Source organism: Mustela nigripes, chromosome 6 (genome assembly GCF_022355385.1).
Source record: "Mustela nigripes isolate SB6536 chromosome 6, MUSNIG.SB6536, whole genome shotgun sequence".
Lineage (NCBI taxonomy): Eukaryota > Metazoa > Chordata > Mammalia > Carnivora > Mustelidae > Mustela > Mustela nigripes.
Window position 1 is genome coordinate 86,195,044 of NC_081562.1, and position 126,732 is coordinate 86,321,775.

The 126,732-nt window shown below is 47.2% G+C and overlaps 3 protein-coding genes and 1 long non-coding RNA gene across 15 annotated transcripts; 1 reads left to right on the forward strand and 3 right to left on the reverse strand.

The window, feature by feature from the left end:
- Positions 1-5,452: 5,452 nt before the first annotated feature.
- Positions 5,453-37,512, reverse strand: BIN2 (bridging integrator 2). 3 transcript variants are annotated; one of them, XM_059403144.1, is made up of 13 exons: positions 37,373-37,512; positions 30,591-30,671; positions 21,442-21,496; positions 21,059-21,153; positions 20,388-20,483; positions 18,372-18,479; positions 17,936-18,021; positions 16,685-16,760; positions 15,778-15,860; positions 11,598-12,333; positions 9,034-9,105; positions 7,311-7,376; positions 5,453-5,943 (listed from the first exon to the last, which is right to left on the reverse strand). In XM_059403144.1, exons 1-13 carry the CDS (start codon positions 37,451-37,453, stop codon positions 5,914-5,916), a joined length of 1,665 nt encoding a protein of 554 aa, XP_059259127.1. In that variant the 5' UTR covers positions 37,454-37,512; the 3' UTR covers positions 5,453-5,913. The 3 variants fall into 3 exon arrangements, with proteins under 3 accessions (XP_059259127.1, XP_059259126.1, XP_059259128.1); XM_059403143.1 differs by having other exon boundaries at positions 11,598-12,336; XM_059403145.1 differs by lacking the exon at positions 37,373-37,512 and adding an exon at positions 31,694-31,967 and having other exon boundaries at positions 11,598-12,336.
- Positions 37,513-40,041: 2,529 nt separating this feature from the next.
- CELA1 (chymotrypsin like elastase 1) lies at positions 40,042-58,803 on the reverse strand. 2 transcript variants are annotated; one of them, XM_059403146.1, is made up of 8 exons: positions 58,660-58,803; positions 57,903-57,985; positions 56,244-56,344; positions 54,988-55,113; positions 53,740-53,918; positions 52,032-52,177; positions 40,946-41,095; positions 40,042-40,187 (listed from the first exon to the last, which is right to left on the reverse strand). In XM_059403146.1, exons 1-8 carry the CDS (start codon positions 58,697-58,699, stop codon positions 40,170-40,172), a joined length of 843 nt encoding a protein of 280 aa, XP_059259129.1. In that variant the 5' UTR covers positions 58,700-58,803; the 3' UTR covers positions 40,042-40,169. The 2 variants fall into 2 exon arrangements, with proteins under 2 accessions (XP_059259129.1, XP_059259130.1); XM_059403147.1 differs by having other exon boundaries at positions 53,782-53,918; positions 58,660-58,798.
- On the forward strand, positions 43,554-58,710 carry LOC132019685 (uncharacterized). Of its 5 annotated transcripts, none has more exons than XR_009404831.1 (5): positions 43,554-43,631; positions 43,854-43,978; positions 47,651-47,767; positions 51,607-51,673; positions 52,021-52,111. It is a non-coding gene; the product is annotated as an uncharacterized LOC132019685 (long non-coding RNA). The 5 variants fall into 5 exon arrangements; XR_009404834.1 differs by lacking the exon at positions 43,554-43,631 and adding an exon at positions 58,635-58,710 and having other exon boundaries at positions 43,679-43,978; positions 52,021-52,139; XR_009404833.1 differs by lacking the exon at positions 43,554-43,631 and adding an exon at positions 54,001-54,155 and having other exon boundaries at positions 43,679-43,978; positions 52,021-52,139.
- Positions 58,804-62,827: 4,024 nt separating the features above from the next.
- GALNT6 (polypeptide N-acetylgalactosaminyltransferase 6) lies at positions 62,828-98,296 on the reverse strand. Of its 5 annotated transcripts, none has more exons than XM_059403154.1 (14): positions 98,218-98,296; positions 92,548-92,622; positions 91,012-91,134; positions 89,210-89,295; positions 85,720-86,312; positions 83,809-83,981; positions 73,934-74,083; positions 72,737-72,971; positions 69,189-69,306; positions 67,627-67,827; positions 66,955-67,086; positions 66,243-66,344; positions 65,542-65,694; positions 62,828-64,567 (listed from the first exon to the last, which is right to left on the reverse strand). In XM_059403154.1, exons 5-14 carry the CDS (start codon positions 86,208-86,210, stop codon positions 64,454-64,456), a joined length of 1,869 nt encoding a protein of 622 aa, XP_059259137.1. In that variant the 5' UTR covers positions 86,211-86,312; positions 89,210-89,295; positions 91,012-91,134; positions 92,548-92,622; positions 98,218-98,296; the 3' UTR covers positions 62,828-64,453. The 5 variants fall into 5 exon arrangements, with proteins under 5 accessions (XP_059259137.1, XP_059259138.1, XP_059259136.1 ...); XM_059403155.1 differs by lacking the exon at positions 92,548-92,622 and adding an exon at positions 97,154-97,241 and having other exon boundaries at positions 98,218-98,293; XM_059403153.1 differs by lacking the exon at positions 92,548-92,622 and having other exon boundaries at positions 98,218-98,295.
- Positions 98,297-126,732: the final 28,436 nt, after the last annotated feature.

The window sequence follows — 126,732 nt, forward strand, 5'->3', positions numbered from 1 at the left end:
CGGAGCGAGCTGCGGAGGCCGGCCGAGAGTGGGGGTGGAGGGACCGGCCGACTGGGTGGGACAGGAAAAGAGGAGAGAAACCGCCCTCTGCAGGTTCCCTCTGCCCGGCCGGCCGCCTCTGCTCCCCCGGGAGGAAAGGCTGCTTTTCCTTGTCCGATTGTCACTTCACTCTCCATCCGGAGCCGCTTCCTCCCTCGCGCCGAGGCGGCGGACGGCGTGGCATCGGAACTGGGATAACTGGGATCTGTCCGCTGCCTCCCCATAGACGTAATCTGAATTTCCAGCAAAGGTGGAAAGTACATTTACGTGCGTTTGCATGTCATTTAGGTAGATGGGTCGGTGTCCAGAAGCTTGGCGCCTAAGTTAACTCAATAGGCGCGCCGCAGCGGGGAAGCCGGGCGGGTTGGCGGGGAGGGGACCGGGGCCCCATCCGGATCTTCCTCGTCTGAAGTTCTTCTCAGGCGGAGTATAGAGGTCACTGAGCGGCTTGGCCTTTTGATTCAAACAGTCCCAGCCCCGCCGCTCGTTAGCGCGGTGCTTTGGGCTAATAATGACTAAACATCTCTAAAATCTGTTCCCTCATCCCTGGAATGAAGCCATGTCACAGCCACACGTTTAGCACGTGGTGAGCACCTCAGTTTTAACTGCTAAACGTGCCGTACTTGAGCCATCTCGACTCACTTCTCCGTGGCAGGAAATGTTTCCAAATTAATGAACTCAGTGACTAAGGATGTAATACTATAAACACAGGCTCTGGAATCCGCTCGGCTGTGTGATCTCAGACAAGTCACTTGGGTTTCATTTCTTTATCTAGGGCAGTAGCTGTCTCATGAAGTTAGTGGGGGGAGAGAATGAGTTAATACATCCAAAGCGTTAGAACCTTACCTGGCACATAGTAAGTGCTCAGTAAAGGCTAGCTGTTTTGGGGCGCCTGGGTGGCGCCCAGGCCACCAGGCAGTGGGTTGACCTTTGCCTTCAGCTCAGGTCATGGTACTCAACAGAGGGGACTTGGTTCCCCCTCTCTGTCTACTTGTCATCTTTCTATCAAATGAATTAAAAAAAAAAAAAGCCTAGCTGTTTTTTTTTTTAAATTTTAAAAAGATTTTATTTGTTTATTTGACAGAGATTACAAGTAGGCAGAGAGGCAGGCAGAGAAGGGGGGGGAGCAGGCTCCCCATTGAGCAGAGAGCCCAATGTGGGGCTCCATCTCAGGACCCTGGGTTCATGACCTGAGCCAAAGACAGAGACTTTAAGCCACTGAGCCACCCAGGTGCCCAAGGCTAGCTGTTTTTATCTTGGCTTCCTATTTAGGGTTAGGACTCAAGTGGTTATTCTGCCAGTGATAGAGATTTCCTTGCTTACGTATTCCTGTGAGGAGCTCTCTAGTTTTGGAAATCAATGTTTATATAGATTGACAGACAGACAGGTCTGGTGCACGTTTGTTTGGGGAACAAAGACTGACAGAAAATCTCAGAGAATAGAGGCATAGTGTCGTGAAGAAAAAGAAAACATAAAGTAAGCAAACGTGGGGTTGCCTGGGTTGCTCAGTAATTAAGCATGATCCGGGATCTCGAGCCCAGCATCGGGCTCCCTGTTTGGTGGGAAGCCTGCTTCTCCCTTTCCCACTACCCCTGATTGTGTTCCCTCTCTTCTTCTGTCTCTGTCAAATAAATAAAATCTTGAAATAAACAAATAAATAAAAATAAATAAAAGCATGGTTGTTTTCATTCTTAAAGATATTTGGTTGGTAAAAACCAGAGGGAAAAAAAGAGTAAGTTCATGAAATTCATCATTTTAAAATGTATTTTTTTAAAGGCATAGTAGTTATCAATGAGGAGGAAGGAAGCCCATATGTGGGAAAACTACCAATCCAACCAAGAAAAGGTAAAGAAAGTAACGTGTAGGCAAGATGTATGCAAGTTAAGAAAAGAGGTTAGGCTGGCCAGTTCTCAGATAAAAGAATATCCAAGATAAAAGGAAATTCAAATCCTAAGGGTTAAATTCCAAAGGTGGACAAATGCTTGCATTTACTGACAAGCTGATCCTGAATTCCAGGAAAGGTTGAGATTTTTTTGTTATCTGGTTATTGTCCCCAAAAGGATATTCTATTATGTACTAAAGATTGTCATGACCCCTTGCATACTCTTCAAGGCCATCCAGATATTTGGTTGGTAAAAACCAAGGCCATCCAGCTCCACTGGCTACTGTCCTGTTACTTTCACAATTTGATGGTTAATCACTCACAAGTAACGTTTTTCTCTTTAAAATATAACCTTTAAGGGTGCCTGGGTGGCTCAGTGGGTTAAAGCCTCTGCCTTTGGCTCAGGTCATGATCCCAGGGTCCTGGGATCAAGCCCTACATCAGGCTCTCTGCTCAGCGGGAAGCCTGCTTTCCCCCTCTCTCTGCCTGCCTCTCTGCCTACTTGTGATCTCTCTCTGTCAAATAAATAAATAAATAAATCTTTAAAATATGACCTTTAAAGGTATGCTGGTACAATGATTTTATCCCTGTTGGCACATACCATACCATTCATTTAAAAATGTAAATTTAAAAATGTAAATATGCAGACAAGTAAGATCCAGTATGCATATGCTCAGGACCTAATTTAGCATAGAATAGCAATACTGTTGGCAGTGTGTGTATGCTGTTCTTTGGTGTATCCTATATATCCTGGCTGTGTCATGTTTCCAGTTTTCTCTAGCTATCAATATTGTCCTTCAGACTGCCAGAAGGCAGGGACTGGGGGATGTTCTTCCAATTAATTTTATAAGGAGGTGCATACAGACAGATGATGAATGGAGGCTCCATGGTGGTGGACTAGCAGTGTTCTCCAAGGTTTCAATGCTGAACTTCAGAAACTGGAGCAGCCATCCTTCTGTCAACAGACCTCAGGGGCCTCAGGGCAGGAAATAAGAGATACTCATCTCTGTCCAATTTATTGGCTTCTAGTTCTTTCTTGTGCTAGCCACAGGATGGCAGCCTTCTAAATCGTCGCTTTTCCCCTGAATAACTTTACCATTTAAAAAAACAATATTTATTTATTTATTTGAGAGAGAAAGAGAGAACAGGAGAAGGAGCAGAGGGAGAGCAGGCTCCCTAATGAACAGAGCATCTGATTTATTTAGAAGAGAGAGAGAACAAGCAGAGGGAGGGGCAGAGGGAGAGGGAGGGGCAGAGGAAGACAGAGAGAAAGAATCCAACCAGATTCCCTGCTGAGCAGGGAGCCCCATGTGGGCTCCATCCCAGGACCCCAGGATCGTGACCTGAGCATGAAGGCATGATGCTTAACTGACTGAGCCACCGAGGAGCCGCAACTTCACCACCTTGTAAATCAGGGTAAACAACTTGGTTCCTAGCCAAAACTATCTACACTAAATACGCTCTACACTAAATATGCAAAATTACTAGTTATGCCCAGCATACAGGCCCCTTCCCCTGCCTTCCCAGAATCTTCCGCGGGGCCATATGCACATGAAGCATCAGTCTCACAGTTTAGTAAATGTTTCCACTTTTGTTGTGCCTCTGTCCTAGCAGTTACCTTGGGTGCTTGTCTCCCCCGACCCCCATCAGACTGTAAGTCCCTAGAAGTCCTCCCTGGCATACTCCTTTCCTAGGAGGGAAAGTCCTGAGGAGAAAAGGCTTGAATTGGATTTTGCTGGATGAATGTGGAAGGGTGATTCCAAGCAGGTCCTGGAAGGCCTTAGACAGCTGGGGGCCTGATTGCCAGCATTTTGCCCACCCTGCCAATGCCCCTGGAGTAGCACTCCCAGCCACGGTTCTGAGCACCAAGGGAATGGGTGGGAGAGAACGGTATTAAAATGTATTAAATGTATTAAAATGTAGGCAGTAGGGCTTTCACAGGGAAGCATGCAACCTCTTCTCCATTTCAGCAGTAGAAATCTTTTGAAGGCTTTTAAGGAAGACTGGTAAAATTAGATCTTGGAAGAATTAGATCTTGGAAGAATTAGATCTGGGTGGCTCAGTTGGTTAAGCAACTGCTTTTGTCTTAGGTCATGATCCTGGAGTCCCGGGATCCAGTCCCACATCAGGCTCCCTGCTCACAGGGAGTCTGCTTCTCCCTCTGACCTCTCCCTTCTCATGCTCTCTCTCTCTCTCAAATAAATAAATAAAATCTTAAAAAAAAAAAAAAAGATCTTGGAAGAATGATTCCAAAATACGGTCATTTATTTCTAGCTCCCTGACGGACGCATCTACTGGAAAATCCTGCAAGTTCTTAAGCTCCTTGTATCCAGTGTTTATACAGGACATGCAGTCAACTACACAGTAAGTGTGTAATGTGATCGGTTTGACACATAGGTATGTGTCGTTCAACAGTGTACTCATTAAACAATCACTAGAGCTTTATGAATAGTCCCATCTCTCTGAAAGCTTCCTTGTGCACACCCTCCCACCACCACCACTGGTCGGTCACTGTAGACACTACCATGCATCTCTATAAACGGGGCCAGTCTCATTCTTTCTCCAGGGCATCTGGATCTGGAGGGGACACAGAGGAAGGTGGTGGAAGTCTCTTGCTTGGAGGGCAGCCCAACACATTCCTGCAACAGATATCCCGGTTCTTTCAGCTCTAAGAGCTGCACAGTGTCCTTCCAACGTATTCTTTGTTGCTTGAGCAGGGAAGTTTGTTGTTTGCAAGCAGAGAACCCTCACGCAGTGACACCCGTCAGCCTGTCGTCACCATTTCAGAGAATGGCACCCCCAAACCCTAGTCTCTCAAGCCTAACCTAGAGTAATTCCTTACAACTTTGGTCATGTGTCCTCTTCTAACACATTCCTAAATCCTGTCCATTTTGCTCCCTGCTCAATAGTCTGTCTCCATAAAGTTGTCACTTTTTTTCCTTGTCATTGTTTCTCTGGTACCTCATATGGTGCTTGGTACAGAGCAGGGGCTGGCAAATGCTTGCATGAGTTGGGACATTGCCCATAACCCCACAAATAGAAGCAAAGAGGGAGAAGCACCGGCATGTGTGTGTTTATTAGGGTGGCAGGACGTCAAAGTACATTTTTAACTTTTTCCCAGAAGTAAATGAGAGGACTTGAATCCAGGATTTTGGATTCTAAATTCCGTGCCGTTTCCACCCTATCATTCCGGTTGTATTCTTTCTCTTCATTTGGGAGCTCCTTTTCTCCCTCCAGCCTGCTCATACACTCATGTACACCAAGTAGCAGGCTGTAAACATGGGCTATGGCTCTAAAATGTAACCCCTTTCCCCGGGTACTTGCTTGTTGGCTGAAAAGTGGGGGCAGGGGCCTGCCTTAGGGCATCTGGATTGAGCAAAGGAACTTATGGCCCCTGGCATCATTCCAACTGGGGGTCAAGGTGACTAAAACTTTCTGAACATGGGGTAGAATCGATGCCCTTACCTAAGTGGAGAACAGTGTGCGGGGCAGGGACAACTCCTTGTGTCAAAAAAAGAAAAGCAATCCATACACAGTCAGAGTAATCCTTTATTTAACAATCTGAAAATCTGTTCTTTTGGCTCTAAGTCTTGCAAAATGAGTGGTAAGTCAAAGATTTGTTCACTATTCTCTGAGTATTTGTGGTAATGTGTCTCTATGCAGACGTGTCTCCATCTACAGATGCTTAGGCTTTTTATAGTCACTTTAGGCCCACTTTACTTAATATATGAAGTCTTCTTATTCTAACAGTACTAAAAGCCTGAATTAAATATTCCCGGGAACTAAGAGTTTCTTCTCCCTAGCCTGCCGCCCTCCCTCCCCCAAGTCTGCTCCTCAGCCTCCATTAATGCTAGATCTTTCGAGACCACCAGCATTCAAACGGTTCGAGAACCTACAAAGGAATGCTAGATCTTAAGTCCCTCTGACCTATATACCCTCTAGCTGAGAAGCTTCTCTGGAGAGGTGTGTGTGGAGGTCTCGATAGTCCCTCTTCAGAGGTAGTCAGTTTGAACTGTAGATACCTAGAAAGGAAACAGGTTTGGGTTAGATGCTGACCTGCACTCCCACCAACCACATGGTAGGGCATGGGGAAAGGGCTCATTTCGCTTCTGTCGAATTATATTTCTTGTAAGGCACTGGCCTCTGTGGAGGGAGGCAGTGTGAAACTGGTTGTTGGAATTACTGTAAAGATTTGTTCACTGTCATCTCTTTAGGAGGGTTCACAGGAGAAAGTTCTTTTTCATCTTAGTATCTGGAATTGTTACTCTTAAGGACTGGGCATCGTGAACTGGGTGAACTGACCAGGTCTGCACCTTCCTCTTGGATGTTAGGGAGTGTGGAACCAACTTTGTGGTCCATCCTCCGTAATTTTATTTTAAGAATGTGTTTCTGTACTTGCCTAACTCATAGCTCTATTTTATATCATTAATTCACTTCTTCTTTTTTATTTTAAGATTTTATTTATTTGAGAGAGAGAGAGAGAGAAAGCATGAGAGAAGAGAGGTCAGAGGGAGAAGGTGACTCCCCGTGGAGCTGGGAGCCCAATGTGGGGTTGGATCTCCGGACTCTGGGATGATGACCCGAGCAGAAGGCAGTCGCTAAACCAACTGAGCCACCCAGGCACCTGCTAATTTACTTCTGAGTATATTTTGTGTGTCTGTGTACTTACCTTTTTGTGTGCCTTTTATATATCTTTTTTTTTTTTAAAGATTGTGTGTGTGTGCCCACGCATGCACGTGCGTCTAAGTGGGGAAGGGGAGGGGCAGAGGGAGAGAGAATCTTACGCAGGTTCCATGCCCAGCAAGAGGCCCATATTGGGGTTGATCTCACAAACCTGAGATCATGACCTGAACCAAAATCAAGCGTCAGACACTTAACTGACTGAGCCACCTAGGCACCCCACTTAACTCCTTTTTGAAATAAGTTCAGATTAAAATATTTAGGGGGTACCTGGGTAGCTCAGTCAGTTAAGCGTCTGCCATTGGCACAGGTCATGATCCCAGACTCTTGGGATTGAGCCCCATGTCAGGCTCTCTGTTTGGGGTGGGAGTAGGGGAAGCCTGCTACTCCCTCTCCCTCTGCCTGCCCCTCCCCTGCTTGTTCTCCCCCTCTCTGTGTCAAAAATTAGGAGATAAGGCTATGGTGAGAGGTTAAGAGGTTCAAGGACAAGCACTGGGAAAGGAGCACAGGAGCCACAAAGTCCCAGGTTACTCTTGGGTCCTCTGGCTCCCAGGCGGACTTCGCTTGACTTCACCTTGAGGATATTGTTCACTGCCAGGTTCCCCTTGTAGCCCACAGTGAGGTTTCCAGACTCTAGCCAAACCTCTGTGCACCCCCAATGCCCAGTCTTACCACTCACCCCATTCTCCATGTTATCTGGCATCCTTACCTCTTCTTGAGGCATGACATTGCTCTCTTCTGGAACGGCAGAGACATGAAGCTGAAGATCTTGGCTCTACAAAAAGAAGAGTTCTGCCCGTGAGAGGCGGCTCAACCTCTAGTCTCTCAGCTCACAAGGGTCTTCTGTGCCTTATACTTCACAAGGGTCACAGACATTATGAACAACATACAGTGTTGTTTTACTATGACCTGAGAGCATCATGGGAGGCTTTAATGTCATTTTCTATCACAGATCAAGAGACTGAGATTCCGGGGAGCCTGGGTGGCTCAGTGGGTTAAGCCGCTGCCTTCGGCTCAGGTCATGATCTCAGGGTCCTGGGATCGAGTCCCGCATCGGGTTCTCTGCTTGGCAGGGAGCCTGCTTCCCTCTCTCTCTCTCTCTCTGCCAGTCTCTCTGCCTACCTGTGATCTCTCTCTGTCAAATAAATAAATAAAATCTTTAAAAAAAAAAAAAAAGAGAGAGAGAGACTGAGATTCCAAGGGTCAAATGACCTGCTGGGACAGGAAACCAGGTCTTTGGACTCCCACTGTTTCCATGATCAGACACTGTGTGATCTGTGTGACACACATCTGTATATAAATCTATGTGGGAGGCAGTGAGGGTATAAATATAGGTTTTAAAACCACTACCTACCACTTCTAGACCAGCCCTCCTCGGGAATGCATAGCAGCTCTCACACTGAGATGTCCCTCCACTGGGGTGGTTAGGAAAGGCAAGTGGTGTGATGGTTTCTTTGGGAAAAGTTCTGGGTTCTGAGATGGGAACCCGAGGTGTGGAAGCCAGGGGAAGAAGACCTTGGCACTCTAAGGGGCCTTCTCCTTGAAGGAATTTTCCTTCTTCTTATTCCTTCCTTCAATTCCAGGCTATGAACTGCCCCAAAGGTAATACCATCTTCCAGAAAGTTACCATTCTTTAAGAGGACCTTCATTCTCTCTCAGGTGATTCAAATGCTGAGCAAGAACAGATCTGCTCACAGTTTTCTTTTTATGTACCCATTTTTATATGTGATACGTTCATAATTCTGCTTGAGTGAAAATGTGCCTTACGGTGCATCTGTAAGGGAAGGGAACTGATCTTGCAGGACACAGGCCTCTGGAGACTGATGACTCTCATAGGCTACGATCTGAGACGCTCTAGCTGCTTAATTCAAAAGGAAAAACATATCTCCTTAGCTGATGACCAAGTAATCCTAGAGCAGAGACTGGGAGTAAGGAAACACTATAAATCTCCAATACAGGGAGGTAGCTTCAGGGGGAAGGAGGCTGCACCCTGTATCTCTTTCCCAAAGAGGACAGTGTTACTGGCCTTTTCCTCAAGAATTGTATGTAGGCCCCTATCATCTCCCCTTTAATAAGATGATGCCCAAGAGGCAAACCTGTTTTATGCACTCTTTTGCTGACCCCATACTAAAATCATATACTATGTTACAAAGTCACATTTAAATGAATTTTAAATTTTCCAAGCTGTTGAATTGCTCTTTTTAGTGCAGGGCAGTGAAAAGTGGCTACACTGTACCTACACAAAATCCCACATTTCTGTGTGCTTATTCACTGTCTACTCGCCCTGCACATCTCTCCCCATCGGTAGAGCTTCCTCAGCCTAGAAGCTGGCGAGGGTAGAAAGTTTCACATCTTGCTCCATGAGGAGCTTCTGTGCCTCACGTGAATCAAGACTGAGAGCATAATAAAGCCGCCAACTCGGGTGTCAGTACCTCAGCGGAGGTGAGCTGACTGTTCTCTTCCTTGCCCTCCATCTTCTTGGCCACGTCAGACTCTGAAAAGACCTGTGGATCAAAGTGGACAATGTAGAATTCCACACCTTCCCGCCCTGGCTGCCAGCCCTGGACCCCCCCGTGCACACTAGATGGTGCCTATGGGAGCAGCAGGGGACCCATGTCCAGAGAACAGGAGGATCTCAACAGAGCCAGGTCAGCCTTCAGTGGTGTGAACTGGGTGGTGTGAACTGAGGGATCCCAGAAGTCTTAGACTCCCGCTATCTGTACAGCATAGGCCCCGATCTCCTTCAGTGGCTAAACATTTCCTCTGACCACTCTGTTTAAAACTGCAATTTAGGGCGCCTGGGAGGCTCAGTGGGTTAAGCCTCAGGTCGTGATCTCAGGGTCCTGGGATCAAGTCCCACATTGGGCTCTCTGCTCAGCAGGGAGCCTGCTTCTTCCTCTCTCTGCCTGCCTCTTTGCCTACTTGTGATCTCTCTCTGTCAAATAAATAAATAAAATCTTTAGGAAAAAAACCCCAAAAACCTGCAATTTAGCCTTTACTCCCTGTACTTAAATGTACGCTGTACTTAATTTTTCTATCTCCTATCATGACTAAATTGTCATTTTACTTATTGTTTTTTGCTTATTGTCCTTATTCCTCCCATTCCCCATCCACTAGAATGTAAGATGCAGGAAGGCAGAGAATTTTACATTTTGTTCAATGTAATAGCCTACCTCCTAGAAAAGTGCCCAGCACATAGCAGGGGGTCAGTAAATAATTAGGGAATGAATGAATAAATGAATGAATGAATGAATCTTGGTGCCATCTAGTTAAATGTCTTACTATAATCTTCTCTACAGGGCACCTGACAGATGCCCATCCTGTTTTTGTTTTCAGAAATCCCTGTGTCCCCTTTCCCCTATATTTCAAATTGGTTTTCCATATCATTTTTTTAAAAACAGAACTAATTGCTGAAAGTTCCTCTTATACTGATCCAAAATGTACTTGAAAAAAAAAATCTTTACATATAGTTCTGCCTTCAGGGATTTCATAGAGCAAGTGATACCTCTCTCCTATACAATAACCCTTTCCATGTAATTTGAATAGAATACGACTTGATTTCCCGATCCTTCACAGAACTGGTTGCTCTTCACGTGATCTCTGTCTCTATTTTATTTTATTTTTTAAAGATTTTATTTATTTATTTGACAGAGAGAAATTAGAAGTACACTGAGAGGCAGGCAGAGAGAGAGAGAAGGAAGCAGGCTCCCTGCTGAGCAGAGAGCCCGATGCGGGACTTGATCCCAGGACCCTGAGATCATGACCTAAGCCGAAGGCAGCGGCTCAACCCACTGAGCCACTCAGGCGCCCCTCTGTCTTTATTTTAACACAATCCTTTTCTCATCCATATCCTCACCTTTCAAAAGGCCGTCCCTTTTGCTTTACCTTCCCCTGTGAGTTCCTTCTTCTAGAATGCCTCTCTCATCAAAGAAGATAGACCTCAGAAATTTCCAGATGCCATTTTGCTTACTGTAGTCATAAATATGACAAACCAAAATGAGACCCTCCTCTCCACCCCCCCCCCCCAACTAAAGAAGGTAAAGCTCTAGATGCCAGCTGTGGATTCTTTACATTGGAACTCCCAGAATTTGGAGCAAAAGAAAGAAATTAGCAAGATTCTGCTCATAATAATAATATTAGAGATAATCATTTGCAGAAGTCAACTACCCTAAGAGTACATGGCACTGAATTAGTTGCTATGAATATATGAAACAATCCCCAGAACCAAAAGAGGTCCAGGAATGTCCTTAAAACTGGAATCTAGGGATACCTGGGTGGCTCAGTTGGTAAGCAACTGCCTTCAGTTCAGGTCACGCTCCTGGAGTCCCAGGATTGAGTCCCACATCGGGCTCCCTGCTCAACGGGGAGTCTTCTTCTCCTTCCGACCCTCTCTCCTCTCATACTCTCTCTCTCTCTCTCTCATATTCTCTCAAATAAATAGATAAATAAAATCTTAAAAAAAAAACAAACCTGGAATCTAATGACGTAAGATCTTATCACCTGGGACAAGCTGACTATAGTAAGGATGATATATATGGTGGTTTTAAAAGGGAATAAAGGGGCGCCTGGGTGGCTCAGTGGGTTAAGCCGCTGCCTTCGGCTCAGGTCATGATCTCGGGGTCCTGGGATCAAGTCCCGCATCGGGCTCTCTGCTCGGCAGGAGCCTGCTTCCTCCTCTCTCTCTCTCTCTGCCTGCCTCTCTGCCTACTCGTGATCTCTGTCAAATAAATAAATAAAATCTTTAAAAAAATAAATAAATAAAAGGGAATAAAGGCTTAACCTGGGGAAGCCTGGGTGGCTCAGTTGGTTAAGTGTCTGCCTTGGGCCCAGGTTATGATCCCAGAGTCCCAAGACTGAGCCCCACATTGAGCTCCCCGCTCAGTGGGGAGTCTGCTTCTCCCTCTGACCATCCCCCGTCTTGTGCTTTTTCTCTCAAATAAATAACTAAATATCTTCAAGAAAGAAAAAAAAAGGACTCAACGAGATCCAATCTCACCTCAGACATCAAGGTAGGGGAAATACAAAGTTCTTCTGGATTCAGATTGTTGATGCTTTCCTTTTCTCTGGCCTCAGAAGTTCTTACTGGCTTTTCTGGTGGCTGTGGGTCAGGAGAAACCTCTAAAGAGGTCCTAGGACTTGGAGTCCCAGCCCCCAAGAAGGCCCTGGGACTGGCAGGTGAGCCCTGCTCAGAGGCTAGAGGGCTGGAGGGTATGTTTCCTGAGGAGTGCCGGGGGCTGGGAGTGGCTCTGGGTGGAGGAGGCCTATTTGGAGGTGCTGAGGTCCTCTGGATAGAGGCTCTCTTCTTTGGTTGTTCAGCTCCTTCACTTGAGGTGCGGGTTCGGAGGACTACTTCTGGGAGAGATGAGGGCTGCTCTGAGGGGGTAAGGGCACTGCCTGGTGACGGAGAGGGCGAGCAAGGGAGAACTTCCTCCTGGGACCTGCCGCCCTCAGTGGGGGGAGAGGGCTGGGCCTGGGCGGGACCGTTGCAAGCAGGCTGGGACTCTTCCTCCTCAGAGGAGCTGGTTTCCGACTCTTCCTCCTCCGTCTCCTTGTCTTTAATCTCAGAATCCTTTTCTCCTGGGGCCAAATCAGATGCCAGCTCTTCTTCACTTGCAGAGACAGAATCCCTCTCATTCTTCAAAGGAAGTGCAGTGGGACTGGTAGGTGAGGTCAGGGGGCTGGAGACTGCAGACGTAGGAACTGGGGAAGAAATGACTAGAGAGCGTCTGCTGCTGCTGAGAAAACACAAGCATTCGGATTCAGGAGAGCTCAAAACTGGAAGCAACCCAACACTCCTAATAAATAACGAGGCACGCATGTAATAATAAGACACAACAGAGCAACGTATGAGAAAGTCTGTGTACCTCGCAATCATCCTTCATAAGGTGAGAAAGAGGCTATAAAATTTTATCCATATCACAATCTCAATTATATAAAAATATATAAAGAAAACAAGACTAGAAAAAAAAACACAGCAAAACACCGACAAAATATTTTCTCTGTGGGAAGGATTCCCTGGGTGATAGGTATACAGGTGGTGCTTGCGGATTCTGTACTTGCAAGTTCACCTCCTCCCTAAAACCTATTTGCCACTCCAAAATTAATTCTCATGACGCCTTTGCAGCGAGCTGCGGACATACATGAGCTTTGAAAGATGAGTGCCTAGACGAGCACTTTCCCAGCTGAGGTCTAAGAAGGCAATCCTCTGCTGTGTTTTGGCTCTTACACTGCAAATGTGTCCATCTGGCCATGTTTTTCACATTGTTGTGCTTTTTGTTGGTGATTCTCTTGTTTAAAATGGTCTCCAAGTATAGCACTAAAGTGCTCAGGGCCAGAAAACTGTGACATGCCTTACAGAGAAATAATACGTTAGAGAAGCTTCCCTCCAGCATGAATTATGGTGCTGTTGGCTAGAAGTTCAATATGAAGGAATCAATGATATATATTATTTGCTTATTTAGAGAGTGAGCACAAGATGGGGGAGAAGCAGAGGCAGAGGAGAATCTCAAGCAGACTCAACGCTGGGCACAGAGCCTGACCTGGGGCTCAATTCCACAACCCTGAGATCATGACCTGAGTGGAAATCCAGAGTCAGATGCATAACCAACTGAACCAGGCAGGCACCCTAGCAATATGTAGCAAATAAGGTGTCTTTAAATAGAAACACACAGCAGATGAGGTTATGTATTGATTGGCTGATGAAGATGCTGGGAGCAGAAACTCACAGGAACCTAATGCTGTGTTTACCTTAGCAGCAATGGTTCAGTATTCACGAATCTGGTGCTCGCCGTTACTTTATAGAACACGAGCACCACGGATAATGAAATTGACTGTAACGTTTATCAAGTATGCTGGATACTGGGCTGAGTGCTTCTACAGTCAACATCAGTTTGACTCCTTCTCGCCTGCTCAGGTGCCTCCTACGTACTGTCCACAAGCAGATTAAGCAATCCACAAATATTTACTTGACAGGTACCAATTATGTAGGCACAAGGATGGGAGACAGGCATAGGAAGAGAGAGAGAGAAACTTCGTTTCTGCCTTGTGGGAGTTTCTGACGTGAGATAATCTGAGTGACAGAGGTTCCTTCTAGCACTAGCATTCTTGGAGTCAGCAGGTTTAGAAGGCCCAGGACATAGCAAGATAAAAACCAGATTTCCCTACAAGGTTCTGGGACATCTTGGTTTAAATGATAGTAGGTTTCAGATGAAGAGACAGAAAGAACTCTGGCTTTTAATGCTGGGAAAAGGAGAAACAGAATTTTTTAGAGCAAAAGGGAGTTCATCTGGAAAATCTACACTGACCCTTTAGTGATGATTTTTAACAGTCTATAACAAATTGCTAAATGAATAGTACTAATAACAAATATGAGCCTGATTCTTCCTTCAAGTCCCAAGGTCAGTTTCACCATCTCCTTTTAAAGTCCTCCCTGACCATCCATATGATGGCAAGTACCTTCTTCTCTGGAATTCCTGCTGGTCTCATCAGGTACTTAGTATGGGCAAACTTATTTTGTTCCTCATCTCCTTAGGTACACTTCCTGCCCTTCCAACTTTTGGTAAATCACCCAAAGGACACGTCTCCTGTCTTTGGATCCCTAACTCTCAGCATAAAACCCTGTACGTAGTGGGAACTTAAATCTTCCTGAGCAAAGGCCTCAGAATGAGAAAGTGATCACATTCTAAAGGACAGCTGAATTGTTCTACAAGTCAAATTTTTAAAAAAACGTAAATAATCTAGAGATGACCAGATGGCTCAGTTGGTTAAGCTTCTGCCTTCAGCTCAGGTCATGATCCCAGAGTCCTTGGATCAAGCCCTGCATTGGGCTCCTTGCTCAGCAGGGAGCCTGTTGCTCCCTCTGCCTGTGCTTGCTCTCTCTGACAAATAAATAAATAAAATCTTTAAAAAAATTTAAAAAGATAAACAATCTAAATGAAAAATGTGAAAATAAGGATAAACAGGAAGGCCCCAGGAAGGAACCTTAAATGGCCAATAACATGGAAAGAAGTTCAAGCTAGCTAGCAATTGTGGAGATATGAATTAAAGTTGCAAAAAAAAAAATCCATTTCATATCTGTTAGTTTGGAAAAATTAGTAAGTCTGACAAGGTCATGTGTAGCAAGAATATGGAGCAACAGGGGCTTTTATCTGCTGCTAGTGGGTTATAAACTGGGCACTTTAGAAAGCGGCAGGACAATGCCAATGTCTGGTAAGGCTGAAGAGGCCCAGATGCATGGCCTGTGACTCGGCAACTCCACTCCCAGTACCCTAAAGACACTCTTGGTAACAGTCATAGGAGCCATGTAAAATGTGTCCATTGCAACATTATTTGTAAGAGCAGGAAACTGGAAATATGAGCAGGAGGACGGATACATAAATTGTAGACTAGCTCCACAACAGCATCCGTAACCAGGAAAGGAAAGACCAGAGCTGGCAACGTGCAGCAGCAGGGCCCATGACCCTCACAAAGAGTACAGAGAGAGCAAAAGGAGTTGCAGAGGTACATATGTAGTATAATTCCATTTTATAAATTTTAAAAACATGCAAAATGGTAGTTTCTGTGGGTATATATGTGTGCCAAAAAGTAAAAAGAAAAGCATGGGAAAAGCAGATACTGAATTTAAGACAGTGGTTACCTTAGATGAGGGGGCAGGATGGGTGGGGAGGCGGATACTGGGGACCTGAATAGTACATAGGATAGTTGATTTCATAGATTGGGTGATAGCTGTATGGCTACTTATTGTATTCTTTGTTAGTGCATCGTTCTTTATACCTTTAGTGATCGCTGAAATAGTTCACACAAAGAAAAAGGATTTATATAGAGCCATAATACAAATAACTAACAATATGATGGGCGTGAACACGAAGGGAAGGCCAGGATCAGGTACAGCGAGAGTGCTGCGTATGTTGACAGGAGACACGAAGGAGCAAGAAGTCTCAGAGGAGGGCGCCTGGGTGGCTCAGTGGGTTAAGCCGCTGCCTTCGGCTCAGGTCATGATCTCAGGGTCCTGGGATCGAGTCCCGCATCGGGCTCTCTGCTCAGCAGGAGCCTGCTTCCTCCTCTCTCTCTCTCTGCCTGCCTCTCTGCCTACTTGTGATCTCTCTCTGTAAAATAAATAAATAAAATCTTTAAAAAAAAAAAAAAAAAAAAAAAGAAGTCTCAGAGGAGTTGCTCACCTGGATACTCCCTTCACCACAAAGACTTTGTTGGAATGCTGCTTCTCCAGTTTGCTCATCACCTCGTAGAGACTGTGGTTCAGCTACAGCCAGCAAGAGAGATGGGTGGCTAGCTGGTAGGGACCTGAGACAGACATATCCCTTCTCCTCTCCCTTTCACACAGTTCCCAAAACAATACCCTCCCCACCCTTAACTATAAAATTCCCCTTCATCTCTTTGGCACTAGCGTCCAGGACCCTGCCTGATGCCCCTTCTTCCTGGACTGTGTCTAAGTTCTGCCTCTTCTGTCAGAAGGGCGGCTCTCTCAAGGCTGGGTCCTTGATGTTTGATGTTTAAGTTGAGGTTCTAGATTCTCTCAGGTAATCCAGGGAAGAAATACTAACGAGGCACACCATCATTTAGCTAAAGCAAGTGTGGAGAGGAATATGTGAATGTGTACATGGATTTAATTAACATTGTGGCAGAACCAAGTCTCAGAAACCTGGGACTAGAAAAGGTCCCATGAGGTGGTGTTCTGGGGCTGCCTCTCACTGAACAGGACTGGCCTTCTCCATTCATACCCAGCTACCTGAGAGACTGACCTGTATTTAAACACTGCCCCCTTTGCTCCCTAGCAACACAAGATAAAGGTTTCACAGCTTGGTTCCGCATTTCAGCTCTTCCTTCCACAGGCTAACCTCCTTTATTTATCTGAAGGTCAAATCTGGTTGCCATTATTCAGTTGTTCATGGAGACAAGGAGGGCCCTCTGATGTGTACACCTGTGCTTTAACACAGTTCAACACAGTCAGTTGAGGGCTCAAACCTGCTACGATCAATATTTAATGTGATTATGTACATTTAGGGCTACTTTCCTATTTCCTAGAAAAACCCACCTAGGTGTCTACCTTGGGTGGAGGTTTCTCACCTTGCTCATCTCCCTGTAGAAGACGTCCCTCAGGTTGGAAATGTTTTGGAAGATGGTCACATAACATCCAATACGACTGTCAGGAGGCAAAAAAAAAACAAAAAACAACATCAAAAAATAAAACAATAACAAAAAACCCCACAACAACACATCTGGGTAAGGTTAGTAAAGGAAACCTTTTGAAATACAAGGTGGAAGCTTAAGTCAACACCTGCCAACACCAAGATCCTCAGAGAAAAGCACCCCATACCCTAGACTGTGGATGTTCTGGAATCTGGACTTGTCAAGTCAGGCCAGGAGTACACTTGACTCTTGGAAGAGGGTGGGAAGGTCAGAGGAGACACTTATCAGTCCAGTCTGACATCAAAGTAGGAGAGACCTCTAGTTGCATGAAGCTCTCTTGATTCAGGCTCTTTAGGTATTAAAGTAGATATGAATGAAAGTACTGTGAGGCCTTTTTAAAGTGTGCTCTAAATATAAGGTCATGTGATAATAATTATTATAATAAATAATTACTCTTTCTTGTTACACACTACTTGGACTGCTATGGAGTGGTGTGCACATTAGTGGAATTCTACTATAAATGAATTGGGGCAGTTTACATTTAAAGAAACTGTATTAAATTCCAGTGCTATTTAAATCACGAGTCACATAAACAGTGTTTGAATATACATGTAGTTATTTAAAAGGCTCCATCATACACAGAATAATATTAAGTGGCAACAGAAAATACTGACTATAGCTACATTGCAGCATATCTTGTACAACGAAAATAGGATACAAAGAGAATTTCTACCCAGATACATCTAAAACACTTTCACCTTCTGTGCAGCAAAGACATCATTAATAGAAATAATCATCCCGTGGTTTATCTTCTAGATCAATCTGGATGTTCAAGAACCAAGCTCATTTAAAACAATAGACACTGAAGCATGAAACCAGATATTCCTAGCTCCTATGATGACAGTAATTGACTTGCCAAGATCACTCCTAGCCGATAAGCATCTTGCCTTGAAACCAGAAAAGCTGGCAGGCCAAGCAGGGTTATCTCTGTATTGCAGATGAAGAAACCAGCATCTGGGGTGATAAGGCCATTTGCCTAATATCATCCAGCCAGCCAGTAGCAGGGCTGAGGCAACATCCTGCTCTGGGAACAGAGCTCTTTTCTTGAGGCGACATGCTTGGGTTGCCAGGTAACCTGGGCCTCCTTAGGCCCAGAAATCTAGGCCTTTCCTGATTGTCAACCATTACCTGTGATAAAGAACAGGCAGCTCCTCCAGCAGTTCCTGGTTCAAGTCTTCAAACACACTCTGGGCTTTGTTGAACTCTTCTTCTGCCTGGGGGGGGGGGGGGGGGGGGGTAAAAGAGACAGGACAGATTCCCTCAATCTGGAATCTGAGGCTTGAGGCGGCCGCATATCTTCCCTGCATTCTTTTTAGGGACTTGGCTTACCTGGAGCCACACCTCTCCTTCCCCAGACCCGTGTCCTCCCCAGCCTTGGCATCTCTGACTACCCTTTGAGCACTGGTGTCAGGGAAAATGGGATTTCCTTTGGGACGCTGGATGCTGAATTTATCATTTCCTAAACCCGGCTTGGCCCAGTGACTTGCCACTGTTACGGAGGGGAGAGAGGGCAGGAAGGTTTCACCGTTTTGTTTTGTTTTGTGTTTTTTTTTTTTTTTTTTACCTTGGCAGTCTTGGCCTCATCTTTCTTCTTGGCATTCTGAACCGCCTCCAGGTGGTGTCGGGCACTGTCATAGTCCACAAGTTTCCGACCCCGCTTGGCAATTCTTTCCTAAACCAGAGTCAGGAGAGAGGGCCTTGATACTCACTTTTCAGCGGATGGGATGCAGGTTAACAGAGTAGCAAACAAACTGGGTCCTATTACCAAATTTCACTTTCTAACAGCTTGGAGCCCATGGACTTTCTGTTGCTATTTGGAAAGAATGGGGATTCTCATTGCGGATGGCAGCGGGGATGGGAAGAGAGAGGAAAATCCTACAGAGTTCGTGGAAGCCTGCACTAAAAGTTAATATTTCCTATGAACCCACTAAAAAACTGGGTTCAGGCTCCAGGAGCAATGGCCTTGAGGATCCAGCTGAATTCAAAGTCAGGAAATGGGGGTCTTACTCCCAGTGCTGCCACCTATTAGCCTTGTGCCGGAGGGCAAGTCACATCTCTTCTAGAACTTCAGCAGCCTCATCTGCTCTACAGTGTTATTTTAAAGATCAAACGCTGACTACAAAGTGCTTTGAAAACCCTAAAGCGTAATAAAAGTAGTAAATTATGGTGTACACCGAGAGAGCATCTTCGCAGTCTCATCTGAACTACAAATCCAATCCTAGATTTTGCTAGGATCTTAGTGATTGTCTGGTCCAACTTCCTATTTCATACATGGAGCTTCTCTGTAATACTCAAAATCAGTAGTTCAACTTTTGCTTGAAGTTGAACTTCAACTCCCAACTTCACAGTATATTTCAGTGTTTGAAAGCTCTCTGAGAAACTTAAATCAGGATCCCTCTAATTTCTCCGTATGAATCTATAAGCAGCGCAGTGCCTGACAAGGTAGAAGCTTCATAAATCTGAGTTGAATGAATCAATGAATTCTAACTATGCTCTCTGAAACTATTTAGAACAGGCTGCATCCCTCTTTCACCTAACAGACCTCCCAGTACTGGAAGATAATTGTTATGACTCATGATTCCTCCAAGTTTCCTCTTCTCTACAATAAACATATCAGTTTTTTTTTTTAAGATTTTATTTTATTTATTTGACAGACAGAGATCACAAGTAGGCAGAGAGGCAGGCAGAGAGAGAGGAGGAAGCAGTCTCCCTGCTGAGCAAAGAGCCCCATGCAGGGCTTGATCCCAGGACCCTGAGATCATGCCCTGAGCCGAAGGCAGAGGCTTTAACCCACTGAGCCACCTAGGTGCCCCATATATCAGCTAGTTTTTTAAAAAAATTTTTACTTACTAATTTGTCAGAGAGAGAGAGAGAGAGAGAGCACAAGCAGGGGGAATGGCAGAGGGAGAGGGAGAAGCAGGTGGTCTGCTGAGCAAGGAGCCCCATGTGGGAATCGATTCCAGGACTCTGGGATCATGACCTAAGCTGAAGGCAGCCGCTTAACCAGCTGAGCCACCCAGGCATCCCTATTAGCTATTTTTTCTTTTCATCACTTAAATGGATGCCTTGACCTGGATCTAATTCAAAACCCACTCGGATCTAGTTCACTGAAACTTAATTCTAAACATGCCCTTGGGGCGCCTGGGTGGCTCAGTCATTAAGTGTCTTTCTTGGGCTCAGGTTATGATCCCTGGCTCCTGGAATCGAGCCCCCCATCAGGCTCCCTGCCCAGCAAGAAGCCTGCTTCTCCCTCTCCCACTTCCCCTGCTTGTGTTTCCTCCCTTGCTATTTCTGTCAAATAATAATAAATAAAATCTTAAAAATAAATAAATAAAATAAACTTGTTGAACATCACTAAAAATATATATGTATATATACAAATATATAAAATAAGTAAATAAATAAACATACATGCCCTTCACACCTTTAACCCTCTACCCTAACCCTCCTATCCAGCCCCTGATTTTTACATCTTTTTCCTAAGCTTCATTCCTAACCGTGGGCTTGAACTCTACTTAGGATGTTGACCCCGTATGTCCTTTTACCTCTGGGGGCCCCCCTCGACTCTGAAACTGATTACCTTAATCTCGCTGAACTGGGCTACGTAGTTTTCCATGGTCCTCAAAGCCTGGTCAGCTAGTTTCTCTTCATAGTCTTCCCAAAGAAGATCATTATTCTGTGGGGCAGAGGGCAGAGGACAGAGGTGAGGGCCCCGCTTCTCGGCAACAACTGTATACCAGGGAAAACCCAAATCCTTTCTGTAGCAAACTGCCTTTTTGGAGTGCTGTGTTTAGAATGTCACGTTGGGTTCCGGCAAAGGGTCAGATGAAGAAACAGCCCTACCCCTAGGAACTGCCCTGTAACAGCCTGGCCATACATTCAGGGACAAGAACAGGAGAAGGCAGTCAGAGTCCTGGACTCTAGAGCTTGAAGGACAGGGAAATTTGGAAAGAAAAAACTGCATGAAGTTAGTTTTCCAAGACAACCAGTTGGGTTTTATGTAGGTACGGCTTCTGTAAGGTTTTAAGGAGGGGAAGATGGCTGACCGCAGAGGCATCCGCAGACCAGGGAACACTTGTCTTTACCTTCACGGTTGTTGCTTTGTGCTACCACCCATGACTGAGGCTATACACATGAGGGGTTCAGACTGGCTCCTTTGCTTTCCTGTTTGCTCAGATGGAGAAGATAAGAGAAGGCTGAAATGAGGGCAGGGGTGAGTGCAGAAGACCTCTAAAGCCAGGACGCTCTTACCCCTGCAATGGCCTTCAGCTCCTCGTGACCGTCCCACTCGCTGCTGTAGATCTCCTGCAGGGTTTCTGACACTCTCTTCGAGCTTTCATGCATCACTGAAAGGACAGAAGTTGGTCCTACCATACCTTCCCCCCAGGGAGGCTGCTGTAACCATCCGGGTGAACGGGCAGACCAGCTGGTCCACCCCAAAGGATGCATACCCAGAAGGTTTGGGTGATCCGTGGAAAACTGGGGGGGCTGGGACAGGAAAGGCCGCTCTTCCTATGCCCACAAGTTGTGGGCATCAGGGGCAGACAAGTGATAAAATGCCTGAGAATGGTTGGTTTTCTTTCCATCCCCAGAGCCCTCAGAGGCTCGCTTCTCCTGTGTGACACACTACCCACCTTTGACTGCATTAAGGAAGTTCTTCAGGTCTTTGTAGAGCTTCTGGCCTTCTGCCTGGAAGGGAGAAGTGTTTTTGGTGACCAAAGAGATACATTTGGAGAGATGCTTTAGAGGTCAAGGTAGAGAAGTTAGGTTAGAAGCAGAAATCAGCCCTGGAATTTGCAAATGGTATAAATCAGCCTCTGTTCTCTATACCCAGAAGTTGTAGGTTGTCTTTTTGGGGGCAGTTTCTGTTCGGAGATTGTTCCTATGGCATTGGCAGGCCTTCTTGCCTCTGTTCTCTCTTCTAGTGAACAGAAGCCTATACCCCAGGTCCTCTGCTGAAATTTAAGTGTCCTACATGACTGTGTCTATGCGATCCTCTGGCTTACACCTTCCTCTCTGGGTAAGTAATCTGCCACTATCTTCTGCAGACACTCAGCCTTCTCCTCCCCTGAACCCCCATACGGGCCGTCCTTCTCCTCCCCTGACATCCTTCTCTGCCTTGCCTCCCTTTACCTTCCCCTTCCATCAGTCACGTGCTTTACACTTCTCTTCCAAATGGCTCATCACTGATTCTCCTCCTGTTTCAACTCCGATGGCCTCATCTATAGCTCTGTCTACCCAACCTTATCTTCGCTCCTGTGTTCCAATTCTCAATTTTTTTTAGGCTGGGCCTCACAAGCACAGCCTAGCTCTCCTCCCTGGAAAATGAAGAAGAAGGGAGAAAAGAAGAGGAAGGTATCACTCAAGTTTGGACATTCAAATCTCCAACCCAACAGATGAACCACTTTTGTTTTAACTCTAACAAATAAATGTCAATTTAGCTTCTGTTTCTTGAATACTGCCAGCAACCAGAAACTCATGACCTCTTGTGAAGGTTGTGCTTCGATTTTATTTATTCGTAAATATTTTATTTATTTATTTATTTATTTATTTATTTTATTCATGTGTGAGAGGGAGAGAGAGAGGGAGAGCACACAAGCAGGGGGAGCAGTAGGTAGAGGGAGAAGCAGGTTCCCCCCTGAGCAAGGAGCCCGATGAGGGACTTGATCCTAGGACCCTGGGATCATGACCTGAGCCGAAGGCAGACAGTTAACCGACTGAGACACCCAGGCAGCATCCCTGTGCTTTAATTTTAAATAGCTATTCTAGGGCGCCTGGGTGGCTCAGTGGGTTAAGCCGCTGCCTTCGGCTCGGGTCATGATCTCAGGGTCCTGGGATCGGGTCCCACATCGGGCTCTCTGCTCAGCAGGGAGCCTGCTTCCCTCTCTCTCTCTCTGCCTGCCTCTCCATCTACTTGTGATTTCTGTCAAATAAATAAATAAAATCCTTAAAAAAAAAAAATAGCTCTTCTACAACTCTGGCCCACTGCTCTCAGGCTGGCCTTCTGTACTCAGAGCAGATCTGGTATCTCTCGCACATGTTGGAAGACATCCTTCCCAGACCCTGCACCGAGTCCTGTCTTTCATAGGCTCCCTCTGTTGTTGCTCCTAGCATTATTTAAAGCCTTTTCTGATTCTCTTTCCTCTGCGAGGACTCCAGTTTCTAGAAGTTGTATGAGAAGGGAGTTTGAGGCCAGACCACTGACATTTGGAGCGTGACTTCTGGAGTGTGGGCCTGGACTGAAAGAGGCAGCCCACTGAAAGGTAAACCACAGGGCAGGGCCAATAGGGCCGAACAGTGATCCTCACACCAGTTCTGGGGAAGGAGTATTTAAGTTAAGATGTATTATGCATATACCATAAAGCACTTAAGAACTTGTTCATTTGTTTTATTTTCTTGTGTTCAGCACTAGATAGGTTCAGTAAGCAAACAAACAGTATAAAAAAATTTATGGGTGAAAAACTGAAAATCAGAAAATTCTACCTAACAACGTAAGATTTTTTTTTTAATCTGTGGGATGGCACCTGGGGGGCTCAGTTGGTTAAGTTGGTTAAGTGTCTGACTCTTGATTTTGGTTCAGGTCAGGTCGTAGGCCGTGGGATTGGCCCCACATTGGGCTCCGTACTCAGTGGGGAGTCTGCTTGGGGTTCTCTCTCTCCCTCTGCCCCTCCCCCGCAGCTCTCTCATATAAATATATCTTTTTTTTAAAGGATTTTATTTATTTATTTGACAGAGAGAGCAGAGAGCACAAGCAGGGGTAACAGCAGAGAGAGGGAGAAGCAGGCTCTCCACCAAAGCAGGGAGCCCGATGCAGAGCTTGATTCCAGGACCTGATCAGATCATGACCTGAGCTGAAGGCAGACGCTTAACCATCTGAGCCACCCAGGTGTCCCTCAAATAAATAAATCTTAAAAATATGTATTTTTTTCCCCTGTGGAAATCTTGGCAGGAAAGATCATTATTATGTAAATTCAGCGGCAGAAAATCTAGGTCAACTAGGTCACAGAAAATTGGAACAATTATTTTGTCCATCTTTTGCCTCACTTCTAAGCCAGTCCAAACATTTGACCATACCTCAGGTTAAAAGTCCTTGGGGCTGAATGCAAGGGCTCAAGAAACACAACCCTTTGGTGGACTCAAGGGAGTTGAAGACACTGTCAGAGATGTGGGAGAAGAACCGATGTTGTGTAGGGTGTCACAGCAAGTGGGTACCCGGAGAGCGTCAGAGAATGACCAAGGAGGGACCAGATGCTACAGAGAGGTTAGAGTCCAGGAAGAACCAGTCACAGTCACTGGACTTGGTAACTGGAGGTTTCCGGTGACCTTAAGGAAGTGCTTTCAATAGCACAACAGAGATAGTCACCAAAATTCAGAAACACTCAGCATTCACCAGGAAGGATGTTTAATTTCCTCTTTGCTTGTTCATTCATGGGAAAAAAGTTTAAACAGTCTAAGATGTTCAATGTACACAAAATCTTTTAAACCTGGATCTGGTAGGTGGGTATAAGTTTAAGATTTTAAAAAATCTGATAGCCAAAGATTGAGAGAGTTCTGAGGATTATAAAAATTAACAAGGATTTGAAGTTCTTTCTTTCTTTCTTTAAAAGATTTTATTTATTTATTTGACAGACAGAGATCACAAGTAGGCAGAGAGGCAGGCAGAGAGAGAGGAGGAAGCAGGCTCCCTGATGAGCAGAGAGCCGGACAATGCAGGGCTCGATCCCAGGACCCTAGGACCCTGGGACCCTGGGACCACGACCCCAGCCAAAGGCAGAGCCTTTAAGCACTGAGCCACTCAGGCGCCCCTTGAAGTGCTTTTTTGAAAGAAAAGAATGTAGGCGCCATTTTTACTTCACCATGAAGATTTGATCTCCAAAATACACATATAACTAATAAAAGCTGTTAAACCATTTCGCATGATTTCTACAAATGAAATCAAAATTGCTTTTCTCCCATTAGATATTATGTGGCCTGAAAAATTGGATCGGTAATCAAGGCTATTGTGCATGACTATGGAGGTTGTGTGTCCGCTGTGCAAAACCAGGGGGTTCTATCAATACCAGATTCCATAAAACGTGAATGCCTTCTGCCTTCCCCCGCACTCACAGAAGCCCAACTGTATTTCTGTTTTTGGATCAAACCTGTAGGTCCAAGTTCTTTATGTTCTTGCTCTTTCCTTTGAAGAGATGAAGTGTGAGTGTGTGTGTAGTGGTAGCAGGAAGTGGGGCACCACTGGGTTTCTTCTTATTTTGCTGGCCTCTCTGTCCCTGTCTCTCAGCCCCAAAATGGCTCCAGGTTGCCCAGCATCTCTCTTCTTTCTTGACAGATACAACTTTCCCAGTCTTTTTTTTTTTTTTTTTAAAGATTTTATTTATCAGAGAGAGAGAGCAAGCACAGGCAGACAGAATGGCAGGCAGAGGCAGAGGGAGAAGCAGGCTCCCCGCGGAGCAAGGAGCCCGATGTGGGACTCGATCCCAAGACGCTGGGATCATGACCTGAGCCGAAGGCAGCTGCTTAACCAACTGAGCCACCCAGGCGTCCCACAACTTTCCCAGTCTTATGTTCCCACTTGTCTGGGAGTCAAAACCCTGCAAGTTATTCCACTTTTCTGGCTTTATTTTCCTATAAATGTTGGGTAAGACCATTTCTATGCCTGTAGCTTATGATTTTATCACTTTGGCTCTCTGAATCCTTGCCAAATTCTTGGCAGCCCCATGAAGAGTCTGAGTTGGACCTTCCTCCCCCTTACGCAGACAGCCTCAGCCCTCAGTTAATGGACGGCTCCCTCTGGAAGCTTGTCCTAAGCACTTAGGCAGACAAAGCTACATGCTAAGAGAGTCCTTGGCCTGGGGTTCCCCCACTTGCTGGAGAGAAACAGACTCAGAAAAATCCAAACACTCAGCAAAACAGCAAGTAGTATGACCAATCCTGAGTGAGAGCTGAAAGTGCTTGATTTGATGGAGGTCCAAAAGGAGGCAAGAAGCTGGTATGATTTTATTTCTTATTTATCTGAGAGAGAAAGAGAGAGAGAGCATGTACAAGCTGGGGGAGGGGCAGAATGAGAGAGAGAATCTCCAACAGACTCCCCACTGAGCATGAAGCCCAATGTGGGGCTTGATCTCAAGACCTTGAGATCATGACCTGGGCCAAAACTGAGTCAGAGGTTTAACCGACTGAGCCACCCAGGTGCCCCATTAGGTTTTATTTTATTTTGTTATTTTTAAAAAGATTTTATTTATTTATTTGACAAAGAGAAAGAGCGTACAAGCAGGGGGAGGCAAAGGGAGAGGGAGAAACAGGTTCCCATTGAGCAAGGGGCCCGATGTGGGACTCAATCCCAGAATACTGGGATCATGACCAGAGCCAAAGGCAGACGCTTAACGGTCTGAGCCACCCAGGCACCCTAGGTTTGATTTTGAATGCAATGACTTGGAAGCAGCTGTCACTACCAAAAATAAGAGAGTAAAATGCTGCTTGTGGAAAACTATTCTTCCTATTTAATATGGTTTGAAGAAGCAGCCACGCAGAGCCCACAAGGAAAACTTACCTATAGAAATTTAGTTAGAAACCCAGGCAAATGGCAAGGTCTTGAAATCAGGCTGGGAAGTTTGGGAGTGATATTTACTTATTAACGAAAAGTTTACCTACAAGCTGATTGCAGTAAGGCCCTGGGCACATGACCAACTAACTGGTCCACCTTCTGGAATACTTCATTTTCAATTTCCTTGATCTTGTCTTTTCCCCTTCTGTTTGTCTTAGCCACCCCAGGTCCAGTCTCAGACTGGGTCGTATTGTTGTTGTCTTTGTTCCTAAACTGTGAGAGCCTGAGGGCAGGTGTGTTATCTTATTCACAGTGGAGTCCCAGAATCTAGCCCAGTCCCTGGCGTGAGGCAGGCCCCCGTGACACGCCTGTGAAGTGACCGTTCCACGCAAGCTCAAATACCAGTTACTTGAGGAAAATCCTTCACTAAGAAGAAAATTTTCCCTTATTCCTATTCGACCTCTATTTCATTTCTCAAATCCATCTCCGCCCCCTTCCAGTGTTTTCAGGTGGTTGGCTCGCCCAGGAAATTCTGAGGGGACTGTCAACATCCTATCCTCCTCTTTTTTTTTTTTTTTTTTAAGATTTTATTTATTTATTTGACAGACAGAGACCACAAGTAGGCAGAGAGGCAGGCAGAGAGAGAGGAGGAAGCAGGCTCTCCGCTGAGAGAAAGCCTGATGCGGGGCTCGATCCCAAGACCCTGAGATCATGACCTGAGCTGAAGGCAGAGGCTTAGCCCTCTGAGCCACCCAGGCGCCCCATCCTATCCTCTTGATGGGCTTTCCTTCATTTCCTATCCCTTCTGCCCACACACCTGCCATTGGCAGATCCATCCTTTAAGGCAGAGAGGAAGACGAAAGACAGGTGCAGAACGAGTCAAGAGTCAGAAAGCTCTCGATGTGGGTGTTGACTTACTAATTCCTGTTCTTTTCACGCTGCAGTTAGAAGCAGAACAGAGCAGTCACTGAGCGGAGGCCCACGGAGGCCTCCTAGTGAGGTGCAGGGGGAAAAGCAAAGGGTTTAAGTTGGAATCCCAGCTTGGCAGCTCTTCGGCTTTTACCTTGATTAAACCTCCTCCTTCTCAGAACCTATTTCCCCCCTAGTTTGACTCAACCGCAGGTTGCCAATGCTGTTCTCAGACTCGCTACTACATCGTCACTACCTGGAAAGTTAATATAAAACACAGCCTCCCTAGTTAATAATCAACCAAGGCTGTTCCTGTCCCACAAAACAAGGAGACACGCAGCCATCGTGTGTTTCCAGATGGTAAACTCTCAGGCCTATAAAAATACCAAGTATTCTTACCACCCAAACAAACACAAACAAAAATCTGAATCTCATCAAGCCTCTAAACACAACTATGAATTTATAGAAAATACCAGAACCAAGCGAGCAGGCTAAACCATACTCTGAGGACCTAATCGATCAAGTTGAAGCTACAGGAAACTGCGGGAGGACAATCTAGTGTCAGCGACAAACTGCAAAGAGGGAGGAATCAGAAAGTAGCAGGTGAAGAAGAGATTTAACTTTCTTCCTAAGAGACTTAAACACGCCAACAAGTTGCCGATTTAAACAAACTAAAAAAAAAAAAAAAAAGACATCATTAGGAGAATGTGAACATTAACTGGATATTTTATATCAAGAAATTAGAGCTACTGGGGCAGCTGGGTGGCTCAGTGGGTTAAGCCGCTGCCTTCGGCTCAGGTCATGATCTCAGGGTCCTAGGATGGAGCCCCGCATAGGGCTCTCTGCTCAGCGGGGAGCCTGCTTCCCCCCTCCCCCCCCCCCCCCCCCGCCTCTCTGCCTACTTGTGATCCCTCTGTCTCTGTCAAATAAATAAATAAAATTTTTAAAAAATTAGTGCTACTTTTTGAAAATATCACTTAGTCTTACATTTTAGTGGAGTATCAGAAAGGATATATTACATTGCTAACTGAAAACGGCAAGTTATAAAACCAGTATCAACGGAATAGTCTCACTTTGGTAAACTATCTATTTATTGTAGATTTACTTAAGAGATCATACACATTCATAGCCGGGTGATTCTAAGAATATAAAACAACGGCATGGGAGGGTGTGAAATAATTTTTTTTTTAAGATTTTATTCATTTATTTGACAGAGAGAACACATGGCGGGGTGGGGGTGGCGGGCAGACAGAGAGGGAGAAGCAGGCTCCTGGCGGGTAAGGGGTCTGCTTTGGCTCCATCCCAGGATCATGACTGAGCCATGCAGGTGCCCCGAAAACAGGATTTTTTTAATTCATGTTTTTCTTCTCCTTTCCGGTTTGTTGGAAAGGAGTAAATATCTCAGAGAAAATATTTTTAGGTGTGATAATGGCTTTGTGGTTATATTTTAAGAGTCCTTATCTTTAGAGATCGATAATGAAATTTTTCTGGATAAAACGATAGGATATATAGAATTTGCTTCACAGTAATCAAGGATGAGGGAAAGTAGGTGGAGACAGAAATGAGTTGACTAATTATTAAAGCTAAGAGATGGGTATGTACATATGGACTAATAATACAAATTGATGATCCCAGGTTCCAAGGATCGAGCCCTGCCCTACATCCAAATGGGGCTCCCTGCTCAGCAGGGAGTCTGCCTCTCCCTGTCTACCTCTCCCCCAGCTCATGCTCTCTCTCAAATAAATAAATAAAATCTCTAAATTATACATATATGTTTCCCAAGTGATTCTAATATATAATCGACTGCTGAATTATAGTGAATGTCCTTTTAATATAATTTGAGAGAATTATTTTCCATATAATTCAATTTACTGATACCGTCCAATAAAGAATTTAGCTGGCCTTTGTCCCCAGTTCCTGGGAAGTAACTTCTAACTCCTTGGAATTTCCTGAGCGATAGGAATGTGTTTGTTATTCATGGTGGGCCTCTCGGATCAGACTCAGTTTATGCTAAACAAATGACTCAGCTGGTGGCTGGTCAGGCTGGAAAGATGAACCATGTGATTAGAGGGCTGGGTCTTTGAGACAGGTGATATCAGCCTGATCTCCAGCAGAGGGGAAAGAATGGGAACTAGAGATTATATTCAATCATGTGGCCAGGGATTCACTAGGTAAGGAAATCACAATAAAAAAAGCTCTAGACTACTGACGTTTTGGTGAGCTTCCCCCGGTTCCTCTAGCAGCATGCTGGGAAGGTGACATGTCTTGAGGATACAGAAACTTCTTGTTCAGAGCTCTCCCGGGCCTCACCTTATGTGTCTCTTCACTTGTCTGGTCCTGATGTGTATCGTTTGTAATAACGCAGTGATTGTAACTAGAGCGTTTTCCTGAGTTCTGTCAGTTGTCCTCATGGATTGTGGAAGCTGAGTGGCCAGTGGGAACCCCCAAATTTGTAGCGCTGGTCAGGAGTGCAGGGGGGCATGGGAGCTCAGGCACATGTGACTGGTGTCTGAGGAGAAGCAGTCTAGCGGGCAGCTCTGTCCTAACCTGTGAGCTGGGACCTAAACCGGAGTGACACGGCTGAACGGCATGACAACTGCATAGTAATGTAAGTGAATGACCCCCTTCTATAATAAAGAGGGGACGGCAACCTCTGGGACTGAGGTGATGGTTAAATGAGATCACGTACATAAAGCACCAAGCACAATGCCTGGCAGGTGGAGACCGGAAGTGAAATATCCCCTGGGAGGCCAAACCTATCATCCACTTCTGAATGGAAATTTCTACATAAAATGACCCACGAAGACAGAAGGCCCAGGGAGAATAGGAGGTGTGCTGGGGAGAATGACAGGTGAAAGACAGAGGGATTCTTTAGAAATGAGGGCTCAGGTGAGGCAGAGGGAGTAGACAAAGAGGCAACAAGGAAAAGAGGGTGCTACCCTGATGAGAAGAGCCGGAGGGCGGGAAACAGGCACCCTGGGGAGTGGTAAGCCAAAAACAGAGGGGGCAGGGGTTCACTGCAACTTTGTCTTAAGGACCTGGGGATCCCACTGTAGCCAGGGGGACCATTAAGAGAAAATAAGAACACTTGTCTCTCTCCCAAAACCCAGGTCAGCAGGAACGGGAAAGGGACGTTTCTCTGGTTGCCAGGGAAAGTGGTAAGCAGCAGGTCACCCTGTAGCCCTTAGCCCTGGGCAGGGGATGAGGTGGGAGGATGGCTTAGTAGGGGCACCTGCTGATTTGCAGAACCTGCTGTTTCTTCTGCCATTCAGCCCTCCTGTCTCCTTGCCTCCTCCAAGCCGCCCTTCCCCAACCCCAACTGCCCCAGATTACCTGCTGATGGTAGAAGTTGTTGGCACTTTGTTCAAACCGTTCATCTTTGGTTTCCACAGTTTTCCCCAACTTCTGCAGTACCTGGGAATGTGAGTTGGAAAGGTCCATCAGGTTAGAGTCAAGTCTTTGTCATCCGTTGGCCTCATGGGACTCTGGCTTCTCAGAGTCTCAGATGCAGTTAAAGGGCTGTATTCCTATCAGTCCAATGGAATAAAAAATATAGCACATCACAAAAAAAAAATAACATTTTGTGGTTCTTCTCAAATTGGGGATCACCTGGGGATACATAGTAGTGTGCTGGGGGTATATATAAAGCCTGGAATAAATAGGGCATATATATATGCCAGGAATGACTTGTTATTTAGAGTGGGGTATTTTGGTTGGGGGGTGGTATTACATTAAAATAAGGATTAATAAGAAGAATGTAAAATGTGCATTGATTAATTTTTTTAAAAAGCATTTTATTTATTTATTTGACAGAAAGATCACAAGTAGGCAGAGAGAGAGACAGAGAGAGAGAGAGAGAGAGAGAGAGAGAGAGAGAAGCAGGCTCCCCAGTGAACAGAGAGAGCCCAATGCAGGGCTCGATCCCAAAACCCTGAGATCATGACCTGAGCCGAAGGCAGAGGCTTAACCCACTGAGCCACCCAGGCACCCACGCATTGCTTAATTTTAAAAGTAAAACAGGAGCCTTGAAGACTTTTCGCTTGCAAGACCCTCTTCCAGCCACAGCCACAGATTCCTCTAGATAGATGAGGTGAGAGAAGCAGGTAGGACGGTGACTCTTTTCTTGGGAGGACCCTTGTGGAAAACTGTGAGGAACACTGATAAAACGCACTTGAAACTCAGCTCGAAATGAAGGCTCTCCGTCTATCTACTCTCCCCTGTGAACCTGAGAGCTAACTACCACTCTGGTCTCAGTGGTAAAGCAAAGGACAGTGAAATGAAAAAGATACAGCGCCTGTTCTCCCAGGAGACACTCACCTATAAACAAGAAAGTAAGCCCAGGCTCTACTACCTGGAGCCCCCAGTTTGGAAGGAGGCACCACTAACACCCCCCCACCCAGGTCCAAGGAAGAATCTCGGGGGTTGCCCTCAACTACCTCTCTCTCACTTCCTTCATCGAATCCGCACTGTGTCCATTTCTGAAAACCATCCCATGCCTTCAAGTCTGTCATCGCTTTGTTCTCCGGGCTCGCTGTTTCTTGTCTGCCGACAGGCCTCTCATGCAGCTGCCTAACGCCTTCTCACGATTCTCCACTCGTCTGCTCCACGGATTTGTATGAAATGCCCATGCGTATCTATCAGTTGTAGTTCAAAGTCCAGCATGCAGACAGGTCTCAATGACCTGACTCCTCAGGAAGCCTCACCTCACACTAGTCCTCCTTCCTGTAGGTCCCCTCCCTAACACTTTTTTAGTTTCCCGAATAAGCCATACTATTGCTTGTTGTAGATGATGTGCCCTCTTTCTGGAATGTTCGTCCCCTCCTTGTCTCTCAGGCAACTATTAAAAAAACAAAAACAAAAAAACAGGGGCACCCGGCTGGCTCAGTCAGAAGAGCAGGCGACTCTTGATCTCAGGGTTGGCTCAGAGCCCCAGGCTGGCAGAGCCCCAGGCTGGCTGTATAGAGGACTCAAACAAACAAACAAAAAAAGATGTAAAAACCCTAACTCATATTCCACATCCTTTTACAACGCTTAACCACATCTACTTCACCCTGTTGAGTTAATCACTCCCTCCTAAGTACTTACAACCTCTCCACCTTGCATACACTTCTATTACTGTTTTATTATTTGTATTTATCTAGCTGTGTGTCCTTCTAAACTGTGGGCTCCTTGAGAATTGGGTACTTGCCTTATTCACCTAGATTTCTCAGTATCCAATAAAGAGATACTTAACACTTCTACCAGGAAGGAGAGTGGGACTGATACAGGAGTATCAACAGGCTGGGCCTTGATCTCAGGTCTTTTTTTTTTTTTTTTTTAAGATTTTATTTATTTATTTGACAGACAGAGACCACAAGTAGGTAGAAAGGCAAGCAGAGAGAGAGACAGGAGGAAGCAGACTCCCTGCTGAGCAGAGAGCCCGATGCGGGGCTCGATCCCAGGATCCTGAGACCATGACCTGAACCGAAAGTGGAGGCTTTAATCCACTGAGCCACCCAGGCGCCCCCAGGCTGGGCCTTGAATTAAGATTTTGCTAAACTACAGGGCGCCTGGGTACCTTAGCTGGTTAAGCGTCTGCCTTTGGCCCCCGTCATGATTCCAGGGTCCTGAAATTAAGCCCCGCCTTGGGTTCCCTGCTCAGCAGGGAGTCTCTTCCTCCCTCTCCCTCTGCCCCTCTTCTCCCTCATGCTCTCCTCTCTCAAATAAATAAATGAGGCCTTAAAAAAACACAAAGATTTTGCTAGACTGGAATAAAGTATAAAGCGGGAGAATGGAAAGAGACAAAGTCAGAGAAGTACCCATTTTCACACGGCTTTTTGAGATGGCTCCATGTGGCTGGTTTAGAGTGTGTTATGGGGAGTGGTGGGTAAAGGAGCTAGAAAGGGAGACTTCTCACTGCGAAGGGCTCTGAATCACAGGCAAAAGTGCCCAGGTCCTGGGGGAGGCCCTATGTAGAGCCTCGGACCCATGTGTCTCTGTTCTTAATCCCGGGGTTGGCATCTCTCACTTCCGGAGCTCTCTCTGGGGTGGTTACGATCAAGGGCTCAAACAGAATATGCCTTGCCTTGGCCTTTCCACTTACTGCTGTAAGCCTTTGGGCAAATAAAGCTATGTGTTTCTTGAGCCTCTGGTTAGAGAACTCCCCTTCTCCCACTAAGATGACAGCATCTCCTGAAGTTGGGAGGATTAAGTGACATGCTTTCCCAGTGCTACCCTGCAGGGAGCACTCAATACAAACCCATTGTTGTTCGTCTGGTTGCACTCCCTTCCCGAGGAGCACCTGTCTATTTCCTTCTCAGTTCAGCCATGGGTCTGTCTGTGTGTCTAACTTCACCGCACCGAACACCTGGCCCTGGGTATGCGGAGTCCACCGGCTTCCCCAACCCAACCCTCCCTCCCCCACCAACAAAACACCATCCTCTACCAGAAAGTTGCAAAACCACCTTATTTTAGTGGTAAGTGCCTCTCTCACTTCCTTCCTGCTACTCCTCCCTTCCTTTGCCCCGGGGGGCATGGTTCATTTTTTAGGTGGAAGGGGCAGAAAGCACGGTCAGCTCAGTCTTGAGTTAATGGGACACACCCGATTCCTCCAGCCCCCACAGGGTTCAAGGCAAAAGGCTTCGAAGGGCTGTGAGTATGTGTGCTGAACACTCCTGTCTTTAATTCCGAAACTGAAAAAAGGAGTGTGATATCACCCTGAAAGCATCACCCAGTGCCCTGGGCCCTAAGTCACTTGTTGCCCTTGGCAACAGGCTGTGTATCAGGACACAAGACCTATGCTGCAGACATTCTTCCTTATCCAGAGTTCCCTGACAGAACAGAAGGTACGTGCTCAGCAAACATCTGAAAGAATGAGTAGATTTTACCTTTGGGTCACTTGCCGATGAAAGCCCACCCAATGCTGGTCCCTAAAGTTCTACATTAAGAATTTGCCCCCTGGCAGAACAGGAGACATTTGGAGAGAAAGAATAGGAACAGGAGACAAAGTGGATGTGGCAAAATGTGAAAGCTTGGTGAAAAAGGTCGAGAATGTTCCAGGGTTCACTGACCTATTTTAACGTTTATGTACATTGGGGTATGAGGACAAAGCTTAAAAAAAGAAATCATTGCAGATATGTTTGGTGGCTACGGTTCTTTACCAGGACCCTCCCCCCATAATCATTTATTATATTTTAGTTTACTCTCTCCACTGGGGAAATTTGAACAGGACCTGGGTAAGATATTATGGAATTTTGTTAAAATTTTTTCCTTAGGCGGGACAACCATACTGTAGTTTATGTGAGAAATCCTCACTTTCAGAATATATGCTAAAGTAAGCTCTTCCTGAAGATGGTCTTAATATACTTAACAGCGTTTTCTGCCACCACTCCCTGCGTTCCAGCTGAGCTGCATTTCTCACTATCCGGCCTCAAAGGATTTCCACACTCCAGGCCTTGCTCATGCTGGCATTCCTCAGCTCGAATGCTCCCCCGACCAGTTGCCTGAGGAACTACTAATCAGCCATAATTCCCATCTCAAATTCCACCTCTACTATAAAACCTCCCTGGATTCTCCTCAGTCTTTCTCTCTCCTCTGAATTCCCACAGAGTGCAGACCTCTCCGATGACTCATTTCACTTTTTTTTTTTTTTTTTTTTAATTAGACTGGAAGCCTCTGGCAGGTGAGAGTACCTCTTACTCATCTCTAAATTCCTTCCTGGGTCCAGCCCAGGATCCTGGACAAAGGAATTTTTCTGTAAGTACTGTTGACAGAATCCTCTAGAAGACAAGTTGAATAAAAGTCAGTAGAGGAAAAGACCGACAAAGAGGTGGTAAACAATGCCGCTTCTCAGGGGAGAACTGAGAGATTTGCCACAGAGAAATCACAAACAGATGGTGAAAGCATTCATTTGAAATGTGAAGAAGGATCTTGCTGTAAAAACACAATTCAGTCTCATGTTGAGTCTGGGTGGAAACTGGAAAATAAAACAAAAAGAATGCTTCATCTCCACTGTGTGTGACACTCACTGGACCTTCAACCCCTGGCTCTCCAGAGGAGGCCTGAGAAAAAGGGGTTTCTCCTCCTTTGGCTCCTGAGAGAGCAGCAGAAAGGGGCAGGCACAGATGTCAGCATGGTTTATCTGGAGCCTTGTAAGGACAGCGGTCTGGGGTTGGGATCCAAAGGCGGAACACCTGGCCTTCAGTGATAGTTCTGCCATTTGCCAATCGCTTTGAAGTCTCATTTCTTCATTTCTAAAATTGGGCTGTTAATAACATGCTCAAAGTGTTGCAAAGACAAAGTGAGAGCATATCATGAGAGTGCTGGCCTCATAGAGAGAGAGATGGTGTCTTTCTTAATTTCCTGTGCCTCGTCAATCATAGGAGCTTAATATTTGACCCATTTGACTAGGTGACAGCTGAGTTACTATATTTACTTAGAATATTACAGCCAACTGCTTATAAAGAAAAATACAACAACTATAAAGTGTACCAGGGAGTCCTTTCTTTTGATGGTAACTTTCTCTCTCTCTGTCTTGCCTTCAAAAACCTCTCAGGACTCAAGGACTCTGGCAGGCTGAGTTGAGCTCCTTCCCACATTCCAGGCCATTCCCACCCTATCCAAGTGCATCAAGACCTCCAGGGGGCCAGAGGTACTGCTCCAAGTTCAGGGTCTGCCTGCCTTTTTGTTTATGTCTGGGTTCAGGGCATCTTCCTGTTTTCTGCCTTAACCTGCAAGTTCCCTAAGGCAGACAAATGTGAGGGGGCTCTCTGTTTTCTCGGGGTTCAGACCAGGAAGAACAGGTTGTAGCTGGGTGGCTGGTTCTCCCTTTGGGAAGTATTTGCCTCTGAGGTTCGAGGCACCCTCGCCCCTTCTCTCGTTTTGGTATGTCCTTACCACGTCTTATTTCCAAATCACTTAACATCGACTTTCTCATTTTTACAGATGCAGAACCTGAAGCCCAGAGCCGTAACATTATTTATCTAAGGCTTTCGAGTCTAATCTTTGAAAAGGAGAGAATCCCAAGCCAGGAGCACAGTGTTGATGACTGGCTGGATGAGGACAGGAGGTGAAAGAGGGAGGTAAAACCAATTGCTGTGTATTTTTAAAATAACTACTGTCCAAGAGTTTTTGGTCTTCTGGATTTTTTTTGTTTTTCCAAATGATAGCGAAGCTGGTCCCTCCTGTTCCTCCACACGGTTTCTAACTAGATCTGCCCACAGGCTCTGATCGCAATCAGATTTTAACTAGACAGCCTTTCAAGACGCTGAAACCACGATCAAGGTGAAGTTAGAGTAAGTCTAGCCACACAAAATCTTTCCTTTTCCTCCACTCTTTCACATGACCCTGGCTTCCTCAAAGACAAAAGGACGTTCATGGACCAGGAGCTGATAGGTTGAGAGCTGAGAGCTTCAGGTTACAAGGGAAGGGCAAACTCTGGACAGGCAGAAATAAGAATGTCATTAAAATGTGTAGAGAGGTGTTACAGGGGGACAGCTTACCTACATGCTAGTGCTGGAGTAGGACCACCCAGAGCTAAATGGAGAACACAATCTAGAAAGAGATGCTCCTTCATCACCCCGGGCTGGGTACTTTCCAACACCAAAGAGATCGCACAGAAGGCAGATACGGGCTACCGCTTACATCAGCTTCAACAACGGGCAGAGGTCAGGCAGGGGTGGGTACAGAGAGAGAACCCTGCAGAACTACTCTAGTCCTTGTGGACTAGGTGGTCCTCGCTGGTAGCACAGCCGGTCATGGCTGCCTTATGAGTTTGCGGAGATTCTCCCTTTCGAACCTTCAATTTCATCATCTGTAAAATACCATCGTCGCTGGATGGCTATGACAAAAACTGCCAACGTTGGTTCCTTTCTCCCACCTGTCCTGGGTCGGCCCGAGCCTTGTTTAGGGTTCCTGAGTTGTCTCCTCGGCGTCCTCCGAGATCGGGTGATTTCCTCCGTTCTCTCAAATCGTTCTATTTTAAGGGAAACCCGGACCCGGTCCCACTCCTGTTTGCAGGAGAAGCCGGGGACCCATCGGTTCGGCCCAGGCCCCCCGGGGACCCTGTACGCCCCTCTCACGGAATCCGGCTGGCGGGACCGGCGGGTGGGGGGTGGGGTGGGGGGGCGGCCACCTACCTTCTCCTGGGCCCTGCTGAACTTCTTCTGCACCTGCTTGGCGAACAAGCCGGCGGCGCCTCCCGCCTTGCCCTCCGCCATCCTGCCTGCTCCGGGAGGCCTGGCCCGGCGGCCTGTGGTTTTCTGGAGGCCCCCGAGGAGGAAGTGCGGTTCCCGGCATGCCTAGCATCCGGCCGTGGCCGTGGCGGCCCCGCCCCACGTCGCTCGAGACCCCCCGCGGCCGCCCAGGCTCCTCCCCAGGTGGGCTCCCCGCGCAGCTGCGGTGGTCCCGAGGCCCCAAGCCCAGCACGGATCAGCCCCGGGCTCCAAGGGGGACGTCTGGAGCGGGGGCCCTACCTGTTCCGAGGAGGAGGCTGGAAATTTGGGACTGCCCTCAGGTGGTGCTCGCTCAAAACCAGCCTTGAAGCTGTGCCGCCCTGAGGGATGGGAGCACCAGCCCCAAAGAACAGTTTTCTAATGTGGGTCAAGACTCATTCATGCCCGCAGCCAATTCGCCATAAACATCAGCATAAACTGGAACGATGGGGTAGAAAGATTGCGATTTCCGCTTAGCAAGAGTATTGGGAAACGTTTCACTGCATGGCCATGTCTTCGGGGTTGCCGGGTGGAATGCTCGTCTTATTCCAGGTTACTGTTTTTAAGGATGGAAAGCCTCTGCTGTAAGCCTGAACTGGTAGGGACCAAGTGTGGGAAGGCGCAGGACTCCACATCGGGATTTGAAAGGGAGGAGCAACTGAGCCAGCACTCAAAATGGGGGTCCTTAGGAAAACGGGGGATCTTACTGGAAAACGACAGAGGAGGAGAGAATGGAAACCCGCGCTGGGGAGGAGGGCACACGTCTATAGCGGGATGGACTGGTGCGTGTACTCCATGGAGGCAGAGTGTGAAGACAGGCACAGGCTGGGAAAGTGGGGATGAGGCTGCCCAGATCACACCCGTTGCTCCCATCGATGTTTTCTACTGGAAGCTGATGGCTTTGAGGGGATAGCTGGAGATTAGGACACTGGGTTGGGAGGTGTCATTTACTTACAGATTTTTACCGTGCTGTAACCTTCCTCCAAGAGGGGAAGAGGGTCAAGATGACTTCCTAAGGAGTGGAGAGGGAAGCTGGAGGCCCTTGTATGCTGTTTCCCAGGCCATTCCCTGAAACAGGCGTACTGCACTCAGGGTCAGCTGTGTGACAGACATGGCTCCATGTTGAGAAACGAAGGATAAATTAAAAAGAGAGAGAGAGACAGATCTCTGACCTCAAGGTATTTTAAGTCTGGAGGTGGAGAGAGGTTGGTAATCAAATGGTTATAATATTATGTGCTTAAGGCATTTATAGAGATGGATACAAAATTGTCAGGTCCTAGGTCGTTGGGATTTATGCTGGATACGAGCTGTGGGGATAGTCTAGAAGGGGCAGAGTGCAGAAAATGGAAAGACTTGATGTTGGATGGGAAGAAGAGTTGAGAAGCCCAGGGGATGATGGTACTGTGGGAAACTGAGAGATGGTCATGATAGTAAGTCTGTAACTAGCAGAAGGGGGCCAACACTTGTGTCACTCTCGGCCGTCCACAGCGTCCTTAGCAATGCAGGCCAGCCACTGCCTCCTAAGAAACCCTCTTCTGTGCCAATCTCTTAGGAACTGAAATCAGTGATCACCAAATCCTGTAGTTTTAAAGTAGGGACAATATTTAGAAGTTAACTAGGTGAGGAAATTAAACCCCAGGAAAAAGCTGGTGACTTCCCAGGATTACCCAGTTGCTCAGCGTTGGAACCGGGATGGGAATACAGACATCCTGACCCAGCTTTTTACAGTGCAGACGCTGTTCCAGAGGCTTCTGCTGACGTTGCAGCCTACAAAGCCAGGACCGGTCTTAGCCAGTTTCTCCAGTTATGACTTTAACTACCTATTCTCTCTTGTCTGGTCCTCAGGGATCACTATGAACAGCTGCTTCTCATCTACTTTGCCTTCTTTCAGTTCCCTCCTCAGTCTCTTGTAGGCCACTCCAAAAGACTGAGTCCAGGCCAGAATCGGGCAGAATTATCAGCTTCCCAGTTCTCTGTGGTTTATAGAACCCCAGATCCGGTTGTCTATTTTAGTCCCAGCCTTGAAATGCTGACTCACACATAGTTGGAGGCCCTATATTGTTGTCTCTTCTTCCTTTTTGTTCTGCTCAACCTTTCCCTCTCTTTGTCCAGTATCTTCTTTTCTCCTTGTTTCTATTCTTGCCTCCCTCGTCTCCTTTGTAATTTGTCACTTTCTTTGTCAGCTGGTATCTGACCTACCACAGAGTCCTGTATTCCTATCTCTAGTGTATCCTGGAGCACCTGTTCTAGGCACTGAAGGGGGGAACAAAAGAAGGATGAGCCCACAGTCTGCCTGGGAGAATCCAGGTGCATTTAGTGACTCACAAACATTTGAAAGCACTCTGTGCCTTTGAATATAGCAAATACACATGGAAGGGAGAGCAGAGGGGCAGATGGATAGATGTGTAGATCTGAAAATAATGCAAAAAGGATAATGTAAAACCACTTCCACTTGGCTTCGTTTGGGACCTGGGAGAGGTGGCGGTAAATGAAAGAACCAGCACAGAAATGTGGTGGCATCAACTGTGGATCCTAGAACTACATTTCCTTTAGAGGGTTCTATCACAGATAAAAAGACTCAGGATGATCGTGTATATTCAGTTTTATTTGCTTTTCTGTATCAGGCTTGCTGGTCTCTCGTGTTCTTTCCTTGGTGGCCTCAAGTGTTACTATGGATCTAAGCGTCCTCCTGGGCAGGATGCCATTGGATTCAGGAAGATGTTCAGTTGGAGGCAATGACCTGAAGGAAAAGTAGATATGCCCACAGTAAGCAACTTCTGCCCACCTCCCTTCTGTTTTCTTCCAGGACTCCTGGTTGAGTGTGGCCCTGTACTGGGTTTCTGGGGGAATTGGGAGATGGGTGGGGAGGAAGGAGATTTCAGTCGTGTCGGGACAATTCACTGTTACAGGCACATACCCAGCACTTAATGGCAAGGGCAGGCCTGGAAACGGTTGTTAATGAAAGTTCATGCCACAAGACTCCAGAGTGTGTTTGAAAGTTGGAGGGCATAGGTGGGATGGTGGTGAAGCTCTACCATTAGGTCGCTGTGTAGGTAAAGTCTCACCTAACCATCAGGCATTGTCTAGAGTGGTAAAACGTCTTGCTGAAGGGTAGAGCAACTTCTCATATTGTGCTCAGAAAGAACGCCTGGGAGTCAGTGACCCTTCCATTGCCCAGTGGCCTGGGGGCCCTAGCTGCAGCCATTTTTCTCTTGGCTTTGATGTAGGTCAGCACTGATACGTGCCTGGTTAAGGTCTGCTGTTGTCACCATCTCGACTTAAGTCATAAACACTTTGGTGAAGCCTGGTGGTTGTGTGGAGGGGAACCCAGGACGGCAGCATTATCGAGGGAAAGTGCACCACGGAGGCAAGGGAGAGGAGTAAATGAATGTGGTGAGGAAAATGATGGGCTCCCCTGGCCAGCTTCTGCTGCCCGACCCAGCCAGGGCAGGGATCTTCAGGTGACCCTGTTTCAACCCATCATGTGCAAAGACTCACTTTGTTCATCCAGGAGATGTAAGCAGAGACCCGTGTGAAGACTGTGGGCTTCCTGGAGACATTACAGCCCAGGCTGGACACAAAGCTGGTCACTCCATGGACAGTGTACTTGCCGTTCACCGAGCAATGGAGGGGGCCCCCAGAATCACCCTGCAGGGAGGAGAAGGAAGGGCCTAAAATTCCATTTTTTTAAAAAAATATTTATTTATTTATTTATTTGACACACAGAGAGAGAGAGATCACAAGTAGGCAGAGAGGCAGGCAAAGTGAGAGGAGGAAGCAGGCTCCCTGCTGAGCAGAGAGCCCGATGCGGGACTTGATCCCGGGACCCTGAGATCATGACCTGAGCCGAAGGCAGTGGCTTAACCCACTGAGCCACCCAGGCACCCCTAAAGCTCCATTTTTAAATCTCTGAACCTTTGCTCCGATTCAAATCCCTCCTTCCTTCACATCTCCACAATGCAGATGTAATCTCTTCTTTCTTGCAGAACAACCGTAGTAGCTCTTCCTTTCTTTTGCTGCCCTCATGTCATGTTCTGCCTTGTAGTTTGGTTTCATAATTTGTTTCTACCTGCCACGTCTATCTATGAACTTCTTGAGACAGGAATTGTGTCTTACTGACACATTTCCTCTCCACAAGTCTAGCATAGAACTTTGAACATCGAAAGCTCAATAGCTTTTATTGACTTACATTGAACCTGGGGGGGTATAGAGTGTTGTAATGATTTTTCATCCCCAGCATTTAGACCAATGGTTCTCATTAGACTTAGTGATTAGACGCAGGGTGGGTAGTCAACACATTAAACTAAACTGGGGTAGGGGAAAAAAACACTGGGGTAAAGAGGAATGAAAGTGACGTATTGGGTAGTGGTTACATGCTCAGGCTTAGAATCAGAGAAAATTGGGTTGATAGAGTATGACCTTGACACTCTCCTCCTTATTCAGCTCCCAGGCTGCCGGTTCTATAATTCCAGACAGAGTGCTCGCTTCGGCAGCACATATGTAATTCCAGACAGAAAATGGAAAGATATTTCTCTGGAAAATCTGACCAGCATACAAAGGAATACCAGACGATACTGCCATTGGAGGTCCCCTGCCGCAGTGGCCTCACTAGATCACTCAACAGACCAGTTTACCATGGATGAATCCCACCGAAGTCTCAGAGCTACTGATCAGCTTTTTAGTACTCTCACTCTGAAATTAAGAGCAGATGGTGAAGAAGTACCAAGCATCTGAAGAAAGCCTCTAATGTACCAATGAAGTTCAAAATAAAGAGTTAAAGAAATAAAAAAATGAAGGCAACCAAGATTTGCAGGTAAAAGGAAACAAGCAGTAAAAAACCATGATTAATATTGCATCCATGATACAAGAACAGCTTGCTAGTAAATTGAACATTCAGAAAACACAGCGCTTGGGAATTATTACTGTGATCATAGAAATGAAAGATCAGAAGGCTTGGAAGAAGGTGCCTGGGTGGCTCAGTGGGGTAAGCCACTGCCTTCAGCTTGGGTCATGGTCTCAGGGTCCTGGAATCAAGTCCCGCATGGGCCTCTCTGCTCAGCAGGGAGCCTGCTTCCCCTGCCCCCTCTCTCTGCCTGCCTCTCTGCCTACTTGTGATCTCTGTCAAATAAAATCTTTAAAAAAAGAAGAAGAAGAAGAAGAAGGCTTGGAAGATAAAGTAGAGCAAACAAAATATAGAGAGACCAGGAAAATAAGAGGACTATCTTAGGAGGTAAGTAGGCGAATAACAGAAATTCTAGAGAGACTACAACAATGGAGGGGAGGAAATCATCATCCAATTAATATTTTCAGGACCAAAGTTCTGGAGCTTCTAAAATGAGAAAACCCACCAAGTCTCTTTCACAATGAATGCAAATAAACCCACACCAAGACACAAAACACTGAGGTCAAGAGGATAATATAGGTCACTTACAAACTAGTGGACAGTGTAGGGCTGAGTTAGCGGTAAGTGGAGTATATGTTATGCAAATTAAAAAGACAGATATTAACTCCAGGGAAAACCAAGTTCTGCAGGAAATGAAAAGTAATTTTAGAACATAATATGGATGAGAGGTCAGGCATGAAAAAAGAGGTAATTTTGCCATTTGCAAGGACATGGATGGACCTAGAGGGACCTATGCTCAGTGAAACAAGTCAGAGAAAGATACATTGTGATCTCTCTTCTATGTGAAATCTAAACATAAAACAAAACCAGCTCATAGGTACAGAGGACAGACTGGTGGTAGCCAGAGGTGGAGCGGTGGGGGTGGGGGAAGAAATGCAAAAAAAAAACCCCAAACTGCTTCCATTTTTCATGAACTCACTGAAGGATTTGCAACATCAAATAGTGTTTAAGACAAGAAAGAGAAATAGAGGAAAACATGCCTACGGACCCATAATAAAACATATACTTGGGTGTGCCAAGCATGTTTCTGGAAGAACAGAGACCGCTAAGAGCTTCTATTGACTCCATGAAGATATATATAATTCACTTATAAGGTGCTTTTGATCATAAAGCACTCTTCCAGAATGTTCCAACTATTAAAAAATGACAGCAGGCCCAAAATAAAGTCACTTATGCCAAGCTCTACCGAGACTTAATACCTAACCCAACTGTAGCTTCAGCTTCTCCCAGAAATGTGACCTTTAACCAGCCAACCTGGAATTTCTCAGTCAGCACTGGGAGGTAATCTGATAGACCTCTTAGGAGGGCAACCTTGCCTAAAACAAGGCGTTCTTTGCTAATAATTTCCTTTTTCCATTCTCTCTTTGCCTTTAACACCCTTTTCTTTCCTATAGCTTAATTAACTTCCTTTCTATTTTCTAGATGAGATGCTATCTGACTCATGAATCATTGAAGCCACTTTGATCTCTAAATTTATTCAGCTGAATTTTTGTTACGTAACAGATTTGCTGGCAGAGACCAGACCAAAGGATACTTCTGACAGCACCGGGGATACCAAGAAACAGGTGTGGGTGGCATTTTGCGAACACTGAATTTACAGTCTTTCTTGCCATTTCCAAGGGCCATGGGTAAGTCCCCTTATTAGTTCCATTATAATAAACTCCCATCAGATCTTTTTTAAAAATGGGAATTTTAAAGTCTTTTATCATTTATGGAGTTACTGTTTTACTCAGATGATTTTACAAAAGCCTCTTGCATGTGTGTGTGTGTTTTTTTTTTTTTTTAAGATTTTATTTATTTGACAGGCAAAGATCACAAGTAGGCAGAGATGCAGGCAGAGTGAGAGGGGGGGAAGCAGGCTCCCTGCTGAGCAGAGAGCCCAATTCGGGGCTTGATCCCAGGACCCTGAGATCATGACCTGAGATGAAGACAGAGGCTTTAACTCACTGAGCCACCCAGGTGCCCTGCAGATGTGTTTTATCTTCAGAGAAATTCATGGAAAAGAATCTGGCAAGTACTCTATAGAGTTCAGATTTCTGATACTTTCAGATCAAGCAACTGAAATGGCTGAAAATTTCCAGGACTGATGGAAGAAATGGATTCAAGTAGGACGAATATTAATTTCATGGGCCTGTGTGAATTGAGATGGATAATTATAATTTGTCTGATTTCTTGTTTAAAACATGGCTGGTTCTCCAATGTTTTGTTTTTTCCAGATTTTAGGAAACTTTTTCTTCTTCTCTCTTCAGCTATCAACAATTTGTGAGCTATATCTTTGGAACCAAGATAAAACATTTGCTTTTTCTCCCTACCTGATCTCTCCAGAGTTCAAAAACTCTCGAGTATTCTTTTTGTGACAATATATAGTTGACCCCTGAACAACATGGGGGTTAGGGACACTGACCGCCTCTCCCTGCATAATTAAAAATGCCCTTGTAACTTTTTACTCCTCGAAAATGTAACTCCTCGAAAATGTAACTAGGGTGGCTCAGTGGGTTAAACAGCTGCCTTCAGCTCAGGCCATGATCCTAGGCTCTGGGTTTGAGTCCTGCATGGGGCTCCCTGCTCAGGGGGAGCTTGCTTCTCCTTCTCCCTCTGCTGCTTCCCCTGTTTGTGCCCTCTTTCTCTCTCTCTCCTTGACAAATAAATAAATAAAACTTAAAAAAAAAAACAAGAGAGAGAAAATGTAACTATTAGTTGCCTACCACTGACCAAAAGCCTTACTGATAATATAAATAGTCAACACATATCTTATTTTATATGTGTTCTATACTGTATTCTTATAGTAAAGTAACCTAGATAAAAGAAAATGTTATTTAAAATTCATAAGGAAGAGAACACACTCTTATTGTTCTCTATTTTTACAGAAAAAGATCCCCATATAAGTGGACTCACACAGTTCAAACCCATGTTGTTCCGGGGGAACTGCAGTTAGTTATTTACAGCCATTCAGTGAGAATCTGATCTCCTTGTATAACAAGACGCATTGGAAACACTGGTTATGTTACGAAAGCTCTGATTAGAATATCGTATTTGAGAAAGTTGTACATAGACTCGGATATGACCAGACAGTTTCAAGGAACTAAGGTTGACTTTACAGACCCAATAAAGCCTCGTGGAAAGACTGACCTGGTACTTTGCTTACAAGGTTCCAGCAAAGCAGTCTTAAAAAGACCTTACAACGAAACTAATAGTATACTGTCTGTTAATTAACTAGATCCAAATAAAGTTAAAATAAAGATTTTTAAAAAGACCTTATGTGGTCAATCACTATTCTTGCTGCACATGTATAAAGAATCAGGCAAAGTTTAAGGCAAATAAATTAGTTTTACTATAAAAAATGAAGGTAATTGTAGAGAGAAGAAATTATGTTTACACTTTCATGTGTATTAGATTCTAATCCCGATCGTTGTCTTTGAGGTTCTATTATATGCCCGTAAATTGGACTGGATCCCGAATTCTTCTAGTTTCCTAAAAAATCTGGCTATGACTCTTCAAACTAACACTTCGAATTTTCTCTCACTCTTCTAATTTAGAATCAATAAGAACAAAGACTGCCCTTGAATCTCCTTGGAAGGGAGGACACCAGGTCCTCCTCACCACCCAGAGGGCAGCCAGACTCCAGGGACTTAAATTTGGAGAGAAGGCCCCACCTGGTAGCCGGACCCACATAAATGTTAGAGACCTCCCAGTCAAAGTGACCAGGGACAGAGTAGCTGACATCGCAGTAGACTGCTTCCTCCCAAGCTGCCAGATGAAGTCTTCATACTTTAACAAAATAGGAAGCCTTTTCTTCTTCCTCTTCTTTCCTTTTCTCTGGTGCTGGCCTGGAAAGCTAACACCATCATCCACATTTCCTGGGTCATGGACAAGGTGTGGAGGCGGGTAATGCCTGGAACTTAGAATAACCTTTTACTAAGAGGCTAAGAAAGGACCTAACTGTACCCTGGCTTGAATGGGCAAATGCAACAATCCCTGGGAATGCCTCTACCTAACAGGGGCACCTGCTCAAGGAGTGGTTTGTGCCCTGAGAGAATTTGTCTTTATCCATGGTTGCTATCACCCTCTCTGGGTCTACAAAGGACTAGATAGCTGGTACACAGCCAGGAAGTGCCTTTTAGGCTATCCACGTGTGCCAGCCACTCTCCACAGATGAGCAGCTCCCCTGGATTTACATCATTGAGTTGGAGGAAGAACTGAGTTAGAAAGGAGTCATTGATATTCATGATGTGGATTCACTTCCTTCGATAGGGCCCACCCCTCCCTGGGTAGGAGCAGAGGTACATCAGAATCTGATCAGAAACCTTTCCTTAACTCTGGAAGATATGGTAGAATCCAGTGCCAAGACAAGAGCTCTGCCACCAAGATCCTTAGACAGACTCCGGCCAATGCTGTTCTCAATGGTAGGGTAGTCCTTAATTATACTTAACTGAGCAAGGTGATGTCCATGCTATGGTCAACACCAGTGCTGGACCTGCATTAACACTTCTGGAGGAGTTGAGACTCACTCACATAAGATCACCGAGCAAGCCACTTGGCTTGAAAAGGTGTCTCCTACGGTGGGGTCTCTCTTAGACTTCTTTGATTTTGATTGGTTTGGGTGTTGCAGACCAGGGCTCCAAAGTGCATTCCAAACATCAGGAATTAATCCTGCTTAGAGTAATCATCATAGTCTCCCTGGTCCATTGTTACCCTCTCAACAGCTCCAAATGCACGTTCACAGCCACTGACCACCTAGCAAAGGATTGCCCCAAACCAGAAACACCAAAAAAGGAATGAAGAGAATGAGCAATGTAAAGACCGTGAATCTGATGTCACGTGGCCTGTGATTATCATAGAGGTTAAGCCAAAAAACCCTCCTGACCTGTGAATAGCACAAAAAGGATCAACAAAATTTCACAAAAGAAGCTGTGAGAACGTTAGAGCAGGAGCTGAGAGAGGCGCTAATGCCTTATGTTTCCATTGGACCTCAAAGTTAAGCTGAGAATCTGATCAAAAGTGAGGGATGTTCTTTTTAAAGGAGAAGCAAGCTTTTTTGTTTGTTTGTTTTTGTTTTTGTTTTTGTAAGATTTACTTATTTCAGAGAGAGAGAGAAAATCTCAAGTGGACACAGGTGGGGCTTGATCCCCTGACTTCAAGATCACAACCATGATATCATGATCTGAGTCTAAACCAAGTCACTCAACTGACTGTCCCACACAGGAGCCCCTCTTCCACCCAAATTCTAGGAGGGGTTTGAGAATATCTCCGGACTAGAGGAATGGAAGGTAATTAAATTGTCTCTAATACTATTGTCTTAGGCTAATTGAACTAAAAAGAAACACTGGCCCTCGAGAGCTGGAAGGAGTGGCTGAGGATTTGAGGGTAGAAGGAAGAGCTGGAAAAGAGCTCAGTGGGAATGAATGGATTGACTTGAGGTGAGAAGGGCTCGGTGAACCCCGCCTGAGATGAAGGGCTGGGACCCAGCAGTCTGAAAACCCAGAAGACACGGTCTTGGAAAAACTGCAGTGGGAAAGGCCTTGGATACCCAACTGCTTCAGAGAATTGTCAAATTGGAACCACTGTCAGAAGAAAAGTATTCTGCTTTGTTGGAGTTCCAGACGCTGAGGGAGCAGAGGGAAAGTGAATTAATCCAGAAAGGTTAAACCTTAGGGTAAAGGGGGAAGCTAGCCAGTAGGGGCCTAGCAGAGACTGCCTTGTGTATCAGGCTCTGTGTGTAGGGCTCCCACCATGCAGGAGACTGGGCAAACTGGGAGGAGCTGGTCGCCTTGCTTCCATGGTTCTAAGTGCTCACCAGAAATCTTTGCTCATTTGATTCTACCATTTCAGTCAGCCTGCCAGCCTCCTGCTGGCTTCTCTTCTTCCACCCAGCACAGACCTTGCCTTTGGTCTGCATTCTTGTCCTTTGGCTCCGGTTAAGGCAGGAAAGCCCAGCTCTGGGACTAACCCACTCCCTGCAACTGAGTCTCGAGTCAAAGGGAGTGAATCCTATACTCAGTCATTGCATGGTCTCCAACCTCACCCTATCAGGAACATCTCGGAGGATCATTGTCCCACTTGTTTTAATTAATCCAGACCATACAACACTTGTTCTTTCATTCTCAGCGTTCAAACTGACTCCTAGTTTATAAGTAAATGGAAAAAGCAATGCAGAACACCCGCCGTCCTCCAGCCACCCAGCTTACACGCTCTTTCGGATCGTGCACATTTTGGTACTTTGCTGACTCCCTTCCTGCTCCGGCTGCACCTGACCCTTGGTTCCATCTCTCCTCCTCTAGGGTCTTGTGCCATCCACTCCTTCCTCTCTCTGACCCTACAAGATCCTTTCCTCTCTCCCTATTAACCCACTCAGTGGTACTACAGTCACCCGCTTTGTGACCGGCCATCCTCCTGAAAGCTACCAGATATTTTTTGGTCCCTTTGTTTCATCCAAGATTCTTGAAAGGGATTCTCCATTCCTTAGTTTCTCATTGCCTCTTCCATTTCTTACCTTTAGTAAAGCTTCTCCCCCTCGTCTCTCTTGACACTGTTCTTGCCACAGTTACTGGTGACCCACCAACTGCCCAAGTGGGCCCTTCCAGTTATCTCCTGTGACTCCTGGATGCACTGTATACTGTGTAGGACACATCAGTATTTCCCGAGATTCTGGAAAACCCTTATGATCTCTAATCCCTTTCTAGTTTTATGGGTTCTCTGTCCTCCACCTACCCCTGAAACGCTCAAGTATTCATGTTATCACAGTTCTTTCCTCAACTCACTGTTCTTTTCTCATTCTACAAATTCTTGGGGTGCTTGGGTGGCTCAGTCATTAGGCATCTGTCTTTGGCTTGGGTCATGATCCTGGGGTCCTGGGATTGAGTCCTCCATGGGACTCCCTGCTCGGCAGGAAGCCTGCTTCTCCCTCTCCCACTCCCCTTGCTGTGTCTCTGTCAAATTAATAAATAAAACCTTTAAAAAAAAAAATTCTCCCCTGCGGGATGGGGGTGGGTTGGGATCCAGGGGTGGATCTTGCCTGCTGTATCTCTAGTCTGGCTCTCCCCGAAAGTTCTACTTCCTTATATCTAATTACTCACTGGGTAATTATACCTGAATGTCCCACTGGGATTTTAGAATAAACTTGTTAGAACCAAATTCATCACCTTCTACGTTCTATAAACCTTCTCTCAATGGAGGTAGCAAAACACTTCCCAGGTCACTTAAACCAGATGCATAAAAGTCATTCCAGATCCTACTTCTTTCTGCTTTCTCTCTGCTGCCCTAGTTCAAGCCCTCAAATCTATTGCCTAGATAATTACAACAGTCTCCTAACCTGTCTCTTGGTCAACCTCACCTTCTTTCAAGCAAGCTTACTTTGTCATCAGATGATGCCTCTAAAAGGCAAATCTGATCACTCTATTCTCCTGTTCATAACTCTTGTGTGGTTTCTCAGGCTAAGAGATAAAGTTCATGAGCCTAAGCATATGATGGAGGTTCAGGGCAGGCTGCCCCCAAATATACCACTTTGGGATATTGGTTATTTTGAATTATTTAAGAACAGACAGCATAAGAAGGATATTCTAACCCCACTTTGTTCCTCTGAAAGCAGAAAATAAACATGCCATGTGAAAGGTATCCTTCTTGTAAGGAGACATCTTTACCACCGGAGAAGGGTATTTAGGGCTGTATAACAAACGCTATTGCCTCACTCTGTTGCTCCTTCACTCATTTACCCCAAGCCCGAACTTCTTTGTCATGTCAATTCTTCACAAATTTATTTCTTTGTCTAAAAGGTCTTTGCCTTTGAGTGTCATATTTTTATGAGCTTCTGCATGTATGAAATTAAATCTGTTTTTCTCATGTTAATCTGTCTTACACCAATTTAATTATTAGATGAGCCAAAGAACCTAGAAGGGAAGAAGGGAAAAATTTTCTTCCCCTGCACATGGCCCTTGCAGCCCTAAGTCAAGAGGCTCCTACTGGCCTCTAGCATCATCTCCTGACATTCTCTGATAGGTTAATAGTTTATGTTCTAGCCCAGACATCAGCAAACTTTTTCTATAAAGGGCCAAATAATAAGTATTTTAGATTTTGCAGACTATAGAGTCTCTGTTGCAACTATCCAACTCTATGAAAGGAGCCATGGACAATATACAAGTAAGCAAGTATGGCTGTATTCTTTCCAACTTAATGCTTTTTCATGAACATTGGAATTTTATATTTTTCATATGTCATGACATTTTTTTTAAAAGATTTTATTTACTTATTTGACAGAGATATAAACAGAGCACAAACAGGCAGAGCAGCAGGCAGAGGGAAAGGGAGACGCTGGCTCTCTGCTGAGCAGGGAGCCCGATGTGGGGCTCAATCCCAGGACTCTGGGATTGTGACCTGAGCCGAAGGCAGAGGCTTAATGGACTGAGCCACCCATTTTGATTTAAGTTTTAAATCTTTTTAAAATTTATTTCCAACCATTTAAAAATGTAAAAATCAGGGTGCCTGGGTGGCTCAGTCTGTCAAGCAGCCACTCTTGGTTTGGGCTCAGGTCGTGATCTCAGGGTGGTAAGATCAAGCACCACTTCTTGCTCCTCACTGAGCTTAGAATCAGCTTGAGATTCTCTTTCCTTCTGCTGCTCCTCCCATTTGAGCTCTCTATTTCTCTCTCTCAAAATAAATAAACAAATCTTAAAAAACAACTTAAGAAATGTAAAAATCATTCTTAGCTCATAGACTGTAGAGAAACGGGCAGCAGGATTTGGAAGTTTGTGGGCTCTGACCTCTGCTCTAGCTGTAGGGAACGCCCTGTAATTCTGTAAGAGTTCTAGGTGGTTTCTTGGCCCAGGCCCTCATTCCTGTTGGTCTTTCTGAATAGCTTTTCCCCTATTGCCTGGCTTTCTCCCACATAAGCATCAGAACTCCCTTACAGATTCCAAGTCTTTTTTTACCCCAAAAGGTACAAGTAAGTCCCTATCTTTGAGTCTCTTATATTGCCCTCTGCATTTTTTTTTTTAAATCACACTTACCCACATTGTTTGACAATGTCCTATCACATGCCTGCTACTGCCCTTCCTCCACTAAACCCTCAGTTTGAGTCATCTTTGTATCCCTCACACTTAGCACTGTGGCTGGCACTTAATAGGAAATCAAGAACATTTGTTGAACCGCATTAAGAAATCTGTAAGATGGTATATTGCTGACTGACCCTGTCTAAATAGAAGAGTCTAAGTATTATATATATAAATGATTATGACACTATTTTCTGCACTTTCTCCTGCCATAGTAACCTGTCTGTCCTCCTCGAAATACTACTGAGGTAAAGGCGTGGTGATGGAGATCTGGGGTTGACGGTAAGAGAGCTTCCTCACACACAGTTGCAATGACCACTCTGGGGCTGTGAAAAGTCTAGGCGGTTGACAGCTTCTGAGGACCACACACATACACCAACACACAGATGCTGGGCCACCCACCAGGAAGGTCAGGGCATCAGGCATGATGACTTCTAGGGTTCCTTTCAACTCTGAGATTCTGTGAGACTAGAGTTCCTAGCACAGACTCATTCTCCCTCAGGCGCCAGAGTGGCAAGTCTGGTCCACATGTGGCGGTGGGAGTAGGTGTGGAAAAGGGCATGAGGAAATGGTGGGGGATGGGAGGCGGAGTGGGGAGGGACCTCGTGTGGTTTTTCTGACATTTCCAGCATGTATTCACCTGGCATCCAGAGCGAACTCCGTCTCCTCCCGCGCACACCATGGTTTTCTTCACGGTGGAGCCCCAGTAGGAGGTGCTGGAGCAGGTGGCATAGTCCACAGTGGGCAGGTAAGCCTGCTGCAGGCTCTGGGCCAGCTGCCCATTGGCTGAACAGGACACACAGAGTTGGAGGTCAGCCCCACACGCTCTCCAGGGGGAGAACCCTTCCGTACCCTGCCCAACCATCCCAAGCTCTGATGGAAGCTGAACTCAGGGCAAGCTCCTTCTCTCTGTGCCTCCCATGCCATGGTTCCTCCCCCATCCCTTCTTTCTGTGGAAGCTACAGGCCCCTCCCTGCAGGGGTCATCCTCGTCATTGTTCCCCAGCTCCAGACCACTAACCTCCAATCTCCTACTCCTGCTTTAAAAAAGGAAAAAAAAAGGGGTGCCTGAGTGGCTCAGTTGTTAAGCGTCTGCCTTCTGCTCAGTTTCTGATTCCCAGGGTCCTGGATTCAAACTCCACATGAGGCTCCCTTCTCCCTCTCCCACTCCCCCTGCTTGTGTTCCCTCTCTTGTTGTGTCTCTCTCTGTCAAATAAAATCTTTAAAAAAAAAAATTAAAGCGACCAAAATGGTCTTATTTGTGGATGACTCTCCTGCTTTCACCTTGCATAGCCAACCGTACTAAGCAGAACTGGGACTGTACACCCTTATTTTCATTTCACAAGAACTTGGTGCAGTTTTCCTTTATCTGGCTCTTTTGACTTTCCAAAGCCTTGGCACCTACATTATTTCTTTGTATCCTTATAGCAACCCCTTCCTTTTACAGATCAGGAGGCTGAACCACAACAACATTAAGTCAAGTAAGAGCAGCTGCATTAGAAGCCTCTCTCTCTCTCTCTTAGCTCTAGGTTCTCCCAGTAGACTAGTCACCTCTATTCCAGAGCTCAAACGCTGCGCATGGCTGACAGACTTCAGTCAGGCCTAATGGCTCTGCCCTTCTTGACCATCTCTGCTCATAGCCCTCCTGCCTTTCCATGTTGTCTGGGTGGCATTCCCTACCAGAAATCTTCCCATGGTGATCAGAAGAGAGCTGAGGCCTCTTCTGCCTTCACTTCTCTGGACCTCCAGCTACCTCTGGTTTACTGACTCCAACCCACAGCCCAGTGACTATCTATGGTGGTAGCAGATGGTGTAATGACCACCAAAATGGGAGCCAGGATACCTGGCCCCAGCTAACTAGTTACTAACTAGTCATGTGATCTTACACAAGGTTTTTACTTTTGTTGGGCCTTAGTTTCCTCATGTATAAAATGAGAGGCGGGGTGGTTCAGTTGGTTAAGCATCGACTCTTGATTTCCATTCAGGTTGTAATCTCAGGAGCCTGAGATTGAGCCCCATGATGGGGCTCCGTGCTCAGTGGGGAGTCTGCTTGAGACTTTTTAGCTCTCCCTCTGCCCCCCACAACATGCTCCCTTGTGTGCGCTCTCTCAAATAAATAAAATCTTTTAAAATAAAATAAAATTAAATGAGAGGCAGATACAAAATATTCTCTGAGGCAAGGTTTTTTTGTTGTTGCTATTTTTTAGTTATCAGTCTATGTGACTTGACCATTCTGTGGTCTGTTCTTAGCTTGATTTCATGGACCAGTTATTTTATCTCTGGTTTCTTGATTCTGGCTATAAACACCTAGGACCACTGAAAAATGTGCCCAGAAGCTCTGCTACCTACTCAAGACCCATGAGGTAGATGGTGCCCGTGCAGGTGCCTTACTCTTGGTCCTGCCCCAGCCTGTGATGTAGCAGGGGCTGTTGTTGGCCAGGACGGTTCCCTCCGGTGGCAGAACACCCAGCTGGACGTAGCTGTTGAGGGTAACTTTCTGGGCCAGGCGCAGCAGGGCAATGTCATAACTGTGGGAACAAAGGAGCCAGCTCAGCCTTTCTTCAGGTCAGAATAGGGGCTGGCCCTCACTAAGCTTTTGTGTCCCCACAGAGTCAGAAACAGCTATAGAGGCACCTGGGTGGCTCAGTTGCTTAAGCATCTATCTTCAGCTCAGTCATGATCCTGGGGTCCTGGCATCAAGTCCTGCATCAGGCTCCCTGCTCAGCGAGGAATCTGCTTCTCCCTCTGCCCCTCCCCCACATTTGTGCTTGCTTTCTCAAATAAATAAATAAATAAAATCTTAAAAAAAAAAAAAAGAACAATTTTGGGCCACCTGGGTGGCTCAGTTCTTTAAATGTCCAACTCTTGATTTTGGATTAGGTCATGATCTCACAGTTGTGAGATCGAGCCCCACATGGGGCTCTGTGCTCAGTGGGGAGTCTGCTTGAGATTTTCTCTTCCTCTCTTTACCCTACTCGTGATCTCAATCTCTCTAAATAAATAAATCAAATGAATAACTTTTTAAAGGAAAAAAAGGAAAAGAAGAACAATTTTGAAGGAGGAAGGGACTGACTTGCTGGGGCTCAAACCCCCACAGGAGGATATTCCTTGTTTAACAGCAGCACCTGCTGGTGAGGTCTTGGTGTTGTAGTCTAGCTGGGACCTCTGCAACCCAGGGGAGTGGAGCTTACATCTTTCAGTTATGAAGGGGGGATCAGAAAGGAGCAGAGTGGTATGATCTTGGTAGCAGAGAAGAATTCTCAAAGAAGAAAGATGAGGAGCGTCTGGGTGGCTCAGTCGTTAAGTGGATGCCTTCAGCTCAGGTCTTGATCCCAGGATCCTGGGATCAAGTCCCACATCGGGCTCCCTGCTCAGTGGGGAGCCTGCTTCTCCCTCTCTCTCCACTGATCCTTCTGCTTCTGCTCTCTCACTAGAGCGCTCTCTCTCTCTCTCTTAACTAAATAAATAAAATCTTAAAATAAAAGTTCCCAAGCCTTCTAAAATCCAAATTCTCAGAATCCTTCTGAATGAACCTGAGGGACGCCCAGACCCTGTTGCTGGCCAATTAGCCCGAGGCCAGCCCAACCTTGGCCCTACCCGGCAGCCACATTATTGCTGTTCCAGGATGGATGTACCACGATCTTCTGCACACTCACAGGCTGCTCCGTGCCGTCGTTCTGGTTCAGGTTGTGTTCTCCAGCCACCACGCGGAAGGTCATTGCTCTGGAGTGACAGAAGAGAAGGAAACCCTGAGGGATCCAGGGGGCTCTTTCCCCTCAGAGAGAAGCTGGGAAACCATCTCTCATCCTATCTTTAGTACAGGAAGCCATCTTAACTGGCCCAGGCAGAGGACAGACAAAGACCCTAGAAGATGAGGAAGTAATAAGCTCTCTCCTTTTCTAATTTACTAACTTGGGGGGCAGTGACAAAAACTACCATCAACTTCATTGCCCAGTTTAATGAAGCTAAAATTCACAGACTGAAAATCTCATAACCTGGGAGAGGGGTGATGGGCACAGATGATCTAATGGCTTTCAGCCCACAGAGGGATTTGAGGGAGGTTACAAACCAATAGTTCTTAAAGCATGACCCCTGGACCAGCAGCATCAGTATAACTTGGAAACTTGTTAGAAATGCCAATTATCAGGTTCAGTTTGAACCCACTAAGGCAGAAGCTCTGCCGGGCAGGACCCAGCAATCTGTGCCTTCTGGGTGATTCTGATTCATGCTCAGATTTGAAAACAATGGCTCAAGACAAATATGGGTGGGGGGAGAGATTACCAGCCAGATGTTGACCAGGCATTGAGATATTCACCTACTTAATCCTCCCAATAACTCTTAAGAAGTAGGTACTTTTACCCCGTGTTAGAAGTAAGAAAATGAGGGGCGCCTGGGTGGCTCAGTGGGTTGGGCCGCTGCCTTCGGCTCGGGTCATGATCTCATGGTCCTGGGATCGAGTCCCGCATGGGGCTCTCTGCTCAGCAGGGAGCCTGCTTCCCTCTCTCTCTCTCTCTCTCTCTCTCTACCTGCCTCTCCATCTGCTAGTGATCTCTCTCTGTCAAATAAATAAATAAAACCTTTAAAAAAAAAAAAAGAAGTAAGAAAATGAAAGCTTAGAAAAGCTAAGCAAGCCATCCAAGGTCACAAAGGTGGAAGAAGGTGGACTGGGATTTGAACTTAGGCTTGCCTGATGCCAAAAATCTTTCCTTTTCATGATATCCTACAGCCTCCCTGCAGGCCCCCAACGCTCCATTAGAGTACTGCCCCGAGTGCTAAAAGACACATATTCCTCCAGAAAGGCCAGACTTCTCCCCTTCCAAGGGCTCAGCAGAGCTGGGTTCTGTTTTTCTCACCTGTCCACGCAGTGAGCAGCCGTCATCACCCAGTTCTGTTTGATGAGGGTCCCTCCACAGGTGTGGTACCATCTGCCCCCAGACAGGTACTGGAGGGAAATCTAGAAGGGGAGGGGAGAAAAGAGGAAGAGGGTGGTGTTTCTTAAAAGGCTCTGCCCCAGGGGTGCCTGGGTGGTTCAGTGGTTTCAGCCTCTGCCTCAGGTCATGATCTCAGGGTCCTGGGATCAAGCCCCGAATCGGGCTCCCTGCTCAGTGGGGAGCCTGCTTCTCCCTCTTTCTCTGCCTGCCTCTGTGCCTACTTGTGATCTCTCTCTCTCTGTGTCAAATAAATAAAAAACAAACAAAAAAAAAGGCTCTGCCCCAAACAACCTGTTACACTTCCTTCAATTCCTGCCATCCTTCAAAATCTTCTCCAACTTTGTGGGCTAGAGCTGGCCAGTGGGTTTCATTGGTCCTGTCCATTGCTACTGATCTGTTGCTGGAGGCTCCCTGGGGTGATGGTGAGAAGGAGTGTGCAGATGGCCTTGGGATCAGCAGCAAAGAGTGCTCCATTGTTGGGTGATGCTTGCTTTGTCCGTGGGCAGGGGGAGGAAAGACACACAAATCGTGTATTTGACATCCCTAACCTGGGTTGTTGCAAAGGGCCATGAACTCGGTCGTTACCTTCATTTCCTCTTGGTAGGAAATGTGGCCATGGGATTGCTCCATCATCTAACCCTCTGGCTCAGGTCTCCAGAGCCCCCTCCAAGGTCTCCCCATCTCTCAGGGAATACTCAGAAGGACCGAAGGACCTGTCCCCATCTCTCAGGGAATACTCAGAAGGACCGTTGGAAAACTCACATTGTCTTCAGCAGCTCCCATATTCCAAAACAACCCTACTTCTGAAAATTGGGCTCCAAACTGTCGTGAACTGAATTTCATTCTTTCTTTCTTTCTTTCTTTTTTTTTTAAGATTCTATTCATTTATTTGACAGGCAGAGGTCACAAGTAGGCAGAGAGGCATGCAGATAGAAAGGGGGAAGCAGGCTTCCCGCTGAGCAGAGAGCTGAGTTATGGGAGCTCCTTTTGAAGCAGAGGCAGAGGCTTAAACCACTGAGCCACCCAGGCACCCCCTGAATTTCATTCTAAGTGTTGTGATTCCTCTGAAAGTGTGGCCCTTTCCCAGTTAATGTGCTAGGTTTACACATTTAGAATTGCTTAAATCAAAGCCCTGTTACAAAACCAGAAACTCTAAATAGCCAAATAAGCAGCATGCTCCCCTCGGAGGTTGGGGCATGCATGAAGGCAGAGGTGCACGGTGTGGCATGGTGTGCGTGTGCATGTGTGCGTGTGCGCATGTGTGAAGAGTCCGGGGTTTGCGTTTCACGCCAAGTCTTACGAGTGTGTGTGGTGTCTCCAGGAACGTAAACGTGGTTTGTGTTCGGGTGTGTGCCTGGGGAAGGGAGTGGGGCTGGAGTTCACATCCCCTCCTCCAAGCCCTTCGCCTGCCTTCCCCACCTGTGCCTGGTCCCCTTCACCTAAATCTGCAAGCCAGAGGGTTGGCAAGCTTGTTGATACTGACGAGCTTCTTGTGGATAAGGACGTTCACAAACACACATGTACCTGCCCACAGGCAACTCTTGTTTTGTTAGAAGCCGGGGGCTGTGAAGGAACACCTACCTGGGAGGGCCAGGAATTCCTCCGGGCCTCAGTCCCTCCAACTACCCGGGCATTGGTTTCTGGAAAGTCCTGGGTGCTGTGTCCTTTGTGGGGCAGAAGAAAAGTGAGTGATGACTAAGCATGGGGTCAGCTCAGGGTGGGGGGCAGGGAGGCAGTGTGCTTTGTCTGTGAATTCACAGTTCCTCCCTAGCAAATGAGGGCCCCCACTGAGAGTTATGGGAGCTCCTTTTGAAACCAGGGGAATCTGAACGACTTCTGCTTCCCCAGGTGTCCCCAGAGCTCTGGTAGCCGGTGAAGGACGAATCTCACATCCCTAGGCTAGGGCCCAGAGGCTCCCTGTGGTCTCAGCCTTGCTTGGGGTCATCCTATGGCCTGAGGTCACCTCCCACCTCTACCCACACACACAGTGCTTTGGCAGCATTCTCCAAGGGGCAAGGGCAGCAGTGAACATCCCAGCCAGGCATCTGCTCAGGGTGTCTTCCTGTCAGTGGGGGTGGTGAGAAAGCCCAGGCCCCGGAAAGGGACTTATCTGCTTCATGGTTCAAGATCCGGGCAACCAGAGGGTTCTGCATGGCGAGTGACCCTGACTGTCCCTCTCACATGGGCTCCAGGAGGGGGGAGGGGAAAGTTTCTGCTAGACTCATGGAGTGTTCCATCCCGCTCAGGGATGGAGAACGAGACTGGACTTAAGGATAGCTTTTGACCCTCCTGCTCAAATCCTCCTCCTTCTAGAACTCAGGCCAGATGACCCACTTACCATAAAGGACCAGGGTGGTGAAGACCAGGAAGCGGAGCATGTCGCCGGCTGAGTGGACCACTGACCCCTTGCCAGGAGCCAAGCCCTCTTTAATATTCCTCTTATCAGCAGCTTTGCAGACCTTGCTGCCAGCCTGCTGGGCTGCCGCTGGAAGGCGGGAAAAATCACAGGTGACATGGAAATACAAACGAAAAGATCGATTTGCAAGTGAACTAATTTATCTGTTGTTCAAAGACAGAACAAGGTCGGCTGAGAGCTAAGTTAATCATCTGCCTTCAGTTGAAAGGCATCCAATAAACTGTTTTTCAGAAATCGGAGGGGGAGCCAGGACCGGCCTTGCCCGCAGGGTCTGTCTCCCCTTTGGGTCTGTCCCTGCCTTCTGCCTTCCTTGTCCTCAGTGGCACTGTAAGTGCAGACATCCGTTTTGTGTAGGAGGAGTTGGAGGCAAGGGTCTGTCGGTGTGGACTGTGGAGGAGGGAAGCGTGTTTAGCAAGCTCCCCCTGCCCAAGCAGGGAGGTGGGACACGCCCCCACGACACCTATGGGCATAAAGGCAGGGAGCTAAAGCAGGGTAGACGCCCCTGGAGAGCATTCTGGTGGAGGAAGGTGTTAAGAAACAGGTTTGGGGAGACTCCGTGGAAAGCCACAAAGAGAGCTCCCAGAGAAGGAGAGCGTGAGACAGGTTAGAAGGGGGGCTTGCAGCATAGGGAGATATTTGAGGGATGTGAGCACAGAGGGCAGAGGGAACAGGTGAGAGCCAGGCGTGTGATGCAGAAGAGGAAGGGCTCTGTCCATCAAGGTCAGGAGGGGAGGAAGGAAGGAGGCGCAGGGTGCTCTGCCAGGGGGCAGGGGCAGAGGACTTTGGGTTGGGAGGCCCCAGAGGGAAGGCTATGAGTGGGGTTCTGATTTAGGCAGAGAGAAGCCAGGAAGCCTGCAAAGAGGCAGGAAAGTCACCTGGTTCACCTGAAGGTCTTTGTGGCCTAGATGCTTTCCAGAATTCAAACTTCTTTCTTTCGTTCCCTTCCTCTCTCCCTCCTTCCTTTCTTCCTTTCTCTCTCTTTCTTCTTCCTTTTTCTTCCCTTCCTCTTTCTATGATTTTATTTATTTATGAGAGAGAGAGAGAGAGAGAGAGAGAGAGATGAGCAGGGGGAGGGGAAGAGGAAGAGAGAGAGAATCCCAAGCAGACTCTCGATGAGCTTGGAGCCAGACATGGGGCTCAATCTTACCATCCTAAGATCAGGACCTGAGCCAAAATCAGGAGTCAGATGCTGAACCATCTGAGCCACCCAGATGCCCCTGGAATTCAAGTTTTGTGCCTGCAGGTGCAGAAGAGGCCTGAATTGTTGGAAGGAGTTCTGTTCTCTATGTCACTGAGGTGTTCAGGGCAATCACATTATGGCGCTTGGGTCACATGAAGGGCCCCCTTTCCAGTCCCACCCCCAGCATTCTAACAGAAGTAGGTGGGGAAGAAGACTGAGCTTGGGTAGGGGACCAGGGCCTCTTTGTCCATCCTCCCCCCACCTCCCTGCCTGCTCTGGACTTAAGGAGACAGCTCTCGCCCCAGGAGTAGGAGCCCACCTAAAGCATACTCCATATTCACTCCAAAGTGAGCTCTAGGGGCAGGGCCCATGTCCCACCCACTGCACACCCTTGGCCTAGCTCAGAGGAGCACAATTTGTATTTGCATAAAAACCAAACTCTTTAGGAGGGCACTTAAGGCCCTCACAGCCTTGCCTGAACTTCGTGCCCAGCCTCATCTCCCCTGCTGGTCTTTTATTATTACTTTTTTTTTTTTTTTTTAAAGATATTTATTTATTTATTTATTTGACAGAGAGAAATCACAAGTAGACGGAGAGACAGGCAGAGAGAGAGAGAGAGGGAAGCAGGCTCCCTGCTGAGCAGAGAGCCCGACGCGGGACTCGATCCCAGGACCCTGAGATCATGACCCGAGCCGAAGGCAGCGGCCTAACCACTGAGCCACCCAGGCGCCCTTATTATTACTTTTTAAATTTATTTATTTAACAGACAGAGGTCACAAATAGGCAGGCAGAGAGAGAGGAGGCAGAGAGAGAGGAGGAAGCAGGCTCCTCGCTGAGCAGAGAGCCAGATTCCGGGCTCAATCCCAGGACCCCGAGATCATGACCTGAGCATAAGGCAGAGGCTTTAACCCACTGAGCCACCCAGGAGCCCCTGGTCTGACTCTTCTGTTCTCACTCTCAGGGTTAGATGTAGACAGTGGTTTGGATCTGCATTTCAAGGCACTGCGTTTCTTCTAACTCTGCAATTCTAATTATAGAAATGCATCCTTTTGAAATAAACACTAGCACAAAAATAAATGTACGAGGATGTGGATTATGCCTTTTTGTCACCAAGTTTTTGCAAAATTGGGGAAAAACCCAAGTATTCATCAGCAGGGAAAGGTTAAAGAACTTGGGATTAACCATATTATGGACTACTCTCTAGCTTTTAAAGAACAAATTAGACTTAAAGGAACTGACATGAAAAGATGTCCTTGAGATAGTAAATGAAGACATCAAATTGCAGATGATATGGTCCTGGGTATGTGTCTATTTGTACATTCATAGAAGAAGGGGATGGCAGGGTTTCTACACAGAAGTTATTACTTCTGGAGAATGAATCAATAGGTATGGAGGCATGGTGAGGACCGATTTCACTTTTAAATACATATTGTTAGGTATTATTTGGCTTCTCTACGGTGTTACTTTTGTAATTAAAAATAAGAATATCTTCTAGGATATTGGCTATTTTTGGCAATGGTGCCAATACTCTGCAGGTGGGAAACAGATCCCTAGGCGGGAGCAGCCATTCAATGCCAAGGTAAGGCTTCTAGAGATAGTGGCACAGGGGCAGCACCAAGGTTTTAAGCAAGATGTAAGGTTTTAGGTTAACACTGAGAATGGTTAGAGGGGTGAATTTTAAGCAATAGTATAAATACTGGGTTGGGGTGAGCCCAACCTTAGCTAAGGGGAGGCCATGAACCTTTCTACCACCCCATCAGTGCCTTCTCCCTCTTCTTGATCACCTACCTTCCTTAGGCTTCCCTTCACCCCTAAATCTGGGCCTACTCTCTAGGTGTGGTGTGAGGTTTTTTCCTCTCTTCTGCTGCCCCCTCACTCCCTGTGAGTCACTCTTAGCTGACCACCCCCAGGAGATGTTATGCTGTTTTTGTGTAGGGGTGAGGAATCTTGGCACCGCAATAGTGCCCCTTCTTTGGGCGTATAAGCTAAGATTGGGTTGAAGAGCTGTTGAGTGATGCCATGGGGAGGAGGAGGGATATTGGGATAAATGGCAAACGATCAACACCTGATAAACGTTTGGATACTTAGTGCAACCAAGAGTAGGGCTAGGACCAGAGGTAGGAACTATGGCTCCCTGTGGTGTACGCACATTGGGATGGCCTTCAAAGCCTTCTCAATTAGGCCCCGACCCACTGTTCTACAGGGTCGACTTACACAGCTGGTACAGAGCCAAGGGCCCACAGTTTTTGTTTCTTTAAAAACCGGAAGAAATCAAATGAATACCATCAGCCTGGATTATTTTCATCTTTATACCAATGCAGTTGTAAAATGTAATTTAAGAAATTTTTCATGAAGACAGAAAGAACTAGGTCCCATATAAGTCATGGTGTGGCCCCAACCCTCCAGCTTCTGTATCCACTGCTCCTTCACCCTCATGTCCCCTTGGTTTTTCAGAGCCACTTGTAGCGTTGTCTCCCTATGACTTTTCTCACTCTAGATGGGTGCTTGTGTGAGATGCCCCCTCAGGACTCATCCCTGAGGCTGAAGGTCAAATGTCACCATCTTTGTGAGGCCTTCCCCCAGTCCCCTAGACGGAAGGATTGTTCTTTCCATGTCACCTAGCATGGCTCTGAACATCTCCAGGCTTGTCCTGACTTACTTCCACCTGCTTCTCCAGCGAGAGTGAGTTCCACGGGGCAAGAGTCTCATCTTACATCTCCTTATGTCTATGTGGGCTTGACACACAGTATGGTGGTTAGATCGGGGGCCAGAGGATGTCAGGGGACAAGAGATAGTGATGTGACAGAACTTTCTAGACATGTTTGGCTCTCCACAGCCTGAATCAACAGATTTGCCAATGGGTTGGCTAAGGGACAATGTGGGGGGAGAAGGAACCAAAGGCAAGTCTCCTTTATCAATGCCGTAAGACCTTTATTTTCACTGGGATCTCAGGTCCAATTCTCTTTCCAGGAAAGAATTTCTCCTTTCCTTTCCCCACCCCTAGCCATATCCTGGCCACTCTCTCCTCTCCCTGTCTGGGCTACCCCAGAATGTTTCCCCTACAGGGTCCTGACGGCTCTGAAGGAATTTACGCACTTGTGCGGGGAGAGGAGGCTGTGGTCCCACGGCGCCATCATGTGGTGATGTTCGAGATGACAGCCTGCTGCCAAAAGTCTGAAGCCCTTCTGGAAGGAATGGGACACCTCCTTTGGGCAGCTGGGCTCTCTAGTTCAGGCAAAGCGGCCAGGCGTGGTGGGGTCCATCTAGCTTGGAGAAGAGCTGATATGCATGTCGGGTCTGCGCCATGTGGGGACTCCACGTAGGCACAGCAGATGAGGCCATTTCCACGATCATGCTCGATTCTCTACATAGTCTCTGCCGCCTCAGACTGCCCAGGGCTCTTGCTAGTTTCATCCGGGTTCTGGTCTCATGCTGCCAATACCTTGCTGTGTGGTGTTGGACAAATTAGTCATCTGGCTTTGGGTTTACGATACAAAAAAGAGAGGGTTGGACTACAGCAACAGTTTTAAATGGTGCTCACAGACCTTTAGGGGTTCAGGGGCTGTTGGGCTCTGTCTTCACTTGACCTCAACTTTGCCCACTGCCAGTTGGCTTTTCACCTACGTTATATACGGGCCATTGGAAAAAGGCTTCTGGGACTGAGGCCTGAGACTCACTGTCTGCATGAGCTTGCTTTCAGACTAACATCCCAGGGTCCCCAACTGTGGTCTCCCTCATGGCTACCTGATGCCGCTGTTCTAGGCTCTGCAGAGGTCGGCCAGCCAGTAGTGATCAGCACAGAGGGAGGAGAGAATGGGAAGGCTGATGGCTAGGTGTTTAGTGTTCTTATGGTGTGGTGGCAGGAGCGCTGGTTCAGCATTCGAAATCAAGTCTCAGTCTTGGCTCCCGCCATCCACTAGCTGTGGGACTACAGACAAGCACCTTATTCTTTCTCTGCCTCTGCTTTCTTATCTGTAAAATGGGCCTGGTTGTTCCCGGCCTGTCTTTTTCACAGGGTTACTGTGCAAACGAAAGAAGATAAAGGATTTCCGTCAGGGTGCTTTCTATAAACTAATTGGCTCTAGAAATTTCAGGCAATATCAGCAGGGAGACTCCTGTAGACCTGTAGTCTCTCTGTTTGAAGGTACTGCCTCACTAGTTCTGTGAGTGCCCAAATGACCAGGAACTCAGGACGTGACTGTAGAGGTATTTTTCTGGAATTCAGAATTGCTGCCTTGGGCCCTACCCAAGTTGCCTTGTGCTTGGAACTCTGTTTCAAGAACAGGAGGTAAGCTCTAGAGCTAGTATCATATGTTCCAGTGGTTTCTTTCATCAACGTGGAGGATGGAAAACAGGCCCTACGTTGTTGCAAGGAGTAGAAAGATCCTGCCTTGATATCCATTGGGTTTAGAAATCCATCTTTAAGGCCTACAGAGAAGCTGATCAACAGGTTCTCAAATATCAGGTTCCCCAAAATCCTATCTCCTGAGAGGCTTGGATCCCCATGGGGGAACCCCCATGGGGGTGATTGAGGACTTAGTTGAAGAGCCACTGCTGGTGGGGGTCACTGGGGTTGCAAGGGGCCATGGCTGGCTTTTTGTCCTCAGATGTCAGGCAGGTACCAGATCCCAAGTTCCTGATTAGCCGGTCCTAAAAGAGGATACAGTAAAAGATCAACCTGGGCTTCAGATCTCTAACAGTGCTACTAGGGGACAGTGAGACGGGGAACAATAAGGAAAAAGCAAAGGAAATGCAACAAGACACAAGGGGACATTTCTAAATTTCTTTCTTTGCATGCCAGCTCCCCTGAGAGGATACATTCCTGAGTTTCCATCTGGGTCCAGAGTCAATCTCCCACTTCCGGCTTTAGCCCGAGCAGCTGGAATAGAGGAAGGCGGGACCATGGGGCTAATGCTCTTAGGGACCCCTCTTCTAAATGGCCAGGCTCAAAGGTCTGAGCCCCTGCCACCTACTCCCACCTCCTGCCTTTGATCATATTTACAGCCTTTCTTATGGCCCGTATCTGCCTTGGAGACTGGGGTATGGTGGGGTGTGGAGGCCCATGGGTACTGCTAGTCTGGGTCCAGTATTCTAGAAGTTACATTCTGTATCCTGAGGCAGTATGGTATACTAGAAAGACCCTAGGCTTTTAAGTCAGAATGATTTAGGTCTGAATCCCAGGCCTGCCATTTACTAGCGACCAGCCTTGCCAGCTTCAGCGGGATCATCTCCACCGGGGGCGGCACTCCCTCCACGGGAAAAGCCTCTGGAAGAGTAACCGTTGTAGGTGAGTGTGAGATTTGTGCCCCGCGCACACATGCCAGCAGGAACCGTGCATGAATCTTCACCTGCATCTCCTTGGCTTCAGCCTAAAAATCCGTAAGCCACGACAGCGATGGCCGGGGACCCTAACTCCCAACCTCAGCTTCCTATCAGCAGAGCCGGACCTCACTAGACGTTCCTTATGCCCCAAGAGCCCTGCCCGGGACCAAGCCCACTGTCTCTATCCTCTCCACAGTGTCTTGATCTTCTCGATTGGCTAAAGATGCAGAAAAGAAGGAAGGGGTGGGGGGCAGCTGTGGTCGCAGGCTCTTGATTCTGAGCTTTCTGGGCAGCTGACTCACCTGGGTCAGTTCCCATTCCTCATCCTTGGGAACTTGGCTGTTTTTGCCAGTGAAGTGACAGCTCCTCAGGCCCAGGGTGCTGGCACCGGCGTGTAGACACAGCTGCTTCGCAATGTTGTGGCGAAGGTCCCTCTGGGTTGTGTACTCAAAGTACTAGAAGTCAAGACAAGAGGAGGTGGAGAGTTTGCCTGCTGCCTGCCAGAGCCAAGCGCCCTGAGATTCCAACCAGGAATCTTGCTTCTGGGGGAAGCATGTGAGGGGGTGCCACACCTCAGTAATTCATGCGCCGCCTTCAGAATTTTTACCAGATCTAGGTTTTTCTGGAATAATGTTACTATATATATATATAATATATATATATATATATATATATATATATTATATCTATATATATATATATATAAAGATTTTACTTATTTGACAGAGAGAGAGAGAAAGCACAAGCAGAGGGAGCAGCAGAAGCAGACTCCCCATTGAACCAGGACCCCCGCCCCCCTGCCACCATACGGGGCTCAATCCCAGGACCCCGGGATCATGACCTGAGCCGAAGGTAGACGCTTAACCGATAGAGCCACCCAGGCGCCCCAGGAAAGGACTATCTTGAGTGGATAAAAGAGGCCTGTGGAGAGAGGAGTTGTTCCAGAAGCAGGCTTCAGTGGGGCCTGCCCGGTACGGTGGGGGTCTGGGGGGGGGGCGCATACCTGGTTGCCACCCAGGCCATGGCAGGTGTACATGATGAGGGGCTTCCCCCCGTGGTTGTTCTCACCCACATCCAGACACTGGTTGGTGCCGAGGTTCCGGATCTGCAGAGCGGCGAGCAGAGAGGGGAACCAGAATGGCACCGTTAGGAGTAGTGTGGTTTGTCGTGTGGGGCTCAACTAGAATAAATCTGTGTGGCTCGAATTCTCCTCTGCTCCTTAACCCACACCCCTAGAGACAATAGCAAAGTGAGGTGCTGAGCCCAGAGGCTGGGCATGGGCAGGCTGGGGAACCTCCCAGGCTGCCAGGTCTCTGGGAGAAGTCCTCGACACACGGGAATTCCCTTCCGAGCAATGATTCTCCAAGTGTGATCCCCAGACTGTCAGTCTCCCCTGAGGACTTGTTAGAAACGCAAATTCTCCAGCCCCATTCCAGTCCTACTGAATCAGAAGCCCGGGTTTCAACATGCCTTCCAGGTGATTCTGATGCAGGTGAATGAGAACCACTGCCTAGGGGTTGTTTCCCCCTTATCAGGTTTTAGTTATCTCTAGAAGCCCCAAAGGAGCCTGCCAGTCTTCCTTCGGGTAAAGGAGTGTAAGGAGTAGAAACTGATTCCTGTTTGCCATCCCTGGGTGGGGTAAGTGGTCCTGAACCGTTCTTGGGGGTGGGGGTTTCTTACGATGATGGGTGGGCAAGTTGGCTTGGGAGACTTACAGCTCCGTAGAAGGTGGGCTTCAGGTCGGGAACAAACATCTCTGGATAGATGTTGTTCAGGAACCAGGAAAAGTTGTGACAATGTAGTTGTTCCCTCAGCTTCAGTCGTTCCGAAATGTCCCCAAAGGATTTCTGTCAACCAAGCCAGCCCCCAAAGAGTCAGTCCCAGCCGGCCTTGACCTGCTCGTACAGAAGAAGTAGCCCAGTTTCTGGGGTCCCCTTCTTCCAGAATGGGTCTCCTGCTTGGGACCTGTTGGGGCTACTGGCTTAGCCCCACATCTAAGCGCCCCTGCCACCCCCGCTTTGGCTTTAGGACCCCAGCCCATAGCCTCCTCCCTCCCGCATCTCCTGTGACTCCCCTGTCAGTTTTCACCCAGACATCAATTCTGAGCCTCTCAGAGCAGACCCCTTCCTCCTGTGAGACGTTCTTCAAATCAGTTCTCCCTCCCCTCCTAAAAGATGCCAGGACTCTCCAGGCGGGGACGACAAATCTCTCCCGTCTTCAAACTCAGGCCTCCCTGGGCTCTAGCTCACAGGGTCTGAGGGGTAAAGGGAGGCACTGGTGTTGCGGGCGTAGAGATGGGCGGGCCTCTACCGTTAACCCCTTGACTAGGGTCTGGGTTGCTGCACTTTTCTTCACCCAAACCCCTCCCGAGTACCATTTCCTCTCACCTCTTGGGCCATCTTCGCTGCCTGCATATTTCTCCGATAGAAAATCTCCTTGTAGCTATCCATCCAGACCTCAGCCAGGCGCACCTGGTTGCGAGCAATGACGCTGATGCCCTTGGGGAAGGTGTGAGGGCTCTTGGTACGGAACACGTGGCCTACCACAGAGCAAGGGATGATCTCCAGCTGGCCCCCGCACTGCCACACCTGCCACAAGAGGACACAAGATAGGGCTTTCAGGGGGGTCGTGGGTCACTGGTCACTGCCCACCCCTCCCAAGCAGCTGTTCTCATCCCAGGTGCTAGGGTCAGGGAAATGCTGCTCTCTCTCCTAGAAAAAAGGACATGGACCAGGAGTCTTCCTAGGCCATGACTATGCTCTATGATGTTAGTTCAACTCTGATTTACACAAATGGAGGTTTGCAGGATCCTAAGGGTTGTCAGGGCCCATTTTAGAGAAAAGACGGTTCGCTAACTTTGTGTCTGTATACCTACTCAGAGCTTTGGTCCCTTGGTTTGTTGACCTGTAATTGGGATTTTTGTCAGCTCACCCAGGTGTTATGGGAAACTCCAGCTCCCTCGAATCAAGATACACTTGTGATCCAATTAGAACATTACTGCATCACTTGTAGTAAGGCTAGTCCATTTCCAGGTGGGCTGGCCCGGTCACCTGAACCTTCAGCACTCCACCTTCCCAGGACACTGAATGGAGGGCGGAGGCCCATGAACGAGCCTAGAATCAGAACCCTGAGAGCTACAAGAACTGACCTGGGGACGCTTCTCTAGGCTAGTGGAATGATTTAAGACATCCCTCCCACCTGGGTTCTCTCTTTCTTAGGTTTTATGTTAGTAGGCATGTTGTTATTCATTTTAGTAGGGCAGCAACAGAAATACACGGTCGTAGTCATAGTAACACAGGCATTGGTGTTACTATGGCACTGTGAGAAGTGACTTCACACACGAACTCATCTACTTGCTAATTACCTCTCCCCTTAGCGTGGGGGATGTGTGGGAATTCGTGAAGAGGAAATTCTTTCTTCCTAACCTAATCCTGATTTGCCTTATTCCCGGAATCCCTCAGAGTTTGGGTTGCCATCTTCAGTGATGCTGAATTTGGTGAGCAGAGAGTAGGAAAACTTCAAAGGCCACCAGGGCCTGTGTCCTCTAACCTGGAAGGGGGAAATCCGACTTTTCCTGAGGAAGGACAGCGACTGCTGACTGACCTGTTCCACCTTCACCCTAACACTTTTCCCACAGACCTCATGAAAGACATCACCAGGCCCCACATGTCCAGTTGCTTTACCACTATCATCCCTTCCCTCTGAGGAGCTCAGTAATTTGTTCTGAGTTGTCCAATCTGATTCCCAAAGCCCTCCCTGCACAGACGGGGGGTGGGGGGGGGAGCAGAGGAAAGGTGCCACCAGGACGGGAAACAAACAACCTTTTAAGTCCATTTCCAGCTGTGATAACCCCCCCCCCCCCCCCGAGGCTGCCACGGCCTTAGAGACAGGGGCTTAGGCTGTCCCCTGGGCCACGGTGGCTCCCCCATGAAGCCCTCTTCACTCTCACCCGGAAGGACATTTCCACGTTCTCCCCTCCCCAGATCTCCATCTGATTATCATAGGTACCGATGTGCTCAAAGTAGGACTTGGAGATGGAGAAGAGGCCGCCGGCAAACGTCGGGGATCTGTGGAGACAGAGGGAGAAGCACGTGCATCTTTGTGGGGGAGAACAAGCAGAAGCCTGGTGTGGAAAGCTGTGGCCTTGGTGCTAGCCTACCACCCACCACCTCGATTACCTCCTCCTCCCTGTCCATCCCCCCTCCCCCCGCCTCCTTTCTTCTTTCCTGGGAGGTGCAGCCCCACTTCTGTTAACTTATTCATTCAGCAAACGTGCGCGGGGCCTTATTGTGTTCTTCCCACCTTCTGGGATCAGGCCAAGAAAAGAGGTATTATCATCCCTCTTGAAAAGCCACTCATTCATTTGTTCCTGGCATGTTACGTCAAACACGGCCCGCCGGGACCCATGCTGCACGTGAGGCAGGCAGCCAAGAAAATTCTCGTTGGCTGAGAGCTCAGTCTAGCAGCCGATGGGAGAGGCACACCATCCTCTTCTTTTTGGCAGCAAAGTTCCTAGAGCACTGGCGATACTCAGTTATTAGAAGCTGTGTGAAGCGGTCTTCAAAAGAGGGTGCAAACCATGAATGAATGAGTGGTATGACCCAGATGGACCCCATTCTGTTTTGAAACCCCTGGTCCTTTTCTAGGGACTAGAAAGCCATGGTGTTAGAAGGGCAAAGTCTTGCTGCACCAGAAATTTTAGCTTTGGGGGAAAGCTGCCAGCTGCTCTGAGCCAAGAAAACTGAAAAGAGATGCTCCTGGAAACAGAGGAGGAAGTGAGGGGAAATTTAGCTCTATTTGGACTAATGGGTAAATCTGGAGGTTCCAAGGAGCTTCTGGCTTTCTGACGAAGGCAGGGAGGTACAGATACACTGTAAGCAAAATGGGCAAAAAAAAAAGTCTCATTCCTAGACCTCACATACCATGTTGCTCATAATAGAGGCCGGGCTAAGAGTTGAGTGCAGGGTCAGAAACTGAGGAAGACTGGGGCAAGGAGTCTCTATAGAACCATTAGCTGTTGGCAGCTGCGCCCTGGCCAGCCTGGCTTGGATGGGGTTTTGCCGCCCTCAGTGGGTGGCTCCAGGTGCTACACTCAAGCAGCAAGAGACTGAAACCTTCTGGGTAATTCTAGAACCTAACAAAGTGCTTTACACACAGCAGGCGCTCCATCAGTGCTCACCAGACTGGACTGATGGGTCCAGGAGCCTGACCTTGGCGTCCCCCTGTGGTTCCCGAAGTAGGAGCTAGCTCCCAGAGCCACTTTCTGGAAGGAATTTCACTCAGGAGACTCTCATGCTCAGGCAGGCTTTCCGTCCCTGGTTCTGGCCTCTCCCAGGCATTCTAAGCCCTCCCCCACCATAAGTCCTGGCAAGGCTCAGAGAGCCCTGGGACTCCAGATGATTACTTTGGAGCTAATCTGCTTCTTCTAGAGGGTCTCCCTGACCTGGGCCGTCTCTTGGCCTTGAGAGGTGTCTCTGAGCTATAAGGCGCTGACAAATTACCTCTGAGGATAGACCTTACCTGTGGACTTCAATGTAGACCCACACCCAATACCCTCTGACAACTCCCTGTACTTCCTGGGCCCTTTACCTCTCCTCTTAGGCACCTGCCAGCTTTGAGAGTGGAGGATGGGAGGCTACTGCCCACAGGCCTCCTGGTGGGCTACCATGCAAAACGCCCGGGGTAAGCCATGCACACGGCCAGGGCGCCTACACCAGGAAACAAATCCATTCCTCAAACACTGGAGCTTTGTCTTCTAGTGGCATGGTCCTCAGACACTGGAGCAGGGGACAGCAGTGATGGGCGAGGGCCAGGTGCCCTGTCCCTGACTGCCACTGTGTGCCTGGCCCCCATTTTGGGGAGGGGGGCTTTGTTGCCGTGCACACCAAACAAAAGACATCCATGAAAGAAGTGCTGGGTCGGTAGGGACTTCCAATTCCTTTTCTCTCTCCTGCCCTCTCTTTTCTTCTTTCCCTCTTCGGTTGCTTCTTTTCCTCCTTCTAATGGAGACAGAGCAAGTTGGCTGGTTGGGACCATGGGATGCCTCCCTGTGCACCCACGGGGTCTACTGAAGCTCTGGGTGGCATTTCTTAGGATTTGGGCCTGCGGAGGGGAAGGAACTGCAACCCTCTCCTCCTTTCAATCCTTCCCTCTTAACCTCTCTGCTTACCGATCCCAAACCTTTGCTCCCTCCATCCCTGATGTATATTCAGTTAGGTTTCCTGATCAGTATGGGAAAAAAAATGGCACAGACAATCCCAAACCAGAGCACTCTCTACAAGTCACTCCCCAGCTCCATTTGGCTGAGGCATCTGGTAAAATAAACTTGTGGGGGCGCCTGGCTGGCTCAGTCAACAGAGCACACGACTCTCGGTCTCAGGGTCATGAATTCAAGCCCTGTGTTGGGTGCGGAGCCTACTTAATAAATACATAAAATAAAATAAACTTGTGGTCCCTAACAATGCCAGAGGGCAATCTGGAGAGGGAAGGACAAGGTGGGTGAATGCGGGGCAGACCCAGCTGGGCATGAAACAGTGGGTCAACTGGGGCACTAGGGTGGCTCAGTCATTAAACCTCTGACTTCAGCTCAGGTCATGATCCCAGAGTCCTGGGATCGAGCCCTGAATCAGGCCCCCTGCACAACGGAAAGCCTGCTTCTCCCTCTCCCACTCCCCCTTCTTGTGTTCCTTCTCTCACTGTGTCTCTGTCAAATAAATAAATAAAATATTTAAAAACAAAAAACAGTGGGTAAACTTTCAAGTATCCACACCATAGCTCAGGGGCGGGCACACTAGTATAGCCTACAGGCCAGAGTGGGCCTGACCTCATAAGGCGCTGGGCAAAGAATGAGTTTTACACTTTTCAATGGTGGTTAAATGAAAACAAGCCAACAAGGAAGAATGTGCAACAGACTGTACGTGGCTGGAGGACCCCAATGACTTGCTGTCTGCCCCTCTACAGGAAAAGTTCACGGCTTTGGTAACACACTGCAAACAACTAAACACAGATCTAGTTTCCTTCAATGTTTCCAGGCCTTTCAAAGACAGTGACCTGGGAGTATAAGGCCCGCTATTACAAGGGCAATTTGACAGTGGCCTCTACCCCCCATCTCTCTGCACCTCTGTATGTACCTGTCATGAACTTCTACATGTGGGTAGCAATAAGGAGACAAGCTATGTAAAGCCCTCAGTTATTGCCTGGCACAAAGTAAGTGGTGAAGAAGAGCGGTGGGTCATAGTGGGAGGCAGCGCAGGGCCCCAGTTAGGGGCTTGGGCTTTGGATCCTCATTCCACCAGGTGCATTGTCTGAGGCTGACTGCTTTTCCCTAGGAGGCTGGGTTCTCCCCTGTAAAGCAGGCTAATCCTAGTACCCGCCTCAGAGGAGATGAGGAGTAAGGAAGCTCTACCACATATTTCGTGGCGTGCCTAATACACGTGCACCTAAGACGGCCCGGGTCCCTGGAAGCCAGCTGGGGGCTCAGCAGGCTACGGTCCTTACTTGATGGGGTAGGTCTCATCTTTGCGCCTCTGCTTCTCATGGGCAGGGAGAGCCTCCCAGCCAAAGGTCAGACTCCAGTCAAAGTTGCCACGGCTGTGGACTCTGCCCCTCGGGACGGGCTTGGAGAACTCGAAAGTGTTCAAGTCTATGGTGACGATGTCTGGGCTCACCACCGCTGTCTCCTCCTCAGCAATGCGAGCCAGGAGGGGCTCCAGCCAGCCGTGGAAGCACTCACCTGCAGGTCGGGACCAGAAGACAGCAGTCAGGGTTGTGCCCCAGCTGAGCCTAGGCCCCACACCCATAGGGAGACTCAGGAGGGCAAGAGAACCTTCCCGATACTCCCTAGTGTTAGAGAAATGGAGGCAAGTGCCACAATTGTAGAAAGCATAGAAACATCTCCCGAAGCCCTCCTACCTAACCCCCTCACCCAACCAAAAGGTGGAGGTAACTTTGAAGGGAAGGACCCAGATGGGTGACCTTTAGGGTTTCCAGCCTCTCGGCTGAATCAGCCCTCCAAGTGTGGATTCAGAAGGGGGTGTTCCCTCTTCCAGAGGGACCGCACCTCAAGCTTCAGCTCTGGTTCTGGAATAATAATCCACTTCACTCATCTAGCCCTTTGAGATTTTCAGTGAACGGTAGAGATTACTTTATCTGGCTGTTGGTCAGTAAGGTTGGTATCTTTATTCCCACTTTACAAATGGGAACTGAGGTTCAGTTACTGGCAGAGCCAGAAGGCCAAACCAGGTCTCCTGACTCTGAGTCTAGAGTTTCCCCTAATACGTATCACCGCTTTCAGGGAACAATTTCTTTCTGGACAACGGCGGGGAGGTGTCTGGGTTTGGGGCAAAGAGAAGGCCTTTTGCACTCTGTGTGGCCCTATGCGAGAGCTCCATACAAACTAGTTCCCATGGGTGACAGGAGGCCTCTCTGCGGGCTGTGCTCAGAATGAGGTACCCAGCAAGCAAGGAAGAGAGAGGAGAGTCTGGGGGCTCCAGAGCACATCCTTGGGCTGGGATGAGCAGAGGGCATGTAAAGCTAGCTAAAGTGAGTCCCAGGCCACCTTTACTCCCAGAAATAGCAGGGACCTTGGTGATGCCCTGGCCCCTCCTGCTCTTCGCTCCCCCTGGGTGCGGGAGGGGGGCGGGACGGGAGCACCCTCAGGCCTCCCGGGTTCGAGGCTAGTCCCCTTGTACTCACAGTGGGCGTCCAGGAAGGTGAGCACCTCCGCCTGGGCCACGCTGGCCCCCAGCAACCGGGCAGTGATCAAACCCTTCCGCTCCTCCTGCCGCACGACCCTCACGACCTGCATCTTCTTGACGTACTGCTCCAGTTGCTCCTTTAAGTAGTCTGGAAGGGACAGCCTCCTTGGTGCTGGCTCACCGCTGGGTGGTGAACCCCGCGCCCCCCTCCCCCACGGTGAGCAACCAAGCTGGGTGCGCTGGGGCTCCCACCGGCCCGGACACCTACTGAAGGAGGCAATTCCCTGGGTGTGGCCAGCGCCTGTGTCCACCAAGCCCACTGGGCCGATCCTGTGCTGGTTTACCTAGGAACTGCCCCCCCAACCCCCCTCCCCCCCATGTCTCCAAGTCAGGACCTCGGAGTTGTGGTTCTTTGGTCTCTAGTCAAGGATAAACTTCTGCCAAAGGCACTCAGCTGCCCCTGGGTCTCTGCATCTTCTCAGCCACCATCTTTCCTAATTGGGATTCCAGTCTCCTCTCTTCCCCACACCTGGGGGGCTGCGGCAGTCCTTTCTCAGGACCCCGACTCCCTGTCTCCGGGGCTCTCCCAAGTGAATGCACAGGTAGAGCACACAAAGACTGATTTCTGGCTTGCTGGGTCAGCCATAAGCAGTCGTGCTCTAATCCTCTTTATTAACCCCTCTGCATGGAGAAATCTTTAAGAAGATGAAAAGATACTGAGCAGCTTTTTAATTAAATTTTAAAAACCCAGGTACCAAGTGTCGGCCCTGTGGCGGTCACAGGGTGAGTCTGCCGCTCAGAGAAGTGGCGACTGCAGGGAGATCAGTGGACCCCCCCCCCAACCGCCGGGGTTGTGCAGGGCTGGGGAGCCTGTAATGGGTGCAACCATCCTGAATTTGGGGGTGGGGGGGAGGATAGCTCTGATGAGATCTCCAGCTCCTTCTGTGACAAGGGTTTACTTCATAACACTGCTATTCATTCTGAAATCCTCAAGGCTTTCAAAATAGCTCTCTTCTGAAACAATCCATGTTGAAACCCACTCTGAATCTTATTTATGGTTTATTCACCGCTCTACGGTTCATCTGTGCCACGGTTCTGCTCCCGACTGTGCAGAATGGAGTGGCCTAGTGTTTCAGAAGAGGCAGAGGGCAGGCATGACAGAAGTGTGACCTTTCTGGGGCGCCTGGGTGGCTCAGTGGGTTAAAGCCTCTGCCTTTGGCTCAGGTCATGATCTCAGAGTCCTGGGATTGAGTCCCACATTGGGCTCTCTGCTCAGCAGGGAGCCTGCTTCCTCCTCTCTCTCTCTGCCTGCCTCTCTGCCTACTTGTAATCTCTGTCTGTCGGGTAAATAAATAAAATCTTAAAAAAAAAAAAAGTGTGACCTTTCTGTGTGGGGCTGTGGGATCAGCCCGGTGCTTAGGTCTTGCTTCAAATGCAGTGTTATACAAATTGTGGGGCCTGAACTCAATTAATTTTGGGGGAGTATGATTGATTTCTCCTCCTGGCCACACATAATGCCCAAATACTTGAGCACCTACCATGTGTCCACCATTGAACTGGGTGCTTACATGTCGACTTTCTTACTTAATCTTTTCTATGAAGATTAAAATGCTCTGAAATCTGGGTATATTCCCTGATATTTAGGACTCATTTGGCTTCAGCAGTCCAGTGCTCTCCAAACATGTGCTCACACACCGCCCAGATGCCAGACGTTATCCAGGGCAGGGACGGGCCTGGTCTGGGTCTTGCCCTCAGGAAGCTCCTGGGCTCATAATCCAACTAGCGCCCCATGTGCTGGCTCTAACAGGAAGGAGGAGGGGGGAACGTCAACCAGGAGCCTCACCTTCTCAGCATGGCTGATGTTTCCCCTGAGAACTTACCTAACTGTGCGCAGAGGAAGTTCATGGTGGTGGAGATAACCCAAGGACAAAGCATCATAGGAAGTGGGTTTTGTGGTGAGAGACTGAGAAGCACTGAGCTGTGAACCCCAGGGGGTGCTAGGCTCTACAAAGCCCTTCTCCCACGCCTTCCTTCCAGTTTCAGATGGTTAGGCTGGACCGGGGCTTTGAAGCATGAGCCCTCCGCCCTTCTAGGGGAGTGAGACAACTCCCCTAAGGAATGCCTCTCCTTCCTGTCACCCCCTTGGACCCACCAGACATCTGTCCAAGATATGAGCGGAGCTGACTGTGGAGACACAGGTGAGCCCATCTAAACTCTCTTAGGTTCCCCAGACGCTTGCCTCCTAATTCAGGTTCAACAACCCCAGCCCAGTTCCATTCCTCATGACTGGTGTCTATGAGACTCCTGTGACCTTGAACACACACGCACTACTCAGTCCCACAGTCTGAACTAGCATCTATATGCAGGTGGCTCCTAGGTCTTTTCTCCTGGTCTTGCCATCTCCACTTGGGAGTCTAACAGCACCACAAACCTAACATGCTCAAAATGGATCCAGATTGCCTCCCAACCTGCCTGCTTCTAGTCTCCCAGAGTCAGGATGTGGTACCAGCATCCCTCCAGCGGCTTTAACCCAGAAGTCATGCTGGATTCTTCCCTTTTCTCACCTACCACAATCAGTCAATCAGCCAGTACTTATGTGCTCTCTAATAAATAAATAAATAATAAACAAAATCTCTCTCTCTTTTTTTTTAAAGAATAAAATACTTAGAAAAAAAAAAGAATAAAATACTTAGGAATAAATGTAACCAAAGAGGTGAAAGACCTGAAAACTATAAGACATTGTCGAAATAAATCACAGATAAATGGAAATCACAATAATAAATCACAAATAAATAAATAAGCAAATCACAAATAAATTGACAGATATACCATGCTTTGGAGGGGAAGAGCTAATATTGCTAAAATGTCCTACTACCCAAAGCAATCTACAGATTCAGGGCAAATATCAATAGCATTTGTCACAGAACTAGAACAAATAGTTCCAAAATTCACGTGGAACCACAAAAGATCCCAAATAGTCAAACCAATCTTGAGAAAGAAAAACAAAGAGAGAGGTATCAAAATTCCAGATTTCAAACTGCAAGTCATAGTGTACAAAGCCCAAAAACAGACACATAGATCAACGGAACAGAATACAGAGCCCAGAAATAAACCCTATAGGGCTAATCTATGACAAAGGAGGCAAAAATATACAATGCAGAAAAAAAAAAGGTCTCTTCAATAAATGGTGTAGGGAAAACTGGATAGCAACATGCAAAGGGGTAAAGCTGGACCACTTTATTACACTGTACACAAAAATAAACTCAAAATGGTTTGTTAAAGGCCCAAATATAAGACCTGAAACTATAAAATTCCTTAAAAGAAAAAAAGTAAGCAGTAATCTCTTGGACATCAACTTCAGCAATATTTTTTTTCTGGATATGTCTCCCCAAGCAAGGGAAACAAAAGCAAAAATAAATAATTGGGACTACAACAAACCACAAGGCTTTTACACAGAGAAGGAAACGATCAACAAAATGAAAAGGCAATCCACTGGAAGGGAGATGATATTTGCAAATCATATATCCAATAAAGGGCTAATATCCAAAATATGTAAAGAACTCATACAACTCAACACCAAAAACCAAATAATCTGATTTAAAAATGGGCCAATGACCTGAATAGACAATTTTCTAAAGAAGACATACAGATGGGGGTGCCTGGGTGGCTCAGTCGTTAAGTGTCTGTATTTGGCTCAGGTCATGATCCCAGGGTTCTGAGATCGAGCCCCATATCAGGCTCCCTGCTTGGCAGGAGGCCTGCTTTTCCCTCTCTCTCTACCACTCCCCCTGCTTGTGTTCCCTCTCTCACTGTCTTTGTCAAATAAATAAATAAAATCTTAAAAAAAAAAAAAAAAAAGACATCCAGATGGCCAACAGACCCATGAATAAAAGATGCTCAACATCACTCATCATCAGGAAAATGCCAATCAAAACCACAATGAGATATTACCTCACACCTGTCATAATGGCTAGTATCAAAAAGACAAGAAATAAGTGCTGGTAGAGGATGTGGAGAAAAGGGAAACCTGTGCACTGTTGGTGGGAATGTACATTGAGGCTGCCACTGTGGAAAACAGTATGGAGGTTCCTCAAAAAACTAAAAATAGAAGTACCAAACAATCCATCAATTCCATTTCTGAATACCTACCTGAAGAAAACAAAAAATCTTATTGTACATTGCAGCATTATTATTATTTTTTTAAAGATTTTATTTATTTATTTGACAGAGAGAGATCACAAGTAGGCAGAGAGGCAGGCAGAGAGAGAGAGAGAGATGAGGAAGCAGGCTCCCTGCTGAGCAGAGAGCCTGAAGCAGGACTCGATCCCAGGACCCTGAGATCATGACCTGAGCCGAAGGCAGCGGCTTAACCCACTGAGCCACCCAGGCGCCCCATTGCAGCATTATTTATAACATCCAACATATGAAAGCAACCTCAGTGTCCATCAATTGATGAATGCATAAAGAAGATGTGGTGTATATATACAATGGAATATTACTCAGCCACGAAAAATAATGAGATCTTGCCATTCACGACAACACAGCTGGAGTTAGAGGGTATAATGCCAAGTGAGGTAAGTCAGTCAGAGAAAGATAAATATGATTTCTCTCATATGTGGAATCCAAAGATTTTATTTATTCATTTTAAAGAGAGCAAGAGAGAGCAAGCATGAGTCGGGGGAGGAGCAGAGGAAGAGGGACAAGCAGACTCCCACCTGAGCGTAGAGCTTGATGTGGGGCTTGATCCTACAACCCTGAGATCATGACTTGAGCTGAAATCAAAGTTGGAGGACACTGAAGACATTATGTAAAGTAGAATAAACCAGAAACAAAAGGGCAAACACTGAATAATTCCACTTATATGAGATACTTAGTCAAATTCATAGAGACAGGAAAGTAGAATGGGGGTTGACAGGGGCTGGGGAAAGGAGGGAAGAGGGAGTCATTGTTTAAAAGGTACAGAGTTTCAGTTTGGGAAGATGGGGGAGTTCTGGTGATGATGGATGGTTTCACAACAATTTGAAGGTATTAAATGTCACCGAAGGGCACACTTAAAAATGGTTAAGATGGTAAATTTTATGTTATGCCTATTTTACCACACACAGATACACACACAGGGAAAATCCAAACACTGACCACTGCTTACAAAGGTCTTGGATTCAGTTTTGCTCATCTCTTCAACTCACTTTGTACCAGTGGTCTTTTTGTCTGTTTGCTCGCTACAGCCTCGCTGCCTTATTTCTGCCCCATTAACACACCTAACCTCAGGGGCTTTCCACTTAGCAGCGACCAGCTAGAGAAGCCTTTCCTGGTTACCATGACTACAGCAGCTCCCTGATTACTCACTAGCCCATCATCCTGCATCCTGCATTCTTTTTCTTTTTCCTCTAATTTCTTCAGAGCACTTATTATCTGAAATTATATATTTTCTGTCTTTTCCATTAAAAAAGTAAACTGTATGAAGACAGAGACCTTGCCCAGCAGGTTCACTGCTGTAGCCCCAGGGGCCGGCCCAGGGTGTGGTGCCCTTTAGGTACCTATAAGAATACTTATTAAGCAAATCAGTGAACGCCTGCTTTTGTTTACTCTTCTCTTGCGGGCTCCCCCTTCTCTTCCTTGGCTTCCGAAAAAGCTAGAAAAGAACAACAGAAAAGCCTTTCTTGTAGGCAGGACTTCCTCACTCATTTTTCCTGTTTTGTTTGTGTTTATTCTGTTTTCATGCCCATCTGTGTTCTTTTCAGCCTTGAATCTAAGGAAATTTTTTCTTGATTAATCCATTTGGAAGGATAAAAGGAGAAATAAACAAGTAAGACACCCTTTGGGAATGTTCTACGATTCACTGGTCCAGATTCCTTGTCGGCCACTTTCCACTTCCAGGTGTAAGGAGGAGACATGTGGAAATGGAATTTCTCTATGGGCAGAAACAGAAGGAAACAGCAAAATGGAAGCTTTCCTGGAAAATCTGGGACCCAGAGTTACAATCGAGAGGCCTTCTTATATTATAAAACATGCACGGAGGTAGGAGAGAGAAGTGATAAAGCAACTTTACCTGTTGAAATCCACCCTGGAGGTTGTAATTCAGCTAAAATTAGAGGCTTTGAACAGTTCCTGACCTGTATTACTGATGAGGGAGCACGAGGCTGGCCGAGGACAAAGCAAGAGCTGGCGCCTTGCACCCCCTCTTCACCCGCTCCCCTCCATAAGTGTAGCATCCCTCAGGCAGCCCTGACTGCCATGAACAATAAGCAAATAGTTAACTTGCAGAGCTCACAATCCTGCTAGACAGGAGTCTCCCTTGGCTTACAAATGTTCTAAATCTCACTAACAAAGACGATTGATAGCAGGATTGTGACACCCCACCAAAAAGTCTCCCAACGATCTTAATGTTAATGGCTGGTCTAAAGACAACATTGATCCAGCAGCAAGGGCAAGGCCTTCGGCAGGCCTGGAACATCCTGGCACCTTGTAGGCCCTCTTTAGCATATGAAAACTCCACTGACACCTCCCTTCCCCTCACCTTCCCCCAACAGCAGGGTACATAACCTGCCATCCCTCACAACCCGGGGCAGCAGCTCTTCCTGCCCACGGGTCCTGTCCCCGTGCTTTAATAAACCACCATTTTGCACCAAAGATGTCTCAAGAATTCTTTCTTGGTCATCGGCTCCGGACCTCAGCCCACCAAACCTCACCTAGGTTCTAGAACTTCATCATTACTAAGAGTTTAGGAGGCCATGAGAGGACCTGTCACTCCAATTCTGAGCAGCATGGGGAGATGGAAGGGGGGGCATGGAAATCTTGAGCTAATCCCAAGTGCTCCCCAAAAGGTCTCCTCCCTGGGTTTCACAGTGTGTGTCCTTAGGGCTGCCCTTCCCTCCTTCCCTTCCTACAGCACCGCCCCCCCCCCCCCCCCCCCCAGTGGCCACCACCTCCTCCTCACCCCTCTCTCCCTGAGGAACTTGCTTACTGAGGATCCTGTTTACTTCCTGACTCTCTGGGTCGCAGGTGTATCTGATTTCCTTCCATCCATCTAGCAAACTCCCACAGGAGGGAGGTCTAGCTTCCCTCCCCCTCAGACTCCCCAAGGGGCTGGGAAGGGCTTTCAACACAGGGACACCCTGTTGGGGGCATGGTGGACCCGTGGGCCTCAAGGGTCAGTTTCGAGAAGTTCGAAGAGTGTGCCAGACTAGAAGCGTACCAGGCTGCTGAATGGGCCATGCAGGAATGAAATCTGTGCCTGGGCTTCGGACTCCAAAGGGGGAAAGAGAAAGAGCCCCAGCCTGGCACCAGGCCTCTCAGGCCAGTAGCAAACGTCTGTGTCCTCATGGTCATACCTCTACTGCTGGGCACCAGGGGAGGAGGGCACAAGAGCGTGGACATTGTGTTTCCGCAGAGACACAGCCCTTGTTTTATGCGTAATGGGAGCCGGTTAATCGGATCCAACGGTCAAACATGTGGGCAATTTTATCCCGCTGTGGACCACGGCAATTTCTGGCCACGGATCTGAGTTTTTCCCCTTTCCCCCGAGGAATTGACCACTACTGAAACACCTCTAGGGTCCGAAAGGTCTCGAGGTGGGGTTATCATAGGGTCAGCAAATCCCCTGGAATTACATGCAAAAAACGTAGGTGTGTGCACCTTGGTGTAACAAGTGTACACTCTTCTAGGGAGGGACCAGAGTTGTAACAGATTCTCAAAGAGGCCAGGCTGCAGAAGAATAGGAAGGAGAATTGGAAGGCCTGCTTTAGGTTTTTTAGGCAGGTGACTGAGGGTAATTAGAACTGGCTCTCAGAGAGCCAGAGAGAATGGAAGCACATGTCTGGGGGCTGGCTAGGGGCAGGCCCTTTGGAGGAGCCGTGGAGGCCACTGCCAAGTCCATCCCACTAGGCACAGGCTGCCGTGCCCTTGAGAGGCCACCCATGCCGGCCTGGCTTATGTCACTTGTCTTGCCTGGTCAGAAGACCTCTCCCTTTCGGATGCTCAAAATTCTGACAGGTGGCAAGCCGAAACAGTTTAGAACTTCCATCGCCCAGTTGGGCAGCCAAGATCTGCGGGGAGAAGGGTCTCCAGAGAACCCAGTTTGAGAGGAAGGACAGCTGATACCCTTGCTCTCATTCCAACCATCCCATTGCTACCGAGATTCCCTGCAGGGCCCTCCCACGCCCCTCCCATGTCTGGCAAACTCTCTGTTCCTCCCTTCCAGAAGACCAATCTCTAGCTCCTTATCCACAGACCCTATGATTGCATCCCTGATGCTGATTTGCCCTTGCTCTGTAAGTGGTCCTGCTGGGTGTCTCTTCTCCCGGGGGAAATGTGACCACCCTGAAGACACGGTTCTCACACTCAGCTCCTCCTTCCACCCCTTGCCTCGCCCCATTCTATTGTTCTGGCATCAGCCTTACTCTAGGGCAGGAGGGAGACTGGGGAAGGTCAGAAGGTAGCAGGACACTCGGGGCATACACTGGGAAGTGTGGGGTCAGGTCCTGCCCTTGAGAAGGGAGCACAGGCCCCGGAGGATATGCCAGGGGAGACACATATGCCATGTGCTATAAGGAGAAGGCCGTGCCAAGCCTAAGGGGAACGTATTGGTCCCACGGCCCCTGCCCCCGTTCTGGCCCACTGTCCCACTCTCGGGTGACTCTAAGAACTTCCTCTCCAGAGTTGGGGTCCTCTGCCTCCCTTCCTGATATTCACCCTCTCCCAGAGCTGCCACCCTTCTGAGACAAGATCATTCTCCAGCTTAAACACTTTCAATGACTCACTTTTGTCCTCAATAAATACTCTGAGCACGGTGTGAATTTCAATTCAACATCTTTTTAGTGTCATTTCCTACAACAAACCTCAGCTTCAGCCGAATCCAACCTCTCAATAGTTCACAAACACACCTATGTCTCTAGAACTCTGCTTGTGCCATTCTCTCCTCTGGGAATGCCCTGGTGAGCCTCTTCTCTCCCCCAGACAAGCGTGCTTCCATCCGGCCGCCACCGTGGGCCACCCTGGGCACACCACGCAGAAATAACACCTGGCTAGGGACCCTGCCGGTGCATGGCTCCCATACAAAGAATAAACTGGAACAAATGCTAATGGAGCGCTTACTCAATGCTAAGTACTCCGTGGCGTGTGAATTATTCCCTTTATCCCCATCTCTGAGCCCTCGCCCATCATGTGAGGGGGTCAGTTGTCTTCATTTTCAGAAGAGGAAGCTGAGGTTCAGAGAGGGTAAGGATCTTGCCCAAGGTCACAGAGCTCGGAAGAGTCAGGGCTAGGGTTTGAGTTCCTGGGTGTCGTAAGCGGCCCTCTGACCTATGCACGTTGTTGGCTTTTACAGGGCAGCTCTGTCCCATTTGTCATTTGTCATGGTATCCCCTCCACCTAGGTCGATGCCAGGTGGGGTATTCAGTAGAAATTTGTGGAATTTCTTTAAAGGGTGGAAGCTTGGGTAGCAACCTCATTTACCTCTCATCAACTACAGCAAAGAGATCTTCTGAGGCACTCTTCGGAGAGCAGAAGAGCGCTCTAGCAGGTAGGAAATGGAGAAGAAGGCGCATCGCCACCCACTGCCCTGCCTTCTCCCACTATTTCTGACGGGGGGTTGCGCTGGGCAGCTCTAAGAGTCTCAGAAACCAGAACTGCAAAGCTTTGGGAGCTCACCGGCTGACATGGGAATAAGATTCGGCTCTGGGAATGTGGTCTATGTGGCCCCTGCTCCTACCTTCCTCTCCCTCCCCTTCCTTCTCCCTGCTCCTGGCCTTTATGATGAGCAGTGGTACCAGGTCACAGGTAGTGGGGGTGCGTGCTCTCCCCAGAGGACCCGCCCTCCTTCCGGAGTACCAGGGGAGACAATGGCTCCCCCACCGGGGCCCCCTCCAGCCTCACCATCAGTGCTGGCGTCATCCACCAGTATGATCTCCTTCAGCAGGATGGCAGGGGCAGTGTGCAGCACACTGTACACAGTTCGCAGCAGTGTGGACCAGGCCTCGTTGTGAAACACGATGATGACGCTGGTGGTGGGCAGTGGAGGGCAGCGGCGGAACTTCTGGTCGACACATCTAGGAGGATGGAAGCATTGATACAGCTCTCCAGGTCCTCAGGAGCTCCGGGGGTAGGAGGTCCCTGTCCACAGGTTGCCATCACTGTCCTCTGCTCTCCCATGCGGCTGGGAGGAGCTGCTCCCTGTTCCTGGCTCACTCTGATCTTCCACCAACCCGAGCCTCTGCACAGGTCCTAGCGAACCCATTCCAAACCCCATCTGCCCCACTGCTGGCTCGGTGCCCCAGCTTGAGGCAGAGCGCTCCCTTGCCCTCCCCTTGACTTCTCTTGTCTGCTCCAGGAGTTCCCAGGGCTGACTCTTTCTTCCTCAGTAATGTGTGCGCTGCAGAAAGTGTAATCCAATCTGGAGGTCCCCAAGGGGATGTAATAAAGGGCAAATTTGACATCTGAGAAAAGTGACTACAATTTCCATACTCCAGGAGAGAAAAAGGCTCTTTTCTTTACAATTTACAGTGCTTCTCTAACCCATTTCCTCATTAATTCCCTGTAATCTGATACTATCATCACACGTGATTTCCTGTGACCTTTTCTGTGTCTTCATCGGCTCCAGCTACCCTGAGTAGGTGGCCACACGGCCACACTCTTGACACTCCGCCTTGGCTGAGGGTAGGATGCTGAGAATCCTAGACCTCAGGGAATCATTTGGGCTGACAGTCTATTTTTTTCCCTCTCTCTTCTTTTTAAGATTTTATTTTACTTGTTAGAGAGAGAGAGAGAAGAAGAAGCAGGGGGAGCGGCAGAGGGAGAGGGAGAAGCAGGCTTCCCGCTGAGCAGGGAGTCGAATGTGGATGCGGGTCTCCATCCCAGGACCTGGAACCCTGACCTGAGCTGAAGGCAGGTGTTTAACTGACTGAGCCACCCACGCGCCCCCTGATGGCCTTTCTTATCCCCCCTCTGCTGTCAGATTTCTTACGAATCCTCCAGAAATGATTCCCCAACTTCCTCCCCTGGCTGCCCTCCTGCCTGACACCCCTTCCTGCTGAGGAGCTCTTGAGAACTCCGAGTGGCCCCTCCATCTAGGACTTTGATACTTGGTCCAAGTCTGAGGACCCCTAGGTTCCAGCACTAAGTACTCAATGAACTCAAGAAGGGGGTTGCCATGTGAGAAAAGGCGAGAAAGGATCTAACTCTTGAGCTGGGACAGACAAAATCTATGACTTGAGGACAACGTGAGCAGGCCATGGCAGCCTCAGAGTGAGGCTTGGAGCTCAGAGATCTCTGTGTTGGTTCATTGCCCGGGGCGGTAAGTAAAAATGGCTCCACATGGAGGCTGGTTCTGTGGCCCTTCACAGAGGGAAGCCAGGAGGTGGAGGGATGGTCCTGACTATCCAGGCTCCTGTCCGGAAACAGCCCTTTCTCAACAGCTCAATGGCAGAGTCCCACAGGCTCTTCTTGGGCAGGCCTCCGCAGAGGGCGGGCCATCGAGTCTGCAATCTGGAATCATCCCTCCCATTTACCCTGGTGCCAGGTCCTGGGACCTGAACTCCTCCTTCTGTATCCCATCACCTTGGTCATTTTACTGTCACGGTCTCCCTGGGCCTCTGGCCTGACCACAATACCAAGGCCGAGGATAAGGGCACTGGTCAGGAAAAGAAGGGAGGGCTTAGAGGAAATCCTTGCCCATATCATACAATCACCAGCAGCTCTCTACCTGGCATTTGGCCCATGGCCATGACCACACCAGCCACACCTAGGGCAGAACCCTGGCTTCCCCCCAGGACTCTGGGGGCTACTTACTCAGGGGGTCGGGTGTCTGGCCCCAGGGCCCTCTGCAGGGAAATCCGGTCACTGGCAAAGGCATTGAAACAGTGCTTCTTATAGCCTTCTTCCTTTTCCTGGGTCTCCAGGCGTGTCCACTTGTCCTTCTGAAATGCCTTCCCATCTGCCCCGGGGCTATTGGGATCCTGGGGTGGCCGTTCCCAGAAGGGCTTCAGCTCAGCTGGAGTGTAGAACCCAGGCAGGCAGGACTGGTTTGTGGAGATGGGTGTCTCCTGGGGCTCGGGAGCCCTGATCTGGAGCTTGGGCATCGAATCTCGAAGGTTGTTCACGGCCCCCAGCATGAGGTCCAGCACGTGATCCTTCTGGCTCACCAAGGACTTCAGCCATGGTTTCTCAGTGGCCTGCTCCGTGCTACTCACATCCCTGTGCAGGATGAAGAGGAAGAGCACGAAGGCACTGCCCACCATGGCCAGGCGCAGGGGCATGTGGCGTCTGCGGAAAAGCCGCATCCTCAGGGCCCAAAGGGGACCCTGGCCGGGTCAGCCCGAGTGCGGTGCCCAACCCTGGAAATAGCTCGATAGGTTGTAGCAGCCACTCCTTGGGGCCTCAGCCTGAGAAGGGAAGAGGAGAGAGAGAAATGAGCCAAGGCAGCAGTGTGGAGGGACTCTGGGGGCTTGGGGTTTGAGTCCCGGCTCTGTCCCTGAATGGTGACCACACCTCGGCCCCATCACATCACTCTTCTGTGCCTCAGTTCCCTCTAGCCACAAGATGAGGAACCAGACTCAGCATTGCTCTCCTACTCTGAGACTGACACCCACGGATCTGGGATTACCAAATGCCGAAACTCTGCGTGAAGAGGTTTAATCGACATAACGGCTTTGGGAAATAATGTGACATTATCAAGCAAAATTTTAAAATGTGCCCACCCAGGGGTGCCTGGGTGGTGCAGTCGGTTAAGCCTCTGCCTCTTGGTTTCGGCTCAGATCATGATCTCAGGGTCCCCGGATGGAGTCCCGGGTTGGGCTCCATGCTCAGTGGGGAGCCTGCTTGGAATTCTCTCTCCCTCTGCCCCTTTCCCTGCTCTCTCTCTCTCAAATAACAAATAAACAAATCTTAAAAAAAAAAGATTTTATTTATTTATTTGACAGACAGAGATCACAAGTAGGCAGAGACACAGGCAGAGAGAGAGAGAGAAGAGGAAGCAGGCTCCCTGCGGAGCAGAGAGCCAGATGTGGGGCTCGATCCCAGGACCCTGGGATCACGACCTGAGCCGAAGGCAGAGGCTTTAACGCACTGAGCCTCCCAAATAGACAAATCTTTTAGAAAAATTATGAAGAAGAAAAAAAAATGCACACCCAATGACCCTGCAATTTTACGCCCAGTTTTATATCCCAGAGAAACTCCTGGATCTATGAGCCAGGAGGCGCGTACAGGAAAGCTCTGAGCAGCGCCAACTGCAACAGTCCAAGTCCATGTCCACCGACAGAATGAACAAGTGAGAAATACCCACAGCACGGAGAACTCTACAGCAGTGACAAAGCATGAGCTACCTTGACAAGCAGCTGCATGGGACAGTCGCCAGGACCAGACAGGAGGCCACAGCAGGATACAAACAGGATGGGGCGCCTGGGTGGCTCAGTGGGTTAAAGCCTCTGCCTTCAGCTCAGGTCATGATCTCGGGGTCCTGGGATCGAGCCCCACAATAAAGCTTATTGGTTAAACACTAGATGTTGGTGGCAAGACACCTGGGTACAAATCCCTGCTGAGCAGAGAGCCCGCTTCCCTTCCTCTCTCTCTGCCTGTCTCTCTGCCTACTTGTGATCTCTGTCAAATAAATAAATAAAAATTTAAAAAAAAAAGATACAAACAGGATGCACCCACTTGCAGAAAATTCAGAAAACTGGGAAACTAATGATACTGTTTATGAACACAAAAATAAATGGGTGGTCAAGCTATAAAGAAAAATGAAGGCGGTGGGGAAACCCTGAAGGAATAATAAAACCAAAATTTCTGGGGAGGGAAGAAAATGTGTGGGAATGGCGGCTGCTGGTGGAAATGGTATTCTCTACACCCTTACATGTATTTTGCAAATATTTTTCTCTATCTACTCATATTTAATTAAAGAAAAAAAAATACCTGAGGTTCTATGACAACATCTTTCAGGCAGAAATGGGATTACGTGTTCACCAGCTTCTACCCTTAGGCCCATAGTCGCATAGCTCAAAGGACGAATGCAAAACTTTCTGTGGAGAACTCTGGGGAGCATAAGGTGCTTTTTTTTTTTTTTTTTTTTTTGTTAAAGCTTTTATTTATTTATGTGAGAGAGAGTGTGTGTGCACGTGGGGGTCAAGGGGGAGAGGCAACGGCAGAGGGAGAAGCAGGCTCCCCACTGAGCAGGGAGCCCATTTCGGGACTTGATCCCAGGACCCTGGGATTACAACCTGAGCTGAAGGCAGACACTAAACCAACTGAGCCACCCAGGCGCCCCTGGAAGAATAAAGCTTATTGGTTAAACACTAGATGTTGGTGGCAAGACACCTGGGTACAAATCCCAGTTTTGCCCGTTCTAGTAACAATAGCATCTACTCTGAGTGTAGTAAGGATTAAAGCTCAACGAAATAATTCATGGAAAAACTTTAGCAGTCTGTGTACATAGTAAGTTCTCAAAAAGTGTTAGTTTCCATTGTTAGCATCTGTGTGTCCCTCGGACAGAGCTGGTCATCTTTCTAAGGCTCCATTTCCTCCTCGAGAAAGTGGGGGTAACAAATACTTAATGCACAGGGTTACAGTGAGGTAAAATCAGAGATGATGTCTGCAAAATACTCAGCAGCATGCTGGGCACATAATAAGCCCTTGATAAATGCTATCAATTATTCCTATTATTATAATTAATAAATCCCTGCTCAGCTTCCCAGCAATTATCCTCGAGTACCTGGTCCTTGGCCAAAGCCACATTCATTACTGGTGGCATGTCTTGTTTAAAAGTAATGCCGGTTGAGCTACTTAACGCTGTCATTTAAACACACAAGTTCCTTCCTGCCTGTGGAGAGAAGCCTGGTGTCTGGAGTCACTTGGATCTGGGGGAGATGGGCCCACTGTGATCTCAAGAGGGAATAGGGCTAGACATAGAGTTTTCTTTTATAACAGTGGATTCAGTAGCATCATCAAAAGTCAAAACAAAATCTCTCTGAGCCACTATTTTGTATCAGGAGTCGGGAGAGGAAATGTGTTCGTTCTGCCAGCACTGGGAACACCTGCTACGTGCCAGGTACTCTGCCAGACAGGTGTGTTAAGTGGGAGCTTATATACAGAATTAAGAATATTCAGGTTACGACCTGCTGAGCAAGGAGGCACAAGCCACCCCCACGGGATTGGCAGGTCGCTCCCCCAGCATCTGAGGTCCCACTTAGGGGAAGTGAAACCCATGGGGCCATTCTGACTTGAAGGCCCAGTTTCAACACACCCACACAAAGGAAGAAGCAGAGGTACAAGACTGATTTGTACTTACCAGTCCCAGAAGGGAGGGGGCGCAATGAGCCGGGGGAAAGGCTGTCCTCAGTTTGGGGCCACCGGCAAGCGGGAGACAGAGAGCACCTATACTCAAAGGTGATTGGGACAGAGGTCAGTAACTTTGCTTGGGCTTAACTCCTAAGTGATTATTTTAAAAAGGTGCCCCGCTAAAAGCGAAGTGGGAACTTTTGGCAGGTGTTCTAAACTCAAGTCCTTATTGAAACGTCCAGACTCTAGATGTGAGTAGGATGATCATACTTGATAAAATGCCAAGGCAGCAACTCCGAAGAACAAAGTTGTCTTTCTCAAAACTTGTTTTCCTTATCACAGGGGGGTAGACAGAGATGAGCAAGTACAGCCCTCAAGGACCATAGACTCAATTGGAAAAGTCAGATTTTTTTTCAATTGGAGTATAATTGACCTGAGAAGTCAAATTTTATTTATTTATTTATTTGTTTATTTAAGATTTTCTTTATCCATTTGACAGAGAGAGAGACAGTGAGAGAGGGAACACAAGTGGGGGAGTGGGAGAGGGAGAAGCAGGCTTCCTGTGGAGCAGGGATCCCCATGTGGGGCTGAATCCCAGGACCCTGGGATCATGACCTGAGCCAAAGGCAGATGCCTGATGTCTGAGCCACCCAGGTGCCCCGGGGAAGTCAGATTTTTAAATGGAAATCGCCTAGGGAGACAGGCATCCTTGATGCCCAGGAAGAGAGGACACAGAAAACTCAACAAGTGCAGAAGAGTGTTGGCAGTGAAGAAGTCCCTCGGTGGGAGGTACCTGACCTGAGCACTCACCCACAGGAAGGAGCTGGCCAGGCAAGGTGAGTGCATTTCAGGCAGAGGGAATGGCACAGACTAAGGTCTAGAGGCAGGAGATAGCACGGCCAAGCAGAGAACTGCCCGTGGTTTGGTATGGTGGGAGCATGAAGACAGGAATTGCTGAGGACGGGCCTGGAGAGGTGGCTGCAACTGGGTCATCATGCCAAGGAATTTGCCTTGACCTGAGGTATGGGAGCAACAAAAGCTTAGCCAGAGCCCAGCATTACAGGAAGACAGTAGGCCAGCTGGTGGAGGGTGTCTAGGAGATGGATCGGACTGGCAACTGGATGGCTAATGGAGAGGGGTTGGGTGGGGGGTGTGCCTGACCCAAGATAGTAGTGGTGTGGATCAGGAGGGAGGATATGGTGCTAGGAAAAGTCCCATGGGTGATGGGGTGGGACACAGAGGGACAGGGAGCAATAGGAGAGAATTCCTTTTCCTAAGAGAGTTTAAAATCTAGTTGGAGAATAAGAACTGCTAGTGCTGGCTCCAGGTAGCACCTGTCCAAGGAGAAGATGGGAGCAGGAAAAAGAGCTCTCACCGAACACCCTTTTGCACTTTGAGCCCTGATGACATTACTTCTTCAAGAATTAATAAAATTAAAACTTAATAACAGCACAGATGGGAAGTGCTAAGTTGAAAGAGGTAGATCTCTTTGGGTTGGAAGAAGCCTTCAAGGAGGGAATGAGGATACAGTGGAGAGGCAGACTTTTGCCCTAGAGGTTGAGCTATGCTGGGCCAGCACAAGGCGTTGAGCTAGACACCTCCTCAATTCTGGAACTGTGTCAGCTAAGCACAAATAACAGAGTCTGAAAAGTGGGGGGTGTTTGCCATGACAGTGTTGAACCATCCTGCAGGCTGCACCTTCCCTGATACTTTCTGTCTACCTTCCCACTCCAGCAAGAAAGGGAGCACAGTCAGAAACAAAGACCTGGTAAGAGTTTAGTTACCAGCTGCTGCCAAGTGTTCGCGACTCACCTCCTCTAAGAAGTCCTCCCTGATTGATTCACTTAGAATCACCCAGATCACTCCAATTCCCTAGTCCGGGCATTGCCTCGTGGTCCTTTGCAGTGGGGTTCACCTCTGCTCCTTTTATTTCCCCTGGACAAAGAGACCTAGGGTTAAATTGAATCCTTCCAAGCTTCTGCTCTCTCAATCCAGCCTGCCTGTCTAAGCCTTGCTCTCTGGAGACTGCAGTTCCTCAAGGTACTAACCACATCCTGAAATGAAATGAGACACCTGTGATTAGCTGTGGCGGTAAGGAACGAGGTCTCTGTTTGCTCAACATGTGAGCAATAAGAAAGAGCCCAGCAGGGCGCCTGGGTGGCTCAGTGGGTTAAGCCTATGCCTTCAGCTCAGGTCATGATCTCAGGGTCCTGGGATCGAGCCCCGCATAGGGCTCTCTGCTCAGCAGGGAGTCTGCTTCCTCCTCTCTCTGCCTGCTTCTCTGCCTACTTGTGATCTCTGTCTGCCCAATGAATAAATAAAATATTAAAAAAAAAAAAAAGAGCCCAGCAGAAGGGACACATAATCGGATGGAAGCCAGAAGACTTTGGGATTCAGGATTTCTGGCCTCTGCATGGGAGAGTCCCAGAAGTGTGGTTAGCAAGAGTGGGGAATCAGCCCTCCACCAGCCTGGTCAAGGAGTAGTCCCTGTTGTATGTATTACTTGGTCAAGTTCACAGGATTCTCCCCCGCAGTGTCTTGTACAGCTCCCCCACATTTGAGCTCCCACACCTGGTCTCCAGGACCACTGGCAAATGTGTCCATAGCCCTCACCCACTCATTCCCCTCCTGCTACTGGTGAGGGGAATTCCCAATGCTTTTTCCTCCAGCCATGCTTGGCATTGCCACACATGAACCATCTTGTTTCAGTACCGAGATGATGCCAGAAATCCTCTTCCTCCAGGAAGCTTTCTTAGATTGAACAAATGGGACCTGCCCCTCTGGCCTCACTAGCCAGAACACAAGTTTACTTTCTGTCACTGAGGTTTCACCCAGCCCCAGGGTCAATCAAACCACTGATTACAACTCACTGTAGGATTGTGTACTAAATTTAAAGTGCTGCAAATCAGCATGAAAATATTCTTTAAAAGATGAGAATAGAGGGGTACGTGGGTGTCTCAGTTGGTTAAGTGTCTGCCTACAGCTTAGGTCCTGGGGTCCTGGGATTGAGCCCAGCATCGGGGCTCCCCACTCAGCAGGGAGCCTGCTTCTCTCTCTCCCTCTGCCCCTCCCCTGGCTCTTGCCCATGCCGACACTCTCCCTCTCTCAAATAAATAAATAAAATCTTAAAAAGAAAAAAAGATCAGAATAGAATAGAACAAAAAAGAAAATGCCAAAGTGGATCGCATGCAATATGGGTGTTTTTTTTTTAATTTCATATCAGTTATTAGATATACATATGTAGAGTGTACCAAAAGTCTTAGCAGTTTTAAGCATTAATAACGTCAGAAGTGTAAACACTATAGACTCAAGAACATCACTTGAAAATTTTATTAAAATTTCTTTTACCTGATTTTTATGAATTCTGATGAACAAATTTTTATTTTATGCTTGTCTCTGCCCATTAGAGATGATAAACATGTCCTGATACAAAATGAAAAGGAAAATTTTGTTGTTTAAAATTTGTAAAACTGGGGCACCTGGGTGGCTCAGTCATTATGCATCTGCCTTCAGGTCAGGTCATGATCACAGGGTCCTGGGATTGAACTCCCTCTATGGCTCCCTGCTTGATGGGAAGCCTGCATCTCCCTCTCCCACTCCCCCTGCTTATGTTCCCTCTCTCGCTGTGTCTCTGTCAAATAAATGAATAAAAATCTTTAAAAATAAAGTAAAATAAAATTCATAAAACTCAATAAAAGTGAAAGAAATGTAAATTCCTACATTTTCAAATGATGCTTTTCTGTCTGATTATAGAATTCATACCTCTGATGTGAGTCAAGTGTAAAAGCGCCCTAAGATTTTTGGGATACCCTTGTAGGTGAGTTGTCACCACTTCTTGCTGTAAAAGGTCTTTCTTATTTTGGCCCAGTCACAGAAGTTGAAAGCCAGTGACCCAGTGCTGTCCCTCCTTTTTACATTATAGCCTCCTCCAAGAAGCCCCTTCAGATCTCCCAGAATTCCTCTCTCCACCCTCCTGTCCCTCCTGTGCCAGTGCTTCCACACTGGGCTCCTCACTGCCCGCCTCGGGTTCAAAGGAGTCTGTTCTCTCTCACCCCTTTGTGAGCGCCTGGCCAGAGAGGCAGGGTGTTTTACCCGTTTTGTCTCTTGCAAAGTCTAGCCCAGGTTTTTCAGGGAGTAGATATTCCATAAATGCTTGTTCAAGGAGATGAAGCCCAAGCGGTTCAAGTGAGCTGTTCCAAGCTACAGGGGTAAACGCTGGCTTCACTAGACGATATTTTGAATGCTCTTAGAGCAGCAAGCATTTGAGTTCCGTGACACTCTGTTGTCACACCCTCGGCAGGCCCCTTTGACTGGGTCTGTCCATGAGTCCAGCGCCCTCCTCTTACAGGACAGGCCAGAGGGGTTAGGTGACTTCCCTAGTATCACACAGCTTGTGGCTCCCAGAAGCAGATGCCAGTCTCCCAATTCCCAGGACACTGCTCTGTTCTCATATTCTTACCTCCCTCTTGGAGGTCACCTGGGTGGGTGGGGACTGGTTTAGGCTCCTGTGAGCCTGGGGCCAGGCTCTTTTCCCCAGTCTCCCCACCACCCACCATGCCACTCTTACACGGCCCCGCCCCTCCCTGGCGCCTGCCCTTCCCCAGAGCCTACATAGGACGACAAATGCTTTAACAATGACAAAATTGTAAGTCCCAGGCAAAGTTTCAGCTTCCGTGACAACCTGAGTCACCCACCCCAGAACACGCCCTTGCCAGCCAGGTGGCCTTTTTGTAACAAAGTTTCTGTTTATCTGCTAAGCCGCTCACCTCCGGGAGACGTGGCAGCCAGGAAGTAAGCAGCCGACACCACCACGGGGAAGTAAGCAGCCGACACCACCACGGGGATGTCTGCTCAAGTTACTCAGACTACAGCTCAATTACAGGTTCTTCGAAAAAGTGATGACTGTCAGACCGATCTCACTGAGGGCGCAGGTGTGTGGAGCGAGACATCATGCTGGGGAGGGGCAGGTCAATTTCAAGCCACTGGTCTGGGGAAGGAGGGGAGGCACCGAGAGGCCCTTTGGGGCCAGAGGATTCTTTCTGTGACCAGCACTTCTCCATCAAACACAACACTCATTTCACTTCCTCTGTTCTCAAGCTTAGTGAGTTCTCTCCTGCAAACCCCTCCTCCCACCCTCTCACCCTTTTGATTACAGAATGCTGGGAGGTTTTCACTTTCCTTTTAATTACACCTTCAAGACACTTCAACTTTTCCTCAAGATTTAGGCAGCAGGACTGTGGCCTATTTTCCCAGAAAGATGTACTGAAACTTATTTCTGTAGCTAGTCTCTCCAGTTCTCCTCCCCCCTCCCCCCCTCCCGACCTTGGTATCTAGGTTCATTTTATGTTTGCATAACATTTTAAGCCAAAGTTACCCACGGGTATTCCATTGAAAAACGCAGCCCAAATTTGCTCACAAGGTACGCCTAGAACAGTTCTTGGCATGTAGTCAGTGCTCGATAAAGGTTTGCTCATTTATTCCAAGTCTGCAAAGACCACTGAAAATCAAAATAATACGGGACCAAACAAAGTTCAGCAGCTCACAGGTTTTTCACTGGAGGACCCCAGACCCGTTGGGTCGGGTGCGGCAGGGATGGGTAACTGTTCTCCAAAGGAAGACTCAGAGACTGCTGGCTCCTCCGTGCCCAAGTGGGGGAGGGGGAGAACGGAAGCGGGGAGGAGGGGCCCCAACCGTATTCCTGAAGGCAGGGCCCCAGATTTGAGGAGGGGGTGGTGAGGGGGTAGGGCAGAACAGTGGTTTTCCTTCTCTCCTTATCCCATAGTTTGCTCCCCGCGGTAGGACAGCTACCCAGGACCACCCACACTCAACTTGCCAAGCCCTGGAGCTTAGGGTCTCCACTCCGCCCCCTAAGTTGGTGGGTCTTCCCAATCCTCCCCCCTTCCCGCGCCCCCGTCCCCAGCCTGGAAATCCTTGAAAAAGCTCCTGCCCCTGCCCCACTCCCAGGCACCTCGGGTAGTTTTCAGTGCCTTCTCAAGGTCAGGTTCACTCCACGCCCACTCCCAGGTCCTGCTGATTCATTCCCTGCCTCCTGGATCCTCCTCTTCCTCTCTCTCTCAAAACCGTCATCCCAGACCGCATCCTTATCTCCCCACATCTGGAGGCTCAGCAGAAGCTGCCTGCCAGCCTCCTCTGCCTCCTGCCCCTCTCCCTTCCACAATCTGAGCGGGTCTGTATTTGATCCTTAGCAAAACCCTGGCCTAAGCAACGGACTTCCCGTTGTCACTCACCCTCCCTGCCTTACCTTTTCCTCCTTACCACCTTTCCCTTATATTCTTGCTAAACAAGCAGTGTTCTTTTCTCTTTCAAATTCTTCCTCAGACTCCTCCCCTCCTCCAAGAAGCCTTCTTAGACTAAGGTGCATCGGTCTGGTCCTCAGGATCCCCCCGTGTATTTGTTACTAAGTTTCACCGCCCACACTTCCCCCCCTGTGTGGGACTTCCCCACTAGATTTTGTCAGACAGGGAGAACCAACAGGTCTAGACTCAGATTACCTAGATCCCGTTCGCCTTCTCCTTCCCTGTCTTTAAATTTCCTCATCCTCCATCTTTGGCCTCCAGAACGCTTTTTCCGACCAACCCAACTAGCCTTCTCAGCCTCACAGCATCCTACAGCCCTGAGGAATTTGGGCCTGCTATTCCACTGCCTTGGTCCGTCTGTCCTTTGTTCTCTGTTAGAGGTAGAGCTGAGGATGAGGATTGGGTTTCTTCCTTCCTTCAAACCTACCTAGGGCTCAAGACCAGATTGCACGGAATACAGGAGAATAACCTGGCCCCATGGGGCTCTCAGGTGCCACAAAAGAGTCTTCTAACCGTCCTCTTTCTCCCCAGACTGAACCCAACCTTGTTCACTGTGTGAGCCTTTTTACACAGCACAATTACAGCATTGAGCTCAACACAGAGACAGGCACTGCCCTGCACTTGACCTCTCATTTATTCAAACCCTCACTCTCATTCTCATTGAATGAGAGCGGACATTTTGGGCTTTCCCAGAGTGGGACAGAATGCCGTGTGAAGGACCAAGTTCACCCGCATGTCTTTGGCACGGCCCCTTGCTGGCTCCCTCCGGTACACAGACACGGTCTCTGACCCTCAGCTTCACTTCCAGAGCTGAGGAGTTCTGTGTGAGCTGAAGGGGGCTTGGGGGCAATACCACCACAACGTTTGATATCACTACTCACCCTGGCAAATCAAGTGACCATTATCTTTTCCATTCTACAGGTAAGGTAACCGAAGCACAGGGAGGTTAAGCAACTTAATCAAGGTCACATAGCAAGGAAGTAGCAAAGGTCGGATTTGCACTCAGTCCCAGGTCTGTCCAAAGCCCCCTCTCTTAACCATGACACCATGCTGCCTCTTACTTGGCTGTTGCTTGGAGCTTTACCAAAGCATTTTCATGGATACCTTCTCATCTGCTCCCCACCCAGGGAATGTTTATGTGATTTGGCCAAGGTTAGACAGCTAAATGAGAGACAGAGCTAAGTCAGCTGCCTCGATTTACGATACCCAACTGCCTCCCAAGTTCCTAGGGTTAGCTACCCCTCCTATTCCTGACTTCCGTTCTAGGCAATGGCTACCAGGACTAAGCCTATGGTCCTATGTCCTGAACCGGACACCTGAACTTGGGCTAAGATGTTTCTGATCTCAGAAGGAATCCAACATGCATCAGCACCTCCCCTTTCCAGGCGTGAGTTATTCCATGCTGCTCTGGATGGGTATGAGCTGTCCTGTCAACTGCGGGCAGTGATTACCAAGAACGAGGCCATTTCGGGCAGCCGGGGGTTCCTTCATGGTTCTACTGGCTCCAGACTCCCTCTTTTCTTTGACAGTCCCACCCTTTCCGTCCCGATGCCCCTGGAAGTAGTTTTCTGTGTGCCGTGATACTGGCTTCTGCAGGATAATAGGAACCAAAGTATATTTCAAACCCCTCACCTTACCTTGTCCGTGAATTTGTCTGTCTCATCCTTTTCACCCTTCCTCTGATGGGTAGGGATGGGGCTCATGTGTTGGAGAGGTGAAAAGCGCCTGTGCAGTGCATACACATCTTTGGTAAAATGAGCAGAAGCCTACACATCTCTTTAGTGGTCTAGAGTTGCTAACCTCATCCAGTGCCTGTAAACTGCATTTGTGGGGTCCGGAGGGACAGTGTTAAAACCCTGGGGCTATTGCAATGGGCGTCAGCCAATAGAGGGGTCCGTTTTAAGCTCTGCTGACAAACTGAGCCCCCCTTTCAGCCAGACACACAGAAGAGCCCTGTCCTACCCTCTGCAGAAGTCAGAGTCTGGGATGACTTGCTCTGGGGGCAAGTAACGAACGAACGGTTTTTCCTTTCAGTTAGCCTGGGGCTTGTCGGAAGAAGTGACGGGGAAATCGGGAAGTTGGTGACAGTCACAGTCATGAACACCCATGAGACTCCCTTCCCACAATGCCACACAGCTCCCACTCCCAAAAGGCCCACGACACCAGAGAGAGGTCATCTGAGACCCTATCTCTACTCAGGAGCAACGTGGCACTGGCAGGAGCATATCTCTATGAAAGATTTCCTGTACGGAGCACATGGAGTGGCCCAATCTGGGAAGACGGGGAACAGAAGGGATGCGGGAGCACGGATGGCTAAAGGGAAAAGACTGTAGAACCCTGGAGGGATGGCTACGGCTTGTCCCTCTCCTACCTACTCCTCCAAGTCCCAGAGGTCTGAGTCCTTCATTCATCTTCAAAGATGGAGGGGGCGGGGGTCCTACCGAGGGAGGAGCTAGAGGCCACCACGACGGATTAGGAGCAGTCTGGCCCAACCCCTTCATTTCACTACGGGGGGTGGTGAGGAGGAAGTGGAAGAGGAGAAGGTCGGCGGAGGAGTGAGGTGGGGAGCAAGGACCTGGCAGACGCGAGCTCGAGTAGGGGGAAGTCCCGAGAAGCGAGAGAGCTCTGCGTTCCAGGCCCGGGGCGGGGGGAGGTCGGTCGAGGGGGCCTGCGAGGGTCGCCGGCTGCTTCGGTCACTTACCTGTCGCGCCAAGACAGAGCCGCAGCAGCTCGGCCGCGCGGCTCGCGGGTTTCCAGACGGGACGTCCTGGAGGGCGAGGGCGGGGCCGGGGCGGGCCCTGCACAGCCACTGGGGCGCGCCCTTCGCGCCCCTCCCCGGCGAGGTGCGGGCGGCCACCCGGCGCGCCCCAGAGCGCTGCTGCGGGCGGCGGAACTCCGGACTACGCCTAGGGCCGCCGGGAGGCTGGCGGCCGGGCGGAGGGGGCCCCCGGCCCCAGGCATCCTCCACCCCACCGCGGCTAGGAGCCAGTCCTCTCCAGCTTCTCCAGATCTCAGCGCACCCGGGGTGCAGTCCGGGCGGCCAGGCTTTCCGCGCCGAAGGAGATTGGAGCGACGTCGTCACCCCAAAGACGAGAGCTTTTAAGCCCAGCCGCGGGCGGCGCGGAGCAGCGTGTGCAGGGAACCGCGGCGGGCGGCGCGTGGGCTCAGAGCGCTGGGAGCCGCAGGGCAGCGGCGCTGGAGGGGAGGAAGGCGGCCGGCGGGTGAGAAGCCCCGGGGCTCCGTCCCAAGTTTGCTTCTCACTGGCGGGGTGGTCTTGGGCAAATGACTCCTCCCCACCCATCCGACGACGAGAGCAGGTGGCACCTGCGTGCCGCGGACCCAAAGAAGGGCTTCGTCCGCCAGGTCTCGAGTATACCCCCGGGCCCAGCAAACACTACGGTTGTTAGCCAGAATATGCTTGGGGGACGGCTGAGCGTACAGCTAGAGTATGGCTTTAGGTGTGGTTCCCGGGCCAGCAGCGGCATCATTACCAACTGATACTTTGCTAGAACCGTAAATGGTTGGGCCTCAACCCAGATCTGAATAACACGAAACTCTGGGGATGGGGTCCAGCAATGTGCATTGTTAAAAGAGCTCCGAGTGATCCTGGTACCTACTCAACTTTGAGAACCACTGAACGGGTAGTGGCAGGGCTAGAATTAGAATCAGTAAATCCAGTGCGGAAGCCCGGGCTCTGAAGTCTCCCGCCATAGCCCCGGGCTGCCCACCGCTTCTCTCCGACTCTACGGTTCTGGGATGTCATCTTTTAGGTCCTTATCTCAGCCCTCGAAGAGTAATGGGGGTGACTACAAGTAGATGGCAATTTGGAAATTTTCTATGGTAGAAGCTTAGACCACTGATTCGGTTTTCCTTTTTGCGTTATTAAATGCGCGCGTATTTCTAAGTCTCTAAGATGAGGGAGCACGTGTGTGGGTGGGTAAATCTGAGCCAGGAGACTGCCCTCACATGAACTGGGAAGGGCAGAGAAACCAACTGGGGGCTCCACAGTTGGCCTCAGGGAAGTAATCTTATTTTCTAATCTGGGACCCCGAGGTTGGATTGAGCTGTTTATTCAGAAAGCCAGAGGTTTTCAGGTGACGGAGTCTGGAGAGAGGAGGCAGGCCAGCGGAGCCTAGAGAAGACCTTGCCTGGCTACCTTAGATCAAGGGGCCTAGAAGGACGGACTCTCCTCAAAGGAGAAAAGACAGGTGTCCATAACACCGATCCCTCCATGCCACGCCCAGCTCCCTTGCATTCACACTAGACTCTCTCTGGGGTGTAAACTCCTGAAGAGAGAGACCTTCTCCAGAATTTACCCGGATCATCCCTTTTAGCCCCGTTACAGACCCTCACAGCTCCAGCTGCTTCCATTCTTGTCGCTGGCCTTTTCAACAGCTGTCTAACTCAGACGGAGGGCATTTCCTATGGAAGATTGTGGGCTGCTGCACCTGTTTTCGCTTCCTGGGGGCTAGACACTCCTGTATGGTCTGAGCCTTACAGTCTTTGCTCAGCCCTTTCTCCAGCTCCCCTCTAGGACCCTTGGGGTTGTGTGATCCCCACCGGGCCCTTGAGCTTTAGTCAGGACCCATCTTGACCTGAGGGTGACAGGGGAGGCTGGACTCAGCCTCCGATCTTCCCCAGGTCATGGCAGAGTCATGACCACCAACCCTAGCCTGGGGTTCCTGAGAGGGTGGTGTCCGGCTTCTCAAGGAAGCTGCATCTGTCTGGGTTGTGTGCTCACGTTCCGGAAGCAAATTACTCATCTCATTTCACTTCAGCTGACTCAAATTTTAAACATGACGTTGAGTCCTTAGAATAATTAGCTTCCTAATTTGGAGGGGTTATATGGAGTGTAGGATATGTGACCTGCCCCTGATGTGTCATACACTGGGCTGTCTGCTAGCTGGAAGGACAGTTTGGGCTCCCTGCCCTCCACTCCACTCCAGGAAGGTCTGGAGGTGAACCACAGCACAATGGTGACCTCAGCCTGTCACTGACGGCAAGCCACTTAAAAATAATAGTTTTCTTGAATTGAAGAAGTTATATCGGCATGTGGTCAAAATTTTTTTCAAGCACTGTAAAAAGGAAGAAACATTTTCTCCCTCCCTAGACGTTTAGTGCTCTCCAGAAATCATCTGTGCATATGCATGACCAAAACCTCTCCCATCATTAAGTTCTTCTGCAGAACATGCCCGAATTCCCTTCTCCTCGAGAAGTCCTGTGCATTTCAATGTTTTCTCAAAGTCTTATTTTTATTTCTTGGTTGTTTTAGATTTTGTGTCTCGGTGTTCTAGGGGGTTTCCCCATAAGGCAGGAAACGTGGTGGGGAACAGATCGGTTGAAGCACGTGAGACAAGGGCCGCTCTGTAAGGCTATTGACATCAGCTTTGGTTCTTATCAAGTCTCTTCCTGCCACATGTAGTCCCAGAGGAGGGGACGCCCAACTCTAGATGGGGCAGAAGGAGGGAGACTTGCCCATTAGGCTGAGATGCTGCCTCCGCTGAGTAGACAAAGTTTACAGAGGAAGCTGCTGTGAGTTTTCCAGGCAGGTGGTTGTGGGGATACAGCTGGCCTGCCCGATAGCCCGCCCACCCTAGCTATCATGCCGCCCCGCCTCCACCACCCGCAGGTGGCTGGCCAGCAGAAGGAACTGAATGCTTTCCTTGAGCTTCTCTCTGTCCCCTTTCTTATCTGGAAAGTGAGGTTAATGATGCCTAGTGTTGTTGTAAAGCACAAGCAGATAACTGATGTGAAAGTGCGATAATTTGGTTCTCCTATGACATCTGTTTCTTTTCTTTACCCACATTTCCCCTTCCTCCTTCTCATCGAATTTCTCTCAGGCCCCAAAGAGAAACCCTCAAGGCAAAAAATGTTTTAGGAACCCAAGCGGAGCTGACCCAAGCTCTGCCATAATCTACCTCATGCATTACAATTCACTCACCTCGGTATGCCTCAATTTCCTTACCTGTAAAATGGGTATAAATATTATTTTTATTATTGAGCTGTTAGATTAAATAAGTAAAATGTTTAACCCAATGCCTGGCACACAATAAGTGCTCAGTCAATATTAGAATGTTAGCCATTATCATTAGCTGTTTTCCTTCTTGTTCTACCATTAGCGAAACGACGGGGAAGCTTACCCACATGCCAGCATCCATATGGGGTAGGACACAGAGATACAATGGTAAATAAACCCATCTCTCTGTTCAGGACACCCACAGTATGGGAAGGGAGGCCGATAAATGTACACATGTACACAAACCATTTTACAAAACGGTTTTATAAAAAATGATCTTTGTTAGTGAGACAGGAAAAAAATGTAAAAAGATCCAGGACTAGGGTAAAGTGAGTGAGGTATTAGCCTTAAGTGCAGAATTGAAGGGGACACTGAAAATCTCAGTAATCAAGTAATATTTAGTGTAATATTTTAATATACCCAAAGTAATGCAAAAGCTGTGTCTTGGAAAAATATCAACAATTGTTTTTTTTTGAAACATTAGAAATGTTTAAATAATTATTTATTCTTATTAAACACCAGATTTTTAAAAAAATATTTTATTTATTTATTTGACAGAGAGAGACACAGCAAGAGAGGGAACACATGTAGGGGGAGTGGGAGAGAGAGAAGCAGGGTTCCTGCCCAGCAGGGAGCCCAGTGTGGGGCTCGATTCCAGGACCCTGGGATCATGACCTGAGCCGAAGGCAGACGCCCAGTGACTGAGCCACCCAGGAGCCCCAAAGCACCAGCTTAATATTGCAGAAAATTTCAGTTTATCCTTTAACAACCCCTTCTTCCCACTCCCAACCAAATTCTTGATAAAAAAAGCTCTTAAAAGATACCCTATCTTCTCTCTTCTGTATAAAATTTTATCAAATAAAGCCAAAGACCTGTGTATATCTTGCTATAAGATGCTGCCCATGGGGCGCCTGGGTGGCTCAGAGGGTTAAGCCTCTGCCTTCGGCTCAGGTCATGATCTCAGGGTCCTGGGATCGAGTCCCGCATCGGGCTCTCTGCTCAGCAGGGAGCCTGCTTCCTCCTCTCTCTCTCTCTGTCCGCCTCTCTACCTGCTTGTGATCTCTGTCTGTCAAATAAATAAATAAAATCTTTAAAAAAAAAAAAAAAAAAAGATGCTGCCCATGGCTGTGGAGATGGTGTCTGCCCAGGCTTCTTTTCACTATCCAGATCCTAAGAGACTCTTTGCTCATGCGGAAGAAGGAAAAAGCGCATGTACCCCATACACATTTTTTTTATTTTATTTTTTAATGTTTTACTTTTATTTTCTTTTTTTTTTTTATAGATTTTATTTATTTATTTGACAGACAGAGATCACAAGTAGGCAGAGAGGCAGGCAGAGAGAGAGAGAGAGAGAGAGAGGGAAGCAGGCTTCCTGCGGAGCAGAGAGCCCGACCCTGAGATCATGACCCGAGCCGAAGGCAGCAGCCCAAACCACTGAGCCACCCAGGCGCCCCCCCATACACATTTTAAAATATATTTTTCAGTGTTATTTTTCTAGAACATTAAAATCATTGAAAAATTGAGAAGTAGTGTTTTTAAGATTTTATTTATTTATTTGACAGAGAGAGATCACAAGTAGGCAGAGGCAGGCAGAGAGAGAGAGGAGGAAGCAGGCTCCCTACTGAGCAGAGAGCCCGATGCGCTCGATCCCAGAACCCTGGGATCATGACCTGAGCCGAAGGCAGAGGCTTTAACCCACTGAGCCACCCAGGCGCCCCTGCTCATAAGGTTTTACTGCAATAACTCTTTCTGCCCCAAATTAATATTATCTTATTCTTTAACAGCTTTTCTTAAAAAAAAAAAAAAAAAGAGAGAGAGAGAGATATGCACCTTGAACCTTATGATACAGAGGTATTGGTGTAAGACAGAGGTAATTGTAATCTGACAGTCATTTTACCCAGAGTAAAGGAGTAACAGGAGTAATAAACTATCCCCCAGCACAAACTATCCTCTAGGTAACAGTAAAACCTTTGTTAATCTATCTCTAAAAAAATAGGAGAAGAGGTTTCTATCTTCATAGATATTTGAAAAAACAGTGAATTTCATTAAGGGGGTTGAAATGCTACCCGATAGCATTTGAGAGTTGTTTAATATTATTTTAGGTTGAAAATGATTGAGACTTGTTCTAATGTCTTGATGTTTCATGTCCTGTTAATATCCTGAACTTTCTAAAAATTTTTAAAAATATTTATTTTATTTTTTTTAGTAATCTCTACACCTAAGGTGGAGCTTGAACCTAGGACCCTGAGATCCAGAGTTGCATACTCCTTGGACTAAGCCAACCAGGTGCCCCGATATCCTGAAATTTCTGCCTCACTGCTTATTAATCCCACAGAATTTTGATTTTCAATAGATAGCACATACATATGGCAAAACAATCAAATGTTGACTAGTGAGGTATAAGTCTTCCTCCTACTCCCATTTCCGGTCGCTTAGTTTTTTACCTCCCCAGGGCCAGCTACTGTTACTGGTTTCTTTTCTTCTCTCTCTCTTTTTTAAAAGATTTTATTTATTTATTTATTTATTTATCAGAGAGTGAGAGAGCACAAGCAGGGGCAGAGGCAGGCAGAGGGAGAAGCAGGCTTCCCGCTGAGCAAGGAGCTGGATGCTGGGCTCAATACCAGGACGCTGGGATCATAACCTGAGCTGAGTGAGCCACCCAGGCATCCCTGTTACTGGTTTATTTTGATTCTTTCTAGAAACATAGCCCAGAGAAGGAGTCACCCTGATTTTAGTGGGTACCATAAGTAGCAAATTATTTCATTATATTATCTGAAATGGTTAAAGTTATTTTAAAAGCAGTCAACAACAGTCAACTGCCTTTGTGGCTCTGATAGATTTTTTTTATTTTAAAGATTTTATTTACTTACTTGACAGAGATCGCAAGAAGGCAGAGAGACAGGCAGAGAAGGAGAGGGAAGCAGGTTCCCTACTGAGTAGAAAGCCTGATGTGGGGCTGATCCCAGGACCCTGAGATCATGACCTGAGCTCAAGGCAGAGGCTTAACCCTAGGTGTCCCTCTGATAGGTTTTTAATTGCTTCTCTTGGGTTTTCTAAGTGGACAAACATATCAGAAACATATAATTGTGGCAAAGTGAAAACGGTTTTGGAGCGAGACCTAGGCTGAATCCTGGCTCTTCCAGCTACCAGGTGTCTGATTTTTAAATCCAGCCTTTACAAAATGTAGCACCCTCCAAAGGCAGTGTGTAGGTATGAAGTGGTCCTTCCTTCCCAGATGTGGTGGGTAGAGGGGACAGAGGCCACACGGAGCCAAGCACCACCTTTCTGCTGTCACCTGGGTTTGCTCTACCTGGACCAGCAGATGAATCCAGAGGGCTTTGGTTCCGGTGATTTCTAACCACCCAGAGATCAGAAGGAGAGACTGAAAAGAAAGCCCTAAACCAGAGTAACGTTTTCTCTCTCTATGAAAGGACTGTGGCTCATATTTGCTGATAGCAGGTTAAAATAGCTTTTATTGTTAAAAATTAGAGATTTACAGAAGCTCTTTGAAGAACTACTGATGAGCAATATGGGCTCTAGAAACTCCCCAGAAGTAGTGGGTGTAACAGTTGGACACAGTCGGGAGGTGCATAGGTTTTCTCAGAGGTGGGACCTACTTCCAGCAGGGAATTGGTATTTGATGAGGCATGGTACCAAAAAAATCTATGCTTAGTGAGGGAAAGAAAAAACATATTCTTACTTGTCCATGGTGTCTTAACAACTTGAAGCAGCACTCCAGAACATCTCGGGGACCCCTGATCCCTTTAACTAATCCATGGTAAAGGCAGTGTGGGATGTGGATTATCTAGTTCATTTCCATGACCTAATGATGTTACCAGAACCTTAGAGGAACAGGAATGAACTCCTTCATATCTTAGCTATCAGGAGAAGGCACACCCAAAGTGGTGACTTGAGGTCTCCCCATTCTGCCATATTACAGTAAGAAGTGACAGGTATTTTTGCCACAACAAAGGGTGAAATTGAACTTCGAAAAGATACTGGCTCCACTCATGAATTATCAAGACTTAAAATATCCTGGGGTTCAGCTCTTCTCAGAGGTGTATGAAAACTACTCCAGGCTTACCAGGTACAAAACAAGGACATCTCGAGAATAGAAGCATCACCTCTGTAGGGAACTGGGGATGGAGTTTTAGGACCCTGACAGGCTCTATCATGTGCTGTCCTGTCCTGGCATTCAGTACTTTGAGGAACACTCATGTTCTAAAGTTGAAGGTAAATTAAGTTCTGGACCCACTTCTGACATGCTTGCATATATGTGTGCATGTGTGAAGGCCCCACCTCCAATTCAAATACCAGTTGCAAGCCCATATGGTTACTATGCTTCTGATAGACTGGTTATAATTCAGAGGTTCCCAAGACCTCCTTTTTGGATTCGATTAATTTGCTAGAACAACTCACAGGAAATCATTTCGCTTACTAGATTACTGGTTTATGATAAAAGGATCTAATTTAGGAATAGCCAGAAGGAAGAGATGCATAGGGAAAGGTATGTGGGAAGAGATGTGGAGCTTCCAAGTCCTTTCCAGGCATGTCCCTCTCCCCAAATCATGTGCTTGGCAATGTGGAAGCTCTCTGAACCTTGTCCTTTTGAGTTCCTATGTAGGCTTCATTACACAGGCATGATTCATTGAAAATCACCAACCCTTGACGAAATGATTTAATCTCTGGTTCATCCCCTGCTCCCTGGAGGTCATAAGGTAGGACTGATGGTTCTAACCCTCCTGATCACATGGTTGGCTCCCCTGGCAACCAGCCCCCATTTTTAGGTGCAGTCCAAAAGTCATCTTATTAACATAACACAAGAGACACCTTTAAGCTCTCCACACTTCCAGAAATGGCAAGGGTTTGGGGAGCTGTGAGCCAAGGAACCATGGGTGAAAACCAAATATATATTTTTTAAATAAACCATAACTTCTCATAAGGCTGGAGTGGTCAGGGGTGCATACCCCTTGGCATTTATTGGTCCCTGGGTGATTAGTCGAAGTTCAACATGGTGATCCCATTCGCCTTGCCAGACATGGGCAAAGAAGAGTGTCTGCTGGGGACCTCTGAGAAAGCTCTCACTCCTTCAAAACAAAACAAAACAAAAACCAGATTCAAGAATAAGCCCCTCAGAAGCCTCCCTGAGAATATAAAGCCCACACAGGGACAGGATGGAGCAGTGGGACAACAAAACCTGGGCACAGTGCTGAGTTAAAGCTTCTACTTCTCACGAGGTCCACCCCACGCTGGTGTCTCTTAATGGGACAGAGCTCAGTGGGCTGACTGGATCAGGGGAAAACAGGGGGCACCAGCGTACAGGGGCTCGGAATTTCTCTAAGGGCTTTAAGATTTTGCTTTGAGTCTACCAGAACTAGAATTTTCTACAGAACTCAGAATGCAACAGGGGAAACAATCCTACCTGGGGAGTCAAAGAACCTTAGAAGTGACCCAGAAAGCCGTGTCTGAATGGGAACTGTGACCTGCTGCCCACATGAGCAGCTTCTCTGAGACCTTGCAGAGGGATAGGTCCCGCAGCTGGAGCTCATGCACTTCTTGCCCTTGGAAGCAGGGAGTTCAAGTCCAGGGAATGGTCTAGAGGAGCCAAGTCACTTTGCCTGGGTTACCCCACAACTCTGTTGTGAAGAGGGACATCTCAGTATATGGGGCGCAGAGGCCTCATAGAACTCCCTCCAGTCAAAGGACAGATTCCGAGAGTGATTGCACGAGGTCCCTCAGTGGCCGGCAATTCTATAAAGCAGGCACCCTGCTTCACCTCAGAGATGATGAAGGGTCAGCTGGGAAATCGAGATGAGATTACATATACAGATCACTAACTTGCTCAGAGAGGAAGATACTCCAGGTTCAACAGCAACAACAGAGGCCCCTAAGGCCACACCTGTCTGCCACCAAGGAAAGCCACCGAACTCTACTAAAGCATTCTACAAGCTTGAGTAGAAAGGTGAGTGGAGCCCACGTGTAGCTTTCTTGGTGTGAGCCTGTAACTCCACCTGAAAGTTTTATTTACTCACTTTCAGAGCTTGGGCAGGAGCCTTGCAGCTCCGTGAACTTGACTGAACCACAAAGTCTGGTCTGGGCTTGAGGAGGGGCAAGAATGATCACTTGGATCCAGTTCAAAGTTCTTTCATTTTGGTTTACTCCTAAAGCTGCTGAATCCTAAACCTGCCGAAGGCTGGGCCCAGGATGGAAATGAGACAAAGGCACAAGCCGGGTGTCGGGGTGTGGGGAGGCCGGTGACTGCCACTCCCTGCAGCCTTGGGCGTCAGTTCACAGAGAAACACCCCACTCCAGAGTCTGAAGGCATTGGCAGTCGACCGGGAGCAAGGTGTCCAGACCAGAGCAGCACGGGACTGTGGGTTCATTACCTTGCTACCCCAGCCACATCACACCCAGGAACAGCAAAGATCTCATAAAGCAATCATGCTGATACCCAGTCCATTCCACTTGGGTCTAAGTCCAAGCTTTGAAATTCTTCCTGTGTCAGCCTTGCGGCAAGCACCCCTTATGTATCCCTGTGCCGCATGTGAAGGGCTGTTAGCCTGTCAGAAGCCTGAGGAATTCTTGAAAGCTGTCAAAATCGTCCAAAGGGCCCCCTTCCTCTGGGCAGATGCAGACCCGGGTCAGGACACAGGCTACATGATGACGCATGCCAGCCACAGCTGCAGGGCCTGGGAGTCCCCCTTTCTGCCCAGGGCCTGCCATAGGCCTTCCGGTAGATAAGGGAGAAGGACTTGACTCAGGGTGTAGCCTGACTTATGGACGAAAGTCAGGACTCTTGCTGCTTAGCCACTGTTGCTGTGTCTCTAAGAACAGACCCAAAGCTGGTGTCGGGAGCTGCCTGGAACTTGAGGACAGCTTTGGAACCTCGGGCTGTCTGCTGAGTTTAACATTGTCAGTCTCTGGAAGTTGACTCCAGACCAGATGTTGGGGTGACTGGGGAGATTAACTAGGCACGAGGACACACAGGGATGGGGACGGTCAAGTGTAAAGAACCACCTTCCTTATCTAGCAGAGCATCAGGGGACTACCTCCCTTTGGTTCTTCATCCATGAAGTTCAGATGAGGCCCAATGCACTCCCCAGCACCAAGAGTGCACCTGTGATCCTTCAGCCACAAGCAGTTCAGGGTTAGGCACCATCCCCAAGCCAGACTCCTCAGAGCCTTCTCTGAGATATTTCTTAGAACTAGAATGGGGGAAAAAAAGGACCCCTCCCCCTGCCCACACTTCCTATCTCCCACCCCCAGGACTAGTATGGAATCGTTAGCTGGGAAAGGGATGTCAGTTGCGAGCTGCTAATGGCTAGCTTGGCCATAGCACGAGGAAGGAGAGTCAGCCTGAGTGTAAGCCAACACTGAGAAAGCAGAGAATAAAGGTAAAGAGCAAGAGGACTCCAGTGATGTATCTTGGACTCCTGGATCCTGCTGTGCCTGAAGTCATTAATTCCTGGATATCTCGCTTTTGTAACTTTCTTTTCTTTCCTCTCTCTTCCTTCCTGCCTTCCTTCTTCCTTTTCTCCTTCTTATTTTGGTTGAATTTTTTTTTAAAGATTTTATTTACTATTTGACAGAGATCATAAGTAGGTAGAGAGGCAGGCGGGGTTGGGTGGGGTGGGGGGGCAGGGAGCAGGTTCTCTGCTGAGCAGAGAGCCTGACGCGGGGCTCGATCCCTGGACCTGAGATCGTGACCTGAGCTGAAGGCAGAGGCTTGACCCACTGAGCCACCCAGGTGCCCCTTTTGTTGAAATTTTTTGAGTGTGTTTTTGTTACTTGCAACCCAAAGAATCTGACCAACAGATAGTATGTGCAGGGAATTAACTTATTGTGAGTGGGAGCAAGTAAAAGGGCTGTCTGCGGTCACTGAAAACCGGGACTGTCAGGGAGAAGGCAGAGAGAAACCTCCAAGAAAAACTTAGAAGATGGTGCCTTTGGATCTCTAGGGAGTACAGAAGGGGAGCCGAGTGGTGACTCATACTGGGGGAGGTGAGGACATATTGGATTGGGAGGAATGGATCACCTGTTCTTCTAGACTATCTCATCTATGAGATGCCCTTGAACCAGGCCATCTCCCTGGTAAGGCTTAGAGATACATGGGAAACCAGGGGAACTGTTGGACTTGCCCTTGGGAGGCGAGGTGACCCCAAGCCTAGAGAGGCAAGAGCCTGGCCAACTATCTGGTCTATCTCCAAGCCTTTCAGGGCATGCTGCACCCCAGTCCCTGTTAGCGCCGGTTCAGCTGGGGACATCACCATTTCTTCACTTCGTGACAACCTTCGGCCCAGGCCCATTGTGGCTGAACATGTCCCTCATGTTTGCTTTGGAAAGGTTACACCCGAATTCCCCTGTAGGGCCTCCACTGTCACATGTCAGTAGTGCTGCTGGAAACCCCCTTCGTGCACAGCTCTGGCCATTTTCCTAGGGTAACCTTCTAGAAGTGGAACTTGCTGGGTCAAAAGCTATGAACATTATTAAGGTTTTTGATTCTTATTCCAAGAGGAAATATTATCAATTACCATAAAAGAGACATAAAACGGTTCCACCCTTGTCCACAAGGAGAGGGCCGATGGCTAAATAAGTAACGTTAAGAGGTGACCTGTTTTTCTGAAAAACAGACTCATGTCACAATGTCTATAATAAATTAAGTTAAGACCATAAAATGTGCTGTGGATGCAGCCAATCATGTGGCATTCAACAAATTGGGTGGCCTGGTTCCCGGGAGACATGGGCCAGAAAGCACCAGAGAGAAGTAATGGGGTTATCAGCATGCTTCCTTGAAAGTAGGAACTGTGGCGGGGGCAGCTGCTAAGGTTGCATTTATGGAGGGCAAGTTCAGTGTTAAAGGGGGTTAGGGCCAGAGGAAGGCAAAGAGCAAGCGTTTCTCCCAGGGAACTCTTCATTTAATGAGATCACCAGCTACAAATAAAATGACCTCAGGAGGGCGCCTGGGTGGCTCAGTGGGTTAAGCCGCTGCCTTCGGCTCAGGTCATGATCTCAGGGTCCTGGGATCGAGTCCCGCATCGGGCTCTCTGCTCAGCAGGGAGCCTGCTTCCCTTCCTCTCTCTCTACCTGCCTCTCCATCTACTTGTGATTTCACTCTGTCAAATAAATAAATAGAATCTTTAAAAAAAAAAAAACTGAAAAAAAAAATGACCTCAGGAGAGAGATTTCGTCCTGGAACCAGCAAGAACATTCTCAACTTCTACCTGTGGTTGGAGAGCTTAGTGCATTTGAAAACATGGTGGAAGGCAGAGAGTGTTGTCAGTGCGGAGCACAGTGCCATGTGCTAGGGAGGCCGAGATGGAAGACCTGGTCCCCCTCCGTGGAAGGGTTGGAAGACAGAAGTCCTATCTACTGAACCATTTCTTTTTGTTCTGTTATGATTTCTTTACAGTGTCCAAGAAAGAGAATGAGGCAAGCCACAGAGACCACAGGGCTGTTCTGTGGCCTCGGCAGCATCTGCTGCAGTGATCCCACTGGACTCTTTCTCCTTAAAAACCGTTTCTTCCTTGTCCTTAGTATCTTGGTCCTGGAGCTTTTCTCCCCTATTTGTTCAAGTGGTCCTTCCCCACCAGGTTCGTTAGCCGGCCCCTTTCTTTGTGTAAGCCTTTCTGCAGGACAGAACCTCGTCGGACTTGATTCTTGGTTTTATTCCTCTTGCCTTTTACCCTGGAGTATATACAACATTACAGAATTACAACAGTCACAGAGGAACATATGCCGGAGTTCCGGGGCTCGGGGGGTGCGTACAAAGGAGGGAGGCCTTAACTTCTCCTGCTGGTGGAGAGGGCGACATGACCTGGTTGGTGAGGAATGAGAAGTTTGCCAGGTGGGTGAGTGGGAGAGACACAGGGAGAGTGGGGGGCATAAGTGTGACCCAGGTGGCCCTCACAATTTGGAGTACAAATAATGTGTCCAGCTGGCCCTCAGGATTTTGTGCTTGGGGCCCTGTGTGCAGCGAAATCCAATCCAGAAGTCTGGTCTGTGGTCCCCTGAGGCTCCACCCCCTCGCCAGGACCCCTATCTTCAGGAGTGTTGAGGAAGCACAGAGCCCTTGCGGGGCTGGCTCCACAGGCTTGTGGCCCCACAGGACTGGGAGCCCAGACCAGTCAGCCCTTAGGCAGAGGCTGGGAGAATTGGAGGCATTTGAAAGGACAAAGATGCTGGGGCGGTGCCGGGCTCTGAGGGTATGTCTCTCCAGGCTGGGCTCCTTGCTTGGGAAAGCCTACTCCTAGCTGAACTGGTGAGAATCCTCTGAGGAAGCCCCCTTGTTTTTCTCCCCAGGCGCTCGGTTTCCTGTCCCATTGATGTGCAGGGCACAGATTCTGATCATAGATGTCTGTGTTAGTTTCCAAGGGCTGTGATGACAAAACACCATGAACGAGGTGCCTTCAAACAGAAATGCATTGTCACATAGCCCTGGAGAGATCTTCAGGGCCACGCTCCCTTGAAAACCTGTGTAGGGGAACACTTCCTTGGCTCTTCCTGGCTTCTGGTGGCTTGCCAGCAATCTTGGTGGCTCCTAGGACAGTAGACAGGACAGTCCAATTGTCTGTGTTCACATGGCCGCCTCCTTGTTTCTGTCTGTGTCTTCAATATGGCTGTCTTCTCAGGACAAGTCATATTGGCTCAGGGACCCACTCTACTATAATATGATGTCATCTTAAGTAATTATACCTGCAACGACTCTGTTCAAATAAAGTCCCTTTCTGAGCTACTGGGGGTTAGGACTTCCACATATCTGGGGGAGGGCTTGGAGGGCACAATGAAATCCCTTACAGCATCTCTCAAACATGTCGCAGAGCTCTCAGCCGGTGTAAGGACCAGAGCCCCCAGGGCTCTGAAGTGCCCCTTGGGGAGTGGCTGCTCAGGAACTTGGAGTTTCCATCTCTGTTTAGAGACCCAAGGCTGCCCAGGATTGTGTCCATGGGAAGGTGTGGGCTGCACAGGGAGCTGGGGCTGCCAGAGCCAGAAAAGTGGTGTGGGTTTGGAGGGAGGGGGTAGACTTGAGTTCCTGTCAAGGGAGCCATTGCAAGGCCCTTTCTCAGCTGTTCTTCAGTGAAAGAGGCTCCCAGCGTAAAGCTCATTCTAGAGCATATTCCTTCCCGGAACAGGTAAGGAGTGAGAAAGGGATCTAATCAGCCACCAGGGTTTTTTTTTTTTTCTGAGTTTCCCTGAATATTTTTGCTTACCCTTCAAATAAATGAACGCAAAGGGTTATTTTATTGTCCTCAGATTTATAGATGAGTAAACGGAGAATTAACATCTTTAATAAAATAGAGTTTGTCCCACCAAACACGGGGTGTGTCTTTCGATATACTCTAGGCTTTTGTGCCACTGAGCCTTAGTTGTTTTTTTTTTTTTTATATAGTTTTTGCACATTACTTGTTTGCCAAAACCTTTTATCTCTTTGCTTATTACTGTAACAGAAATCTTCTCTTGTTCTATGACCCAATCAATTAAGCTTTGTGTTATAGGAAAGCTATTGATTTTTGTATAATAATCTTGTGCCCTGCCACTTTTCTGAATTGTCTTATTCTTTGTAATAGTTTTTAGTTGATTCTTATAGCTTTTCCAGGTTTACATTTATAAATCTCTTCTGATTTTTGTATATTTTATTTTTTTCTATTATCAACATCCATTAGCTAATTCTTTCTTACCCATTAAGTAGTAGAGGTGGTTGTGATCATTGGAATACTTGTAGTGTTATCCTGATAGGAATAAAGGGGCTTTAATTGTTCCGGTTAGAGTCACCTATGATTGGATCTGGGCTTGAATTCATTTATCTTTTTAGTTAAATTGTTTTAGTTAGTTAGTTAAATCTTGTTGTCCCTCCTCTCCCCACTGTCCTCCTTGGTTTGGTTTTTCTGTTTCTTCTAATAATCTTTCATTTTTAAAAAAAATGTTTTTTATTAACATATAATGTATTATTAGCCCCAGAGGTACAGGTTTGTGAATCACCAGGTTTACACACTTCACAGCACTCATCATAGCACATAACTTCCCCAATGTCCATAACCCGACCACTCTCCCCCTACCTAATCTCTTTTTGTAGAGCATTTGCCATTTAATCGAACATTTCAGTTACTTACATAGAGTTGAGCAAATTTCCTTTGCATCAAAGAGATATTGTTATTTACATGTCCTCATTTACTATTTCTTGCATTTATGCTTTTTCTCTTTACCTGCCCTTCCCCCTTGCTATGATTTGGTTAGCTGATGATTTATCTTTTTTTTTTCCCCTAAAGAATTATTATTATTATTTTTAATATTTTATTTATTTACTTGAGAGAGAGACAGTGAGAGAGAGCATGAACGAGGAGAAGGTCAGAGAGAGAAGCAGACTCCCCATGGAGCTGGGAGTCCGATGCTGGACTCGATCTCGGGACTCCAGGATCATGACCTGAGCTGAAGGCAGTCGTCCAACCAACTGAGCCACCCAGGCGTCCCAAGAATTAGTTTTGACTCTATTTTTCCCAGCTTTTTTGAGATATAATTGACATACACCTTTTTGCAAGTTTAAGGTATAGGATGTGATGGTTTGATACATGTGTATTTCAAAATGCTTACCATGATAAGGTTAGTTAACAAGTGTATCTGTCATTTCACATAACTTTTTTTCTTTTTTAAAATTTAAATTCAATTAATTAACATATAATGTATTACTGGTTTCAGAGGTAGAGTAATTTTCAAGTATATAATATGTAATACAGTATTGTTAACTATAGTCACCAGGCTGTACATTAGATCCCCAGAACTTACTTACTTTATACTGGAAGTTTGTACACTTTGACTAACTTATCCCCATTTTCCTCACCCCCAGCCCTTGGCAACCACCATTCTATTCTGTTTCTATGAGTTTGGCTTTTTTAGATTCCACATATAAGTGATACTATACAGTATTTTTCTTTTTCTGTCTGATTTATTTCACTCAGTATAATACCTTCATGGTCCATCCATGTTGTCACAAATGGCAGGATTTCTTTCTTTTTTATATAATAAATATTATTTGTTATAAACAATAATATTCTAATATTCCTAAATAATGTTTATTATATAATAAAATAAAATATAATAATATGATATATAATATAAAAGTATAGTATATAATATACAATATAATATAATAAATATTTATATATTTATATAATATATAATATATAAATATATGTTATATATTATTTAATAAATATATAACTATTTAATAATATTGTAAATAATATGCTTCTCTGTGTGTGTGTGCCCATTACATATATATATATATTTTAATATTTTATTTATTTATTTGACAGAGAGAAATCATAAGTAGATGGAGAGGCAGGCAGAGAGAGAGGGAAGCAGGCTCTCTGCTGAGCAGAGAGCCCGATGCGGGACTCGATCCCAGGACTCTGAGATCATGACCTGAGCTGAAGGCAGCGGCTTAACCCACTGAGCCATCCAGGCGCCCCCATTACATATATATTTTTAAAGATTTTATTTATTTGACAGACAGAGATCACAAGTAGGCAAAGAGGCAGGCAGAGAGAGAGAGGAGGAAGCAGGCTCCCTGCTGAGCAGAGAGCCCGATGAGGGGCTTGATCCCAAGACCCTGGGATCATGACCTGAGCTGAAAGCAGAGGCTCTAACCCATTGAGCCACCCAGGTGCTCCCACATTACATATTCTTTATCCATTCATCTGTCTATAGATACTCAGGTTGTTTCTATGTTTTGGCTATTGTGAATAATTCTACAATAAACACGGGGATTCAGATATTTCTTGGAGATAGTGATTTCATTTCCATTGGGTGTATATCCAGAAATGGGATTGCAGGCACTTATATTTTTAATATTTTGAGGAACTGCCATACTTTTTCCATAGTGGCCATACCAATTTATATTCCCAGGGATGGTACACAGGGTCCCCTTTTCTTCACATCCTCACCAGCACTTACTGTCTTTTTGATAATAGCCATTCTAACATGTGTGAAGTAATATCTTACTGTGGTTTTGCTTTGCATTTCCCTGATGATTAGTATTGTTGAGCATCTTTTCATACACCCGTTGACCATATGTATGTCTTCTTTGGAAAAAAATCTGTTCATGTCTTTTGCCCATTTTTAAATTGGATTATTATTATTATTTTTGTTATCAAATTGTATAAGTTCCTTATAATACATTTTGGATATTAACCCCTTACCAGATACGTGGTTTGCAAATATTTCCTCCCATTCCCATAAGCTCTATTTTTAGTTTTTTGGGGAAATTTTTCTCCCATTGGTTGTCTTTTCATTTTGATAATTTATTTTGCTGTACAGAGAGGCTTTTTTTGTTTGACATAGTCCCATCTGTTTATTCTTGCTTTTGTTGCTTGTGCTTTTGGTGTCATATTGAAAATATTCATTGCTAAAGACCAATGTCAGGGAACTTTTCCCTATGTTTTCTTCTAGGAGTTTTACAGTTTTAGGTCTTACATTTAAATCTTTAACTCATTCAGAGTTAATTTTTGTCAGTGGTGTAGACGGTTCACTTTCATTCTTTTGCATGTGAATATCCAGTTTTCCCAATTGCATTTATTGAAGGGACTGTTTTCCCCATTGAGTATTCTATGCTTTTTTTTGTTGTTTGGTAAGATTGATTTGTTTATTAGGGAAAGAGCACATGTGCATGAGCAGGGGGAGGGGTAGAAGGAGAGGGAGAGAGAGAAGTAGATTCCGTGCTGAGGGTGGAACCCAAAGTGGGGCTTGATCCCATGACCCCAAGATTATGCCCTGAGCTGAATTTAGAAGTTGGTTGCTCAACCAACTGAACCACTGACATGCCCCTATTCTAGGCTTTCTTTCTTTAAAAAAAAAAAAAAATTATTTATTTGACAGAGATCACAAGTAGGCAGAGAGGCAAGCAGAGAGAAGCAGGCTCCCTGCTGATCAGAGAGCCCGATGTGGGGCTCGATCCCAGGACTCTGGGATCATGACCTGAGCTGAAGGCAGAGACTTTAACCCACTGAGCCACCCAGGCGTCCCTATTCTAGGTTTTCTTATCAAACATTAGTTGACTAAGTATTCATGAGTTTATTTCTGGGTTCTTCTTCTTTTTTTTTTTTTTTAAGATTTTATTTATTTATTTGATAGACAGAGATCACAGAGAAGCAGGCAGAGAGAGAGGAGGAAGCAGGCTCCCTGCTGAGTAGAAAGCCTAATGCAGGGCTAGATCCTAGGACCCTGGGATCATGACCTGAGCCGAAGGCAGAGGCTTTAACCCACTGAGCCATCCAGGCACCCCTATTTCTGGGTTCCTGATTCTGTTGCATTGGTCTATGTATCTGTTTTTATGCCAGCACCACACTGTTTTGATTGCTATAGCTTTGTGATATAGTTTGAAAAGTTCTTGAATATATTTATAAGCTCTATTGTTTTTCTGTTTTCTCATCTAATAGCTTCTATTTTTTTTAATCTTTTAGGAAGTATTTAGTTTTTCTGTGGTTCTTTTTTTAAATAAAAAACGAAGACTTTTATTTATTAATTTGAGAGACAGAGAGAGAACACAAGTCTGGGGATGGGGAAGGAGCAGAGGGAGAAGCAGACTCCCTGCTGAGCAGGAAGCTGGACACTCAGTTTAATCCCCAGGACTCCAGGATCATGACCTGAGCTGAGGGCAGATGCTTAACTGACTCAGCCACCCAGGTGCCCCCATCTTTTTAAACTTTTTGAGTGGAATGTGTAATTTGTTTATTTTCATTTTCACATTTATATGTGTTATTGTTTAAATCAATAAAATATTTCTGATTCTAAGCTTTTGTAGCTTCATTTTTTTATATTATTACTATTTAGAGAGGGAAAGTGAGGGGCAGAGGCAGATGGAGAGAGGGACTTATTTATTTATTTATGTTTATTTATTATTTATTTATTCATATTTATTTATTTATTTGACAGAGAGAGACACAGGGACAGAGGCAACACAAGCGGGGGAGTGGGAGAGGGAGAAGCAGGCTCCCCGTGACTCCATCCCACTCAGTTTAATCCCTAGGACTCCAGGATCATGACCAGAGCTGAAGACAGATGCCTAATGACTGAGCCACCCAGGCGCCCTTTATTTATTCATTTTGAGAGAGAGAGAAAGATGTACTTTACTCTGGGGATCTAACGAATACCTGTGCAACCAAATTACATAACAATGAAGTTCTCTGGAAATACAAGAATCAACACATTATTATAATAAGAGTTTCTTTTACTCCTCTCAGTTTGTGACAGAACAAGAGAAAACACAAGGATAAACACTTGAGTAATATAACTGATACGATTGATCTAATCAATATATATTGAACTCTGTTGAAAACAAAAAATATATGTTTTCAAGGGCTTGAATCTTTACTGTTATGAAGTACCTGTAATTTTTGCCTTGAAATCTGTATTACCAGAAGGTAAGATCATGCTTTCCTGCTTTCCTTCCTTCCTTTATTGTCTCCTTTCTTTATTCCTTCCTCTTCCCCTCACCCCTTTCTTTCTTTCACTTATGTGGCATGCTTTCGCCCTTCCTTTTTCTATAAAACGGAGTCATCTTCCTTTCGGCATGATTCTTATATTTTGGGGCCAATCTGTACTTTTGGCATTTGACCAGCTCAGGGCAGAAATGTCCTAAAGTAGTGTCTACTGGCCTGGGAGTTTGCCTGTTTGATAGTGGTCTTTTTTTTTCTTTTCTGTTTAATATTTTATTTATTTATTTATTTGAGAGAGAGCGAGAGTGGCAGAGCACAAGCTGGGTGGGGTGGGGGAGCAGTAGAGGAAGAGGGAGAAGCAGACTCCCTGCTGGGGCTTGATCTTAGGACCCTGGGATCATAACCTGAGCAGAATGCAGATGTTTAACTGACTGAGCCACCCGGGCGCCCCGATGGAGGTCTCCCTCACCTTTTTTGTTTCTCTGTTTCTCTCTCTCTCTCTTTTTTTCTGGAAAAAGTTTTGTTTTGTTTTGTTGTAAGAGATAACAGTGTGTTGGGGGCACTTGGTTGTCTCAGTCAGGGGAGCGTGTGACTGTTCTCTTGATCTAAGGGTTGTGGGCTTGAGCCCCAGATTGGATGTAGAAATGACTTAAAAATAAAATCTTTAAAAAAAGAGAGAGAGAGAACAGTGTGATTTTAATATTTTTAAAAACTGAAGTATAGTTTAGTTTCAGGTGTACAAATAGTGATTCAACAATTATATAATTACTTCCCAACTTCTAATTATGAAAACTTTCAAATACAGAGAGAATATGAAAAACAAGGACAATGAACATCTGTAAAGCCTTTACTAGATTCTACAACTGTTAACGTCTTGCCATATTTACGCTATTCCTCTCTACCTAGACATATCTGTTTCTATGCCTATACTGATTTATTATTTAAAAGTAATCTGTAGACACCATGATATATTCTACCCCAAACACTGAACCATGCATCTTCTAAGACTAAGAATTATCTCTTACATAACCCACAAACCATTACCGCATACAAACATTAACCATGGTGGAAGTCTCTTTAAATTCTGTATTTCATTGCTGGAAGTTCTCCTAGTAGTCTAAAATTAGAGGGATGCAAATAGGTTGCTGGAGACGGTAATCCCATCCCGCTTGTGCCCTTTAAGGAAGACAAGAACAAGGGGAGATATCACAAACTGCAAGTATTTGAAGGGCTGTCGTGGGGGAAAGTAAGCAGATTTCCCTTTGGAAGTACAGAAGTGAACACCTGGAATAAAAAAATGGATGTTTCAAGGAGAAAAACTAAATCTGGAATGGGACAGGTGGCCTCGTTCAGTGGTGAATTCCCTGTCACTGGAAGTATCCAGGGAAATTGGATGGCCCTTTCTCTGAAATGTTGTGAAGAAGGATTGTACTGGCTAGAAAACTGGTCTATGGTCTTTTAAGTCACTTCTGACAATTCTTTTTTTAAAAATATTTTATTCATTTGAGAGAAAGAGAGAGAGAAAGCATGAAGGGGGCGCAGGGGGGGGGGAGGGATAAAGGGAGAGGGAGAAGCAGACTCCCCGCTGAGCAGGGAGCCTGCCATGGGGCTCAATCCCAGGACCCCAAGACCACAACCCGAGCGGAAAGCAGCTGCTCAACCAACTGAGCCACCCAGGGGTCCCAGCCTTAGCTCATTTTGCCTATCCCAAACAAAGCTGATTGTTTCTATATCTGTTTTAAGGTTGGACTCTTTTTTCTGCTATTCATTGGCTGCCCATCTCATAGCTCTGGTTGTTCTTGGTAAATCTAGCAAATATTCTCTTAGTTTTGTAAGTAAAGACCAGAGAGGAGGCTGGCCTTTTCAATTTGGCAAAAGATTAGAGGTAAAAAGATAAACCAGGGAAATATTCAAATTCTATGTCTGTTCCCTTTTGTGCCAGCCCAAATGTCTGAATGGGTTTCTTTTTTATTAACTGAAATGAAAGACCTCAAGGGATGTTTCCCAGGGAGTAAGAGTAGCTTGGACTGAATTTATATCTATGCCACATAACGTGCTTCTAGAGATAAGAAGCAGTAAGTTATTTTCACGGAAGTTTGTTAAGTAAACTAAAGACTGGTACCAGTGACATGCTTTTCAAAGTGGAAATTATATGAAACTGTCATCTGAGGGGAAAGGGTAACAGAGGAGGAACTCTGGGATTTTGCTACGGGGAGTTCATGTCAATTCTAAAGGAGAGGCACATTTTCAATTGAAATCAATTTTATGTAGGAAGTGGCTGAGTGGAATTATGTTTCTTGGAAGCCACACCATGAAGTGGAAAGTATTAGTAGTTCTTGACCTGGCTCTGCTATTAACTGGCCTGGGCAAGTCCCTGTTCCATCCACAGTTCAGCTTCCTAGTCTAAAATGTTCTGTGTACATTTACAGATCCGTTGAAGGGAAATGAGATAAAGTGATAAAAAAAAAGTTAAGGGGATATGGATTATATAAATGTGAGGTGTTGAATGTGCTGCCCCCTTAAGAATATCCTAGGCAGGGGCGCCTGGGTGGCTCAGTGGGTTAAAGCCTCTGCCTTCGGCTCAGGTCATGATCTCAGGGCCCGATGATCTCAGGGCCCTGGGATCGAGCCCCGCATTGGGCTCTCTGCTCAGCCTCCTCTCTCTCTCTGCCTGCCTCTCTGACTACTTGCAATCTCTCTCTGTGTCAAATAAATAAATAAAATCTTTAAAAAAAAAAAAAAAGAATATCCTAGGCATAACAGCTAAAAGTGAAGGAAAGATTTCCATACATCACTTAACAAATTCAAGAGGTCTTTATGCCCAAGCAGGTAAGACATGGAATGAAACCACCTGATCTCGGGGCAGGACTAGGTTTGGTTAGAAATGGATAAGATAGGTGTATTTAATGAATACAAATGGTGTTTGGATCTGATACCTAGGGCTTGGCAAATGGTTCTTGGTTAACACCCACTTCTTCCAAATTCCTGAATGATTGCCTTCCTGGATTTAAAAAGTGTGAAGGCTTCTTTCCTCAAAGGGCTGCTTTTCTCTTGCATTCTGCTTCCTCTGTAGGTCCTTCCCCTTACCTCTGCCTCTGTCCAAATATCTTCCTTGTGATTCCAGAGAAGACAGAGTGTGGGTTTTTGCCATCGTATGTGGGTTCCATCTACTACAGCCTTCCTTAGTCCGGAACAAGGTGTGGATGAGTACAGTCTAGGGAATTTCTGTGGGTGATGTTGATGAGGACAAATGGAGGGGGAGTGATTTTCCCAGCCAGGAGTCGGTTTTTGTGACGCATTGTTGTTCTTCCCTGTGATGTGTAGTGTTTCAGCCTGCTGTGCCCAAAGAAATTGCATGTGGTATTCTCTTTGGATATGCTGTCACTTGGCAAAGGGCTGAAGGCAAATCATGCACCTGCACAACCTTGTTAGCTTGACAAAGAATCTTGGCTCTCTCCCTCCCTTCACAGGAAATGCTCCCAGAAGGCAGCACCAACAAGCCCTAATTAAGTCTTCCCTTGGATTTTGAAGCCTTTTCCTCTAACCTTTCCTTGGGTTTAGATGTGTAATTAAGAGGAAGGGTGGGGGAGAACAAAGTCGGTATACGACGACGCAGCTGGGAATTGGGAGCTACTTAATAGCAAGGAAAGACTAGAATCTCTGTTCTGGCGGCTCTTTTGACAGTCTAAATGGAGCAAAGGATACGGTAAAATGGAGAAATTAAGATGCTTTTGATGAAAAGATTGGTTGCAATTATATGAGAACATTTGCTCAGACATTTTGAGTTTCTTGTGTTTTCGCCTTCTTGTTGCTGAATAAAAGAATTTCAATGGCTTTTAGCCAATATTTAAGGATAATATATGTAAGGTGCCTGTGCTTCCCTGGGAAGGCTGTGAACACTCCCTTACAATTCAATGCAAAATTTGGGGCTTTGCGTACTTATCTGAAAAGAGAGTTGATTTTTATCGTGTCCCCAGTCGGTTCAAGACAGACACTCTTCCCCCAAAGTTTAAGAACCACTGGTATTAGAGAAAGATCTGGAGACAAAATCTGGAAGGATAGCCACATTTGGAAGCTATGAGGACAGGACGGAGCTTATAAAATTTAGGGAAGGATGGAAGCCCCAGACAGACCCCTGGGAGGCAGTGAGTGGTTAACCATGCGTCCCCTGGAATCAGAGTGGTCATTTATTAACTGTGCCGACTGTGTGACAAGGGCAAATTACATCTTTAATTTGGGATGCGATGATGAAACCTACCTCATAAAGTTGTTACAAGGATTGGGGTCACCCACGTAGCATGCCTCCCTGCCTCCCTGTTGACGTGTGCACGCGAGTACAGTCTCTGTTTCTACGGGTACTTTGCATTTTCCTGTGCATTTTATGCCTCCTTCTGGGCCAAGCATCCTGTACAGGCATCAAGGGGCTCTGCATTCTATTCCACTATCTGTTTTTTCTGCTTTCTTTAGAAGAATAATCATTGTGAGGCAGTGTCCTCAGCTGGGTATCCTCCTTCCAGCTCTTCCAGGGCCTGCTTGCTGGCTAGATTGAGAGCTGCATATTTGCAAGTTTCCAAGCCATCTAGAGAGCATCAGAGGCTGGAGCATGGAGCCAAGTGAGCCAGCCTCCTTTGGGAAGGAGAGACCAAAACTGTGCTGTGAGGGGAGAGCCTGTCTTCTGCTGCACCTCCAATGGCTGCCTCAGGCAGCCTCAGAGGCCGGTTCTGCAGCCTAATTCCTTTTGTAATTTGCACAATAGACCAGAAGATGGGGCTCTCGACTTTGGAGTCAAGGGCCGGAAGTTCTGACTTTCTCTACATTTGAAGTGGTGGAAAATAGACCCACCCGAGCTCCCCGGAATTCTTTATCTCCTTAGCCCACTCCCTCCTCTGCCCACTCATGCCCACTCCCATGGCTAGGAGCTATCTTTCTGGGGACTGGGGAATTCGGGGCACACCTTCTCTTTGAACACCATCCTTGGCCTCTCCTGAATTACCATGCTGCCAGAGTCATTCTTTCTGCACCCCCTGCCCGGCTTTCCTCCCTGTATCCCACCTTGCCCCAGTGGCAGATTTTGGCAGGGTTGCAATAATGGCCAAGAACTCTAGAGTCAGACAGCCTCAGCCTCCACTCACCCCCTCAGAGGAGCTCTCCCAGATCACCCCATCTAAAGAAGCTCACCCCACCCCCCCATGCCAATTAACCTCTATCACATGACCTTGCTACTGACTTCCTAGCAGCCATCATAATCTGTAATTATTTACTTGTTTACTATCTCCCCACTAGCCTGTGAGGCTCAAGAGGGCAAGACCCTGTTTTACTGTTCTTTCCCCAACATGCAACCTGAATACATAGGTGCTCAGTAAACGTATTTTGAATTAATAAATTGCCAAAGCCCAGCTGCATGACTGCCTGACATTAAGATGCTAAACTTTCCTAAGCCCCCTTTTTCTTACCAGTGAAATGGAGAAATAATGGAGGTATTATAACTATTACATAACACAATGCATTTATACAATAAGGCTCGGGTCCTGGTACAAGGAAGTGTTCTCCAAAACTTTCAGCAGTGTCTTTCTAGTATAGGGCAAAAGTAAAATCTGAATTAATTAGCTGTTTTTCCAGGATGTGGCCATTGGTGTTTTTTGGTTTTTGTTTTTTAGAGAGAGAGAGAGAGTGACAGCGTGTACCTGAGTGGGCGGGAGGGAGAGGGGAAAAGAGAATCCTCAGCAGGCTCTAGGCACAGCTTGGAGCCAATAGTGGTGGGGCGAGGCTCTGTACCACAACCCTGAGATCATGACCTGAGCCAAAATCAAGAGTTGAACGCTTAACCTTAAGAAACTGAGTCACCCAGGTGCCCCTGTTTGTTTTTTTAAACCTTAATTTGTACTTCACTACTGGTCTTCTCTATAACTTTTTGCCTTTGGCTCAAATCATGACTATTCTGAATGGGCCATATGTATTCCTATTATTATTATTTAAAGATTTTATTTATTTTTATTTTTATTTAAAAACTTTTTTTTTAAGATTTTATTTATTGACAGAGAGAGATCACAAGTAGGCAGAGAGGCAGGCAGAGAGAGAGAGAGGGAAGCAGGCTCCCTGCTGAGCAGAGAGCCCGATGTGGGCCTCGATCCCAGGACCCTGGGGTCATGACCTGAGCCGAAGGCAGCGGCTTAACCCACTGAGCCACCCAGGCACCCAAAAAGATTTTATTTATTTTTAAAAGATTTTATTTATTTGAAAGAGAGAGAGAGACAAAGATAATGACAGAGAGCATGAGCGAGCATGAGGTGGGAGGAGAGGGGGAAGAGGGAGAAGCAGGTGCTAAGCAGGGAGCCCAACACAGGCCTCAATTCCAGGACCCTGGGATCACTACCTGAGCTGAAGGCAGATGGTCACCCTGGTGCCCATTTTTTAAAAATATTTATTTGAGAGAGAGAGAGAGAGCGCTTGCACTTCCATGCACACACATGAGTTGGGGGAAGGGGGGAGGGAGAGAATCTTCAAGCAGACTCCCTGCTGAGCATGGAGCTGGACACCAGGCTTGATCCCAAGACCATGAGATCATGACCTGAGCTGAAACAAAGAGCTGGATGTTCAACCGACTGCATCAGCCAGGTGCCCCCATTCCTATTTTTAAGTTTTCCCCCAGTAGTTGAAATGCTTGTTCTCCTTAACTTGGCTCAATTATTTGCAGATTCAGGTTTAACCCATGTCCTCTGTGTCACGGTCCTGAAGTGTCCTAAGTCATAAAAATCATTTTCTCTTCTGAATTATAATCTTTGTTGACTATGTGACTCATATGGTTCTTATTCTATGTTTTATTATCTTGTCATCATATTCACATATCTTCTGTTTCTCTGATTAGACTATAAGCCCTTTGGAGATTTGTATTATATTTTAAATTTGCCTGCATCTTCAGTGACATTTGGGCCTGTATATAGTAGGTGTTGATTATGTTTTTGATGGAATTAAAAGCACATATAGGGGCGCCTGGGTGGCTCAGTTGTTAAGCGTCTACCTTCTGCCCAGGTCATGATTCCAGGGTCCTGGGCTCAAGCCCCACGTCAGGCTCCCTTCTTGGCAGGAAGCCTGCTTCTACCTTTCCCACTCCCCCTGCTTGTGTTCCCTCTCTCGCTGTGTCTCTGTCAAATAAGTAAATAAAATCTTAAAAAAAAATTTAAAAAATCAAAGCACATATATATGTTAACTACTTTCTTTTTTTTTTTTAAGATTTTATTTATTTATTTGACAGAGAGAGATCACAAGTAGGCAGAGAGGCAGGCAGAGAAAGAGAGGAGGAAGGAGGCTCCCTGCCGAGCAGAGAGCCCGATGCGGGACTCGATTCCAGGACCCTGAGATCATGACCTGAGCCGAAGGCAGTGGCTTAACCCACTGAGCGACCCAGGCACCCTGTTAACTACTTTCTATATGCCCAGAATTCTTTGAGGTTCTGTGGAGTACAGAAGGACATAAAAAAAATTGTCTTCTAAACACTTAACAACATTATAATAAGTTTAAGTCAACATACAATTAAAGTACTTGAATAACTACAGCATGGTAACTAATATAAGAAAGGTATGAAGCACCGTGAGGCTTGAGAGAAGGGAGAGATATCTCTAAGAGCTGTTGGAGAGAGTGGGATAAAGAAAGGTTTCTTGGAAGAGATAGCCTTTAGATTTGACTTTGAAGGATGGTTTTTTTTTTTTTAAAGATTTTTTATTTATTTGACAGAGAGAGAGATCACAAGTAGGCAGAGAGGCAGGCAGAGAGAGAGAGGGAAGCAGGCTCCCCGCTGAGCAGAGAGCCCGATGCGGGGCTCGATCCCAGGACCCTGGGATCATGACCTGAGCCGAAGGCAGCGGCTTAATCCACTGAGCCACCCAGGCGCCCCTGAAGGATGGTTTTTGATGGGCGAAAATGGGTGGCAGTGAATTCCAAATTCAAGGATTCAAGGGTTAGCCAGGAGATAAACAGAGACGATGGCAAAGAATGCTAAGGCTCAGAAACAGGACCAGAGGCCTTAGATCAGAAATATGGTTCTGCCCCAGGGACACTAAAGCACAACCTTTTGTCAAATTTCAGGGCCAACGCAAGTTGTGGTATGTATGAATGTATGAATTTAACATAAATCCAACTATGTTCTCCAAATGTAGTTTCTTTTGAGGCAAAGAATCATTTGGACTGTTTTTTTTCCCCCTCTAATAATATGGACTCACCTATAGTCTGATGTGACGGTGCATGAAAGGCAAAAGGCCCCTTGCCTCCTCTTGGGGACAGAGGATTGGTTGGATTGTGGCCAACCTCTCTTTTGCTTTGAAGCCCAAATCAAATTGAATGCATTACTCATGATTATCTAACCTAGCCTCCGATCAGTACTGTTGTTAAATAATCATTTGCCTTCAGCCATTTCTCGGAAAAGTTGGAAGCGCTTTTGTGGAATTATTTCAACAATCAGCCTGGGCTCAACTCTGTCCTTTTTTCTGCCAACCTAAGACCCAGGGAGAAGAAGAAGTCTTAGTGAGTCTGTGGAGGGGGTCTGATCACTGCCTGCCCGCTTCTCTTCAACGCACGTTCATCTGGCCACTAGTTCAGAGATTACCAGGTAATTTTAGAAGGCCCTTCCCTCTCATCCTCTGGTACTTCCTTCTTCAATCCCAAGGGCCTTTTCCTCAGAATTTGAAAACCATTACCTAAGTAATAACAACAGAATTAGACAAAACCGACGCTTTCTCAGTTTTCCAGGGTCAGGTGCAGCCGCAAATAGAAGCATGAG

Bases quoted from the DNA above. Each gene is read 5' to 3' on its own strand.
- BIN2 (XM_059403143.1), bottom strand. From the start codon at position 37,453: ATGGCGGAGGGCAAGGCGGGAGGCGCCGCCGGCTTGTTCGCCAAGCAG. The intron at 30,672-37,372 runs GTAGGTGGCCGC...TCACATTCCCAG, and splicing joins TCAGCAGGGCCCAGGAGAAG to GTACTGCAGAAGTTGGGGAA. The intron at 18,022-18,371 runs GTAAAAAAAAAA...CCCCCCCCCCAG, and splicing joins ATGAGGCCAAGACTGCCAAG to GCAGAAGAAGAGTTCAACAA.
- GALNT6 (XM_059403154.1), bottom strand. From the start codon at position 86,210: ATGCGGCTTTTCCGCAGACGCCACATGCCCCTGCGCCTGGCCATGGTG. The intron at 83,982-85,719 runs GTAAGTAGCCCC...CCATCCTCCTAG, and splicing joins CCAGACACCCGACCCCCTGA to ATGTGTCGACCAGAAGTTCC. The intron at 67,087-67,626 runs GTGAGAGGAAAT...CTTGGTTGACAG, and splicing joins CAGCGAAGATGGCCCAAGAG to AAATCCTTTGGGGACATTTC.
- CELA1 (XM_059403146.1), bottom strand. From the start codon at position 58,699: ATGCTCCGCTTCCTGGTCTTCACCACCCTGGTCCTTTATG. The intron at 53,919-54,987 runs GTAGGGCCAAGG...TTGTTCCCACAG, and splicing joins AGCAATAATGTGGCTGCCGG to TTATGACATTGCCCTGCTGC. The intron at 52,178-53,739 runs GTAGGTAGCAGA...TGTCCTGTTCAG, and splicing joins ATCTACCTCATGGGTCTTGA to CCAATGGGCAGCTGGCCCAG.